This window comes from Pseudoliparis swirei, chromosome 24, assembly GCF_029220125.1.
Source record: "Pseudoliparis swirei isolate HS2019 ecotype Mariana Trench chromosome 24, NWPU_hadal_v1, whole genome shotgun sequence".
Taxonomy (NCBI): Eukaryota; Metazoa; Chordata; class Actinopteri; order Perciformes; family Liparidae; genus Pseudoliparis; species Pseudoliparis swirei.
Genome location: NC_079411.1, coordinates 20,875,503 through 21,019,681, shown reverse-complemented (window position 1 = coordinate 21,019,681; position 144,179 = coordinate 20,875,503). Strand labels below are relative to the sequence as shown.

General features: G+C 43.6%; 5 protein-coding genes across 8 annotated transcripts in view; 2 read left to right on the top strand and 3 right to left on the bottom strand.

The window, feature by feature from the left end:
• Positions 1-52,388: 52,388 nt before the first annotated feature.
• Positions 52,389-55,993, bottom strand: LOC130190460 (homeodomain-interacting protein kinase 1-like). Its single transcript, XM_056409889.1, has 7 exons — positions 55,228-55,993; positions 54,887-55,078; positions 54,354-54,803; positions 54,034-54,153; positions 53,778-53,864; positions 53,490-53,677; positions 52,389-53,366 (listed from the first exon to the last, which is right to left on the bottom strand). The coding sequence occupies exons 3-7, from the start codon at positions 54,429-54,431 to the stop codon at positions 52,706-52,708; spliced, it is 1,134 nt and encodes a 377-aa protein (XP_056265864.1). The 5' UTR covers positions 54,432-54,803; positions 54,887-55,078; positions 55,228-55,993; the 3' UTR covers positions 52,389-52,705.
• A 22,773-nt stretch (positions 55,994-78,766) lies between these two features.
• On the bottom strand, positions 78,767-121,750 carry ccdc85al (coiled-coil domain containing 85A, like). Of its 4 annotated transcripts, XR_008831007.1 has the most exons (7): positions 121,012-121,059; positions 118,891-119,015; positions 117,959-118,118; positions 117,846-117,869; positions 117,563-117,731; positions 117,273-117,410; positions 116,654-117,123 (listed from the first exon to the last, which is right to left on the bottom strand). XR_008831007.1 is itself a non-coding variant. In XM_056410178.1 (4 exons), the coding sequence occupies exons 1-4, from the start codon at positions 121,255-121,257 to the stop codon at positions 79,892-79,894; spliced, it is 1,437 nt and encodes a 478-aa protein (XP_056266153.1). In that variant the 5' UTR covers positions 121,258-121,750; the 3' UTR covers positions 79,803-79,891. The 4 variants fall into 4 exon arrangements, 2 of the variants coding, with proteins under 2 accessions (XP_056266152.1, XP_056266153.1); XR_008831008.1 differs by lacking the exons at positions 118,891-119,015; positions 121,012-121,059 and adding an exon at positions 118,265-118,876; XM_056410178.1 differs by lacking the exons at positions 116,654-117,123; positions 117,273-117,410; positions 117,563-117,731; ... (1 more) ...; positions 117,959-118,118; positions 118,891-119,015 and adding exons at positions 79,803-79,913; positions 82,100-82,157; positions 114,330-115,440 and having other exon boundaries at positions 121,012-121,750.
• LOC130190659 (homeodomain-interacting protein kinase 3-like) lies at positions 87,682-88,758 on the top strand. The gene is made up of 2 exons (XM_056410186.1): positions 87,682-88,153; positions 88,303-88,758. The coding sequence occupies exons 1-2, from the start codon at positions 87,950-87,952 to the stop codon at positions 88,522-88,524; spliced, it is 426 nt and encodes a 141-aa protein (XP_056266161.1). The 5' UTR covers positions 87,682-87,949; the 3' UTR covers positions 88,525-88,758.
• A 1,169-nt stretch (positions 121,751-122,919) lies between the features above and the next one.
• On the top strand, positions 122,920-135,110 carry LOC130190650 (protein transport protein Sec23B). Its single transcript, XM_056410172.1, has 19 exons — positions 122,920-123,063; positions 125,042-125,269; positions 125,522-125,579; positions 125,693-125,779; positions 126,057-126,293; positions 126,403-126,485; positions 126,670-126,814; positions 127,950-128,108; positions 128,686-128,801; positions 129,316-129,439; positions 129,553-129,633; positions 129,741-129,830; positions 130,059-130,165; positions 130,309-130,462; positions 130,636-130,713; positions 130,914-131,075; positions 131,545-131,631; positions 131,761-131,982; positions 134,142-135,110. Exons 2-19 carry the CDS (start codon positions 125,049-125,051, stop codon positions 134,229-134,231), a joined length of 2,301 nt encoding a protein of 766 aa, XP_056266147.1. The 5' UTR covers positions 122,920-123,063; positions 125,042-125,048; the 3' UTR covers positions 134,232-135,110.
• Positions 135,111-140,245: 5,135 nt separating this feature from the next.
• tmc5 (transmembrane channel like 5) overlaps positions 140,246-144,179 on the bottom strand; it is a 19,726-nt gene continuing 15,792 nt past the window's right edge. Inside the window, exons 16-19 of the mRNA XM_056409582.1 lie at positions 143,036-143,209; positions 142,708-142,786; positions 141,960-142,052; positions 140,246-141,865 (exon numbers count right to left, since the gene is read on the bottom strand). Coding sequence (XP_056265557.1) covers positions 141,317-141,865; positions 141,960-142,052; positions 142,708-142,786; positions 143,036-143,209 — 895 coding nt within the window. The 3' untranslated portion in view covers positions 140,246-141,316. The remainder of the gene's footprint in view (positions 141,866-141,959; positions 142,053-142,707; positions 142,787-143,035; positions 143,210-144,179) is intronic.

Here is a 144,179-nt window from a genome sequence, read left to right as displayed (position 1 = left end):
CATTTCACTTAAAATAATACCCAAAAAATAAGGTCCAAGAAACATTCAGAGAAGACGTGTTTCTAACTCTACTCTGTCTTTTGATATGTGATCTCGCATAATTCCCGCGTTGATGTCTGGTCAGTGGTTTGTCAGTGGTCCTGAAAGGCATAACTCAACACACAGAGAATTACACTTATTTGCTTTCTTTCTGAAAGATGAGACGGTTGAGATCACCGTCGTGTCTGTGCACCAAAATATGAAACTACTTCCAGCAGCCAGTGAGCTGACAGACTGGAAACACGGGGGACCTGCTGCTGGGTCTATAACGTTATATATATACATACAGACATTAGAGTGGTATTCATCTAACACTCTGCAAGAAAAACAAAAGTGTATTTACTCCCTAAAAATGTTGAATTCATCCAAAGGGTTCAAAGGAAAAAGTCCTTTTATTACAGTTTAAAATCCAATAAGATAATCATATATGAACCAAGGAAACAAAGATGTGATCAGAGCAAAGAATTGGGCTATTTTAGAATTTCATTGAGATTTCTGAGGACAGCCTAAGACCAAATCATTGCCTCAAAACATACCTGTTTACACGTATGATGTAAGTATGACGATTTAAATATTCTATGTCCTGCTTTTTATCTTCTCTGTTTATTTATTGTATTGCACCATCTTTAATTTACAGTGTATTGTACTTTGCTGTTTTAACTGTTGACATGTTTTGGCCCCTGTTATTACCAAATTGTTATAATTGACTACTGTACTTAAAAACAAATAACAATAATTGACCTTTTTCTCTTTGTTGGGGCTCCACAGACATAAACTGAGACTGTGAACTTTGTCTATGATGGATGTAACATAAATGCACTTTACTTACTTACTGACTTAGTTACTGACTTAGTTACTTACTTACTTAGTTACTTACATAGTTACTTACTTACATAGTTACTTACTTACATAGTTACTTACATAGTTACTTACTTACATAGTTACTTACTTACATAGTTACTAATTTAGTTAGTTACTTACTTACTTCGTTACTTACTTACATAGTTACTTACTTAATTAGTTACTTACTTACTTAGTTTCTTACATACTTACTTAGTTACTTACTTACGTAGTTACTTACATAGTTACTTACGTACTTAGTTACTTATTTACTTAGTTACTTACTTACTTAGTTACTTACTCACTTATTTCGTTATTTACGTAGTTACTTACTTATTTAGTTACTTACTTACATAGTTACTTATTTACTTAGTTACTTACTTCCTTAGTTCGTTACTTACTTACTTACGTAGTTACTTACGTAGTTACTTACTTACGTAGTTACTTACTTACTTACTTACTTAGTTACTTACTTATGTAGTTACTTACTTACATAGTTACTTACTTACTTAGTTATTTACTTACATAGTTACTTACGTACTTATTTACTTAGTTACTTACTTACTTAGTTAGTTACTTACTCACTTATTTCGTTACTTACTTCGTTACTTACTTACTTAGTTACTTACTTACTTAATTACTTACTTATTCACTCACTTACTTACTTAGTTACTTACTTACTCCTGAGCTCACAGCTGCATGACGACACATTGGTGTGTGTGTGAGCCTCAAAGATACTGAATGATGCTTGAAGCCTCTGCTTAAACACACGATGTGCATGTCAGGGACCCTGAATGCATCATACTGGAGGCTCTTCATCCTCCTCATCATGAGGGCTGTGTCGGCCAGTGTAACGGCCAGGGGCCCGGAGCAGACCTTGTGCATCCAGGTGGCAAAATCTGACATATGCATTTGTCTAAGAATAGTCCTAAATCGACTATTCGTTCTATTCCATCCCTAATCGATGCCGCTTGCAGCATCCCACTCGCCCATCCCCCGCGGCGACATGTCCACCCACCGTCCGTCTCGCCGTGCAATCAGCACTGGCCATTATGTATTCGCGACCAGGTAACAAGAGCAACTTGACCAATTACAGACACAATGACAGCCCGAGCTATTTTTATTTTTTATTTTTTTTCCTCTCTCTGTGTTTTTGCCAACGCTGTCATGGCGACCTCCACAACGGACGGACGTCAAAAAAGAACCGGTCGGCGGATCACCCGAGGTGGGCAACGCGAGTACATAATTACAGCTTAGGAACATTTGCCCTTTGCAAATTGTATGAAATGCATAGTGGCTAATTGGGCCACTCTGACATTTTGTGGAGTTCACCGGGTCATCTTTTATGTGGCGGTCATTATCGCCAAAGTGATAAGAGTGATAGGCCCACTCGGCTCCCACTGGGACCGGGTCAAGTTGAGGAAGACGCCACAGTCACCGGTACGGGTCGTCGCGGGGTGTACGGCGTTTTGATTTCCCGAAGATGCGACGTGAAAAATGTCGCGATTTAAAAATCGAAACAAACTATTTTCCGTTCAGGTTTTGGACATTTTGAAAAAAAATCATCACCGCGGAAAGATGATTTTAACTGAGAATATTGTTTTGGTAGTTACACTGTGTTCTTTACGTTTTCATATTTCTCCTGTTATTTGTAAATGACGTGTATGTACGATGATAGCGTACGTGTACCCGGAGTCAAAATTCCAAGTATGTGCACAAATACACAGCAAATACATTGTGATTATGATTTTGAAAGTGGCATTTAGAGTCCTTTCAACAAATAAAGTTATATTTCCCTCAGAAGGAGGAAAGAGCCCGTAACAGACTGAGAGATAACCTGTCATGTGAAATGATAGAAAGAAGAAGGGGAAAAAACACAAGTGCTTTAAAAAAAAAAAAAATTTGATAACCATGTGCATTTGATGAGCATACTTATTTTTTTCTCTTTCATCTACTTGGAGTGCTCATTAAACAGAGAACCTTTGGTATTGAAAGGGGACAACAACAAACCTCTTCACCTTTGGGAACTCTACCGTTCATTTCATCATGCATGAAAAACACACACACACACACACACACACACACACACACATATTACTGTATTGGATCCCACCCCCCTTTTTTTTCTGACAGTGAACTTCTGCTGTTCCGCTGACACCTCCCCAGTTCACAGTGAGGCAGGAATGTGCTAAATCCTCCTCAGGTGGGGGGGGGGGAGTCGGCCCATCAGCCATCGACAGACTCCACTCTCACACAGACTGATAAATACCTCCTTCTTGTATCCGCACCCCTACATTAAAGTAAAGGTAGCGCCATCTGCTCCCTATTAATTCCCCGGCAGGCGACTTATCACCTCGACCCCGGTGACCCCCTCGTGCCTCCTGCATCCTCCCTGCTCCTCTCTCTCCTCTTCACTTCTCCCCTCCACTCCCTCATTCCTGCACCCTATTCATCTCGTCGCTCCGCATGCTTTATACACTGCAGTTGAAGAGGTTTGTTGATTTTTCATTTTACTGTGCCTTAGAATATGGATTTATACACATACGCACACATGAATAAAACCTTTTGCTAACCGCTAAACTCCAGCGATGCAAACCCCCCCCCCCCCCCCCCTCTGTCCTTGTGGCAGGGGCTTCAGTGGACGAGCCTGGTCCTCTAGGTCAATGGCAAATGAGAAGCAGAGCTTTAGGATTAAGAAGGAGATAGCTGAGGGTTCAGGAGCCTTTCTCTGGCTTTGATTAGCTCCCTTACTTGATTAAATGCCCATCGTTGAGGAAAAAAGAGATGAAAATTGGACGAGGATGGAAGAAGAGAAGAGAGCGGAGTCAAGGCCATTTGTTTTCTCAGCTGGGGCTGGTTCAAGTGGTCGTCTTCTGGAGCCCACTGGCCCGGGTTCACCACACACACACACACACACACAGATACACGCACAGACAGACACACGCACACACACACGCACACATACATGCACACACACGCACCCAGTGTCATACATACATAGAGACACTGCACACACTTGCACACACATATGCACACACACACACACACGCACACACATACGTACACGCACATTCACACATACAAACATAGAGAAACTGCACACAAGCACACACTCACACGCACACACACGCATACAGAGACACTGCATACAAGCACAAAAACACACACACACTCACACTTATTCATAGAGACACACGCACACATATACACACATTCATAGAGACACTGCACACAAGCAGACACACACACACACACATATATTCATAGAGACACTACACACACAAATACACACACATACATAGAGACACAAGCACACACACAGATACACGCACATTCATAGAGACACAAGCACACACACACATTCATACAGACACAAGCACACACACACATTCATAGAGACACAAGCACACACACACATTCATAGAGACACAAGCACACACACAGATACACACAGATTCATAGAGACACAAGCACACACACACATTCATAGAGACACAAGCACACACACAGATACACACAGATTCATAGAGACACAAGCACACACACACATTCATAGAGACACAAGCACACACACACATTCACAGAGACACAAGCACACACACACATTCACAGAGACACAAGCACACACACACATTCACAGAGACACAAGCACACACATGCACACTGGGATTAAAATGTCCTGAGGGAAGACAGAATAAGTCAGAGCGTTGGCTCTTGCAAGTCCACCACCTCACTCTTTTACTTTCCAGTCCCATCGCTCACTCACTTGTTTATCCCCTCAACTCTCTCTCTCTCTCTCTCTCTCTTTGTCTCTCTCTCTCCTCCACTTTCTCCCCCACTGTACTCTCTCCCAGTCTGGTCTGTCAGGGTAACCTGACTCCGGCGGCTTCTGACACGATCCAGACCGCTCCAAGCCCCTGCCCAACACTTTCACCACCAGAGCCAGACAGTAAAACACCCAGATTACTACCACATGTTCCCCCAGTTTCTCTCTCTCTCTCTTACACACAGACACACACACACACACACACACACATGCTGTTGTTGTCATGCATCCCCCACAGCCAACATTGCTTGGGCTCAGGAACACAGACCACACCAAAACCCCCCGAGCGGAGTAAACTGACCCAACCTGTGTAGGAAAAAGGTGTGTGTGTTAGTGTGTGTGCGTGTGCGTGCGTGTATAAGTGTTTGTAGTTATGGCAGTTGTTAGATAAACAGTAACAGCTTCAGACAGGAGAGATGAGATGGGGGGGAGGAACGAGGAGAAGAGGCCCTGGTGGGAGGTTAGGAAAGCATCACTGTGAGTTTCACCTTCAGCCATCATGTCAACTGCCATCTAGCGACAGTCACAGGGCAATAACACATTACTTAGTAACATATTCACATATTGTGATTACTTTTTGTGTGTCATGATCGAATTACAATTTGATATTCAGTCACTTTAATCACATTTGATGAAAAATTCGTCACACCCCAAGGCGGCGTCACGCGTTGTTTTAATGGCGGCTGGTTGAATAATGCTAATAATGCTAATAATGCCACATTGCTCGAACAGTTCGTGTGAGGCTTGTTCTCCATCATGTACCCCTTTTAATTCAGTTAAATTCAACTTCAAAGTGGACTAAATAACTAAATAAATAGCTAGAGTAATAACTTTGCGTCACTGTTTTCTCTGTAAAAGTTAAATGGCAGGGGACTCTGATCTGAAGGTGGGGAAACACAACTCCTAACTCTAAAGTTGTGTTTACATGTTCTTTGCCAGCGGGTTTGCTAATATTAGCCGCCGGTAACCCTGCATGAGCATGATTTAGTTTTTAATTCAGAGTTGGAGGCTGGATTTCTGTAGGGCCGAGGGGCTAGCCGTTAAGCTAGCCATTAAGATAGCTGTTAAACTAGCCGTTAATCTAGCCGTTAAACTAGACGTTAAGATAGCCGTTAAAATAGCCGTTAAGCTAGCCGTTAAATTAGCCGTTAAGCTAGCCGTTAAGATAGCCGTTAAGGTAGACGTTAAATTAGCCGTTAAGCTAGCCGTTAAACTAGCCATTAAGATAGCTGTTAAACTAGCCGTTAATCTAGCCGTTAAAATAGCCGTTAAGGTAGACGTTAAACTAGCCGTTAAGATTGCCGTTAAGATAGCCGTTAAGCTAGCCGTTAAACTAGACGTTAAGCTAGCCATTAAGATAGCCGTTAAGATAGCCGTTAAGCTAGCCGTTAAAATAGCCGTTAAGCTAGCCGTTAAATTAGCCGTTAAGCTAGCCGTTAAAATAGCCGTTAAGGTAGACGTTAAATTAGCCGTTAAGCTAGCCGTTAAACTAGCCATTAAGATAGCTGTTAAACTAGCCGTTAATCTAGCCGTTAAAATAGCCGTTAAGTAGACGTTAAGCTAGCCGTTAAGATTGCCGTTAAGATAGCCGTTAAGATAGCCGTTAAACTAGACGTTAAGCTAGCCATTAAGATAGACGTTAAGCTAGACGTTAAGCTAGCCATTAAGATAAGTGTTAAGATAGCCATTAAGATTGCCGTTAAGATAGCCGTTAAGATAGCCGTTAAACTAGACGTTAAGCTAGACGTCAAGCTAGCCATTAAGATAGCCGTTAAGATAGCCGTTAAGCTAGCCGTTAAGATAGCCGTTAAGATTGCCGTTAAAATAGCCATTACGATTGCCGTTAAACTAGCCGTTAAGCTAGACGTTAAACTAGCCATTAAGATAGCCATTAAGATAGCCGTTAAGATAGCCGTTAAGCTAGCCGTTAAGCTAGACGTTAAGCTAGACGTTAAACTAGCCATTTATGGTCGACAAATATCTTGAAGCTGTTGTCAGCCTGTTTTCTATTTGTACATGTGTTCAAAACAATATTAAAAAACAACATGTGCAACACAATGCCTCCCATCAGCTCTTCATTCTGTCTACATACGTAACACGAGTGAGGCTAAAGGTCGACATCGCGGTATTCTGCGCAATCACTGCCTGATCTGCAGAGAGTTACCGTCCCCTTTTGACTTTGCACCTGCACCATGTTCCCTCCCCTCCTTCCACGCTTTGTCTTGGTCATTCTGCATGCCCGGGCAAATTATCAACTCGCAATTACTCTCACACGCTCCGCTCGCCACCAAATCAACCAGTTGGTTGATACAGCAACACAACGCATTACAAATACATTGACCGCTCGCACAGCCTTAAATATGAGGTCTTCCTCTTCACAAATAACCATAATATGAATTTAATGCAAAGTAATGAATCTGTCGGAGTCTCATTCCGGGGCACGCTGGAAAGTTAATAAAACAGTATTGCGATTGGTCGGGAGGGAGAACCCCGCGGACCAAGCTTTAGATTAGGCCCCTAATGACTCCGAAGCCCGAGGCTAAATTGAAATGTAAAACCCAAAGCGAGACCCTAATTCACCCTTATCTGTGTGAGTGACGAGCCTGCCTCCCCCGACTGAGATTGGGGCCATCGAGTTGGATGAACCGCAATTTGCTTTGTTAGGAGGTAGGTGTGTATATATGCATGCACGGCCCGGATCACAGGATGGAGATATAAGAAAGAGTGTTTGGAATGCATTTGGAATAAATGAATGGGTTTCAATGGCGCCGACTCTCTCTCTTTCTCTCTTTCTTCACGCTCCTTCGGCAATACGACATAAGAGAAACACGTGTTTGTCGGAATGTGCGAAATACAAATGATGACTTTTCTCGCTAACACCATTTTGTCTCCCCCGCATAATCTGAATCCCGCAATTATACATAAAAGCGATCAAGGATGCAGCGGTGTTTACGCCGGGAAATCTTTGAGCTTTCTTACACGCTGTGAGATTTGAATTGGTTGCACTGAAACACACAAACATAATTCCCCTCCTCCTATTCCCTCAGTCAACAGGCCACTTGTCCACCTGTTCCCGTTATGTTACCTCGGGGATATCTCTCCTCCTCCTCCTCCTCCTCCTCCTCCTCCTCCTCTTCTTTCCAATACTCCTTCCTTCCACCCCTCTCACCCTAATATCCTCTTTCCCCTTTATCTATCCTCCCTTTCACCACCAGCAGTGCCTCCATCGCTGACCGTTCATTACCCTAATCAAATCCAGCAGCTGAACAACCGCTCACTGCCACTCCAACGAGCTGTTATTTCTTCTTCTTCTTTTTTTTCAAAATCCCCCGACTCATTTGCATATGCGTCCAGTTAATTAGCGTGGGGGCGCAGGTGCGTGGTGATAATCATTATTAAACATGACAGTCACCTGTGACCGCGTTGCCCTCCCCAACCCTCCACACACACACACACACACACACACACTACCCTCCCTCTGCTTCTCCATTCCTTCTCATCATCAACGAGCTTTACCCGGCGATGATGTAATTTCCTGTTTCTGTATTAATGGTCAGCTCGCATTCAGCGTTGATCACACGCGTTAAGTAATGTCTGTTGAACGAACTCGTATCGTGTTCGGCATCTTCTGTCAAAAGGGAAAATTAATTAGATAAAAGAAAGTCGTTCCCCTCTGAGAGAGAGAGGGGGGGTGAGGGGATGGAGGAGTGTGTGCGTGTGTGTGTGTGTGTGTGTGTGTGTGTGTGTGTGTGTGTGTGTGTGTGTGTGTGTGTGTGTGTGTGTGTGTGTGTGTGTGTGTGTTGGCCTGTTGACATCACTGGGAGCGCTGGTTCCCTTACTCCATTAGCCAGGCCAAGATTTTTCTGTTGGCGTGTGCCAGTGTCAGCATGCCTCTGACACTGCTCCGTGAACATTTACATTAGTATTTGTGTGCTTCTGTGTCTGTGTGTGTGTGTGTGTGTGTGTGTGTGTGTGTGTGTGTGTGTGTGTGGACATGGCTTCAACTACAGAGAATTTGTCTCTCCGTGTAATATATTATATATTATATGCGTGATGATAGGTTACATCGTGGAAAGTTGACGTGATGGGCTCTGACAGTTACAGCGTGCTCACTTTGGAGACCTTAAAGTGGATGAATACTGGTTGTTTTTCACTTATTTTCAGCCATTGTTCAAAAGTGTGGTCATAACAATCATAATTTGGGGTATAGTTACACAATAATTACTCACATGCTCATGGAGCTCCTGAAAGAAAAAGACAAAAGCAAAAAAATAGTACGAATACAAATTTATTTAGGTGAGTTGGTAAATGCAATTTTTTTAGAAAGCATTGTTTGACGCAAGCCAATTAAAACATATTCAATCTTACTATTTCTAAGGTAAAAGTTATAGTGACAGAACTATTCCACATGTCACAGGTCTGTATTTTAAGGTAGCAGTATCTGATCTGAGACTCATTACAAGCATTCAACACAGGACTGTACTGCCACCAGCTGTACGAGTGGTAGAAGTGCACCACGTTGTTGGTTAAAGAGTTGAAAGCCAAAACATGCAGTTTTTGTATCAAGTGAATGCTGATTCAGCTCTTTGAGGAGCACATTACTGCTCCTGCTTTTCTTGTATTTTTTTTATATTAACCGATTCATCACATTTTATGTTATCACGTCTGATTAATCCCGTTTTTAATTGTGTGTCGAAGCCAACGTGCACAATACACCTTTAATGAAACAAGGGCGTAATCAGTCATGAATTACACCTGGCCTGTGAGGTCAGTGGCCCTCTAAGAGTATGGAGAGATGTTGTCGTTCCATTTCTTATGGTTCTGTATTGTTCTCTTCATCTTCCGCCGGAAACTAAAAACCTTTTCCAATTATATCTGGACTAAAACACAGATTAGCACTTCGATGGCACTTAAATGGCTCTTATTATGGTACTTTTGTAGTTCGACTATCTTGAAGAAATGTTACTTTCTGTATTCTTGTTGTTCTTAGTTTGTACTCGTGGTTGAATTCACTTATTGTAAGTCGCTTTGGATAAAAGCGTCTGCTAAATGACATGTAATATAATAATGTAATGTTCTGATTTATTTTACCTTACTAATCCAATTGTAAACACTTTTGAGAAAATAATAATTAAATAATAATTCATGAGTGACTTTCAATTGTGAAACCAGCAATAAAGTGCAATGCCGAGGATCTTATTTAAATGTAAATATATATGTTTCTAAAGGTTTCTCCCGAAATAGCCCCAGTGAGATGATACATGTGCATTTATCTAAAACTCCAGATTCCATGCATATGTACCTGTTCCTGAAGTAAAAATTAAAAAAAATCCTCTTTAGCAAACCATTTGTCTGTCTTCATTTCATCCTCTTTTTTAGACCAGTGCAGTAAATGAAGAACACAGTACATCCAGCACAAAGGGACAACAGGGAAAGCGTGTGTGTGCATTGAGGCTGCATTGTTCCATAAGAGACGAGCACGGTGCATCATCATCGCCAATAACTGCAAAAGTTGAATTTCTACTTGCCGCTGAATTATGCTGCTCCCTGTAAACAGTAAACCTGAGGGATGTGAAATTGTGTTTGTTTTCGATAAGGTTGTGTAGACATAAATACAGATGATGAAACACATTGTGTGTATACAAACTCCACCGGCTCGTTTCTTCAACCTGCTGCGTTGAAAGTCTTTTACACTAAATAATTATCTTCTATCCAACAACAGCTATTTTCTATTAAAATGTGACACACATTTTAAATATTATGTTTGAAATGTTTGGCAAACTGAGACTGACTGTCCAGCGCTCTGGTGCCACCTTCAGGCCAAACCGCTCTTTCTTTTTTTTATAGTCTATTATTGTTTATTTATGGGTTTTTTCTGCATTTTTCATCCTTCCAGTACAGTTTGTGTGTAATAATCACTCCATCCTCAATACCAGGTAAAAAGGTAAACATATGGTCAAGTCTAAAAAGCTGGTAAAGTCAAAGCTCAACATTATCCTTATAAATAGGATGATGTAATAAGCATTATTACATGTTTTAAACATACAAATAAATATTCATAACAGATACTACGGTAGTGGCGATTTGCATTATCCTCAAAATGTCTGAATTCTGCAGCTTTCGAAAGGTCACCTGTGCTTACACTTCCATGTCCACTAGGGGGCAGCATGTTTATTTACCACCAGCGTGTGAGAGGGGCCCTGTGGGGATCCCAGTCTGAACATCCTCCCCAGCTGAAGTCTCTCGTGACTCATGAGTGGTCGTGCAATTCACCTCCAGCCAAACATCAAAATCCAATACCTTGACCCTGACAGTATTTATTTATCAAGCGCTATATTAACAAACAAACAGAAGCACTGCATTGTAGACAAGTGTGTGTGCAGGCATGAGCCTATATGGAAGGGCATAGTATGAGAAGTAGTGTGGGGGGGAAGGTGTATGTGCAGATATTGTTTGAGCACATACATTCATATACGCACTCAAGCATGGCCATGGATGCACGAGTGCATTCAAATGTGCTATTATGTATGGCTTGAACGACAGAAAAGGAAATGGCAGCCGTGAGTGTGTGTGTGTGTGTGTGTGTGTGTGTGTGTGTGTGTGTGTGTGTGTGTGTGTGTGTGTGTGTGTGTGTGTGTGTGTGTATGTGTAAGGACAGCTTGAAGAGAGACAAATAACAAAGGAGCTCCTGGGGGGACAGACAGAAAGTTTAGGACCTTGTTAATTATTGAAGGAACATTTGCTCGTGTGCTTCAGTCAGCAATACGTCACTCCGCCGCCTCCTCGCCCACGTAAATACAAATACACCAACACAACAGTGAAAGTATAGTGCATTGTTTGGTCCGTGTTCGTCTTGTTCGCGACGCAACAATTAACTAAACGGGTTAGGAAATTAGTGATCGATGCTACTATTGTTTAAAGGGTCAATAGTTCAGTTTACAATAGATGTCGTGTTCAGACTATTGATTCTGTCCTTTGGCAACTGCTCTGACTGATTCTGTTACAAAAGGCAGCAGATAGATTTCAACATTGATAGTGAAATGGTAATTAGACATGACATGTACTATATATATATATATATATATACAGGACTGTCTCAGAAAATTAGAATATTGTGATAAAGTTCTTTATTTTCTGTAATGCAATTAAAAAAACAAAAATGTCATGCATTCTGGATTCATTACAAATCAACTGAAATATTGCAAGCCTTTTATTCTTTTAATATTGCTGATTATGGCTTACAGCTTAAGAAAACTCTAAAATCCTATCTCATACAATTTTAATATTTCCTCAGACCAAGTAAAAAAAATGTTTATAACAGCTGAGTGTTTGTCTAAGGCTCAGGAAACCCTGCAGGTGTTTGAGTTAATTAGACAATTCAAGTGATTTGTTTATAGTATACTTTTTCATGATATTCTAATATTTAGAGATAGGATATTTGAGTTTTCTTAAGCTGTAAGCCATAATCAGCAATAAATCAGAATAAAAGGCTTGCAATATTTCAGTTGATTTGTAATGAATCCAGAATGCATGACATTTTTGTTTTTTTAATTGCATTACAGAAAATAAAGAACTTCATCACAATATTCTAATTTTCTGAGACAGTCCTGTATATATATATCCCAATACTTTTCTCTCATGCGCTTTGCTTATATGATGCAGTATGTCTGCTCTTTGTCAAAGTATACCTGGTCGGTGTAGATAAATACACTTGTACGTGTAAAACAAGTGTTATTTATTCTAATATTACCTCCAGGTGTGCCAAATAAACAAGACAATCAGAAACTCATCTTTCAGTGTTTTTTGTTTGCATTTGGTTAATCTGTACGCTGGTGCCGCATGTTCTCTGATCTTTTATTGGCCCCCGCTTACCGAGCCAGAGGCAGCGGTTATGCGGGTGTAAAATGGAGGTTAGACCTCACTGGACAGAGCAGGGGGGGGTGGGGGGGGGAACATCTCGCCTGTTGGTGATTCCTGGTGGAAGTAGGTCAAAGGTCGTTCACTGTGAGTCCATCCAGTTGGCGTTATCAAGAGTTATGATCCCTGTGTGTGAGGTATGGTGGGGACGAGGTCAGTTCGTCCTCCTTGGGATCTGATTGGATAAACCCGAGACGTACACATTCATCCTCAGACCGGCTGTCCAGTCGTCCTGCTGTTATATGGGATCACGTGTTATCTGGTAGTGTCCTCCATCCATCACTTTTCTAAATGTAGACTCCGGGTCTCCACCGGCTGAGGCTAATTCCCGTGTTGACGGAGGCCTGTACGCTGTAAATCAATCAAAGACTTTCACGTAATTTATCGCGACATTTGGATTGTATTTGTGTAAGTGTGTGTGTTGTTTGTGTGTTAAGTGGGCGTTGAGACAGAAGGAGCACCGTCTCATTCATGTCTCTCTCGTTGCACTGCACTGGAGAAAGGTTTACGACCGAGCGTATTACTGTAATCATGTTTCATTTTCTCGGTGGTACTTAGTGCGATGAGCGAGTGTTTTCCAGGCCAGATTGAAGGAGTCTCCTCTCTGCATTATTCTCTCTTTTCTCTGTGAAACCTGCATGTGCAATACTCCGGAAAACACTTGAGAACTTTGAATAAATAAATCAATAGTCCTGATCAGATAGAGCGTGCATTGCCCCGAGCGCTGTAATCAAATCCAATTGCCACTCTGGATATTTATCACAGGATGTTATTTCCCGTGCGTGTCTTCCAGAGCTTAGAGATGCACATTCAGCTGGTCATCACACATGTAGTAGTATATTCATGTTACGTTTTACAAGTTTTTTAGTCAGTATCAGCGTCATCATTGATAATGGCATCACATAATATACGGCAACTGGTCAAATATTATCATGTAGTTACCATTTCAGTTGTTATTCAATGTGCAGTTCTTCTTTTAAGAATGGTATTTAAGTTATTAAATATTTGGGGAATGAGCATATTTGCTTTTTTGATGAGGGTTAGATAATAACCCTCTTATGTCTGTGTTGTAAATAGGAATATACAAATCCAGGTTGTAAACCGGGGTAGACAAGCAGCATATAACTCTGTAAAGTGTGTGAAGGATCTCGTTGTTCAAGAAAACGGATCCTGTAGAATCAGTAATATATCGAAAATATGGTCATCAGATCACACTCAAATCAAGGTTATAATCTACGTGTTTTATGACTTCCGGTCAGCTGACTAAAAAGTTCCTTCACAATAAAAGTCTAGTATGTTACTTTCCAGGTTAAAGTAACGTCACAGGCTTCAACCGGCTTCATTTCCATGCAACATTTCTGAAATACTAAACTAACATTCATTCCCATGTGACATACATATAAACATTGCCTCTTGCCATTTAAATTTTATCATTACACTACAGTCAATACAGAAAACAGTGTATTTCTATTATGCTTCATAATACATTCATAAAACGGTCATAATAATATTCTTCCTAATATTTCCTATTTATAATATCTTTATATATGTATTCATTTAAAAAATAAGACTTCCTCTATGTACATGTGCAGAATCAAAATAAACTTGTACAACCTAACACGATAAAGACCTAGCTGTTGTGTACTTTTGGTCAACATGTTTAAAATTTGTATTAAATTGTGAATTTCTCCAGATAACAATTAATTGATTTAAATTATACGGTGGTAAGTATCTTGCTGGGTTTAGCACCTCCATACTGTACTTTCAGCTATAGCTAGCTTAGCTTAGCATGAACACAAGAGGGAAACAACTGGCCAGGATTCTCTGAAAATAACAAAAGACTGTAGCCTACCGGCACCTATAAAGTTTAGTAATTAACAATTGATATTTTCTTTTTGTATCTGTACAAAAGGTGTATAAAAAACAAAAACATGTTCTTCCTTGGGTAGAAATGCAAGAGAGGTGGAGCTCCAGCGCAGCTCACAGCTGATGGAGGAGACAACACATCCATATCTACTTACAGTGAGAAACTGATGGAGACAACAGCAGATTCCTCGTCTTCCGAGCTGACCTTGGTGGCAGCCGAGCTTCAAGTCAGTTATTTGAAACCCAAATAACCCGGCCATGAAAATAAAAAAATCAATGCAGGAAGCAGATCTGTTGCCAGAAGGTAGTCCTCCAAGGTCAACAAGCCCTCGGCCGGGCCGGCTATCACATCACACGGCTCTCCACCCAGTCACACAAATGTCAAAAGACAACAGACATGGAAAGAAAAAATGCCCACAACAACATTCACTGCACGCCTCAGGTCAGCGCGTAGCTTGAAGCTTGAAGCGCGTAGCTTGAAGCTTGAAGCGCGTAGCTTGAAGCGCGTAGCATCGCAAATCCATATTCTGCCCGGTGTTTGGATAAAAGTAAACCCGACGGGATGCATCAACTTCCTGTATGTTGTAAGCGTATTGTGGTAAAATACAGCTGTAGTGGTCAAATGTGAACTTAATTAAGTCATTGTTCAATCACATTTCTTGCGAGCTAGCATCAGTTTCATGCTAGCGAGCTAGCATCAGTTTCAGCTCGCTGTCGCACTGCTGAGACTTACCGGGTCACGGTGGAACAGAGCCCTCGTTAGCGTCACGGAAAACACCTGCGCTTTCCCCAAAGTGTCCGCTTTGATTAAAGCCTATTTGAATTAGCAGTCTCATATTTAACTTGAGTTTTTAAATACACAAACATCACTGGTCAAATTAACTGTTTCCTGTTGAATGCTATTACATTAACCACACAATATATGATGGTCATTGTGTTGTTGTTATGCATTGTAGCTTTCCCCGACTACTAAAATTACAACAAATCAACACACAGGTAATTGTGGATACAGGTATCTGATAATAATAATTTATAGTGTAATGCAGAGGAGACAATTAGCCTGGTGAGCCTACTGTATGTTTAATGTTTTATCCAGATGATCAATGTCAGAACAGGTGGCTCTGGAAGCAATTTAACTCCATGAATGACATTTATGTAACCACAATAACACAAAACTAAATGTTCCCTGTTGAGGGTAAAAAAAGTGCAACAGACAATCAGAGCTTGTTCTGAAATAACTTGAAAGGAGCTTTGATTATAAAAAGAAATAACATTGGTGCAGCACTAATAATGACAAATCCAATGCTGCACGTATATATATAAATATATATTTATATATATTTATATATATATATATATATATATATATATATATATATATATATATATAATCTTTATGTCCGGGGGGGCAAATGAGGAGTGGCACTGCTTTTCGTTAGTGCATGAATTTACAGCGATGTGTTTTATATGTGACACTCCTTATTTGCATCTCAAATATTCTGCCGTTTTGTAAGGGCAACGGGTGCGTTAGAAATGTTCCACTTTCAGCTATATTATATTGAAATCAGCTTTCAATATGACAAAAGTTAGAGAGGAAGAGGATATAAAGCTCAGCAACCTCGCTAACTCTGATTTATCAAAACCCGTCGCTAAAGGGGACGAGTTCAGACTGTTTAGTCAACTGTGTGAACGAGCATCACTGACTCCTTAAATAAAAGCGAATGATGCAGCACAGACTTTAATAAACTATAGCTTCTCCACCCGCTCTCTTTCCAAGCCGTATCACTATTGGGTCACCGATGTACTAAATGCGGAACATTTCAACGGATTCATTTCACCTCCTCGAACATCGGAGAACATCTATTTTTCATATTGATGCAATTGATATTGCACTTCTAAATCCTGGTTGGTCCGGGCCTTGAGAGTGAGGCCCAAGGTGACTGCTAAAACATGCATGGTGGGATTATGAGACAAGACTATAGTTTTATTTTTGGCATTGCACAACAATAATAAACATGAAAGAACATGAGCACAACTTGTGTATCAACGGGATACTTAATTTCTTAACGTGTAAGCACAATGCCTAATGGCCTAATAGATAATATAGCCTACAGGCTATTATATGATTTCTCCATTGGCTTAGATTGTATTACAGTTTTCTTGATTTACCATTTTTTGTTGTATCCCTGGGAGACTTTTATTGATGCTGGAACACAAGGCTTTAATTTGGTTGAGTTGTCAGCAATTGGATTTTACAGTAATGAACCCAATAAATCAAGTTAACAATAGTATGTTATCCTTTAATACCCTGCTTTGTTTAACTCTTTGGGGTCTACGGTCATTTGCTCGATTTTACACAATTTCTTAAATTCACCTTTTAACCCGTGGTTTCTACACTCTGGAGCAATTAACTCAGCGGCGCACATATTCAGCCTCTCAGTAGAAACCTATGAGATGAATAATGAGAGAAAATAATCCCTAATTTAATATTTCAGTAAGAACTGAAGGTCAGTCTATGGTCAGGCAATTAATTAGTTGGGACCGTCGGGTTAAAATCAGGAAATAGTTTTTTAAAAAGCAAATAAAGATTTTGTTGGGACTGGAGTTTCATGTAGATTTTCGCACAACACCTTTAGATAAATCTACATATCCTGTTTGCTCCCCCGAAAGATGTCTCATAGAAACTGTTAATCTGTAATGGTATTTATTGATATATTTATAATGCACCTAAAACTTGTGCCAGCTTGCTGCCAGGAAGAGATACGACAAGCACTCCACTTCTTGAGTTTGACTTATTTATATCATCTTGTAAAAAATTAAATTAAAAAAAAGACAAGTAGATCCCAGTTTAAATGTTGCATTTCAGTTGCTTGTTTTGTCAATGTTTAGCATATAGTGTCGACAGTGAGAGAGTGTTACACAGTTATTAAGCTCATGCACCACTGGAGGTCACAGCTGTCAGGGCAGAAATAGAGAATGTGTGACGCTGTGAAGCTCGACTGACAACACACACCGAATTAACCTTCAGTTATCAAGCTCCTCTTCTATGGAACCAGCTTCCATCTTCAGTCCTGGAGGCAACACAGTTACCTCATTTAAGAGTAGAGTAAAGACTTATTCCTCTTTATAGTCTTACAGTTATAGGGCTGAATCAGGTTCACCTGGTCCAGCTCCTAGAGATGCTGCTATAGGCTTATAGGCTGCTGGGGGACGTTTAGGATACACTGATCACCTATCTCCTCTTCTCTCTCTACTTATGGATGAATTTCCATCTCTCCATCACATATTATTAACTCTGCTTCCTCCCCGGTGTGTTTATGACTTCACGTCTAATAGGATCCATTGGACCCAGCTGTGTGTGATGCCTCCTGCCTGGTGGGCCGGCCTCCTGCCATGGTCCTGGTCCCTGGAGGCTGCACTCCAAGCTGCCATTGAAAAATTGCATTCCCGGTGTTATTGTGTGATTTAGTGTGGGACCCTATACTGTACATGTGTGGTGTACCTACTAAACAGGATTCACCTAGAAAAGCGAGATGTTTTGGAAATAGCTGTTTGTGAACGCTGCTGCTGTGCAGCGTTTTAGGATTGGGCTTGTTCCTTTCAGCTGCAATACGGTGTGCTCCAATAGTTATCGTGGTGTAGTGTCCAGATGCAGACGCCAGTGGTTCATCTTTGAATACCAGGAATATTCAATATTGTTGATTCCAAATAAGTTAAAGTCAGTTGATTGGTGGGTTACCAGGCCAGTAATGAGTATATACAGTGGGTACGGAAAGTATTCAAACCCCTTTAAAATATTCACTCTTTGTTTCATTGCAGCCATTTTCTAAAATCAAAAAAGTTCATTTTATTTCTCATTAATGTTCACCCAGCACCCCATCTTGACAGAAAAAAGCAGAAATGTAGACATTTTTCCAAATTTATTAAAAAAGAAAAACTGAAATATCACATGATCATAAGTATTCAAAGAGTGAACAATGTAAAGGGGTCTGAATACTTTCAGTACCCACTGCATATGTTTATATTTACTGTATATACATATATAAACATGCCTGTATCTGTACCGTGCTCAACCGATTACATCATGGAGAATCATCTTCTTCCCATTCTGTTTGATTTGCACACCCACATCTGTATGTACAGCAAACAACCAGAGCTTTATAATCCGCTCCCCTCAAGGTGGCAGACACTGGGACCCTTGATCATTTCAATAAAGTTGAATCACCAAAGTTGATTAAAAAAAAGGCAGCCTTAACCCACTGCACTATGATAAGGCAAAAAATAAAATATGAATTGGAGCAACAGATGGCGGGAAGATCAGTTGTATGTCACAGCAGTCTCTAAAATACTCCTCCGGCGTCATCAGAGCGAGCTCGCCAGAACAGACCGGTTTGGACAGCAGCCGTGAGGGGGATCGGACCGCGGAACTGCTCGAAAACTGCGAACCAGCCAGGGGAAATGTTCCGAAATGGTAGAAATCCAACACGGATGGTTTGAGTGTCACTAAAAACAACAAACAATCTGGCAGACATTTCTACAAATGAGGGGAGTCGGGGGCCAGGAACGCTGTGCTAAAGCGTGGCTGAAACCCTTGCAGTGTGCTAACAGGCTGTGTAGGCAGGTAACAACTTACGTGGCACGGAGGTGAAATAAAAAAGGGACTCGGAGGAAGAGCGTGGGAAAGAAAAATGGCAACAGCAGCGCAGTTTAATTGCGAACACCAAGCCCCCGTAAAGGGTAATGTGACGTGGTTTATTGCATCTTTTCGGTTCGTCTTATCGCCAGTTCGGTATCACGTTAATAGAAAAAGCTGCTTTAGGTTGAGCGTTTCTCTTTAATGCCGTATAACGTTGCACACCGGGGCAGTGTGTGATGCGTTAACACACGATATGATGCAAAAAGGTCAGAGTCTTTGTCAGCAGCTATGGTCGCATCCCCGGAGAGATGTTTTCCAACTGGACCAGAATGAACAATACCTCTCCGGGGCCGTGTGGTCGTGACTCGGCGCGGACGCCGGCCTCGCTGCATGTAAATGGATCTGTCAACCCGGACTGACGTTCACAGCCGCGTGGGATGATGAAGTCAAATCCACAAGAAAAGAACATAAAGAGCTTTCAGTTTGCTTCAGGAATATAATATTGCTTTTTTTATACACACGTATTTTTTGCACCATCCATTACTAAGTAAATGAATGCACTCACTCAGAGGCTGAGTGTGGTGTCAGCGCTGAATGCTGATTGGATTTTAACCTTTCGGTAAAAAAAAAGGATGGATTATTGTCGTCATCCTTTCAGGAAAATTTGCATTGGAATTAAAAATGATTGGGGCTTTATTTACAATAATATAGCTGAAAGTGGAACATTTCTAACGCACCCCTGCCCTTATAAAACGGCAGAATATTTGAGATGCAAATAAGGAGTGTCACATATAAAACACATCGCTGTAAATTCATGCACTAACGAAAAGCAGTGCCACTCCTCATTTGCCCCCCCGGACATAAAGATGTTATATATATATATATATATATATATATATATATATATATATATATATATATATATATATTAATATATATATATATCAGAGCTGCCAACTTTTCAAAAAACCTTGGAGTGAGATTTTGTCGGGGGTGACCAAAATGTTGCGACGCAACTGCGTTGGTGGCTCAAATATCAGGAAATTTGAATTAATGTGGCGTTGTACCCATGTTGTACCCATGTTGTACCGATGTTGTACCCATGTTGTACCCATGTTGTACCCATGTTGTACCGATGTTGTACCCATGTTGTACCCATGTTGTACCCATGTTGTACCCATGTTGTACCGATGTTGTACCCATGTTGTACCCATGTTGTACCCTGCATTCTGGCCTGGCAAAGGTCTTTTACGAGGCATCTTTGCTACCTTAAATAATTAAAATGTTTTTTACTAACTCTACTCTCATTTACAAAAACATGACTAATTCTATTGCACAAATGTCCTGTCTTCATGTTAAATTCTTTATAAGACATCTTACTTGTTCAAAGAGCTGTTTGGAATATTTTTGAGAGGGTCCTTTTCCTAGGCCTGCAAATAAAGTGATAAATGCTATGTGGGCAGCCTTAATAAACAATGCGATGATGTTTTGAGCATGCAGTATACCAAGAGGTTAACAAGGTGCTCTCCTGCTGCTTGTTATGACAGCTGAGTTTACATCACCACACAAAATCACACGCACAAACACAACACATTATTTCAAGATTTAAAATTTAAGAGAGTGAGAACTTAATTGAACCACATGTCATTAACAGGGCTCTTACGTTTTGAAGACAGGCAAGAGTGACATCTCTATCCAGGATGCTTTATTTTCATTGGTTGCTGGATTAAATCTTACCCAGATACAACAGATACGTTTTTTTCTGATTGGCTATTGTGTCGCCCATTTCTTTTTTTTGATTGGCTGATAAGTGGCTCCTCACAGCAGAACTCTAGGGAAGCGCTTGATTCCTCCATGGTGAGGGCAGCGCGGCTCATGTTTGCGTGCTGCGGCACATTAAAACATTAAATAGCCGAGAGTTTTTTCAGCGTGAGAAATACGATGTGTGGCGGGAGTGCGTGACTTAAGACCAAAATGCGTGACTGTCCCGCTCAATGCGTGACACTTGAGAGCCCTGCATTAACACACCGCAGTCTCTGCTCGTTGTGTCTGTTTGAAAATCTTCTTCTGTTGCTGACTTCGGGACTCTTTGGGGTAAATAGGATGTCTATGCAGCGAATAGGTTTATAGATGCGCTCCTTAGCGCCATCTATCGTCATGAGTTTGAAAAGAAACCAACGCGCCTCGACCCAAAATCAGAATTTCTTTTGCCGTGAGATATTGGTTGTGTGGCGTGAGAGCGTGTGAAAACATGCAAAAGCGTGTGTCACACGGCGAAACCGTGAGAGTTGGTAGCTCTGATATATATATATATATATATATATTGTGACGACCCTCCCCCGCTGCAGCTGGGTACCTGGCCTGGAAGGGCTTCCTGGTGGGAGGAGCTACCGGGAGAGAATAAAAGGAAGCACCAAGGGGAGGCTCTCTCTCTCTCACTACCATACCGCACCAGCATCAGCATGTGCTTCTGTTAGAGTTGTATTGCTACAATAAATGGTTTGTTTTAAAGATCTATGTGTGGCCTCCCTTTTTGTTACCAGCCGTGAGCCTGGTGGTAACAAATGGGGGCTCGTCCGGGATCATCTGAATTAGATACAAATTTTGTTAAAGGGAGTTTTCCACACAGATCTTTTGGGTCGAGCGTTTCGGCTGTAGTGGTCCAGGTGTGAGTAATTTGGAACCCTTTTCCTGGTAGGCATAAGCAATGAGTGGCACCAGCTGTCTCATTGACCCTTTCTTTTGTTTGTTTGTTATTTTTGTGCAGCAAGTGGTTAGAGCAGTTGCTCGGGGGCACTTCCATGACTGTCTAGGTGATTTTCAGCTTGCTGAAGGTTAACCGGGTTACTGGGCTTTGTGTTTAATTCATCCTGCCACTAGCCTGCATGAAGACTAGGGATAAGTTAGGAAGTTAGACCTGGATAGGCAGTTAGTCAGCGGAGTTGGGTTCCTTATTTACAGCTACCTGTTGGACATTTTGTTTGGTGGAAAAGCTTGGTTGTGTTTTGTTAAAATGGCTTCCATTGAAGACTTTGTGCTGTCTCCCGATGAGAGTGTGCTAGATTCTTTCAAAAAAGAGGAGCTCTTGAAATTAGCAGACCACTATGGGGTTGAGCTTTCTAAAAAGTTCATTAAAGCTGAGATGTTGTTCACTTTGAAGGGTCACTTGTTAGAGAAAAATGTGTTTCCTGTTGTGAGTGAGCCAGCTCAAGTCTCCAAAGTGGCTGGTGTTGGTTTAACGTTTGAGCAGCAAAGGCAACTTATGCAAGAGGAACATAGGAATATTATGGAGCTTGAACGGACAAGGCAAGATGCACGTCTCCAGGAGGCTGAAATTGCACATTCTCAGGTGAGACAACAGTTGGAGTTGGAGCGATACAAGCTGGAGCTTATGAGTGAAGGTAAGCTTCAGACTGATTCCCAGAAGGGAGAGCCGTTGTCATTTGATGTTTCTGTTAGCTTGAGGTTAGTTCCTAAGTTCAATGAAAGGGACCCTGACATTTTCTTTATATTGTTTGAACGTTTAGCAGATGCTAGAAATTGGTCAGATGCTCAGCGTACTCTCTTGCTGCAGTGTGTGCTTACTGGCAAGGCCCAGGAGGCTTTTTCAGCCATGAGTGTTACTGACAGTGGTAGCTACCACTTGGTTAAAGCTGCTGTACTTAGAATTTATGAGCTAGTCCCAGAAGCTTATCGACAGCGTTTCAGGTCGCTCAAAAAAGAGACTCAGTCTCATGTTGAGTTTGCGCGTGACCTAACTACTCTTTTTAGTCGCTGGTGTGCTGCGTCACAAGTCAATACTAAAGAGGAACTTGAGGAGTTGTTCTTGCTTGAACAGTTCAAGAATGCGCTGCCTGGCCGTGTGGTAACCTACATTCAGGAAAGGGAAGTCAACAGGCTTACGGATGCGGCTAGGTTAGCAGATGAGTTTGTGTTGACTCATAAAGGATTTTTTTTTGATAGTCATGGTGATGGAGAACTTGGTTTCCGAGAGAGTATGGAGGAAGTTAACTCCAGTAAGCATTGGCCCAAAGGGGCAAATATGTATTCAGGTAAAGCAGACAGAGGAAGCATGGACCCCAATCGTGTCTAATTATTGTTTTGGCAAGGGTCACTGGCGAAATGAGTGTCCGGTGTTAAAAAACAAGTTAAAACCGGGTTTCTTGTCACCAAAACCGTCTGGTGCGGCTGTGTCTTTGCGTGGCGAAGAAAGAGATTGTGCCATTGCTGCTGTGCGGACGCACACGGAGCCGTCGGTGTTTGAGGATCCAGGGTTGGATCAAGAGCTGACATATTCCCCTACTCACCAGGAGATTTATCCTGGTTATGCGGCATTTGTGTCAGATGGTTACGTTCACTGGTAGGCAGTGAGACAAAAATACCTGTGAAGATTCTAAGAGACTCGGGGCTCTGGAATCGTTCATTGTGGAGTCAGTGTTAAATTTTTCTTCAGAAATGGACACTGGTTCCAGTGCTGCTGCCCGAGGAATGGGTTTGGCAGTCTTTTCGGCGCCAAAGCATAAATTGACATTGAGCTCAAATTTGGTGAAAGGTGATGTAGTCATGGGAGTGCGGCCTGCGCTGCCTATAGCTGGAGTACAGGTCATTTTAGGGAATGACCTAGCTGGCGGTCGGGTGTGGCATGACTTATCAAATGTTTTACCCTCCAAAGTAGAGTGAGTATTCCACGGCGCCTTCTGCAGTACATGCTGCCGGTGCTGTGAAACGTGGTATGAGCCGGACCAGGGGTGAGTCGAAATTTAGGGGTTCACTAATGAAAGGGATGTCTGTTAGTCCAGTGCCTGCTTTCCCCTTGCCCGTCTCTTTCAGTGAGCTTCAGAAATGGCAAAAACAGGATCCCAAACTCCAGGATGATGAGGTGGAGAGAGCCCTTGGCTATTTTCGCCAAGATGGCGGGTCGGCTCAACCCAGAAGTGAAGGCCTGACCCCGTACCAAGGAAAGAAGAGGTGCTTTGGTGAATATAAATGCCCTAAATGCATGAGGCGGTGGATGAGTGGGAATTCCTGGGCCAACAATGGACAAGAATGTATTAACTGCCACATCTACGTTTACCCTCATAAGCAGCAACCTCTGGAGAAACAGTTCGGTTGAGGTGTATCGGACCAGAGCAAGGGGCATTCACAGCACCTGTGTGAAGTATGCAAAGACCGTGGCTACTACTGCCGCTGTGTACAATGAAAAAAGAATTCACGGAAGATACAGTGGCTGATGCCATGTCCCGGCCTGTGAATGTTTGAGTAACTTGTGTTTGCTACACTCTGCAGTGTCTCTTCCAGCCTGTTCCGGTTTTCTTTTCTCTTAGAATCGCTGAACCTCCCTTTTTGTTACCAGCTGTGAGCCTGGTGGTCACAATATATATTAATATATATATATATATAGTTGAGGCACACAATACGTCTGAATGCATGTGGTGCGGGGAGACTCACGCAGGGTTAACCGACCCGACTGCGATGGACTATGATTCACACTCGACTGGGTTTAGGATCCACATGCAACGGAGCAGAACCGTCCTCGGGGCTGGAGGCGCCAGCAGGGCACAGATTGCCCCATGTGTGTGTGTTTGAACACGTTTGTGTTGAAATGTGTGAAATATTTGCACGTGTCACATTTGTTATGCTAATGTAAATTGATGAGATATTTTTTCCATTGTTCTTTGGGAGGTAAAAGCAATATACTGCAGTGACATGTGCAAACCGACACACACACACACACACGCGCTCTAAAACCCCTGAACCAGTAGAACAAGGATATGGCTTTTTTTCTTTTGTGATGAGCACACACTATCGTTGTCCCAGGAGGGATGAGCTCATGTGATTTACCTGGACAGGGTCCTGCTTCCAGAAGCCTCTAAAAGCCTCGCCGTGCGGGACCTGCACTAGAGTTATAACCGCATGGCAACACCTCCTGTCGTAGACACACGGACGCAATGACTTCCATCTGAAAGACTATTTGTTTTCCTCTTTGTTGATCCGTTGCTCCGGAGACAGAGGAAGCAAATGAAAAACAAAGTGTGAGAAAGATGAACACACCGGAAGAAAAGAGATGTAGAATAAGAGAGGGTAAATGGAAATGTATGGTCGCCATGCGGCGCAGACATCCATTCGGAGGGGCTATATAACGAATGTCTGGTCCCTGGCGGTGACGCTCGGCTGGAGCCCGAGTTGATTGAGCTGTGATCGCTCCGGCAGACCGCTGCCGCCAGCAAAGAGACGCTAACCCGAGCAGATGACATCTAAACACAACCATAAATTCACCCCCGTCTTAAGGGCCCGCCCTGCCTCACACCTTTTATGTATTTCTGTTTACTGTCGTCGCTCCCCGGCATGCACTTAAGTTTTCGCTCGACACCTTCTCCACTGTTGCTGTTTTCTCCTTCAACTGTTAGGATTAGCGCGTCTGTCTCCATTTAAGTGTAGCCTACACTGTCAAAATCACACCCCTAGGCCGGCTTAGGGAGTGGCCCTTGACTCCATCCACTCTCCTTCGTCCTCTTACGTGCCATCTTTTCTTCCTCCTTCCTCATCTTCCCTTCTGTTAGGTTTGTAATAGTTTATTTTGATAACGTGCAGAGGTCTTATGCTTAAATTAATACATATAGAAAGATGTAATAGAAAATATAGAGAATATTGTTATTAATGTTTTATGAAGCATAGGGGTAATGTTTACTCTATGCAAATGTATATGGCAAGAATGAATATATGTTGCATGAGAGTGACTATGTTAGTATTATAGATTGACGAAGCCGGTTGAATTCCGTGAAGTGACTTACAATAACAAGACGGGACTTTTATTGTGAAAGTGACTTTAATGCGGACAATAACAAGACAGGACTTTTATTGTGAAAATACTTGTTTAGCGACTTGACCGGAAGGGACGTCTTGTCCCGGGGCCAGTGACATTCGACCTCTCCATTGTTCTAGCGCAGACATGGGCAAACTACGGCCCGCGGGCCACATCCGGCCCGTTAGGCTTTTTAATCCGGCCCGCCGAACTTGTCCAAATCGCGACTTTGTTTACTTCCGGTGTGCGTTGGCGCGGAAAGTTCTCGTCACACAAAACCCTTCACCATGATTTGTCAATCAGTTTGTCTGTCAACATTTTGCTAAAAAAACCAACCAATGAACACTCAGTAAATCACAAGGCACCCGCCCACCACACAGGTGAGACTAAATTAGAAACAGCTGCAGTGATTTTGGCGAGCAGCGCGGAGCCTGGAGGGGCTGCAGAGCCACGAGGAGGAACACGCAGCCAGAAGAGAGCCACTTGGACCTGGTAAGAGTCTTTACTACACGTTACGTGTCACGGTGTCCGTCCCGTGTCGGTAACTTGTGCGCGGTGCTGACTAGTCTTGTATTTTACAGAGAGGATTCACCAGCGCCTACAGCGCAGCCTGCAGCGCAGCCTGCCCGGCCAGCAGAGAGGTCTCGTGACACGATGACATGATGTTATTATAGGGAAGCCATATTGTAAATAGTCAATAGTTGTGTTCTGTTTTCTATTTCACAACATGTATATAATGTAGATTTTTTTTTATTTTTTATGTACAATACATATTTATTTTAAAAAAAATGTAATGGTCATTTTATATTTGCACACACCCCATGAAACTTTATCTGCAATATGAAGTAATTTCTCAGTCCCATCTTTATCATTTTGGTGAATGTGTGACAGACCACATCATTTTTACTAAAAAAACGTTAATACAAAATTTGGTTTTCCTCATTTATTCAATTCAGTTTATTTGTAGAGCCCAATTTCACAAATTACAAATTTGTCTCGGAGTGCTTTACAATCTGCATATAGACATCCCTGACCTTTGACCTCACATCGGATCAGGAACAACAGAGGAGGATCCCTCTCCAGGATGGACAGGTGCAATTACATGTATCTAGCATTGTATTCAGATATTTCACTGCTTTTGTGAACCTATGACCTTTGGTAAACCAATTTCAAACACCAAAACAGTTCGTCCACATGAGTAAAGGTGTGTTTTCAGAAGAGATATGAATAATTTTTAAAAATCGAACTTCAATTGTCAGCTTTAGGGTCATATTTTCTCGAGTAAAGCATTGTCAGTCTGTTTGTGACGGGTTCATACACATGCTGACTAGATGACGCCGCACATCGCCCTCACTTTAAAGACCCCTTTCTAGTTTCTGCTGCAGGCAGGATATTTAATACAGTCCATCTCTCAGGACAATCCGTCCATTATTTTGAGAGGTTTAAAACCATTAGAAATTATTGAGCTTGAGTATTTCGTTGGGTAATTTGTTTTGAATGTTGATAGTGATTCCATTGATCTCTTTCCAGTAAATGTTGATTACTTTAACTTTGCACCTTAAATTGAAATGTATAAAAAACAGACGCAATCTCCAGGTTTAATAAATTACATTGCGTGTCCAAATGCTCCTTGCCCGGCCCCTCTGTCACATTTTAGAACCGAATGTGGCCCGCAGGTCAAAAAGTTTGCCCACCCCTGTTCTAGCGGGACTTTGAACCAATCACTAGGTGTTAAAGGCTGGACTCACCTTTGAGAGTGAGGATTGGCTGATTTTGAGTCTTAAGACTTTGTGGATTAGAGAGAGCGCTCTCTTCCACAGGAACCCCGACGCCGGAAGGCTGGACCTGAGGAGCCGGGACCTTTGAAGACCGCGATCGTGAGGCCTTGAATGTTTGTTTTACACTTCCTGCCATTAAATGTTGATAACTTAATTCACGCGCGTCCGGAAGCTTGTTTTCCATCATTTGCGAAGTGCCCAGTTTCAGAACATCCTTATACTTCCCTGACTGTACATGATACCGAAGGTCAGGTTCCCTCTGCTCCGTACACGTCACTCATGCAGCTCTGCTACAGAAACCTCTGTTCACTCTCATTCTGTGCAAGTTGGATAAGCCCTTCGAGGAGCATTATACAACACAACGTTAGCTAGTCATTTATCCGTCTCACGGATTTAGCAAATAAAGCCAAAGCCAATGTTGTGGGTTTCATGCTGAGGCTTATATCCCTTTGAGTTACATGCATATTGGACCATCGTACACCTCACAATTCACATCGAGTGCAGATGTTCCAACTGTCAATGCAGGAACTAGTGTGCACGGCGCTCTCTGAGGAAACCATGTTAAAATAGGGTGACCAGACGTCCTCTTTTCCCCGGACATGTCCTCTTTTTGAGACCTAAAAAATGCGTCCGGGATTTTGCTTCGTCGGATATTTGTGTTTCTCCGGGTCTTTCACAAACTAGTTATTGCCCCTTACAAGTTTTGGAAATGGTATCTCCCTTACGGTCCACCTTCTTGCGCGAGCTCTGACTGTAGAGAGAACAGTCATTGGTCGACCGATCGCAGTGTTGCTAGATACACGAAAATTATCCTCCTTTTAGGCATGTATATCATAAAACAGTCCCTCCCCGAGACGAAGTGTCCTCTTTTTCACAAACTCAAATCTGGTCGCCCTAATTTAGCAAATAAAGCCAAAGCCAATGTTGTGGGTTTCATGCTGAGGCTTATATCCCTTTGAGTTACATGCATATTGGACAATCGTACACCTCACAATTCACATCGAGTGCAGATGTTCCAACTGTCAATGCAGGAACTAGTGTGCACGGCGCTCTCTGAGGAAACCATGTTAAAGCAACAACACGGCTAAGCATGGCCAGCTCCATTGTCGTCAGATTTGCCGCTGACATAGTTATGGCATTACCACAAGACGGGTTGGAACCGGCTAATGGCGTTTTAGGAAACAAAAACATAATTAGTGACCACTTTGCGCCGTCATTGGAGCGGTGAAAACAAGTTGCGACCGTTTTTTTGGATTCGTGACGTGTCGGCCGTCAGTTGTTTGCCAAATCCTCCCAATATTCATGTTCCGTCTTGAGATGGGGTTGATTCAAAATTTGTATTTTACTTCATATGCAAAATACATGGAATTAACCGATGACACAGCAACAATCTTGTCAGAACAGGTACGTCAACGCTTAACATGAACGCAAAAACAAAAACGTGGCAAAAATCATATTGTATCCGTGTCCTGTCGGCACCTTTCAAAAAAATTGTTGGGCATCGCGATGTTCATTTGGCTCCCGCTGGATTTGGACATAAATGTCAAGGACTATCTTTCATCCTGCTCGGTGGCATTCGATGACGGAGCTTCGTGCGACGAGGGCGCCAGAGGTTGAGGCGGCGCCTCGCTCCCCCCGCTCCGTCTGCCTCTTGTTTTATTCGTGTAATATGTGCTTTGGCCTTGGTCCAGAGCCGAGAGGTGCAGCAGTAATAGGATTATGAGTGAGCCCAAACTTCATCACCTGTCTGCTGCAGCGCCGAGGGAGAGGAATTGAAGAGGTGATGTATGGCTCCATGTGACATGGGGGAGTGTGTGACATGGGGGAACATGGTGTGTGACATGGGGGAGTGTGTGACATGTGTTTGTATTTGTGTGTGTGTTTGTTTGTATATGTGTGTGTGTGTGTGTCTATGTTTATATGTGTGATTCCTTATTATAATTCAAAGAACAGAATCGTTTAATTTCCTGAATACTGTTGTTTCTCCTTTCCTGTAAATAAAGGCTTATATAATCTAAGAGAGGCATTATAATACAACCCAGTACATGAAGGTGTGTGTGTGTGTGTGTGTATCCCTCTTGTGTGCACCTCCCAGTGAGCAAAAATACAACAATGTGCCAACAACAATTACCTGATCCTCAGATCCCACTCGTTCACCGAGCCGACGTCGCCTCCGAGTAGAAAGGAAGCCGACGTTTGAATTTGCATCCGAGTGGCATTCGCTGGTGGAGCGGAGGGTCCGGGAACCTCTCAACCCTGTCAGAGCGGGACTGTGTGTGTGTGTGTGTGTGCGAATCACAACCGATCTGTGTGTTGGAGCCCTGGAGAACACACAACATTGCCTCTGTTTGAGCGTTAGGGCTGGAGGAAGAGAGCGAGAGAATAGAGATGAATAGAAAATGAAAGGGAGAGGAAAGAGAAGCTGAGAAGGATCAAATTACAGAACATTGGATCTTATTCATCCACTTTTCCATCATGAGCTTTAACCATATGGAATAGCATATAACACATATATATGCTTGGAGTATATGATGGCGTGGCTTTATCTTGGCTTTGAAGAACACGGTTTTCCATGCATGAAACCAGCATCCAACAGGATATGTCCCTCTTTGATGTATCCGTGTTCCTTTCCCGCTCTCGTCGTTGATATTAAACATTCATTTCCAGACTCAAATTGCAACACGATTATTGTGGACAATTTCTATACTTGTGCTGGCTCTAGAAATGCTCAAAAAAATGGAAGAAAACTAAAATAATGGAGCACAATAGTGTTAAATTGTGAGGGCTCAGTGCTGACAGCATTTTCCACGTCATGGTGGGAATGCTGTTTTTTTTTTTTAGGACCACGTTGTAGATTAATTTGTTATTGAACAGGACGCTGTCCTTTCGTTAAGATGCACCACCACCTCGGCTCGGCCTTAATCAGATTTCTACCTCAAAACGCCGTATTCTGTTTCTATTGGTCATTCATTTTGTGGGAGTTCACTCTCTCGCCCACGGGAGCAGAAATCAATACAGACCCGAGGCGAGCTCAGTGGGTGGACAGAAAATTGCTGTTTTTTCCCTTCTTCTTTTACCGCTAACCACAGATGATGTTGGAGAAAAGAAAGAAAGAAGTCGTGTAGTCACGAATGTTCCTCGCTGTTACCCGTTGTCCACACGTTTCAATGGCTTCAACCTTTTAGGAAGGAAGAGAAAGAAACCTCTGACGCACACAGATGTACCAGAACATTTACTATTTTCAATATAATTTTAGATATTTAACACAATACTAATAATGTAAAATCTGATACAGATCTGAGGACTTATGATTGAAGGAGAGAGTTGAGTTATAACATGCTAACAGAAACCACACACTCATTAAGTGTGACCTTCAAGTCCAAGTAAAGCCAGTGGTGAGTGTGTTGTGTTGTAAAGAGAGCTGGCTGTGGGATGAAGAGGAGGAGGAGGAGGAGGAGGAGAGTGAAAAGGAGCAGAGGGAGAAGAAGTAGAAGAAGACAGAGAAGAAGAAGAAGAAGGAGGAGGAGAAAGAGAAGGAGAAGAAGGAGGAGGAGAGGGAGAAGAAGAAGACAGAGAAGGAGGAGAGGGAGGTGGAGGAGAGGGAGAAGGAGGAGGATGAGGAGAAGTAGAAAGAGAAGGAGAAGAAGGAGGAGAGGGAGGTGGAGGAGAAGGAGGATGAGGAGAAGTAGAAAGAGAAGGAGAAGAAGGAGGAGAGGGAGGTGGAGGAGATGGAGAAGGAGGAGGATGAGGAGAAGTAGAAGAAGGAGGAGAGGGAGGTGGAGAAGGAGGAGAGGGAGGTGGAGGAGAGGGAGAAGGAGGATGAGGAGAAGTAGAAAGAGAAGGAGGAGAGGGAGAAGAAGAAGAAATCAGGACACAAAGGGCAGTCATTCCAATATTCCACATAGGAAGACGATTTAAAGGCACACAGGGAACTAAATGAACATAAACATGACCTTCAGGAATACTTTTAATACAACATTTATGTCTGTTTATTTTGATATTGCAATACTTTCACCAGTGAGCTCAACTCTGCATGCTCGGGATTTATTTGTGTGCATAAAAACACAGAATGTGACCTTTACATGTTATCCATGTGACCTTTAGATGGTATCCATGTGACCTTTAGATGTATCCATGTGACCTTTAGATGTTATCCATGTGACCTTTAGATGGTATCCATGTGACCTTTAGATGGTATCCATGTGACCTTTAGATGGTATCCATGTGACCTTTAGATGTATCCATGTGACCTTTAGATGTTATCCATGTGACCTTTAGATGGTATCCATGTGACCTTTAGATGGTATCCATGTGACCTTTAGATGTATCCATGTGACCTTTAGATGGTATCCATGTGACCTTTAGATGTTAGCAATGTGACCTTTAGATGGTATCCATGTGACCTTTAGATGTTATCCATGTGACCTTTAGATGTTATCCATGTGACCTTTAGATGGTATCCATGTGACCTTTAGATGTTAGCAATGTGACCTTTAGATGGTATCCATGTGACCTTTAGATGGTATCCATGTGACCTTTAGATGGTATCCATGTGATCTTTAGATGTTAGCAATGTGACCTTTAGATGGTATCCATGTGACCTTTAGATGTTATCCATGTGACCTTTAGATGGTATCCATGTGACCTTTAGATGTTAGCAATGTGACCTTTACATGTTATCCATGTGACCTTTACATGTTATCCATGTGACCTTTAGATGTTATCCATGTGACCTTTACCACGCCTGGAATTCTGTGTACACGGAATTTTCGATTGAGCCGTTAGCTCAAATAAGTGTGCGCCGTAATGGACCCACTCCGTCTCCTCTTATAAAATAACTATACTCGTCCTCACATGTTCAGCCTGACCACAGCGTTGAGAAAGCTTCTTTTTTTCTGAAGATGGCTTACCAAAAACAACCTCCCCCCCACACACCCTTTCCTCAATTGCTCTTTCGGCTACAGCAGGTTAATAGGATGTGATGGGATTGGCTTCAGTAGGAGGGGGGGGGGGGTCAAGGTCACCTGAGTACAGTGTCAGGAACCTTATTATAGCAGACAAGCTATCTGTCTGTGCTCCGTAACCTCAACCCAACCTGATCCGTGATTAGTTGGGACTGTTGCAGTTGGGGGTGGGGGGGGCGTCCTCCATACATCCTCCTGTTGTCCCCCAAGAGGACGACCGTCCTCCTCGGTAACTACAATAAGCCCCATGAGAGGACGGAGAGGAACAGGAGTGAGATTTCAGAGATCAGAACGAGCAAGATTGTCGGGGTGCTGTGTCTCCTCTGACTCCTGTCTCCTCTGTGTCTCCTCTGTCTAATGTCTCCTCTGTCTAATGTCTCCTCTGTGTCTCCTCTGTCTAATGTCTCCTTTGACTCCTGTCTCCTCTGTGTCTCCTCTGTCTAATGTCTCCTCTGTCTAATGTCTCCTCTGACTCCTGTCTCCTCTGTGTCTCCTCTGTCTAATGTCTCCTCTGTGTCTCCTCTGTCTAATGTCTCCTCTGTGTCTCCTCTGTCTCCTGTCTCCTCTGTGTCTCCTCTGTCTAATGTCTCCTCTGTGTCTCCTCTGTCTAATGTATCCTCTGTGTCTCCTCTGTCTAATGTCTCCTCTGTGTCTCCTCTGTCTAATGTCTCCTCTGTGTCTCCTCTGTCTAATGTCTCCTCTGACTCCTGTCTCCTCTGTGTCTCCTCTGTCTAATGTCTCCTCTGTGTCTCCTCTGTCTAATGTCTCCTCTGTGTCTCCTCTGTCTCCTGTATCCTCTGTGTCTCCTCTGTCTAATGTCTCTGTGTCTCCTCTGTCTAGTGTCTCCTCTGTCTCCTGTCTCCTCTGTCTAGTGTCTCCTCTGTCTCCTGTCTCCTCTGTCTAATGTCTCCTCTGTGTCTCCTCTGTCTAATGTCTCCTCTGTGTCTCCTCTGTCTAATGTCTCCTCTGTGTCTCCTCTGTCTAATGTCTCCTCTGTGTCTCCTCTGTCTCCTGTATCCTCTGTGTCTCCTCTGTCTAATGTCTCTGTGTCTCCTCTGTGTCTCCTCTGTCTAGTGTCTCCTCTGTCTCCTGTCTCCTCTGTCTAGTGTCTCCTCTGTCTCCTGTCTCCTCTGTCTAATGTCTCCTCTGTGTCTCCTCTGTCTAATGTCTCCTCTGTGTCTCCTCTGTCTAATGTCTCCTCTGTCTAATGTCTCCTCTGACTCCTGTCTCCTCTGTGTCTCCTCTGTCTAATGTCTCCTCTGTGTCTCCTCTGTCTAATGTCTCCTCTGACTCCTGTCTCCTCTGTGTCTCCTCTGTCTAATGTCTCCTCTGACTCCTGTCTCCTCTGTGTCTCCTCTGTCTAATGTCTCCTCTGTGTCTCCTCTGTCTCCTGTCTCCTCTGTCTCTTGTCTCCTCTGTCTAATGTCTCCTCTGTGTCTTGTGTCTCCTCTCTCCTCTGTGTCTCCTTTGTCTTGATTAGTTAATTCTGTTCACCTGCCCTCAGCCACTCCTGTCTCCCTGATTGTCTCATGCCGTACACCTGTGTTTTTACCCCTATACATTGTGCCAGTCCCTCCGTTGTCTCCAGTCTCTGTCTCGTAGCGTCTCTGTTTCGATGTCTCACTCCCAGTCTTTGTTCCCATGGTGATTTCTCATATATTTTTTTTTATATTTTTATGTTTGACCTTTTTCCAAAGTAAAGTGTATTATTGTTTCACTCAGACCTGGAGACCAGCCCGTCTCTCTGCACTGAGCCTCAAACCCGTCACCATGTTGCTCTTCAATTTAAAGAGAGTGTTATTCGTCGTTAGATACATTGGATCTAATTCACGTTTTATTCATCAAGGTCCAACAGTAAGAGTTTGGGACTAGCCAAAAGTCAAATTAGTAGTAGAATAAATAACAAAAATTGACGGTATAAGAAGAACATTTGCAATTTAGTGTCGAAAAAGTCTTGTGGGATGAATTTTTTTTGAAGAAAATGAAATTTAGATTGGATTTTCATTCCGAAATGAATGTAATGAAAGAATGTAGAGAGATAAGACCCGTCCCTTCCTCGGGTTATTAATAGTCCTTTCGCTGTAATAGCAATTAACATTTTCACTGTAATCAATTCATCATTCCTTAATACAGCTTGGGATTTCACATTAAACTCTATTGCACGCATGCGTATACAGCGGTTTCACATTGTTTTCTACTAAACATAAACATAGATTGTTCTATATCAGAAACAATATTATCATCTCCACCTAAAAATGACCTGTCGGCGTTTGCCAGGTAATTATTTCTAGCAAGTTGTTCCCAATAAACTTAAAAATAAATAAAGCATCCCACCCTTGGTTCAGCCATCCCCTACCACCCCGTGACCTGCAACACCCTGTGTGATGGATGGCATCATAAAGCATAAGGTTATATGTAAATGACTGCATCATAAGGTCAACCGTCATCCTCAGGAGACACAAGCCAGTCTCATGGGTTTTTTAATATGAAGGAGGAATCTTTTATATTGTATCTGGCGTGTGATTATCAGTCATACGTTAATATATTTATATATATATGTTTAACATCATCTATTGTACAAAGTTTGAACGTTTAAGTCCCTTCGGTTGCAAAGTGCTCTTGATTTCTAAAAAAATGCAGTTTAAAAATGTGTAAAAAGAGCAGACAGTAGGTGTATATCATTTCAATAAATCTGAGTGAGGGAGACAAATTCATAGAGTTCTCTATCACGACTCTGATGGATGCAGAGGAGGAGGAGGAGGAGGAGGGAGCACTCGGAAGTCTGCAAGCCCTTTAACTCACCGGCTGTCTGCACTGTAGGTGTGGTGATGCTGCAGGAAGAGACAGCGCGTGCGCACACACACACACACACACACACACAGAGAGACAAGGTGAGGCATCCTCCCATATACATGCACTTAAGTGCATGTTTGCAGACGGGGGCATGTATATGGAACATAACTGACAGACGCATGTGATGGCGGCAGGTGGTATTCTATTACCTGGGAAAAGGCTGAGAGACAATAAAACATGGCGCTATGGTAACAGCGCTCATCGGGCCTCGGCTCATAAACAGGTTTCAGTTTTAACTCACAATAAAAATGGAAAAAAAGTAAAACACGTAGCTATCGGTGGAGAACGCCACGGCGGTACTCTCCATTGTTTTGGATCCATAAATGTGGCTCAAATAGTTGTGTAATACATTTTAAAGAGAGAGAGAGATTCAAACCCAGCTTACTTTATCAACTCTGCCAATCGTATGTGTGTGTGCATTAGTGTGTATATGTGTTTGTGTGTGTATGTATATGTGTGTTTTGTGTGTGTGTGTGTGTCTATGTTTATATGTGTGATTACTTATTATAATTCAATTTCCTGAATACTGTTGTTTCTCCTTTTCTGTAAATAAAGGCTTATATAATCTAAGAGAGGCATTATAATACAACCCAATACATGTAGATGTGTGTGTGTGTGTGTGTGTGTGTGTACCAGAGGTAATCAAGTCGGCCTATTTCACGGACTCTTCCAATGATAGGTCAATACGTGGCGTGTCAGGACCCAGCTTCAGGGGTAAAGGATACCACAGAACACTAAGGGGGGGGGGGGAGGGGGTCCATCCAGGCCAGTGATAAACTCGTGGAAATTAGTCGCGGCTCTCTCATTAAAGCGATAATCAAACTGTGTTTGCCGAGCTCGTATTGATTGCAAGAACAGTTTGATTGACAGCCCTCTGACCTCAGGGTGGCCTGCGATGATGATGAGTCATGGCGAGCGGGACTTCTGAGGCCTCCCGTGTCACTTGTCACATCCTGCCTCCTCGCTTTGATCCGCCGGGACGCCGCGAGTCACAAGTCGGTGCCGCTGTCTGATGATGACTCACGCTCACGCTCGCTTGTGTATTTAATATGCAAGTCATTTGATGACCGAGGGTACACTTCTTTTTGCACCCGGATAACTCTCGCTCACGGGTGCCCTTGTTTGGTTGCCTCGTCATCCTCAGCCTCTCCGGTTCTCTCTGACTTTGTGGAAGCGAGGACACCTGATCTCCCCGCCCACGGTTTAGTCCGAGGAAGTTGCCTCCGCCCACCTGTGGAGACAATTTCCACTCAGTAAGTTATTAAATATGACCCCCGCCCCCCCCCACACACACACACACACACACATGCATGAGGATATTGACCACCTGTGTGTTTGGTTTCATAAACTAAACAGAGATCCCCCACGGTGATGAACATACTTGTTCACTTTTGGTGTGTCTATGTGTGTGTGTGTGTGTCTGTCTATCTATGTGTGTGTGTGTGTCGGGGTGTGTGTGTGTGTATGTATGTGTCGGGGTGTGTCTGTGTCTCTGTGTGTAAGTGTGTATCTGTCTGTCTATCTGTGTGTGTGTGTGTCTGTATGTGTGCCTGTCGGGGTGTATGTGTGTGTGTGTGTGTGTGTGTGTGTGTGTCTGTGTGTCTCTGTGTGTAAGTGTCTATGTGTATCTCTCCATCTATCTGTGTGTTTGTGTGTGTGTGTCTGTATGTGTGTGTGTGTGTCTGTATGTGTGTCTGTGTGTGTGTGTGTGTATGTGTGTCTGTGTGTGTGTGTGTGTGTCTTCAGGGTCATTGCCCACCGGTCCTCCATATTGTCTCCGTGGGTGTAAACACCTGACCGGGGGCCCAGCAGTGACTCCACTCAGCTGGACGCATCATCAACATAAACATCTGGTTATGATCCGTCGGCGTTGAGCTCGTCTCTGTGAAAAGTTCGGTAAATAAAAAGCAAACGTTGGCAAAAGTCCAAAAACACAAGACAGACGCCCTCCTCCTCTGAGCCGCTCGTCAGCGAGCGTCGAGCCGTGTCGGAGCACAACAACGTTTACCTGAACCTTCTCCTCTCAGCCAAATGAAAACATTGATTTCTCATCCTGGGTAGTGATAAGTACCCGAGGCTCGGTGTTATTGCTGAGCGAGGATGCAACGTTTTGATTGGTCCGTTGCTTTGACTATGTACACGGTGTTTAACAGGATTACAGGAGTTCAGTCAACAATCATCCAATTAGTTGGATTGATTGTTGGACTGTTCAGTACAAAGATTGATATTTATTTATGAGCTTATATTTAAGCTACTGTATATACCAATTTGTGTGATTTTGTTCTTTATTCATTTATTGGTATCTACACACTGTGTTAGAAGAGTAAAATAACATTTATTTTTACAATCAAACACTTGAAATTACACGGTAGTAGAACATGTAAACCATACTTTGATGATTCATTTTTACCTCTTTACTTTATTTTGCAAATTACTTTTATTTAAAATAACTCAAGTTGTGGGCATTGTTTAAAATGTTGACATTTTGACCAAATGTTTTGCAGAAAAGGTGACTGATGAGAAGTCAACGTTCGGGAAGACACGACTTTGAGGTAATCCTGCCGACAGTCGTCATAGTTGTCACTGTTAACCCCAAAATAAATGCTGACCTGCTTTTGGCGTCAGATGAAAAGTCGCCAGTATGATTCTTTCCATGACTCACATTTCTCCGAAAAATAAAATGTCAGTATCGCGATAGATTTAAAGTCAAATTTAAAGTCAGGTGGATTCATCCTCTCATTTATATATATTTATATATATACATATACAGGACTGTCTCAGAAAATTAGAATATTGTGATAAAGTTCTTTATTTTCTGTAATGCAATTAAAAAAACAAAAATGTCATGCATTCTGGATTCATTACAAATCAACTGAAATATTGCAAGCCTTTTATTCTTTTAATATTTAATATTTTTTAATTGCATTACAGAAAATAAAGAACTTTATCACAATATTCTAATTTTCTGAGACAGTCCTGTATATACATAAATATATATATTTATGTATATATATACTGTATATATATTTATGTATATATATATATATTTATGTATATATATTTATATATATATATATATATATTTATTTCTTCCATCATCTTATATATACAGTATATATATATATATTCTTCCATCATCTTATATGTATATATATATATATGTGTGTGTGTATATATACATATATACAGTGGTGTATAGTAACGAAGTAGAAGTACTTCGTTACTTTACTTAAGTAGTTTTTTTGGGTATCTGTACTTTATTTTACTACTTATATTTCTGTTTACTTTTACTTTTACTTCACTACATTTTGCAATGAAAACTTGTACTTTTACTCCTATACATTTCCCCTGAAACAGTATCGTTACTCGTTACTACGGAAAAAAATAATCATGAGAAACATCGGGGACTGTTGTGGAACACACCGCAGCGCACCTGAACGCAGCACGAACACCAGGTTGGGGATCAGTGGTCCTTGCCGCGTGTTTTCTCTTCCCAGTGATGCCCAGGATGTTAGCGAGCGAGCGGCTACAGATACGACTCATTTCATGTGGAGCAGCAATGGAAGCGCCGGCTACTCTAACAACCACGGGGACCAAGATCAACGTCCGTGGCCATATTTGGGCGAACTCTTTTCTTTTGTCGGAGTGAAAGTTTCTTCCTCCCGGATGAAGTGCCTCTTATGCCGACCGAAAGCTACGGAGATACTGGCCTTCAACAACTCACCAACCTCAGGAAACACATTGAGGTAAATTAAGATTAATCCCATGAGCATAGCGTTAATGTTTAGTCATCATAAACCTGTTAAGATATCTAGCAGTGTTGTCCTCAGGATTGGAGTACGATATATCTTTGGCAGGAGAGGGGGGGGGGGGGGGGGACAGGTGTCTGATTGTCCTACGCATGTTGTATGTTAGGCTACCGTTCGCTAGCTATCGTCAATTAAATGAGACAATTAGCGTGAATGGAGTAGACGGATCTCTAGCGAGTTAATGAGCTGAAGAAGTGTTGACAGTTGTGAGAATTTGTTGATTTGAGTCGTCTTAGCTATAATATAATGCTAATCATGACAGCATTATTATCATTATTTGTATTAATATTATAAGAGTGACGGTCCAGTAATGGCGACGATATTGATTTGGGACTGTTGTTGTGTTTAACTACAGAGATACAAGTACATATTCACAAATCAACTCTGGATGCACGGACAGTGCATGAAACTAAATGTATAAACTTCAAATTAAAACAAACTATTTTGTACAAAACTTTTGGTTGGGGTCATGACATGTTAGGAAGTGTTATTAATTCTATCATGTCTGTAATACTCTCACTTTATTTCAGGAATAGACTACATCAAGCAGCACATGGAAGAACCCTCCCTGCAGCTATGTGATGCCACCAGGTCCAGTTCATCTGATGAAGAGGACTTCTTCGTCATCTCAAGCGCATGACAGCAGCAAACAGCTGGATGGAGACGTGGATCACGTTGACTTGCTGAAATGCTACCCAACTGTGTGCTGCTGTCTGTGAAGCTAGACACACTCTACCTGCATCAGGGCCTGTGAAGCTAGACACACTCTACCTGCACCACCAGGGCCTGTGAAGCTAGACACACTCTACCTGCATCAGGCCTGTGAAGCTAGACACACTCTACCTGCATCAGGGCCTGTGAAGCTAGACACACTCTACCTGCACCATCAGGGCCTGTGAAGCTAGACACACTCTACCTGCACCAGGGCCTGTGAAGCGAGACACACTCTACCTGCACCAGGGCCTGTGAAGCTAGACACACTCTACCTGCATCAGGGCCTGTGAAGCTAGACACACTCTACCTGCACCATCAGGGCCTGTGAAGCTAGACACACTCTACCTGCATCAGGGCCTGTGAAGCTAGACACACCTCTACCTGCACCATGTGAACGGCTCTTCAGCATCGCAGCACTCGTCTTCAGCCCCAGAAGAGTGACACGGAAATCTGTCCATTTTGAAAATCAACTTCTTTTGAAGATGAACAATACATTTTTCACTTTAAAGTGATGATTCTGGTTGTTACTTTTGGTTCTGCTTTTTTCTGTGTTAATCGTGTTTTTATATTTTAGTAATTTCATAGTATTCATATATTGCTAAGTTCATCCTAGCTCATACTCCTTGTTCATGGCAGCCACAGCACCCAAACAAATAAACTTCATAATTCTCAAAATTCTGACCCTTTGTTTTTTTTATTAACAGCATTTACTTTTACTTTTACTTTCAATACTTAAGTACATTTAATATCAGAAAATTACTTTTGATACTTAAGTACAAAAAAAATCAGATACTTTAATACTTTTACTCAAGTAGTATTCTCATAGGTGACTTTTACTTTTACTTGAGTAATTTTCCAGTCAAGTATCTTTACTTTTACTCAAGTATGACTTTTGGGTACTTTATACACCACTGCATATATATATATATATATATATATATATATTATTATTCAATATTTATATCTGCACTTTTGAGCCTGAATGTTCATATTGTTTTGATAATTGTAGCCGATGATATTAACTCCTGGCGAGCGTATAAGTTCTGTTAAAAAATACAATTAATTTGTATTTATTTATTCCGATATTTTCAAGAGGCTGTTAACTGTATTAATAAGGCCTATTGGCAATCGGGTCGCAGTCATTTATCCTTTTTAAAAAGAAAATAGTTTGGTAAACAAATGCATCTCGTGCATCTCCTGCAGTTACCACATGTTTACTTTTTAAAATGTAATACTTATAACATAAGTACTTCCCTTGATTTGCATAGGCCTACTACCTGATGACCCAGCTAAAATACCGACTCTCTGTGATCACGGGAGACGGAGAGGAGGAGAGAGTCTGCGTCAGACGCTCTGGAGCTCATCACCACGCGTAATCCCCCTGTTCCCAGCGGCGGCTCTCATAGCCGTCCCTGCAGGTGCCTGTCTGGATGTTCTTATTAAAGGCTTTAATGTGTGCGCGCTCCCCGGGTCTCGGGACCGCGGGTCGGAGCAGCTGCAGAGCCAGACGCTCATCCCTCTGAGCTCGGTCGGGAGCCGGCGAGGCAGAAAGAGTTCAGCCAACAGATTGTTGCTCCAACTTCTCTGCGCAGCCGCAGAGGCAAGGCGGACTATTATGGGATGGAATATGAGCAACGATCCGGATACGCAGACGGGGAAAGAACTGTAGGGGCAGGTGGAGGAAGAAGTGTGTGTGTGTGTGTGTGTGTGTGTGTGTGTGTGTGTGTGTGTGTGTGTGTGTTTGTCCGCACGCTTGCGTGTCCGTGTGTTTGCTTGAGTATGTGTGTGCGTGCTTGCTTGCGTGTGTGTGTGTGTGTGTGTGTGTGTGTGTGTGTGTGCTTGCTTGCGTGTGTGTGAGTGTGTGTCCGTGTGTGCTTGAGTATGTGTGTGCTTGCATATGTGTGTCCTTGAATGTGTGTGTGTGTGCGAACGCTTGCGTGTCCGTGTGTGTGTGCTTGAGTATGTGTGTGTGTGTGTGAGTGCTTGAGTGTGTGTCCGTGTGTGGTTGAGTATGTGTGTGTGCTTGAATGTGTGCGTGTGTATGAGTGTGTGTGTGTGTGTGCTTGAGTGTGTGTGAATGTGTGCTTGCATGTGTGTGTGTGTGCGAACGCTTTCGTGTCCATCTGCGTGTACTTGAGTATGTGTGTGCGTTTGCGTGTGTGTGTGCTTGAGTGTGTGTATCACGCTTGCCTGTGTGTTGTGTGTGTGTGTGGATGGAATGGGGGCGCACTCCATAACAACACTTGAGGGAAATCACTGTCAGAGCGCTGGCCGCGTGTCACGTGACCCGGAGGATGTGACCAGAGGGACGCGGCGGCGAGGAAACGTGGAAGCAGCAGTTCTGACCTCGTGTCCCGTAGCGGCTCTGTGAGCATCAGACACCATATTTACAGAGAAAAAAAAGCCCAAATATTATCTCTATGTGCATTGTGCGATCACACACACACACACACAACTCATTAATTCCATGTTTGTTTGTTTACATGACTTTGAATATTCCTCACACACACACACACACCAGCAGGTAATTGGCTCCGCCCATCCGTATCCTCCACTTGATGCTGTGATATGGATTTTTGCCATCAGTGCAGAAATCTCTCCCCCCCTCTCACGTGAGGTCAACACATGGCTGAAACATGTTTGACCTTGTCTGTGACCTTGTCTGTGACCTGCCGCCGTGGAGCAACAGGCGTCAACGTGCGTGTGAGTTATGATGCCGCGTCTGTTTTATTTTATTATTTATTTATATGTTAAATATTCTTCTGCCACCAGCCCAACACAATGGGTGTGAATGGAATATTGTCACAGTGTGTAAATAGTTAATTATAGTAATTATTTTCGCTTTCTCCCACACTGATGTATAAAATGTATTCGCTGATATTTTAGCTGCATAACTCACTGGAATATTTTCATACTCCAGTGAAATTAATCCGTCATAGACATTTGACGTTTTAAGTCAGGTACTTAAGTACAGATACTGATTCCCCACATTCAGGAAAGGGTTGCTATTATATACAATATTTAAATTATTTTATGTTGCTTAATTATGTGTCACAGCTAATCCTTTTGAACTGAGGTCCAGTATGAGAGATATAGGGACTATCATATTGTTACATGTGTTTGTTTTTCACTAGATGATTGAATAAAATACTGAAATAATCAGACAATTTTTTATATATTTATTTGGTATTTATCTTTAAATAATTGATCAATTCATCCCTAATGATGTATAAGTATGACATCACTTTCTTCTGCTCATGAAATGCCATATGATGTGACATTATGGCTGTGTGTTTATGTTAGACACCTGAAATAATAAGCTTGAGAGATGTTAGCGTCTTCTTCTATGATATTAAAAAACGTAGATACCCGAGTCACGCAACATCGTGCCGACACAGGGCTGCAACTAACGATTATTTAGATAATCGATTAATCTGTTGACTATTTTTTCAATCAATCGATTAATCGGATTTAAAAAATGTAATGTTCAACCCTTTATTCAAAACAGGGTTCGTACGGTCATGGAAAACCTGGAAAAGTCATGGAATTTAAAAATTATTTCCAGGCCTGGAAAAGTCGTGGAAAGAAATAAAATCCCTAAAGTTTTGGAAAAGTCATTGTAATATTCATATATTCATTTCAGCCATGTATATACTGTATGCTTTGGAATTCTCATTGTTAGTTTAGATACGACATCTTCTCACTTTATGTCGACACAGAGTTTTTGAAATTCGTCGCCAACTATATTAAAAATCGATTTTTACCGATTTTATCGATTCGTTGTTGCATCCCTGTGCCGAACATTAGTCAGCGTGTAACTTCAGAATGACGTGAAGTCCAGCAACGTTCACTTGTAGCCCGACATCAGCTTTTTACCTTCGCATTGAAAATGCGGAAGGTAATGTTTTGATCGCCGTGTATTTATTTATTTATTTGTATGCGTGTTCCTCGCATAATAAAAAAAGTTTTAAAGCGAATCGCATGAAATTTGGTGGGATGATTGGTTATTATCCGGGGACCATTTGATTAGATTTTGGGATCGATCGGGTCAAAGGTCAAGGTCATGGAAAGGTCAACATCTTCTTTTTACCATAGCGCGGTCAATTGTTATCCAATTGGCATGCAACTAATGCCAAAATGTTCATAATTCAATGCTCAATCTTGTGATATGCGAAGGTATGCGCTCTACCGAGTGCCCGTTCTAGTTACTTTATACTTTTGTTTAAAATCATAAAAGTGGTGTTGAATTGTGAAGATTATCTCGTTGAAAAAAATCCTGTAAGTCTCCTAACTGTTTGAGAAGGGCCTAGCTATAAGGTCAAGACATAATAGTATCATGTTGAAACGCTTGTCAGTATACTTCTAATTCTCCACAGAGTAGACGTCAACTACCCATAATGCACTGGTGCTGTCACTGTCAACCTGCTGCTCTCACAGCCCTGTGAGTGTGTATGTGCACATACTGGGACGCTCATATCGATGTACATGCTACATCTCGTGTGCGTGACAATATCTCTCGAGTGTGTTGTGTGTGTCAGATGAAGCTGTGTGTTCGTCTTCATCGACTATATGTTCTCGTGGTGGGTGAACAATGGGTCGCATGAACTCCACCTGTGAGTGTATGTGCTTTGTCTGAACCCGCCTTCCCCCTCAAGGACAATAAAGCATCCATGCTCTCTTCATGTGCTTACTGGGAAATATGTTTTGAGTTTATGGACTTCACCCCCCCCCCCCCCCCTTTGAGAGGGGGAGGCAACACATCACATAGAAGTAGATCAACTGAGACAATAGCTTCTTATAGCTCCTCCAGAGGGAGATACCCATAAAAGGGTTAACAAAAGTCACCTCGGAGTCTATTAAATCACGTTAAGATGATTACGTAATGGGAATTATGTATCAAAGAGGGTCTCAGGCGGGTCGCAATAGAAATGTAGGCTTCTTTTCTAAAAATTAGCTGGAAAAGCTTTTCAAAATAAAAGCTTGGCTTCTCTCTCCTAACAGAGGCTGCATAAAGACCACAGAAAGCCGATGTTTCTACTTTAGGGTCCCCACAGGTACGTTCTCTGTCTGCTACCTTCACAGACCTCGCTCTCTGTGGGAAAATATCAATACATCTCCCAGTATGGTTACAGCAGACTTCATTGTATTTGATATTTTAAGCTATTAACGCTCAGTAATTCCAGATCCAGATTGTCACGGCTCACTAGTAAAGAGGATCTCTTCTCTGTCTTGTTTATCACACTTTTTTTTTCAGAGTTCAGGAAAATACGGCCTTAAAAAAACCTGCCTCTCCTCAACCGGACCCATCAAAAGCTTGTACCAGCCGGAGAGGTGTCGTGATGGATGAAGCCCTTCAGGCTATACGTGCACCCCGGGGTGCATCGAAAACACTGGATCGTTTTCCAGGTGAAGCTTCAGCCTCTCTGGACGTGGGGGATGATTTTTAAACCCAATCAAAAAGATGAGCTTCCAAGTTCCTCGTGTAATTTAATGTACGGATGCCACCTCCGAGTTAACGGCGGTGTCCTCTGCGTCGCTATATTTTCCTTTATTTATATAAAATTATGAATAAATAATGAAGAACAAATAAATGCTAATATTGTTAGCAGGTTCACGTTAACATCGTGTGTCTGGGAGGCCGACCAAAAAGACCGGCTGTTCCTGCTGCTTCACTGATGCCATCACCCCTCCTCCCCCCTGCTCCCCCACCCCCATGTTGGGGCATCCTCCCTTTCTTATCTTCCTCTCCTCTCCACCTCTGTGCTTCCTCCTCGCTGCAGTGACGGTTCAAGTCCCCGGGTGTGAGCCAGGAGGCTGTCAGCTGTCAGACGTCGTGTCCTCCTTCACACAGGACTGGGGAGAGGATGGAGACCACCGCCCGGTGCCTTCCACATAAGCAATATTCTGATTTGGGGTGTTATTGTTAGATCCTTCAAAGATGTCACACAGCATACTTCACACAGCATTATAAAACAATCTGAGACGGCAGAAAAATACCGACAAAATAATCAGCCTTGCTGCCATCAGACACATAACACCTGGCCTGTGTGTTTCTTTCCCTCTTTCCTATCCCCCCCCCTCCCTCTTCCATCTTCCCTCTCCTCTTCCTCTCTCCCGTGGGTTGTTTGCCTGATTAATATAAAAAGGCATCGCTTTTGAATCTTTAATTCTCATTAAATGGAAGCGTCTACGGCCTGTATAATGAAAATGAATGTACAAATTCAAAGTTGTCATCAATTATCTCTCTAGACCTCTCATTAGAGATTCTGGCCACAGTTTTTTGGGCTGCTGCTGCTGCTGCTGTCCCCGGCTGGACGCTGGCAGCTCCACCTCCACTAATAAGGAGAAAAGTGCAAAGTCATAGAGAGAGGGAGAGAGCGAGCTCTGTTTTTATCTCATTTGTTCCTTTTTATATTTCCCTCAGTGTTAAAGCTGTTACATTATGCAGGCAAAGGGACTGTGAAGAGATAACGGTGATAATATAAAAATACTCAGCGCCTAAATTGAACTCGTCACTGTGGCAACAGGCCCATCTCGACATGAACTGCAGATCTCTAATGAAGAATTCTGTACCGATGGTTATAATTGTAATTTTTATTTTTTTTAAGCGGCAAACACGTGCAACATATCCAACTGATGCCCCCGAAAACCATGTTGTGAGTGTTTCTTATGGTAACTATTGTCTATTATGTGAGGTGATTCTTGTTGCCGGGGAGGAAGCAGAGTTAATAATATGCAATGGAGGGATGTAAATGTATCTATAAGTAGAGAGAGAAGAGGAGATAGGTGCTCAGTGTATCCTAAAACGAGGAGATAGGTGCTCAGTGTATCCTAAAACGAGGAGATAGGTGCTCAGTGTATCCTAAAACGAGGAGATAGGAGCTCAGTGTATCCTAAAACGAGGAGATAGGTGCTCAGTGTATCCTAAAACGAGGAGATAGGTGCTCAGTGTATCCTAAAACGAGGAGATAGGAGCTCAGTCTATCCTAAAACGAGGAGATAGGTGCTCAGTGTATCCTAAAACAAGGAGATAGGAGCTCAGTCTATCCTAAAACGAGGAGATAGGTGCTCAGTGTATCCTAAAACGAGGAGATAGGTGCTCAGTGTATCCTAAAACGAGGAGATAGGTGTTCAGTGTATCCTAAAACGAGGAGATAGGTGTTCAGTGTATCCTAAAACGAGGAGATAGGTGCTCAGTGAATCCTAAAACGAGGAGATAGGTGTTCAGTGTATCCTAAAACGAGGAGATAGGTGCTCAGTGTATCCTAAAACGAGGAGATAGGTGTTCAGTGTATCCTAAAACGAGGAGATAGGTGCTCAGTGTATCCTAAAACGAGGAGATAGGTGCTCAGTGTATCCTAAAACGAGGAGATAGGAGCTCAGTCTATCCTAAAACGAGGAGATAGGTGCTCAGTGTATCCTAAAACGAGGAGATAGGTGCTCAGTGTATCCTAAAACGAGGAGATAGGAGCTCAGTCTATCCTAAAACGAGGAGATAGGAGCTCAGTCTATCCTAAAACGAGGAGATAGGTGCTCAGTGTATCCTAAAACGAGGAGATAGGAGCTCAGTGTATCCTAAAACGAGGAGATAGGAGCTCAGTCTATCCTAAAACGAGGAGATAGGAGCTCAGTCTATCCTAAAACGAGGAGATAGGTGCTCAGTGTATCCTAAAACGAGGAGATAGGAGCTCAGTCTATCCTAAAACGAGGAGATAGGAGCTCAGTCTATCCTAAAACGAGGAGATAGGTGCTCAGTGTATCCTAAAACGAGGAGATAGGAGCTCAGTGTATCCTAAAACGAGGAGATAGGAGCTCAGTCTATCCTAAAACGAGGAGATAGGTGCTCAGTGTATCCTAAAACGAGGAAATAGGAGCTCAGTGTATCCTAAAACGAGGAGATAGGAGCTCAGTGTATCCTAAAACGAGGAGATAGGAGCTCAGTCTATCCTAAAACGAGGAGATAGGTGCTCAGTGTATCCTAAAACGAGGAGATAGGTGCTCAGTGTATCCTAAAACGAGGAGATAGGAGCTCAGTGTATCCTAAAACGAGGAGATAGGTGCTCAGTGTATCCTAAAACGAGGAGATAGGTACTCAGTGTATCCTAGAATGAGATAGGTGCTCAGTGTATCCTAAAACGAGGAGATAGAAACTCAGTGTATCCTAAAATGAGGAGATAGGAGCTCAGTGTATCCTAAAACGAGGAGATAGGTGTTCAGTGTATCCTAAAACGAGGAGATAGGAGCTCAGTGTATCCTAAAACGAGGAGATAGGTGTTCAGTGTATCCTAAAACGAGGAGATAGGAGCTCAGTGTATCCTAAAACGAGGAGATAGGTGCTCAGTGTATCCTAAAACGAGGAGATAGGAGCTAAGTGTATCCTAAAGCGTCCCCCAGCAGCCTCTAAGCCTATAGCAGCATCTCTAGGTCTGGACCATGAACCTGATTCAGCCCGAACTATAAGACTATAAAGAGGAATAAGTCTTCAGCCATCCTGGTGAATTTCTACCGCTGTGTGATCGAGAGCATCCTTACCAACTGTGTCACAGTCTGGTACGGCAGCTGCTCTGTCGCGGAGCGCAAGAGACTGCAACGGGTGGTGAAAACTGCCCAACGTATCACAGGTACTCCACTCCCAAGCATCGAGGAGGTCCAGAAGAAACGCTGTCTGCATCGAGCTCGCAGCATCCTGAAGGACTCTTCTCACCCTGCTCACAGACTGTTCTCCCTCCTGCCCTCAGGCAGGCGCTTCAAGAGCTTACGGTCAAGGACCAGCCGTCTGAGGAACAGCTTCATCCACAGAGCTGTTACTCTTTTGAACTCTACCCCCCTCTGATCATCATACACCACTCTATCCACACTGTAGACACTTTATGCCATTTGTTGCACTATCGAGTTAATATACACTGAATATTTGCACTAGTTTAGCAACCCCAGAAATATATACTTATATCTCCGCATAACCTGTATATCATGTATTTATTATGATACTTCTGTTGCACTTCTGGTTAGATGCCAAACTGCATTTCGTTGCTCTGTACTTGTACATGTGTAATGACAATAAAGTTGAATCTAATCTAATCTAATCTAAAATCTTCAGTCTCCTCTACATGAGGTGACTGTGTCTGCCTCCAGGACTGAAGGTGGAAGCTGGTTTCTTAAAAGAGGAGGAGCTTGATACCTGAAGGCTCTGGCTCCCATCCTACTTTTTAACACTCTAGGAACCACGAGTAGCCCCGCATTTAGTGAGGCAGCTCTCTAGTGGGGCAAAATATGACAGAGTTGATGCATCAAAGTAATCATAATTCCCAATAAATAACCAGATTAATTGGGTACATCATCTGTATGGCAGGGGCTACGGACTATCACAAACTACCAGAGCAGACCCCGCGCAATGGTGAGTGCCGACGCATCCCTAGCGGACGACCTGAACTCATTTTATGCACGGTTTGAGGCTAGCAACAACAGCGCTAGCTCGCCGGCTAACAACAACACCGTTAGCGTAGCCGAGGTGAGTTCTACCGCTGGGGATGAACACACACTCTCTGTGACCGAGCACAGTGTGAGGAGGGCTCTGTTGAGGGTGAACACCAGGAAAGCTGCAGGTCCAGATGGCATATCTGGGCGAGTACTGAAGACCTGTGCTAACCAGCTAGCTCCAGTGTTCACCACAATATTCAACCTCTCCCTGGCTGAGTCCGTGGTCCCCGCCTGCTTCAAGAGATCCACTATTGTCCCTGTGCCCAAGAATGCTTCTCCAGCATGTATGAATGACTACCGACCGGTGGCCCTCACCTCGGTGGTCATGAAATGCTTTGAGAGGCTGATAAAGGACTACATCTGCCTTCCTCCTTCCTCCATGGACCCGCTGCAGTTTGCTTATCGCCCAAACAGATCCACGGATGATGCTGTCTCCCAGGTACTGCACACCACTCTCTCATCTGGACAGCCAGAGGGGGCTATGTGAGACTACTGTTCATTGATTATAGTTCAGCTTTCAACACCATAGTCCCTCCAGACTGGCCGGCAAGCTGATTGAGCTGGGACTGAACACCCCCTGTGTGCTTGGATCCTGGACTTCCTGACCGCCAGGCCACAGGTGGTCAGGGTGCAGACACACCTCCAAATCCCTCACCCTGAACACAGGATCCCCAGGGTTGCGTCCTCAGCCCCTACTGTACTCCCTGTACACACATGACTGTGTGGCCAGGTTCAACTCAATACCATCATCAAGTTTGCGGATGACACAGTGGTGGTGGGCCTGATCTCCGACAACGCAGAAGGCCTACCTGGAGGAAGTTGCTGATCTGTCACTCTGGTGCCAGGACAACAGCCTCATCATGAATGTCACCAAAACTAAGGAGCTGATTGTGGACTTTAGGAAGGTACAACAACAGAGGACGTACTCACCACTGGGGATTAACGGGACTACTGTGGAGAGGGTGAGCGGTATAAATACCTGGGAGTCCACATCACCGAGGATCTGACATGGTCAACAAACACAGACACTCTGGTGAGAAAGGCAAGGCAGCGCCTCTACCACCTCAGGCAGCTGAGGAAATTTAAAGTTTCCCAGAGGATCCTTCAGTCCTTCTACTCTGGAGCTGTAGAGGCGTCCTGACAGGAAGCATCACAGCCTGGTTTGGCAACTGCTCCGCTCAGGACAGGAAGGCTCTGCAGAGAGTAGTGCGTTCGGCTGAGCGCACTATTGGAACTACACTCCCACCCTGCAGGACTTGTACACCAGGAGGTGCAGAACCAGAGCCGGCAGGATCATGAAGGATCCTCACCACCCCAACAACAGACTGTTTCAGCTGCTGCGGTCAGGCAGGCGCCTCCGTAGTCACGCTGCAAGAACAGAGAGACTGAGACGGAGTTTCTTTCCTCAGGCCATCAGGATTGTGAACTCCGACCTCACCAGGACCCCCACATAGACCCACACAACTGCCCCTCTTAGGCACACACACACACACACACACACACACACACACACACACACACACACTTACTGTAAATATTGTGTTGTTTTTATTTGTAAATAGTGTGTACTTGTTGCCCTTGCACATTCCTGCTGAGCATTGCCACTTTCATTTCACTGCACACCCTGTGTGTGTATGTGACAAATAAAACATCTTGAATCTTGAATCTTGAATCTTGTAGGCTATTCCCTCTGCTCACCGTCATGCGACGACCTCTGGGCCGAGCAGCCGACTTCGATAAGCTGGCGGAAAACTTTTTGTCTCGATTTCTCCTCTTAAAAGGCAGATCGGAGTTTGCTTCTTCGCTTTGTGGAAACACACACACACACACACACACCTTTATACTCCCCCCCCCCTCTCTCTCTTTGTTACACAAACACTCACAATATTGTGTTTGCCAAGCCCAATCAACAGGACCCCTGAGGGGGGGGCAAGAAGTAGAGAACCAAATTCAATCAGGCTATTGTTTTGAGGGCGTTGTTTGAAAATGGAGGGGAAGTGTGTGTGTGTGTGTGTGTGTGTGTGTAATACCATGTCAAGGCCCACTTTTGTCTAAAACAACCCTCCAAGTACTTCTATTTAAAGCTCTATCAGCTGGAGAACTCTCGTCTTCGGCCGCACAGCGATCGGGACGTCTTACGTTCACACACACGCATCGTCAAAAAAATACAGCGCTGTGGTCGTTACACACACTCTACTGAGCGCAGCTTTTTAGTTTGAATATAAATGTATAATAGAACATTACATTAACATGACTTTGTTAAACAGACCAGACCTAGGCTGCATCAGCAGCCAGAAGATGCTCACTCGAAAGACAACCTACCATGTGTAACTTGAGGTGACAGACACTTTATATTTTTTATATTTCAGAAAACTAAATATACAGGATAAATGTATACAGAAAAAAACTGTTGCACCAAAGGTTACGAGAGCTCCCCCTAAATTTCTCAAATTAGACTTTCGGGGAACATCTTTTAATTTACTTTGGGTATGCCTTGGAGAAGCATTTCAGGCTAATTTTACAGGAGTGGGAAGATGTTACATAAATATAAGAACTTTATTGTAAACGTTGCCGGTATGCTTTTCATTTGGAGTCAAATCTTTGGAGAAAGAGACGGAGAAATGAAGATGAAGCTGAAGTTTAAAGTCCCCGGCACTCCAATGTAGAGTAACTGTTAACCAATAAGCAACGCCTACATTATTCCTGACGGTTTACAAAAGTTAGTTCTATCAATTAATTTCACAATGTCTGATCGTTGACAGTTAAAGATCAAATCCATGTCCACCGTCATATCGAACATTTAACAATCATGTCTAATCCAGCCATTGGCTCGTATGATGACGTATACAGTAGATACACCTCGCACCCAAATACTGTCACGGTCAAATAAAAGAATGAAGACAATAGGTATAATGCAATGCTTTATTATGAACTCCTCCTTTTCTCATTGATGGAAGGTCCTGACTTATTTGTGTGATTGTTGACTTGAGATCAGACGGCGTTCTTGTTGGATGCCGCACATACATAGCACATCTTCATCAACCAAAACTAAGACAGTCATACTCAGTATTGAGGTCTACAGTGTGATGGAGGAGGATTGGAGGAGAAGAAGTATGGGAGCCAAATCCAGGGCAAATAGTTTTGTTCGTTTGAAGAAAAAAAAGTCAGCCTAACAATTAAAGTTTTAGTTTTGAACTTTAAACATTTTAACTCTCTGTGTTTTAGGACAGGAGAATTGGTGGCGGTCAGAGTTGTAATCATCAGCCATCTTTCTTTTGACGCTTGAGGTGGACGGAGCTACAGAGTTTTTTCGAACTCTCTGTGTTTCAGGTCTGGACAGCCGGAGGTTGTCAGAGTCGTCTTTATTAGCCATTTTTCTTTTGACGCTGGGTGAAAATAAACGACTGCTGCTTGAGGTGGACGGAGCTGCAGAGTTTTTTCGAACCCTCTTTGTTTTAGGACAGGAGAACTGGTGGTGGTCAGAGTTGTCATCATCAGCCATCTTTCTTTTGACGCTGGAGGTGGACGGAGCTGCAGAGGTTTTTTTAACTCTCTGTGTTTTAGGACATGACAACTGGTGGCGGTCAGAGTCGTCATCATCAGCCATTTTTCTTTTGACGCTTGGTGAAAATAAACGACTGCTGCTTGAGGTGGACGGAGCTGCAGAGTTTTTTCGAACCCTCTTTGTTTTAGGACAGGAGAACTGGTGGTGGTCAGAGTTGTCATCATCAGCCATCTTTCTTTTGACGCTTGAGGTGGACGGAGCTGGATGGTCTTTCGGGATCTTGTTGATTTCTGTTTCCCGGTTCTGACCGAGGTCCATAATCTCAGAACAGGACCGTACACTGCAAACAAATGACAAATTACATGAATAAACTCCCACATTCAAATAAAGTAGGATGGATTAAGTGTTCTCTTCTACACACACCAATACAAGTTTCATAAGTGAAATCTGAACATCAACTTACTAGGGGCTGAGATGGTATCTGCTGACCATGTGCTGCATGCTGGTGAACTGATGCTCGAGCACTTGACGGGGTGAAAGTCTCTTGGCGGCATCAAACGCAAGCATCCCGAGGAGGAGCTCCCGAAAGAGAATCCTGTCTCTCGCCTCGGCACATTCATCAACCGCCGTTTTACTACTGAAGCGCTGGGCCTGGAAAATGAAGAACCAATAACAGCGGTCAGGAATACCCTAAGTCACCTCCAGGAAAGAATTTCTTTGAAGTGAATAATACAAAAATAACAACACCTACCTCCAAGATGTAATACAGCGAGCTGACTTTCTTAAACCTGTTCTCTCTCGACAGAATCCCGGTCTCACAAAAGATCTGGTCAGGTGTCTGAAGAGATTGTGTTATTGTTAGAAATGACATTCTGAGTGCAGTAAACGTGGACAAACAGGCAGACAGACCCACATATTCTACAGTATGTTAGAAATACAACATAGACAGAATTAATCGGACAAAGAGAAAGTCACCAAGGTCAGAGTCGTGGTGAAGTGACAGGTACCTTGAGTTTCCAGATACGGTTCATGGAGTTGCCGTTATATTGGAAAAAACAGCCAGTTTTCAGTCCTGGGGTGAGCAGCGTGTCCGATGGATGACCTTGAGTCTCCACTATGTACCTCATCTGAAGATACAACATCAACGTCAAGTCACAACGCAGTCAGCGAGTCTTAACCAATTCATTTATAGATACATGTTCATGACCACCAGAGCAACTGCTCCAATCAAAACAACCTAGCAACAACAGGAGTCATACAAAGGTTTCCATTTACTACACACAGACACACAAGTAAATCCGATGATTAAACGACCCGTAGTACTCACCATGTCATATTCAGTCTTGCCGGGGTAGAGGAAGCGTCCGAGGTAGAGGGAGGCAGCGACGCAGCCCAGAGACCACATATCCGTGGCCTCGGTATACGGCAGGCCCAAAAGAATCTCTAGAGACCTGAGACGAGAAACAAACAACCATGATCACACTCGCCATGATGACAACGTCCACGAATTTGAGAGGCATCTGTATTATTTACAACTTGAAGCATATGACCTCTACTACGACCCCGACAGATCCAACATGGTTCCAGTCACTCACCTGTACGGAAGGGACTGAATGCAGGCGCCCTGGGCTGCGTCCGACACCTCGTGGGCCAGGCCAAGGTCGATGACTTTAAGCCTGTAAGGCTCCTGCGCGTGGTTCACCAACATAATATTCTCGAACTTGATGTCTGCGTGTATTATCGCAGCAGCCTTCAAGTAATCAAGTGCATTGGCGACCTGGAAAGTTATTAAAGTCAGTCATTTCCTAATACGATGTTCAATCAATATGCTTATTGGATAAGAACTGCAGTAGAACGTACCTGCTTGACAATGGGTCTGATTTCCTTCAGGAGGAGAGGTTGGAAGGATCTGTCGTTCATGAAGTCTAAAAGACTTTTGTCCAGGTGCTCAAACTCCAGACAGATGTGTTGGTTGAAGGTGAAAGCTCCGTACCATTCAACCAGGTTGCTTTGGTCAGAGTCCAGCAGTTGAAGTGTCAACAGGACTTCCACCTGGCGATACACAACAGGTCACAGACAGATGTTATATTAGTATTGTTTTGTATTGTAGGCATTTCTTCAAATACAGTTGATGGAACAGCTGTACAACGCTTTGTTGCACAAGTTTTACAAACACACTTTGACGTGCATGTCTCTCCTACCTCTTTTCTGGCCTGCGAGGCTAAACCGCCATGATCCCTCATCATTTTGATGGCAACCGTCTTGTTGTCAGCGACATTCGTGCACTTAACAACCGTGCCAAAGGTACCCTGCCCGAGGACAGACTCCACCAGATACCTGGAGGAGGCCGACTTCAGCAAGTCACCTATTTCCACACGGTTGTGATCGGATGGGGCGCTTTCCATGTTTAAAGCCACGGGATGTGACACCTGCTGGCAGGATGTCGAAGCTGAGAGGAGTGCAGATGTGCACACGACATTTAGTCACAATGTAACGCTACAACAGTAACATTTGGATAAAGCTTATGATGCGAGAACAACCGGCAAAGTAAAGGAACTTACCGATTTCGGCAGATGTCGTCGCTTGAGATATGTTGAGATCTGTTGGGACTTCCTCCGCCAAATGTTGGAAATAAAAGCGGGTTTCTCCCAAGTTCAGATGGATGTGAGTTGCCGGAAGATTCAAAGTTCACAAGTGATGGTTTGAAGGTCCAGGTAAAAAGTTGTGGCTCTCTCTCTGGGTTTCTGAAGGCACTGATCACTGATACTGTCTGTCTGCAGCTTGGGCCTCCTCCATTCCATTCTATGGTTCCATTCCACAACCCAACATTCTAAACCCGTCTCCCATGTTACATTTGGCTCTGAATGAACCAAAATGGCTGAATAAAAGGTTATTATGATATTCATTGTATCATAAGCCAGACTTGGTGGATGCAACCCTTTGCTTGTATAGAACACAAACATTTTAGTCCCATATTTGACGAAATTCTTTGACAAAAACAATAAAACTTGTATAATATCTGCATTATGGACACAATCAAATCTTGTTTAACAGCCAGTTCAGATACACACATACTATACATATCTTTAATGTATTAAAAGGCCACATATGTGCCACAATTATCAATATAAGGGCCTCCAATTTAACATCGTCGTAGCGCATTCACCTGAGAGCAGCAGAAACGTCTCTTGTGAAACCTATACTAACATATCACCACCGTGAAGTTGTTTTTTAGCGATCTTGTAAACAAACAATTGGCTCTTTATACATCTAGCATTTACCATTTTCATTTTCTATATTTTTGGTAAATTATAAATAGGATAATATTGTGGTAATATGATAATATTGTCGTCAAAGTTACACTTTTGGCTTATTCTAATTACTAAGAAAGCACACTTTGTTATTACTATGCAATATTACTTTGTAATACGACATACTAGTGTCCATTCAAATATTATAAATGTATTACCAGGAGGATTCACAAGTCACACCAAAACAATCTAGATTGCTAAATAGTGCCTCGAGGTCAAATGGAGAACATGATGTTGGGCTGAAGTATTGCTTTAACATAATATCTGTCATCTCGGTGCACACGCACACGGGACCCAAGCAGGGGAAAGTGCTTCAGTCAGGAATAGTCGTCACAATCTTGTGCGTTTCTCAGTTTACAAATGGTTTTGATATATTTGACAAAGAATAGTTTCCCATTAGACGTTGCATCGACACAGATTGCATATTTGTTTACATTGATCAAATCTACAGGCAGCAGCACACAACTCAACATGTGGCCATCTGTATAATCTAGACTGCAGAGGTGTCAAACTCATTTTCACCGTGGGTCACATCAGCATCATGGTTGCACCTCAGAGAGCCAATTATAACTTTCATTTCCAATTCAATTCAGTTTGTTTTATGCAGCACAATATCAAAAATTACAAATGTTGCCTCATAGAGCTTTTCAATCTGTACACATACGGCATCCCTGACCTTTGATCTCTCGGTTGATCAGGAAAGTAAAGCAACGAGAACATTCACTTTGCTTTTGGCGTGAGCGTTTGTGAATAGACGGCACTCTAATGCATAAAAAATCCCCTTCAAAATAAAATCACAGGATTATTTTTCCTCACAGCAAAGACCCAAAACTGGCCCGTGACCCACTGGTTGGCGGTCATTTGCCTTACAAGTCGTTGCGGGCCACATAAAATGACACGGTGGGCCAGATCCGGCCCGCGGGCCTCGAGTTTGACACCTGTGATCTCGCGGGTACGTATGCACTGACATGAACAGGCATGGGGTATCGGATCCTGAGGGATCGTTGTTGTGATAAGCTCTGTGTTCTTTTTAATACAGCATGTCTGCTGCTATTTATTTTGGAAATTGAAACAGTTGCTTGGACCCGTGTGTCGTTCTGGAGCCTTCAAATTCACCTCCCCCCCCCCAGCACAAACGTGACCCGAGTGCATTCATGCAAATGTGACGCGAACTTCAACGGACAATATCTACGATAATCCATCGCTGCGACTGATCTGTACTGAGCAATAAATGTCCCTGTTATACACAACACCTTGTCTGGGGTCTACGTGGTACGATGAAGAGGCGGGAAGTGCGCCGCGATAAATGGTATGCCCCCCGGAACGAGACAGCAGTTTATGTTTAGAGGAAGGGGAACAAATGATTGCTTTTCTTTTTTTTACTGGTGTGCAGGTGGCGTGATAAATCTCACACCCCGGTGGCCATTTTAAGAGCCGCGTGGCCTGTTTTCACAGAGCCTCCAGACCTCTGAGGGAGAGACAGGCAGATCACATCCTGAGATACGCTCTGTATATTCTTAGGCTTAAACTGCACATTCAAACGTTACGTTCGTATCCTGAGGCTTTGTCAGTTATCGGGTTACTTTGCGATATTTTCCCATGGCAGTTTTGCACACGCATTTATTTGTTTTAAATGTTGTTTTAAGTGTTATCTTATATTTTAGAGTATATCACATTAGAGGAATTACAAATGAGATTAGCACGTTTGAGGGATAATGTCAAAAATTTTATGAAACATTGTCTGAAATTATTTTTTTCTTGAGTGTGCATGACTGCACCACGTTTTTCAAATTTAGTTTTACAGATTGAGATCAAAGACATTAGGATGCATTATCATGTTTGCAGTTTACATGCATAGAAGGGAGTATGTATTGAATATAGTCCTTAAACTGCATATTCAAACGTTACGTTCATATCCTGAGGCTTTGTTAGTTATCAGGTTACTTTGCTATATTTCCGACATACAGTACGTATATACCACACTGCTGTTGAGGACTTTACAGTGTGGCGCCTTTTCCGACCAGACACATTTTTAGTGCGTTAAGGAGCGCCTCTGAAAAACAAACATACAACAAGAATATGTACATTTTCTTTATTTACATTTATTTAACAAGGAAAAGCCTCATTGAGATTAAAAACATCTTCTTTACAAGAGTGTCCTGACCAAGACAGCAGCAGCACATCACAAGTTTCAGACATACATTATAAAACAGTGACAGACAATACAAAAAAGATACATATTTTTTTAGTAAAACCAAAACTAATTCAATTCAGTTCCTTTTAGCCCAATATCACACATTAAACATTTGCCTCAGAGGGCTTTACAGTCTGTACACATACGACATCCCTGACCTTTGACCTCACATCGGATCAGGAACAACTCCCCAAAAAATAGTGAAAAAAACGTTCACGGGGGAAATAAGTGAAGAACCGTTCAGGAGAGCAACAGAGGAGGACCCCTCTCCAGGATGGACAGAAGAAGAGACGTCATGTGACCAGAAGGAAACACAAAGACTCAAGTCATCATATCCCAACAGACCTCAGTCAAAAAACAACATCTCCAACCAGATGAACCTTCCTCCAACTCTTTCAAATGGGATGCTTATGAGTCAAAACAATAGCAGTCTATGCATGACTGAGTTTTTGGGTCCAGTATATAGGAATAGGACTATACATACAATAAAGTGAGAGTATCGACTCAAATAGGCTGCAGGATGAAATACCGACAGTTCTTTAAATCAATCAATAAACCTGGCTTTGTCCAAAGGGAAGAGAAGAAGCCGACCAACAGCATGTGGCAGAAATACAGTATATAAAATCACAGTTAGTGGTTTTTTACGACGCTGTGGCTATTGTCAAACGGTGCATTGTTCTCCCAGAGTTGTAATCAGTGAGGTTGCAGGTAGCCGGCAGGAGTAGGATCGAACAGACACAATACCGGACGGCATGAAGTACGTTCAGAGGTGCTGGTAGAGCCCGGTTAGCTTCCAGTCGTTATGCTTCGTATAACACGGGTAGATGAAATCAAGCATTCTGATTGGTTGAGAGTGAGTGACGCGGTGTACTTTAACGAGCCATAATGTGTCAGCTGTTTACATTTATCTGAGCGCACTCAAAATAACAACCACGGGAGATTTTGGTCAAGGGTTAGCCGGCCCTCCCTCGGCTGCGGACGTTATTGAAGCTAACGTTATAACTAAGCTAAGCTAACCACACCCCTCTTACTCCGGCGCCACGCTTCATGCAAATCTTCTGAATATATGGATTTACCAAGTATTTATTTGTTCCGTCGTTTGGGGGTTAAGATGAGAGCCATGACTCGTCAAGATTCAAATCCTGGTTGAGACCTTTTTTTAAATGATATCCCTTTTCTTGTATTTACTCATCTCTCCACTATTGCTGTCTAATTAGCATTTAAAGAGGATTTTTTTTTTTTTACAATAGTGGCATCGTGTTGGGATACCAGTCATATTCAAGACAAAGAATACAGTGTGTGTGCTCGCCTCACGGCTGATACAGTTCCAGATGCAAAGCCTCTCACGGGCCGCTCTATCGCCGAGCTGTCGTGATGACGTCATGTGACTTTTGCCATGTGACCCCAGAGGTGAAGGTCACATCACGGCTTAACGTTGTTTGTTTCGATTGCTTCCTCTATGTCTCTCTCTCTATGACCACGTCTTCATTTGACACACGCTCAGTAGGAAGCTGCAGAAGACGGCGGCGTAGATGTCCCGATAAAACAGTCGTCATCGGAAATAAAAAGTGTCCTCCTCAGACGTTTGTCTCCGGGTGAAAGGACGACTGCACATCGATTCCCAACGACTCGCGGGCATGGCGCCGTGTGCTCGTCCTGTTGTCTTGTTTACCTCTGAAGACTGGACACCAGGGGGAATCAATACTGCTCTCTGACTGATGCGTAAACAGCCTCCATCCAATATTTACTGGTGTTGAGGTTCAGCTGGTCTTTCCTCTTGCTATACCGTCTCCATCCACACACACACACACACACACACCTTTAGATTGCTGCCCAGGCCGAGTCACTCCATCAATGAGCCTCCTCTGTGACAGATATCCTCCTCCTCCTCCTGCTGCTATCACCCATCACGGTCTTTAATCGATGTGGAGCCCGGTGAGTCCTGAGAGAGGAGGCCATACAGCCTGCGGGGCCGTCGACATTGCTGCCGAGACAAAATGATAATGCTTCTTTTTTTTTGGGGGGGGGGGGGGGGGAGATAAGTGGAGGCAGTTTAGAGCAGATAAAAGGACAGCAGACATAATGGCTCACGTATTGTAAAGCGTCTACGTGTGACGCCTTCGACTGGAAAGCTTTGAAGCTGAATGAATACTCAAAGTGTCAATTATTATATAAACACAGGTGATGCTCATTATAAGGAAATGAGTCGTTATTATCCGTCCCGCTTATCCTCGTTCGGGTCGCGGGGCGCCGATCCCAGCTGACATTGGGTGAAGGCAGGGTCACCTGGACAGGTCGCTAGTTCATCTCAGGACACACATAGAGACAGACAAACGTTCATGGGGTGACTATGGGTCGGCGGGTAGCAGGTCTGTCCTTCAATCGGTGGGGTTGGAGGTTCAATCCCCGCCCTAGTCGATGTGTCCTTGAGCAAGACACTTAACCCTGAATTGCTCCCTGTATCTGTGTCTACGGTGTATGAATGTAACAGGATTGTAAGTCGCTTTGGATAAAATCGTCAACTAAATAACATGTAATGTAATTCTCACATTCAAAGTTATAGGCCATTTAGAGATCAATTAACCTGAGCTTTGGGAGGAAGCCTGGAGGGAACCCACGCTTTAACATGCAAACTCCACACAGAAGGAGAATTGAACCCACGGTGCTGCCCAGGAATGTTGTCATTGAGTCTGTCTCTCAAAATTAATATTATATATATATATATCAAACAAAAACAAACAGTGTGAAGATGCTCTCCATGTTCATCCGCTTAATCCGGGGGCGGGGGGGCAGCAGACCCAGCAGGCTGACCCGGACTTCCCTCTCACCCGCAACATTTTCCAGCTCATTCTGGGGGCTCCCGAGGCGTTCGCAGGCCAGATTGGAGATATAATCCCTCCAGCGTGTCCTGGGTCTTCCCCGAGGGTCTGATGTCGGCTTCCTTTAGCGGGGCAAGGTAACGTCGCCTCTCCCATGTCTGACATGTGGAATGTGTTGCCACGGCACAGAGTAGCCAACATGGTTGAAGCTACACTTCCCGGGCATGGTGGATTATCCCGACCGCTTCCCTGAGCTACTGTTGCTATGGCCACCGAACTTCTCAGTGAAGGTGCGTTCACTCGCATCGGGAGAAATTGCGCCGCCAGTATCAGAGCGTATGCCTGCTTATATTTTGAGCATATTTCTATTTTTTTTTAATCATTATTTTAAACTCAGCGTAAATGAACATATGAATATAACTATGACTTTTCCAAAAGATTTTGGGATTTACATTTTTTTCAAGTAATTGTTCAGGCCTGGAAATAACCATTAAAAAAATTCCTTGACTTTTTCCAGGTTTTCCATGACCGAACGAACCCTGCTGTAAAAAAAAAAAGTTAATGGCAATCTGCCTCACAGGTGTTGAGAAGATGTATCAGTCTGTACATCGCCATCCGAATAGTCGCTCTGGTCATCGTGCTGAAAAAGAAAACTCCAATCTGAAGGAAAGAGCAAAACAATACGAGTAAAATGTCAAAACACAAATACACAGCAGCTTCATGATGACCGAATGCTGAACTTTTAAAAATAGCCCCTCATCTGTTGTCAGCTGCATGACCACACACACACACACACACTGAGCCAATAAAGCCACTGAGACGTCAGGGCGGCTCGTATAAGGTCAGAGGTCATCACAGCTTCGGCTCTGCTTGGGCGCACGGCCGTGTTACCACGGTCCAGCGCATGGCCCTCTGCTGCGAGTCACCGGGGGAAACAACAACGCCGCACGCCGTGGGACACCATGGAATTGTGGGGTCTTTTTTTCCCCGTAATATTAAAGCGCAAAGTGCAAAAATAAAACACACAAGTGAGAATATGAAGTGGACGAACAGTCCGTCATCAATAGCCTCGATAGTTTATCGAGAATGAAGCATGAGAGTCGACGTATGTCCAGAACGTCTCCGTGTTTATCGTCCACCGCAAACGCCGCAGGAAGGAAAAATAAGAACTCCGTTGCTGTGGGAGGAAAATAATAATAAGATCTCCGAGTGTGAGAGGCGTGAAGGCCAAGTGTGAGGGAGACGAGGTGAGCGAAAAGACAAACTCGGACGGAGATAACACGCTCTCCTGGGGGAGTTTGAGTGTGAGGATGGAGCATCTGCTCCTACACAATCGGCCTGCCAGCTAGTGTAAGCAAACACACACACACACACACACAGAACCAAACTGCTGCTGATTCTAATGAGGCCGAGGCAGCAGGGCGGCTGTTCCAGCGTGTCTCCGGCTCTGATTCTTGTCCCAAAGCTCCTCACACGTCAACCACTGTTTCACACCATCCACACTGTTTTACACTCAACCTACACCCCCCCCCCCCCCCCAGCATTGGCTCTTGGCTCTTCAGAGTCGCTTTCCCGTTTACAGACTGTACAAGACCCCCGATTGAAGACAATAGAATACAAGAAAGAAAAGTCATCCATTCCTTTTAACTTTCTCGTCGCGCCTCAAGAAATCAAGTCGCCGCTCCGGGGGAGATTGATTTTGATTGCTTTGTTGCTCCTGGATTTCCCTGAATTGATCTCTACATTGTTCTGCGGCGTCATTTCAAGAAGTTGAAGCGATGGAGGTATAGCAGCTGGCTGAAGTGTGAGGAAAACAAACCGTCAAAATGATTGATTGAGTCAATTAATCCCGTGGGTTATTTCCTCCTTTTGGTAATCCACGCCCCAGCTGCAGGCTCCCCGATGTGTTGCAATGTTTGCCTCGCAAGCGCCCGCCCACTTCATCTCATCCAAATTCCAACATTTATTCACTCTCTTTGAGTCCGCCCGCTATTAATTCACTCCAACTTCTTTTCCATTTCTGTCTGATAGAGTCTCTCCATCATGACGGGGGGATAAGCCCCAACAGATCTGTTTTAAAGCCTTCACCGGGTACCTATTCCCCCTCCTTTTAAGCGACACTAATGGCATATTGACGCGTGTGCAGATTAACAGATTATAGTATTTGTGTGTGTGTATGCTGGGTGGTAAATGCACACTCATATCAGTGCATTTTATAATCCAACTTTTATTATTTCTCACCACTCAGAAGGAATCTCAACTCGTCTTTTCGCCCTCCTCCTTTTAAACTGCCGTACATTAGCACGAGCTACACCCCGCATGAGCTGGATCGTAAATGCTCGAGGTGCCTTGGACTCATCGTGGAGCGACTCAGATCATGATGCATTACAGTTCAGGGAACAAAGTACAGTAATATAGAGTCATTGAACCATTTTTTATTTCATTTATGTCTTCATTATCACTTTGCAATGATACATCGGTTTAATGTGTTGATGTATAATCCCTTCTCGCTCGCTATATGTGTGAGACGTCACGGCGGCAGCACTTTTGCAGACGGCTATTTTGAAAGTGATAATAAAACCCGAGGAAACAAAAGGAGTTGTGAGGAAGGTGAAGAACAGGAGGGGGACAAAGTCATCAAAATGATCCCCAAGGAGCCGTCTCAGCCTTTATTCCAAGCCTCGTAGCTAAACGAACATAGTGAAACGATCCAAGATGGCCTATTATTTTCCACCTTCAATCTTCTGTGTGTGTGTGTGTGTGTGTGTGTGTGTGTGTGTGTGTGTGTGTGTGTGTGTGTGTGTGTGTGTGTGTGTGTGTGTGTGTGTGTGTGTGTGTGTGTGTGTGTGTGTGTGTACCCCTTGTGCCGTATCATTGTTAGAACCGGTGCTGAAATGGAAGCCCAGTGGTTTTTAGCATCGTGTCCATCGATTCCCCTTCCTGCTGAACATTTAACTTCCCTGACCTCACGCAGTGTGGCACCGCCATGGACACGTTAGCGAGCTATAGCATCGTTTAGTGTTACTTAACCGTCGCCATGACGCTGTAGTATATTTCCATCTACTGTTTAATGTCAGATTATCCAAAAATATGCAAGTCAGGGCTCAACGTGCAATAACATGTAAGACTGTGCCTTGGCTTAAAGAGATTACGGTACTAGGTTGCAGTTTAAGAACATGGGGCGGGGGCTAGATAATTTCTAGAACATTACGTGTTTTTCACCTGTCTTTAATTAGGGCCCAAATGCCATTCAGGCATGAACCTGGGGGTTCAACGGGTCTGGGGTCAAACTTAGTTGATCAGTTTTAGGATTAGGTATTTATACCTGCATATTATTGGTCCACGAAGGCCGGTAACAATAAACTCTACCACTTTTGTTGTGTATAAAACATATGTTAAAACTAGAATGGGCACTCGGTAGAGCGCATACCTTCGCATATCACAAGATTGGGCATTGAATTATGAACATGTTGGCATTAGTTGCATGCCAATTGGACACAAATGTATCGTGCTATGGTAAAAAAAAAGATGTTGACCTTTCCATGACCTTGACCTTGACCTTTGACCCGATTGATCCCAAAATCTAATCAAATGGTCCCCGGATAATAACCAATCATCCCACCAAATTCCATGTGATTCAAGAAGATTTGACCTGTTCATGACCTTTGACCTTGACCTTTGACCCGATCGATCCCAAAATCTAATCAACTGGTCCCCGGATAATATACAATCATCCCACCAAATTTCATGCGATTCGGTTCAATACTTTTTGAGTTTTGTGAATAACACGCATACAAATAAATAAATAAATAAATAAATACACGGCGATCAAAACATAACCTTCCGGCATTTTCAATGCGAAGGTAATTAGGGCTGTGAAACCTATTGGCGAGCATGGGTATCACCATGTCGCTACTTTAGGTGAAAGCAGGTTTTAAGTTAACACAACGTGTTTAACATTATAATAACCAGAAAATAAGGATGGTGGGGGCAAGGTACAAACACAATATAATACAATATCAATTCTGACAACGATATTAGTGCTTAAAATATCCAGGGTGCCACATTATCGCTGAGGCAGCTAATAGAAGGCTAGCTCTGGAAATGGCTTTTCCTATATGTTAATTTATCCAGTATTACTGATAAAGAAAAGATTGTTTTCTTTTAGCTGGTTCATGTTGAATTCATTACCATCAAATACCAAAAATAGAAGTAACGGCCATTAGCATAGCTACATTAGCTACGACAGAGCTTTCATATAGACAGAGTAATCAGATTCCTGTGGGTGCTATCCACCCACACAGATAGAAAAAGTCATGGACGTTGAGGCAGTTTCATGTAGGAGGTCAGTGTAAGTCAGTTTTAGGTATCTCTCTCTCTCTCTCTCTTTCTGAGTTCAGCTCCCACCTCTGCTGTCACCGCATATCAACATTGTGTTAATGCTAAAATCTCACTTCACCATTCCTGATTCTGCTCACCCACTCAGGAGACAAAAAAAGAGAAATATACTGTATATAAAGTTATAAAAGAAACAAAGACTAAAAGGAGAAACAAAGCCATAAAAATACCAAGAGTGAGCGGATGATTCACAGATGAGCTAAGATTGCAACGAAAACAACAAAATGTTGACGCTAATGGAAGACGATACATTATTTACATCTCCTCTGAGAAAAAAGAAAACTCGATGAAGGTTCAACACAATTTGCGAGGGTCATGTTGTGTGGGAAATTCTCCACCTCCAAACAGCGAGATACATATTGCGCAGGCATATTGGTGTGTGTGTGTGGGGGGGGGGGGAATGTAATTAACTTTTTTATTTTACGCCAAAATCTCCCTGACAGCACACATCACAAAAAAGTCTCGGGGGAAATTCAAAGAAAGAAAGAAGCATTTTTCACATAAATTCCCCCCACTGAACTGCACCCTTTATGCTCTCCTTCACAGGCAGGGTGCACGCAGGAAGCACCCTAGTACCAGTCGCTGATTGCATAATTAGCTGCTGCCTTTAGCAAATCGGAAGCTAATTACACTCAGGATTGCGACTGCAAATAGAATGAACGCTTTCATGCCGGTGAGGCTTTTGCACATCCATCAATCAATTCATCCGTCCATCAAGTCGCCAACGTACACGAGTTAGCGTACCGCCTCGTTGCCTCCCGACGCTTTATCGGTCGGATGGTTTTATTGAGAGTCAGACAGTAGTAATACTCGGCATCCTGAAGCTCCGCCTAGAAGACAGTCTATCATTTACAGATTGTACACCTCATGTAAGACTTATAGAAAGGTCCACTGCAAATATTTTCACAACTACAAAAATATACGTGGAAAGCCTTATTTGGAATACATGGATACAACGCCAACGGTATAGTACTGTAAATATTTGGAGCTCTGAATTATGCACTGTGTCAATGCGGTGTCTCTGCACCAACCTTTTATTTTATTGATTTTTAAATTGTCTTTGGGTAAGGGGAATTATCTATTTACTTTGAATTTTTTACTTGTGTATTTTAATTTGTTTTCTTTTCCCAACTTGCTGTGTAAAAAACATACGTCGAAAAAAAAATGTTTACTGAAGCCTTTTCTGAAACCCCAATAAATATCAAGAAAAAGGACGACTCATCAAAAATGCAGAAACGTATCAATAACTAGCGCCCATCGTGCAATAAGCCACGCCGCCTCAGGGCGATTTAGAGACTCATGCATATTTCTAATTTTTCGCCACCAAATTGGAATTGAAAAAAAAAAACATTAATTTGTGTATGGTATATTCAATTCAATTCAATTCAGTTTATTTGTATAGCCCAATTTCACAAATTACAAATTTGTCTCGGAGTGCTTTACAATCTGTACACATAGACATCCCTGCCCCAAAACCTCACATCGGACCAGGAAAAACTCCCAAATAACCCTTCAGGGGGAAAAAAAGGGAAGAAACCTGGAGGAGAGCAACAGAGGAGGATCCCTCTCCAGGATGGACAGATGCAATAGATGTAATGTGTACAGAAGGACAGATTTAGAGTTAAAATACATTCAATGAATATGACAGAGTGTATGAATAGTTCATAGTAGGCATATTCCACGATGGAGACCTCCACGATCCATCAAGCAGATGGCGGTGGGGAGGAGGAGTGGTCGGGGTCTCAACAGTAGGCGGAGTCTCTACAGGACAGTGGCGTAGTCAGGGCAGGAATTCCACGACCCAGACCTCAATGATCCATCAGGCAGATAGGATCTATGTCGTCTCATAGGGTCCGATGACCCCATGAGACGTGAAGTCAAAAGGACTCCGGGGAGAAAGCAGAGTTAGTAACGTGTGATTGAGAGATGAAAATTCATCCTTAAGGAGAGAAAAAAGAGGAGATAGGTACTCAGTGCATCCTAAAACGTCCCCCGGCAGCTATAAGCCTATAGCAGCATATCAAGGGGCTGGACCAGGGCAAACCTGATTCAGCCCTAACTATAAGCTCTGTCAAAGAGGAAGGTCTTAAGTCTACTCTTAACCGAGGTGACTGTGTCTGCCTCCCGGACTGAAATTGGAAGCTGGTTCCATAGAAGAGGAGCTTGATAACTAAAGGCTCTGGCTCCCATTCTTAGGATAAAGACTCTAGGAACTACAAGTAGTCCCGCATTTAGTGAGCGTAGCTCTCTAGTGGGGCAATATGGTACTACAAGCTCCTTAAGATATGATGGTGCATCACCAATCAAGGCTTTGTACGTTAAGAGAAGAATTTTAAAAGTGATTCTTGATTTTACTGGGAGCCAGTGCAGAGCAGCTAGTGCAGGAGTGATGTGATCTCTTTTCTTAGTTTTAGTGAGAACACGAGCTGCAGCATTCTGGATCAACTGGAGGGACCTAAGAGACTTATTAGAGCAGCCTGATAATAAGGAGTTGCAGTAATCCAGTCTCAAGTAACAACGCGTGAACCAATTTTCCTGCATCTTTTTGAGACAAGATGTGCCTGATTTTTGAAATATTACGTAGATGAAAGAATGCAGTCCTTGAGATTTGCTTTACGTGGGAGTTAAAGGACAAGTCCCAATCAAAGATAACGCCAAGATTCTTTACAGTGGTGTTGGATGCCAGGACAATGCCGTCTACAGAATCCACATCACCAGATAATTGATCTCTGAGGTGCTCAGGGCCGATTAAAATTACTTCGGTTTTGTCTGAGTTTAACATCAAGAAATTGCAGGTCATCCATGTTTTTATGTCTTTAAGACATGCTTGAATTTTACCGAGTTGGTTGCTCTCCTCTGGTTTTATCGATAAATATAGTTGAGTATCATCTGCATAACAATGAAAGTTTATGGAGTGTTTCCTGATAATATTGCCCAAAGGAAGCATGTATAAGGTAAATAAAATTGGTCCAAGCACAGAACCTTGTGGAACTCCGTGATTAACGTTAGTGGTTATCGGCGTCATCGTTTACAAATACAAACTGAGATCGATCTGATAAATAGGATTTAAACCAAATTAGTGCCGTGCCTGAAATGCCAATCGACTGCTCCAGTCTCTGTAACAGGATGTCATGGTCAATGGTGTCGAATGCAGCACTAAGGTCTAACAAGACCAGGACAGAGTAGAGTCCTTTATCTGCTGCCATTAAGAGGTCATTTGTAATTTTCACCAGTGCTGTCTCGGTGCTGTGGTGTTTTCTAAATCCTGATTGAAATTTCTCAAATAAACTATTATGATGTAGAAAGTCGCACAACTGATTTGCGACCACTTTCTCAAGGATCTTGGAGAGGAAGGGGAGGTTAGAGATCGGTCTGTAGTTAGCCAACACCTCTGGATCCAGAGTGGGCTTCTTCAGGAGAGGTTTAATAACAGCCACTTTGAAGGAGTGTGGTACGTGGCCTGTTAGCAGAGACACATTGATAATATCTAATAGAGAGCCGCCAATTAAAGGCAAAACGTCTTTAAGCAGCCTCGTCGGGATGGGGTCCAAGAGACAGGTAGACGGGTTAGAAATAGAAACCGTTGAAAATAATTGGTCACGGTTGATGGGAGAAAAGCCCTCCAAATATACACCAGGGCATACAGCGGTTTCCAAGGCCATTCCACTTGAGGACAGATTGGCACTGGTTAAGGGCAAGAGAATATTAATCTTGTCCCTAATAGTTAAAATCTTTTCATTAAAGAAGTTCATAAAGTCATTACCACTGAGGTTTATAGGAATGCTCGGCTCCACAGAGCTGTGACTCTCTGTCAGCCTGGCTACAGTGCTAAAGAGAAACCTGGGGTTGTTTTTATTTTTTTCTATTACTGATGAGTAATAGGCTGCTCTGGCATTACGGAGGGCCTTCTTATATGTTTTAAGACTATCTCGCCAAATTAAGCGGGATTCTTGAGATTAGTTGAACGCCATATGCGTTCAAGCTTTCGTGACGTTGCTTCAGTTTGCGGGTCTGAGGGTTATACCAGGAGCAAACCTCCTCTTCCTCACTGTCTTCTTCTTCAGAGGGCTATCGAGTCCAGTGTCATTCTCAGAGAGCCTATGGCACTGTCAACAAGATGATCAATCTGGGACGGACTAAAGTTAGACCAGGAGTCCTCTGTTATATTGAGGCGTGGTATCGAATCAAATACAGAAGGAATCGCTTCTTTAAATTTAGCTACAGCACTGTCAGTTAGACATCTGGTGTAGAAACTTTTGACTAACGGAGTACACTCCGGTAGTATAAATTCAAAAGTTATGAGGTTGTGGTCTGACAGAAGAGGATTCTGTGGGAAGGCGTTCAAATGCTCAATGTCAACGCCATAAGTAAGAACAAGATCAAGCGTGTGGCCAAAGCTGTGAGTGGGTTTCTGTACTCTCTGACAGAAGCCAATCGAGTCCAACAAGGAGATGAATGCAGCACTAAGGCAATCATTATCAACATCCACATGGATATTAAAATCTCCAACAATAATAACTTTATCGGTTTTAAGAACCAAACTTGATATAAATTCTGAGAATTCAGATATAAACTCTGAATATGGACCTGGTGGCGGTACAGAATCACAAATCGAATTGGCTGTAGTGTTTTCCAGGTTGGATGTGAAAGACTAAGAACAAGGCTTTCAAATGAGGTGTAGTGTAATTTTGGTTGAGGATTAATTAATAGGCTCGATTCAAAGATGGCTGCTACTCCACCTCCTCGACCGGTGCCTCGAGGAATGTGAGTATTAATATGACTTGGAGGAGTCGATTCATTCAGGCAGACATATTCTTCATGGCTCAGCCAGGTTTCAGTTAGGCAACATAAATCAATGTGATTATCTGATATTAAATCATTTAGTAACACAGCTTTAGATGACAGAGATCGAATATTTAGGAGACCACATTTAATAGTCCTGTTTTGTTGCACTGCTGAAATAATGGTGTTAACTTGTATAAGGTTATTGAGTACGACTCCTCTTCTGCTTACTTTTGATTTATTTAATTGAAGTGGCCGTGGGACAGACACAGTCTCTACTCTAAAGTCATGGGTGGGTAACTGCTCGAATGGAAGAGCAGAGAAGGGTGTTAAACTATATGAGACACTTACTGACATAAGTATTAAATACAGTGGACCACAGGTGTCAAACACAAGGCCCGCGGGCCGAATGCAGCCCACCACGTCATTATATGCGGCCCCTGACGGCTTGAAAGACATATGACCACCTTTATATCCAGTGCTTTTATTTTGAAGGTTACAAACTAAATGGATTTGTGCAATAATAGAGAGAAGTTCTCGTGTACAATATTTCTACTCTCAAATAAACAATAATCAAATGCAAAGAGAGTTATTGAACAATACGTTCAGGAGTAGTTTATACAGTGCTTCAGTTACACCGGCCCTTTAAGAGGCGGCCATGATGCTGATGTGGCCCACGGTGAAAATGAGTTTGACACCCCTGCCGTAGACAGCAACATGATGAACATAAATAGCTATAAGTGGTCCGGACACAGTTCATACTTGACACCGTGCACCAGTCATCTTTGTACAACAATCCCTTTCCAACAGTCCTCATATAAAAGTGTCCCCACAAAGAAGATAAGTCCTCATCCCGGCTCAGATACGGGGCGAGTAATGACAGACCCCTTATCTCTTTTGGCCACGAGCCTCGAAGTCATTAGAGGATGTAATTAACTCCTGTTGTACTAGAGGCGGGTCATTAGCAGAACGAGTCTCAGGATTTGATGGTGACCTACATGGGGCGAGAAGTTGAGCCGGCGTTGTGTCGATGTCGTGTTTGCAGCTCGCGAAGCCGTTACGCTCCTCTGGTCGCCGACAGAATGCAGATGAAGCGCATTGTGTTCCTCTCTGCGTCTGCAAAGACATTCATCACTTCACAAAAGTGTTTTGTGCGTCGAGAACAAAAAGCCGGTCCGGATCACATTCATGTTGAGACCATTTATTCAAATCAGTGTAGCGTATAGAATGCTCCTCCTTTCTTTTTGTCTCCAGAGAAACAACCGCGCCAAGAGTGCAGGGAGAATATCATAATTTACACTACCGTTCAAAAGTTTGGGGTCACTTAGAAATGTCTTTATTTTTCAAAGAAAAGCACTGTTTTTTCAATAAAGATAACATGAATCAAAAATACCCACTGTACATTGTTAATGTGGTAAATGACTATTCTAGGTGGAAACGTCTGGTTTCTAATGAAATATCTCCAGAGGTGTATAGAGGCGCATTTCCATCAACGATCACTCCAGTGTTCTAATGGTACATTGTGTTTGCTAATCGCCTTAGAAGACTAATATCTGATTAGAAAACCCTTGTGCAATAATGTTAGCACAGCTGAAAACAGTTATGCTGGTGATATAAGCTATACAACTGGCCTTCCTTTGAGCTTGAAGTTGAAGAACAAAATTAATACTTCAAATATTAATCATTATTTCTAACCTTGTCAATGTCTTGACTATATTTTCTATTCAATTTTCAATTCATTTGATAAATAAAAGTGAGTTTTCATGGAAGACACGAAATTGTCTGGATGACCCCAAACTTTTGAATGGTAGTGTATATTCCTGTGCTGGCCCGTCTTGATGTGGTTTGAGAGAGCTCAAATATGTCTTTTAATACTCAGGTTCTTTCATATGTGAGACTTTGCTTCCAGTAAATCACAGGGAGGATCTATTTGTTTATTTCCGTTGAATCTAATGTAGATGTGAAGTCATCGATAGCCCCGTTTAAACCCTCCTGTAATAAGACCCCAAACATCCTGCAGATGAGTGTTTGTACAACAAGCCACTTCTCGTCAAACGGATCCCTGAAGCCACAAGAGACACGGTCAGATGTCACAAACTGCATTTCCCCGGGTGCTGTTTGTTGGATTTAAGCCCCAAATTCTCGCTCTCTTCAGTGATCGCAGAAAGAACTGTCAAACGCATGTGTTTGTGGTAGATATCGTATTATTAATAGATGCATTTCATGAGGTATTAAATGGACTTTTGAAATTACGAAGGTAGTCACTTAAATTGTTTATTCGCTTAGACATATTAACATAAAACAAATTAAAAAATGTCAGACATAAACATACAAATATATATACACCTATACATACATATATACATGCATACACATATATACACATATACATACATATACATATATATATATACGCATACACACATACATACCCATGCACACACAAAACAGGACACAATGATAAATACATATATATATATACATATATATATACATATATATGTATATATATATATATAATTAAGGGGGCACCGGGGCTGCTTTTTTCTGTTTTCTTTTTGTTATTTTTGGGGTATGTATGTGTGTTTTTTATGTATGTATGTATGGGTGTGCATATGTATGTATGTATGTGTGTGTATATATATATATATATATATATATATATATATATATTTAATTATGAAGGTAGTGACATGCAGAACTAAGTCTCAGTTGGACAAAGTCTATAATTCTATTGTTTTAACAACTTTTATCAATCACAATCTGTCCGTCACTCCAATAACAGCATTGTCCTCACGCATAACTGGTTGAGCATAACTCTGAAACAACAGAGAGCCTGAAGCAACAAGTCTAAAGAAGAAGTCTGACACGAGCAGTCAGACCATCGTACGGATGTTATGTAACATCGCGTTAGCCGGAGTGGAGTCTAGCGCACGGAGCGCAGAGAAAGGAGGCCAGGACTCGACCCCTCTCTGAGGATCCCTCTGGAAGCATCGCTCATGTTCATGTAGCACTCATCAGAAACGGAGAAGACTGAACCCTGATTCCCTCTTCCTCTTGTCAGGTGAGTACAGGTCACCTGATGTGCATACCTCCACCACGTCTCACGTCATCCTTGTAAAACATTGTTTTATGTTTCTGTGATTCTGTCAAATCACTGAAGTACATTGACTATGTTTGATTCGAACTTGAACGAGTGTTTGTGTTTATACGCTCACATGCATTTAAAAGTAGATTGAAGGAGTTGGAGGAAGGTTCATCTGGTTTTGACTGAGGTGTGTTCACCTGTGTGAGCTGGGATATGGTGACTCGAGTCTTTGTGTTTCCTTCTGGTCACATGACGTCTCTTCTTCTGTCCATCCTGGAGAGGGATCCTCCTCTGTTGCTCTCCTGAACGGTTTCTTCCCTTTTTTTACCCTGTGAAAGGGTTTTCTTTAATTTTTTGGGGAGTTGTTCCTGATCCGATGTGAGGTCAAAGGTCAGGGATGTCGTATGTGTACAGACCGTAAAGTCCTCTGAGGCAAATTTGTAATATGTGATATTGGGCCAAAATGAACTGAATTGAATTAGTTTTGCTTTTACAAAAAAAAATTGTCTGTCACTGTTTTATGTTGTACGTCTGAAACTTTTCATTTTTAAAAAATCTCAATGAGGCTTTTCCTGCTTAAATATATATAAATGAATAAAATTTACACATTCTCGCTGTATGTTTGTTTTTCAGATGCGCTCCTTCACGCACTAAATAATACTTATCTCCACATCTCTCCATGTCATCTGAGTCAGCGAAGCAATAACATCCTTGTTTCATAATAAATTACATTTCTAACTTGTCAGGTCTTTAACGCGTGTCTCCACACGCCTGCTGGTGGCCTCCATGAGAAGTTCTCATGCCAGTACATTCCTCCACACTAACTGCTCATATCTGACTCCAGCTGCATGCGTCTGCGTGTCCAACGCCCACTGCAGCAGCTCGGCGCGTCGACGGTTTTCCAGGTGGATCGACCGGCCCACCCGGGTGGATTACATGCCTCGTCTCCACGGCGATAGATTACTGTGAACCCTCCTTATCCTTCATCGCCGGCTCTAGGTTTCTTCTGGTGTTATTTTTCTTTCTTCTCAAACACCACGACGGACTCTGATATTTTACCCTCGCACCGGCCCGGGCTGTGCAGATGGGGAGGGTTGACCTCCTGTGACCTTGGGGGAGAGAGAGAGAGTGCCCTGGTGGAGGACGACGGCGACCTCGGGATGGGCAGGACATGCTGCAATGCAGCAGAGCAGATCGGTGGCGCTGCATGCTCTCACACACACACACACACACACACGCACACACAAACTGCAGCTCACCGACACACTTCACACTCGCAAACACACCCTCTACATAAACACCATTAAACAGCACAGTTACACACAAATCAATAAAAACACACACACACACACTTTGTTTTCCTGGATAAGCAGTTTAGGGGGCGTGTCTTAATAAACCTGCCACACCCACATGACTCTGCATATCGAGCAGCACGTAAGCATACACATGCTCACACACACACACACACACACACATTTACATCCACACACCTCTTCATAGATGCACACATGTACACAGAAGGAGAACGTGCTTGTGGGTGCACACACACACACACACACACACAACCTACTTAAATGTGGAAGTAACAAAGGAGCAATCACATTAATTATTGAATTACACTTAATTTATAGCACTATTTAAACACAGTTGCACTTAAAATAATGCACAACATTGTTGTTCTCCTACACAGCGCAAAAAAATATCTTTCCCTTGTCTCTGCAGCATCCTTCTCACCTCGTATAGACGCTATGCATTTTTGTTTTCTTCGCACTGCAACACCAGTCACTGCTTTACAGATAAGGGCGATCACTCAGTTCCAGCGAGGCGTCCCCCAGGAGGACGATGTGTAGCAGCAGTGCCAAGACGTCTGATTTAAATAAATACCAGCGCAGCACCGAGCCTCATTAAAGACATTCTCCGGGGCAAATAAGTAAACCATAATAACTCCGAGCCATCGCAGCAAACCAGATCAGCCTCAGTTTGCTTTACTGAGTAAACTGTTAATACATAAACCCGGTGGACGACCTATACAGGTCGGTATTTGTTATGACCTTGTAGTGACCTTCATTCATTTCCTGAAGCACCACCATAACTAACACGTACTTCAATGCAAATATTAATGGAGAAGTCTGCCAATGTTTATGTTTTGTGGTCAATAAGTTTAAACACCAATACCAACCACGAATCAATCCTGCTAACAATTATAGTTGTGTGGAGCACATAGTGTCAAACACAAGGCCCGCCACGTCGTTTCATGAGGCCCCCGACGGCTTGAAAGACACACGATCACCTTTTCTTAAAGAAATTTATGAGAAATATCCTGTGCTTTTATTTTGAAGGTTTCAAGCTACATATTTTTTATGTTATAACATTAGAGTGATTTTCTTCGGTAAACCATTTCTACACTTAAATAAACAATAATGAAATGCAAAGAGTAGTTCTGGAGTAGTTTATAGAGTGATTCAGTTACACCGGCCCTTTAAGAGGGCAACCATGATGCTGAAGTGGCCCATGGGGAAAATGAGCTTGACACCCCTGGTGTAGAGCCTTGTTGTCCTAAATATATTAGAAACACACTTATAAGCCACACTATTAGATAACACGTCCCTTTATTTTCATAAGCATGTGCATCGTGTTCTCAGGGGACATGGACGCTGTCCGGTTGCTGCAAATAAGATTCAAGATTCAAGGTTTTATTTGCCATTTGTGTCGGGACCAACAGTCCAGACACATCTAGTGCCAGGCTCTCCGAGTCCACAGTTTACAAATAACACTATAATAATAAAGAAAAGAAGAAGAAAAAAACAAATATATATATATATAAATAAAAGAGAACACTATACAGAAGGTGTATACAGAAGGTGGTAGTGTGCGTTGATCGGCAAGCTTCCCCCTCCCTCCCCCCATGACCTTCTTCCCTTCCTGCTCTCTCGTCTCGTCATGTCTTGTCTGTCTCTATACTTGAGAGACTCTCTCGCCATCTCGAAACTAAAACCCATGGCGTAATCAACTGTCCTTAAACGCACTGACACCATCTTCTCGGAAGAAGCTGGGGTCGGGGAAGCTGTTTGGCTGGCTTATCGGCTTATCGGAAGCGGTGACAGCCGTTAAAAGTAAAAAAAGCCTGCCCTGATTGAAGTGACTGATTTGATTGTGGGTTGCATTGTTAACACTCAGACTTTGGCATTAAACCGTCAGAATGACAACATCGTGGAAGCTGACAAATGAAAAATGAATGGATTTGATTTGAAATCCTATTGGGCGGGGGAATTGGAGGAATAGTGGGTGCAAAAATGAATTGCAGCTACTGGAAGACTCACTGAGCGAGACTCTCTCATTTCCTTCCCCTATCGCCATCTCCATAGCACCACTATGTGGACTGGACTCTGAACTTTGTGTGTTGTGGACTGGGGGATACATCAGGCCACTTACACACACAACAATCATCACAAAAAAAGCTCACCCCCCCATCCCACTGCTCCGCCTGCTTTGGACCCAGGTGACAGGACGTACGGCGTCCGCGCCGTGACGAAGGACCGGCTGGCTGCTTGCTTGTTGGTGGTTACCCCCCCCCAATGGCGGGGGCCGCCCAGTCTTTGGATTACCCTCCCCCTTCCCTACTACTGCAGTCATGTCTAAGATGTATGTGCTTATGTGCAATGGTGTTTTTCCCCCTCACTGTACCTGGGGCGGGCATAGTCGGGGGTTGGCTTTTTTTTTTTCTCGCCTCATCCCTCATGTATGCTGTCATCTTTCATCCACCTTTTTCAGGCGATGGCGGACGGCGGCCCGTGTCTTTGTGCGATTCTTTTCTTCCCTAAAAAAAGTTCCTCGTTTGTTTTGAAAACATTCTTTGGCAATAAACAAGAAAGGTATGTACCAAAAAGTGTGTTAATCCGCTGCTGGCTGAAAGCTCTATTTACTTATGTTTGATTAACGTTTGTTAAAATCTGTGTAAGGAAACTATTCGGTCTTCAAAATAATGAAACTATGTAGTTGTGACGCATTTTTAAAGATGTACATATTTGGTAGGAATAGGGTAGGAGCCGTAGACCGGGTTGTGACGTTTTAAAGAGATGGACTTGATGTGTGTACAAATTTACAAGTTAAAGATAATTAAGGGGGTTGGTTTTCTTTTTCTGTTTTCTTTTTGTTTTTTTGTTTGTTTTTGGGGAGGTAGTTATGTATGTATATAGTATGTATGTGTTTATGTGTGTATATATGTATATGTGTATGTATGTATATGTATATATAATTTTGTCCTGTTTTATGTCTATATATATATATTTTTTTTAATTTATGTTTATGTCTGACATTTTTGTATTTGTTTGATGTTAATATGTCTAAACGAATTTAAAAAATGTAAGTGTAAAAAAAAAAGATGGACATTGTTAGTTTTGGTCTTCCATCTTCACCTTTACTCTTTGATCTGATCATAAATATACACACACTCACACACACACACACACACACACACACACACGATGGTGTCGGAAATCCTGAGTAGTGTAGCAGATGTTAAAGCACGACTGGATTGAGCCTGTTGGCCAGGATGTGAGGGAAGGTGAGGGGTGCAGAGGAAGCTGCTGTTACAGTCCCAGTGACTTCACAGGAAGTCCTCCCCAGTTTGACTCTATTGTGTCCACACCGACAGGAAGTGACACGGCAGCGTGCGGCGTGAGGGGTGAGACGGTTAGGAAGCGTTTTTGCTTGATCGTTTAAATTCATAATAATCCTTATTATCACACGTAACCAGTGGCGGCTGGCCAATAGAGGGCCACGGGGCCTGGCCCCACCCACTTTGAGCCACAAAAGAAAATTTAAAAAAATTATAATAACATTAATTATATTTCTAAATTATACAATTTGGCACTATTTGTGTTTTGGAGATATGAAATAAACCCAGTAACATATGTAAAATAGGATATCTGCGCAAAATATATGCTTTTACTGCACATCCTGCGTACAATGAGTGATGTACAATTTAGCCAATCAGCTTTCTAAAATAGGTTCAGCTTTTGGGCGTTCTCGTCAGGCGTTGTTTTGGCAAATTGAACGTCACTACCAGCCGGACCACGGACACAGGAGAAGAAACAAAGGTCAAAGGTCAAAGGTCAGCACACTGAAATAAAACCTGAACAAGCGATGCACTTTTACATAAAGAAGTCTGTTTATTATTTGTTATATATCATATGCATCTTCATATAATAGTTCTAATACCAGTAAGTCAAAAATTATAATCATATTATATTTATAGATATATAGATATATAGAAAACTAATCCAATAATCTACTTTTTTTACTTGGACTTTACTTCCTTGTAAAAAAACAACATGGAGAAACGTATAATCTTCTCCCCAGCTTCAATATAGGCGCTTAAGGGAGCGAAGAAGATAATACAAAAAAGAAAAGAGTACACCTGAACATTGCATCTTATAGATCTAGAACACCTGTCAGCAGCTTGTAATGATGACCGTCGCGGTTTAAGACACAGGAAGAGGTTTTTTTTCTTTTTCTCTTTGCTAGAACATCTTTAACAAATGTGCTTTTTTGTTGGATTTGATTTTTTTTTAACTCAGCTGAAATGTCTGAAAAACATTGAAGACAATGGCAACCATGTGATCAGCTGTATGTGAGAGACACAGAACATTATAATATACCAGATATCTGAACGTGACGGAGAGAGGAGGAGGAGGGGAGGGAAGTGGTCGGCCGGAAGAGGAACACGGTAACGGTGGAGAACGGCAGGGTGTAGAAAGTTTAATTCATGTGCTTCTCCGCCAACGGTGTGCATTTGTAAACAGAGGGGCAGCAGAGAGTCCTCCACCTCTTCTCTCGCTGAGCCCCGGCGTGCCCCCCCCCCCCCCCACACCTTCTACGGGTGCTCTCGTGGGAGGAGGCCGTGTCACAGTCGGAAAGGGGAAAGAGAGAGAGAGAGATATCCACGCTAATCCATCGAGCTGCGGCGCTCTTTTTCCGAGATTCGCCAACCGTACTGATGGTGTCCCCCCCACTTCCCCCCCCCCCCCCAAAAAAACCATCTTCTCACAAGCTCTCGATATGTAGAAATGAAAACGTGGAGGCAGGCTGTGTCAGGGCTGTGGACGTGGAAGGAGGCGCCGCGGGCGGCGGGCCACCGGGAGTCGTCGTGGAGGAAGAGGAAGAGGAGGAGGAGGGCGTCCCGGGGCTCTGGCGTCTGCCGAGGCCGGAGACGCAGGAGGGCTGGACCACGGCGACCACGGCGACCTCGGAGCCCGGCTGGTCCAGTCTGGGTCAGGAGGGGGAGGCGTCGAAGCTGCACAGGGAGAGAAGGACGAGACACACACGTCGTCATGACGTTGAAACTTCTGAGGGTCGCACTATTGATCGATCGATTGATTGATTGATGAACAAGTGACGGCAATGGTTTGATGAGTATGAGCGGTATCACATTAACATATTGTTGATCATGAACCTATTGAGCCCAGTTAATCCTGATGAAATCAAGACTACCCCTTGTAATCTATTAGGAATGACTCATTAGCATTGGTCAATGTCACGATGATTAATACTCAACCATTAGCAGCACAAACATTGTGTTTTCACAGCAGACATTTTGACTTGTCATAGTAGGAAAAGGTGTAATGACGTCGGTTCTATCCAAGGGTCCCAGTCTGCACGACGACAGGACCCTAAAACTGAATCCGCTCAATAGAATCAAGCCAGCGTTCATTTTAGAGTTCAACCTTTGAAGCCAATATTGAAAATCCATCAAGTCTGCAGTCGTAACTGCTAATAAATTGTTAAAACATGGATTTTGGTCCAGATTCAGGAGAACCAAATGGATGTTCCACAACCTGGCAACCCAAAGGGATGTTCTTGGCATCAGCAAATGATTTATGACTCTTAAATAAAGCCATTAGTAACAACGTGTCAGGGAGATAGGAATCACGTGAAAGCGAATGAAACACAGACAGAGGTTAAGAGGGCAAGATGTTCATCACTGAAGGCCTTCGTGTTGCTTATCAGTGACACGTCTTTTTGTCCCTGAGAGCGAGGGGCCCCGAGCGCAGGGGCCCCGGCCACCGGACCCGACTCCGGTCCGCATTGTGACCACGTTCTCGTTGCTTTTCTCTGAACTCGCAAACCCCGTCCTGACATTTCTCACCTGAATCATTGATACTGGTGTATGAGCTAAGCTGGAGTGGGCTGAAAAAGAGGTGAATCGACTGATGCGTAAGAAAACGTAGGAGGACGCGTCGGTCCAGAGGTCGAAAAGGTCACTTTACACATATCGGAGAATGGTGGTAAAGATGCGTGTGAATTATGCGTGTTTGTATGCGCGTGTGTTCTGACTAGTGGGGGGGGGCACCACTATCCTCTAATGCGGGGAGGAGGTATATGTCTTATCTTGTAGTCATTAAATATTAACGGCACCATCTCGCCCTCCCACCGGGACCTGATGGAAGACGTGGGATGGCGACGTAGGGACGGGATGGGGTCACCTTCTAGCTCCTTCTAGCTCTTCAGTCCCACTGTAAACCCACCGCGATCACGCCTGGGCCGGACCGAGCATGCTAAAGGTGCGTTCACACCAAAAGCGAAACTATTTTTCGCGTCGCCCAAAACGCGTGAGTTTACTCGCTCGACCGTTCACCGCGTTCAAGCCATGAGCGTCGAGACGCTGCGCGAGGGGCGGGGCTTATCTCCGTGTCTCGTCTCCGTAAAGACCGTTATCATCTCCTTCATCCACCACGGAATACCTAACTAGTAGTTCTGCTTTATATTTGTCGTGGACGTCCCACACACTAACGCCCTCGTGTTTGGGTTCATGACATCACCCGTAGGCTCACTCAGCTCGGTCACTTTCACCGATGAAGTTACTGTTACGTCTGAAAGACTTCCGCTTCCAGCGCTACGAGAGCGGAACTCAAGAGCCGATTGGCCCGAGTTGCGAGATGACCGCCTCAAAGTTGAAATATTTCAACTCCGGGCGAAAATTGCGCCGCTGAAAACGTGCCGCTGTAAACGCGTCGGTCACATCGCGTCGCCCCAAACGCCCCGCCCGGGAAAATATCGCGTCTATCGCAGCCACACGCGTCTGTACGTTGACTTTTCATGGGATTCGGTCGCGCGAAGAAATAGTTTCGCTTTTGGTGTGAACGCACCTTTACACATCGCTCCTCTGGAGGCGGGACGTTGGGCTAACTCAAGAACTGACAGCGACATCACCGCAGAGTACACATCGGAGATAGAGAGGGAAAATATAAAATTATTCCGTACAATCCCGACCGCTAGATGTAAATAGGTTTAAGGCTCCAGCTCCAGGAAGCCCTCTGTATGGTGAAATAGAATAATGGGAGTTAATTACAGGCTTATAAGCCCTCGTGGAAATGGCACCCGATATGACCGCCATTGGCTGTTCTTCTTCTTTCAGAGACTCTAATTAACGCGAGGCGGTTGAAGAAAAGAGGAACCCGGTGGAGAGAGGGGGGGTCTTACCTGTCCCATAGCTTGACATTTCTACAGTTGTTGGTGCAGCAGCCGGCGGATATCAAAGCTGTGAGGAAGAGAGAGAAGAAGAAGAAAGAGACACGTTTTGTGCTTTGACACGTCTCGTGAATCGGAGCTTTTTATTCTGCCAGAACGAGAGAAAATGACTCATTTTTGTTATTAACGGAAAGGTACGTAAAAGATGGAATTGGAAAATGTTCATTATTCTGCCAGACACAACACAAACTGAACTCAACCATATTAAGGAATCTTTTGATAGTTTGGAAAGAGTAATGATTTGCTTTTTTTTTTGCCGAGAGTGTACTGAGGAGACACCCAACAACACGTCTGGAGCTAACAGCCAGGAAGAGATTTGTTAGCTTTCCAAAAGGAACTGGAACCAACAAAACCACAGATTACTGTATCAACTACTTTGATTGTGAAATGAGGAAACAAAAAAGATAGATATTGTGTTAATGCGTTAGCTTTAGAGGAGCTAAGGTATTTACTTTGGATGCCACCAAGCTAGTTACCTCCGCATTGAAAATGCGGGAGGTAATGTTTTGATCGCCGTGCGTGCGTATTATTCTTATAAGTCAAAAAGTATTAAACCGAATCGCATGAAATTTGGTGGGATGATTGGTTATTATCCGGGGACCAATTGATTCGATTTTGGGATCGATCGGGTCAAAGGTCAAGGTCATGAATAGGTCAAAATCTTCTTTTTACCATAGGGCGGTCAATTTATATCCAATTGGCATGCAACTAATGCCAACATGTTCATAATTCAATGCCCAATCTTGTGATATGCGAAGGTATGCGCTCTACCGAGTGCCCGTTCTAGTTTTCATTTGCTTTCATACTTTATGCTAAGCTAGGCTTATTGCTCCCCAGGCGCTAGCTCCACATTTAATCCAGACAAGAAAGTACAAAGCCTTGATTGGTGATGCTCCGTCATATCTGAAGGAGCTTGTAGTCCCATAATACCCCACTAGAGAGCTGCCTCACTAAATTTAGCAGTATTGATTCCCCCTGGTGTCCAGTCTTCAGAGGTAAACAAGACAACAGGACGAGCACACGGCGCCATGCCCGCGAGTCGTTGGGAATCGATGTGCAGTCGTCCTTTCACCCGGAGACAAACGTCTGCGGAGGACACTTTTTATTGCCGATGACGACTGTTTTAATCGGGACATCTACGCCGCCGTCTTCTGCAGCTTCCTCCTGAGCGTGTGTCAAATGAAGACGTGGTCATAGAGAGAGAGACATAGAGGAAGCAATCGAAACAAACAACGTTAAGCCGTGGTGTGACCTTCACCTCTGGGGTCACATGGCAAAAGTCACATGACGTCATCACGACAGCACGGCGATAGAGCGGCCCGTGAGAGGCTTTGCATCTGGAACTGTATCAGCCGTGAGGCGAGCACACACACTGTATTCTTTGTCTTGAATATGACTGGTATCCCAACACGATGCCACTATTGTTAAAAAAGTCCTCTTTATATGCTAATTAGACAGCAATAGTGGAGAGATGAGTAAATACAAGAAAAGGGATATCATTTAAAAAAAGGTCTCAACCAGGATTTGAATCTTGACGAGTCATGGCTCTCATCTTAACCCCCAAACGACGGAACAAATAAATACTTGGTAAATCCATATATTCAGAAGATTTGCATGAAGCGTGGAGCCGGAGTAAGAGGGGTGTGGTTAGCTTAGCTTAGGTATAACGTTAGCTTCAATAACGTCCGCAGCGGAGGGAGGGCCGGCTAACCCTTGACCAAAATCTCCCGTGGTTGTTATTTTGAGTGCGCTCAGATAAATGTAAACAGCTGAGACATTATGGCTCGTTAAAGTACACCACGTGACTCACTCTCAACCAATCAGAATGCTTGATTTCATCTACCCGTGTTATACTAAGCATAACGACTGGAAGCTAACCGGGCTCTACCAGCACCTCTGAACGTACTTCATGCCGTCCGGTATTGTGTCTGTTCGATCCTACTCCTGCCGGCTACCTGCAACCTCACTGATTACAACTCTGGGAGAACAATGCATCGTTTGACAATAGCCACAGCGTCGTAAAAAAAACACTAACTGTGATTTTATATACTGTATTTCTGCCACATGCTGTTGGTCGGCTTCTTCTCTTCCCTTTGGACAAAGCCAGGTTTATTGATTGATTTAAAGAACTGTCGGTATTTCATCCTGCAGCCTATTTGAGTCGATACTCTCACTTTATTGTATGTATAGTCCTATTCCTATATACTGGACCCAAAAACTCAGTCATGCATAGACTGCTATTGTTTTGACTAATAAGCATCCCATTTGAAAGAGTTGGAGGAAGGTTCATCTGGTTGGAGATGTTGTTTTTTGACTGAGGTCTGTTGGGATATGATGACTTGAGTCTTTGTGTTTCCTTCTGGTCACATGACGTCTCTTCTTCTGTCCATCCTGGAGAGGGGTCCTCCTCTGTTGCTCTCCTGAACGGTTCTTCACTTATTTCCCCCGTGAACGTTTTTTTTCTCTATTTTTTGGGGAGTTGTTCCTGATCCGATGTGAGGTCAAAGGTCAGGGATGTGAGGTCAAAGGTCAGGGATGTCGTATGTGTACAGACTGTAAAGCCCTCTGAGGCAAATGTTTAATGTGTGATATTGGGCTCAAATGAACTGAATTGAATTAGTTTTGGTTTACTAAAAACATATTTATCTTTTTTGTATTGTCTGTCACTGTTTTATAATGTATGTCTGAAACTTGTGATGTGCTGCTGCTGTCTTGGCCAGGACACTCTTGTAAAGAAGATGTTTTTAATCTCAATGAGGCTTTTCCTTGTTAAATAAATGTAAATAAAGAAAATGTACATATTCTTGTTGTATGTTTGTTTTTCAGAGGCGCTCCTGAACTCACTAAAAATGTGTCTGGTCGGAAAAGGCGCCACACTGTAAAGTCCTCAACAGCAGTGTGGTATATACGTACTGTATGTCGGAAATATAGCAAAGTCACCTGATAACTAACAAAGCCTCAGGATATGAACGTAACGTTTGAATATGCAGTTTAAGGACTATATTCAATACATACGTCCTTCTATGCATGTAAACTGCAAACATGATAATGCATCCTAATGTCTTTGATCTCAATCTGTAAAACTAAATTTGAAAAACGTGGTGCAGTCATGCACACTCAAGAAAAAAATAATTTCAGAGAATGTTTCATAAAATTTTTGACATTATCCCTCAAACTTGCTAATCTCATTTGTAATTCCTCTAATGTGATATACGCTAAAATATAAGATAACACTTAAAACAACATTTAAAACAAATAAATGCGTGTGCAAAACTGCCATGGGGAAATATCGCAAAGTAACCGATAACTGACAAAGCCTCAGGATACGAACGTAACGTTTGAATGTGCAGTTTAAGCCTAAGAATATACAGAGCGTATCTCAGGATGTGATCTGCCTGTCTCTCCCTCAGAGGTCTGGAGGCTCTGTGAAAACAGGCCACGCGGCTCTTAAAATGGCCACCGGGGTGTGAGATTTATCACGCCACCTGCACACCAGTAAAAAAAAGAAAAGCAATCATTTGTTCCCCTTCCTCTAAACATAAACTGCTGTCTCGTTCCGGGGGGCATACCATTTATCGCGGCGCACTTCCCGCCTCTTCATCGTACCACGTAGACCCCAGACAAGGTGTTGTGTATAACACGGACATTTATTGCTCAGTTTTATGTATCCGTACAGATCAGTCGCAGCGATGGATTATCGTAGATATTGTCCGTTGAGGTTCGCGTCACATTTGCATGAATGCACTCGGGTCACGTTTGTGCTGGGGGGGGGCAAGGTGAATTTGAGGGCTCCAGAACGACACACGGTTACAAGCAACTGTTTCTATTTCCAAAATAAATAGCAGCAGACATGCTGTATTAAATAGAACACAGAGCTTATCACAACACCGATCCCTCAGGATCCGATACCCCATGCCTGTTCATGTCAGTGCATACGTACCCGCGAGATCACAGGTGTCAAACTCGAGGCCCGCGGGCCGGATCTGGCCCACCGTGTCATTTGATGTGGCCCGCAACGACTTGTAAGGCAAATGACCGCCAACCAGTGGGTCACGGGCCAGTTTTCTGTGCGTCGCGGGTCTTTGCTGTGAGGAAAAATAATCCTGTGATTTTATTTTGAAGGGGATTTTTTATGCATTAGAGTGCCGTCTATTCACAAACGCTCACGCCAAAAGCAAAGTGAATGTTCTCGTTGCTTTACTTTCCTGATCAACCGAGAGGTCAAAGGTCAGGGATGCCGTATGTGTTCAGATTGAAAAGCTCTGAGGCAACATTTGTAATTTTTGATATTGTGCTGTATAAAACAAACTGAATTGAATTGGAAATGAAAGTTATAATTGGCTCTCTGAGGTGCAACCATGATGCTGATGTGACCCACGGTGAAAATGAGTTTGACACCTCTGCAGTCTAGATTATACAGATGGGCACATGTTGAGTTGTGTGCTGCTGCCTGTAGATTTGATCAATGTAAACAAATATGCAATCTGTGTCGATGCAACGTCTAATGGGAAACTATTCTTTGTCAAATATATCAAAACCATTTGTAAACTGAGAAACGCACAAGATTGTGACGACTATTCCTGACTGAAGCACTTTCCCCTGCTTGGGTCCCGTGTGCGTGTGCACCGAGATGACAGATATTATGTTAAAGCAATACTTCAGCCCAACATCATGTTCTCCATTTGACCTCGAGGCACTATTTAGCAATCTAGATTGTTTTGGTGTGACTTGTGAATCCTCCTGGTAATACATTTATAATATTTGAATGGACACTAGTATGTCGTATTACAAAGTAATATTGCATAGTAATAACAAAGTGTGCTTTCTTAGTAATTAGAATAAGCCAAAAGTGTAACTTTGACGACAATATTATCATATTACCACAATATTATCCTATTTATAATTTACCAAAAATATAGAAAATGAAAATGGTAAATGCTAGATGTATAAAGAGCCAATTGTTTGTTTACAAGATCGCTAAAAAACAACTTCACGGTGGTGATATGTTAGTATAGGTTTCACAAGAGACGTTTCTGCTGCTCTCAGGTGAATGCGCTACGACGATGTTAAATTGGAGGCCCTTATATTGATAATTGTGGCACATATGTGGCCTTTTAATACATTAAAGATATGTATAGTATGTGTGTATCTGAACTGGCTGTTAAACAAGATTTGATTGTGTCCATAATGCAGATATTATACAAGTTTTATTGTTTTTGTCAAAGAATTGAGTCAAATATGGGACTAAAATGTTTGTGTTCTATACAAGCAAAGGGTTGCATCCACCAAGTCTGGCTTATGATACAATGAATATCATAATAACCTTTTATTCAGCCATTTTGGTTCATTCAGAGCCAAATGTAACATGGGAGACGGGTTTAGAATGTTGGGTTGTGGAATGGAACCATAGAATGGAATGGAGGAGGCCCAAGCTGCAGACAGACAGTATCAGTGATCAGTGCCTTCAGAAACCCAGAGAGAGAGCCACAACTTTTGACCTGGACCTTCAAACCATCCGAACTTTGAATCTTCTGGCAACTCACATCCATCTGAACTTGGGAGAAACCCGCTTTTATTTCCAACATTTGGCGGAGGAAGTCCCAACAGATCTCAACATATCTCAAGCGACGACATCTGCCGAAATCGGTAAGTTCCTTTACTTTGCCGGTTGTTCTCGCATCATAAGCTTTATCCAAATGTTACTGTTGTAGCGTTACATTGTGACTAAATGTCGTGTGCACATCTGCACTCCTCTCAGCTTCGACATCCTGCCAGCAGGTGTCACATCCCGTGGCTTTAAACATGGAAAGCGCCCCATCCGATCACAACCGTGTGGAAATAGGTGACTTGCTGAAGTCGGCCTCCTCCAGGTATCTGGTGGAGTCTGTCCTCGGGCAGGGTACCTTTGGCACGGTTGTTAAGTGCACGAATGTCGCTGACAACAAGACGGTTGCCATCAAAATGATGAGGGATCATGGCGGTTTAGCCTCGCAGGCCAGAAAAGAGGTAGGAGAGACATGCACGTCAAAGTGTGTTTGTAAAACTTGTGCAACAAAGCGTTGTACAGCTGTTCCATCAACTGTATTTGAAGAAATGCCTACAATACAAAACAATACTAATATAACATCTGTCTGTGACCTGTTGTGTATCGCCAGGTGGAAGTCCTGTTGACACTTCAACTGCTGGACTCTGACCAAAGCAACCTGGTTGAATGGTACGGAGCTTTCACCTTCAACCAACACATCTGTCTGGAGTTTGAGCACCTGGACAAAAGTCTTTTAGACTTCATGAACGACAGATCCTTCCAACCTCTCCTCCTGAAGGAAATCAGACCCATTGTCAAGCAGGTACGTTCTACTGCAGTTCTTATCCAATAAGCATATTGATTGAACATCGTAAAAGGAAATGACTGACTTTAATAACTTTCCAGGTCGCCAATGCACTTGATTACTTGAAGGCTGCTGCGATAATACACGCAGACATCAAGTTCGAGAATATTATGTTGGTGAACCACGCGCAGGAGCCTTACAGGCTTAAAGTCATCGACCTTGGCCTGGCCCACGAGGTGTCGGACGCAGCCCAGGGCGCCTGCATTCAGTCCCTTCCGTACAGGTGAGTGACTGGAACCATGTTGGATCTGTCGGGGTCGTAGTAGAGGTCATATGCTTCAAGTTGTAAATAATACAGATGCCTCTCAAATTCGTGGACGTTGTCATCATGGCGAGTGTGATCATGGTTGTTTGTTTCTCGTCTCAGGTCTCTAGAGATTCTTTTGGGCCTGCCGTATACCGAGGCCACGGATATGTGGTCTCTGGGCTGCGTCGCTGCCTCCCTCTACCTCGGACGCTTCCTCTACCCCGGCAAGACTGAATATGACATGGTGAGTACTACGGGTCGTTTAATCATCGGATTTACTTGTGTGTCTGTGTGTAGTAAATGGAAACCTTTGTATGACTCCTGTTGTTGCTAGGTTGTTTTGATTGGAGCAGTTGCTCTGGTGGTCATGAACATGTATCTATAAATGAATTGGTTAAGACTCGCTGACTGCGTTGTGACTTGACGTTGATGTTGTATGACACGAATGATGTGAATGATACGAATGATGTAAATGATACGAATGATGTGAATGATACGAATGATGTGAATGATACGAATGATGTGAATGATGTGAATGATACGAATGATGTGAATGATGTGAATGAGGCGAATAACATAAAGGTGCGCCGCCGATAACGCGAAAGTATGTGAAAGTATGCGAATGATGCAAAAGTATGTGAAAGTATGCGAATGACCCAAAAGTATACGAATGATGCGAAAGTATGCGAAAATATTCAACAGTATGCAAAGGATGCAAAAGTATACGAATGATGCGAAAGTATGCGAAAATATTCAACAGTATGCAAAATCATTCACATCATTCACATCATTCGCATCATTCGCATCATTCGCATCATTCGCATCATTCGCATCATTCGCATCATTCGCATCATTCGCATCATTCACATCATTCACATCATTCACATCATTCACATCATTCACCTCATTCACATCATTCGCCTCATCGGGCGGCTTTAGCTCGGTGGGGTAAGAGGGCCGTCCTGCAACCGCAGGGTTGTGGGTTCGATCCCCGCTCTCCCCATTAGTTGCAAGTCGAAGTGTCCTTGAGCAAGGCACTGAACCCCCAGTTGCTTCCCGGGCGCTTCACCGCAGCCCACTGCTCCTTAGTAACTAAGGATGGGTTAAATGCAGAGAACTAATTTCCCCTTGGGGATTAATAAAAGTGTATATTCTATTCACATCATTCACATCATTCACGTCATTTCTTTGTCGCTATCGTCAATTCTGTTTCGTGCCTCTCCTGTTAATCTGCCGTATATAAAGTATTGAGTCATGACTCTTGTGGTACCCACGCTTCCTGAAGGCAGCGTAGTTGAGGCGGGTCTTCAGCCTTCTCTGTAATGCTGTCACTCGTGATGCCACGCCCCTGTAGTTGATACCACGCCCTCCACGCCAGAAGTCTCGGCCAAAAATCTGAACCTGAAAAAAAGATCTGAAAGTGTAAAAAACCTGAACCTGAAAAAAAAGATTTGAACCTGAACAAATAAGATTCGAAACTGTCAAAAAAGATTGAAAGTTAAAATATAAAATCTGCTACTGAAAGATGAGCAGGACTGAATCAACATTATAATTTTAACCCAATGAAACTTTTCATACACATTCTCATTTCCAATACATTGTTGAATTTTTTAAAGTTCAAAACTAAAACTTTAATTGTTAGGCAGACTTTTTTTTTCAAACGAACAAAACTATTTGCCCTGGATTTGGCTCCCATACTTCTTCTCCTCCAATCCTCCTCCATCACACTGTAGACCTCAATACTGAGTATGACTGTCTTAGTTTTGGTTGATGAAGATGTGCTATGTATGTGCGGCATCCAACAAGAACGCCGTCTGATCTCAAGTCAACAATCACACAAATAAGTCAGGACCTTCCATCAATGAGAAAAGGAGTTCATAATAAAGCATTGCATTATACCTATTGTCTTCATTCTTTTATTTGACCGTGACAGTATTTGGGTGCGAGGTGTATCTACTGTATACGTCATCATACGAGCCAATGGCTGGATTAGACATGATTGTTAAATGTTCGATATGACGGTGGACATGGATTTGATCTTTAACTGTCAACGATCAGACATTGTGAAATTAATTGATAGAACTAACTTTTGTAAACCGTCAGGAATAATGTAGGCGTTGCTTATTGGTTAACAGTTACTCTACATTGGAGTGCCGGGGACTTTAAACTTCAGCTTCATCTTCATTTCTCCGTCTCTTTCTCCAAAGATTTGACTCCAAATGAAAAGCATACCGGCAACGTTTACAATAAAGTTCTTATATTTATGTAACATCTTCCCACTCCTGTAAAATTAGCCTGAAATGCTTCTCCAAGGCATACCCAAAGTAAATTAAAAGATGTTCCCCGAAAGTCTAATTTGAGAAATTTAGGGGGAGCTCTCGTAACCTTTGGTGCAACAGTTTTTTTCTGCATACATTTATCCTGTATATTTAGTTTTCTGAAATATAAAAAATATAAAGTGTCTTTCACCTCAAGTTACACATGGTAGGTTGTCTTTCAAGTGAGCATCTTCTGGCTGCTGATGCAGCCTAGGTCTGGTCTGTTTAACAAAGTCATGTTAATGTAATGTTCTATTATACATTTATATTCAAACTAAAAAGCTGCGCTCAGTAGAGTGTGTGTAACGACCACAGAGCTGTATTTTTTTGACGATGCGTGTGTGTGAACGTAAGACGTCCCGATCGCTGTGCGGCCGAAGACGAGAGTTCTCCAGCTGATAGAGCTTTAAATAGAAGTACTTGGAGGGTTGTTTTAGACAAAAGTGGGCCTTGACATGGTATTACACACGCACACACACACACACACACACACACACACACACACACACACACTTTGCCTCCATTTTCAAACAACGCCCTCAAAACAATAGCCTGATTGAATTTGGTTCTCTACTTCTTGCCCCCCCCCCCGCCCCCCTCAGGGGTCCTGTTGATTGGGCTTGGCAAACACAATATTGTGAGTGTTTGTGTAACAAAGAGAGAGAGGGGGGGGGGAGTATAAAGGTGTGTGTGTTTCCCTCATTGTGCACAAAGCGAAGAAGCAAACTCCCATCTGCCTTTTAAGAGGAAAAATCAAGACAAAACGTTTTCCACCCGCTTATCGAAGTCGGCTGCTCGACCCCCGTCCAGAGGTCGGCGACGGTGACCAGAGGGAATAGCCTACAGATGATGTACCCACTTAATCTGGTTATTTATTGGGAATTATGATTACTTTGATGCATCAACTCTGTCATATTTTGCCCCACTAGAGAGCTGCCTCACTAAATGCGGGGCTACTCGTGGTTCCTAGAGTGTTAAAAAGTAGGATGGGAGCCAGAGCCTTCAGGTATCAAGCTCCTCCTCTTTTAAGAAACCAGCTTCCACCTTCAGTCCTGGAGGCAGACACAGTCACCTCATGTAGAGGAGACTGAAGACTTATTCCTCTTGATAGTCTTATAGTTCGGGCTGAATCAGGTTCACCTGGTCCAGACCTAGAGATGCTGCTATAGGCTTAGAGGCTGCTGGGGGACGCTTTAGGATACACTGAGCACCTATCTCCTCGTTTTAGGATACACTGAGCACCTATCTCCTCGTTCTAGGATACACTGAGCTCCTATCTTCTCGTTCTAGGATACACTGAGCACCTATCTCCTCATTCTAGGATACACTGAGCTCCTATCTCCTCGTTCTAGGATACACTGAGCACCTCTCTCCTCGTTCTAGGATACACTGAGCTCCTATCTTCTCGTTCTAGGATACACTGAGCACCTATCTCCTCATTCTAGGATACACTGAGCTCCTATCTCCTCGTTCTAGGATACACTGAGCACCTCTCTCCTCGTTCTAGGATACACTGAGCACCTCTCTCCTCGTTCTAGGATACACTGAGCTCCTATCTCCTCGTTCTAGGATACACTGAGCACCTCTCTCCTCGTTCTAGGATACACTGAGCACCTCTCTCCTCGTTTTAGGATACACTGAGCTCCTATCTCCTCGTTCTAGGATACACTGAGCTCCTATCTCCTCGTTCTAGGATACACTGAGCACCTCTCTCCTCGTTCTAGGATACAATGAGCACCTATCTCCTCGTTCTAGGATACACTGAGCTCCTATCTCCTCGTTCTAGGATACACTGAGCACCTCTCTCCTCGTTCTAGGATACAATGAGCACCTCTCTCCTCGTTCTAGGATACACTGAGCTCCTATCTCCTCGTTCTAGGATACACTGAGCTCCTATCTCCTCGTTCTAGGATACACTGAGCACCTCTCTCCTCGTTCTAGGATACACTGAGCTCCTATCTCCTCGTTCTAGGATACACTGAGCACCTCTCTCCTCGTTCTAGGATACACTGAGCTCCTATCTCCTCGTTCTAGGATACACTGAGCACCTCTCTCCTCGTTCTAGGATACAATGAGCACCTATCTCCTCGTTTTAGGATACACTGAGCACCTATCTCCTCGTTCTAGGATACACTGAGCACCTCTCTCCTCGTTCTAGGATACACTGAGCTCCTATCTCCTCGTTCTAGGATACACTGAGCACCTCTCTCCTCGTTCTAGGATACAATGAGCACCTATCTCCTCGTTTTAGGATACACTGAGCACCTATCTCCTCGTTTTAGGATACAATGAGCACCTCTCTCCTCTTCTCTCTTATGGATGAAATGTCATCTCTCCATCACACATTACTAACTCTGCTTCCTCCCCTGAGTCCTTATGACTTCACGTCTCATAGGGTCCGTTGGACCCGGCTGGGTCTGATGCCTCCTGCTGATGCGCCTGATAATTTGTGATATTGGGCTATATAAAATAAACTGAATTGATAAGTGGTGTCAGTATTCTCATCTAACTCTGAGTCTAGAAAGCAAATAAGCGCGTTTCCTCTTATTTGTACAGTGAGTTACATCTAATATGCGTTCATCTTTCTCTTCTATATAAACTCAGACAAAAGTAGCCACCCAGGTGTGCACATGGCTGAGCTTCTAGAGTTCACTGAGGGTCGTGGGACACTCACTCGGCCCACGGCGCCACCTAACAGTGTGTCCTGGAGAGCAGCATTTACAACACTTTCCCACACTGCCCCCTCGTCTGTTTCAATCTCTGCTCCAACGGTGCAGGTGACAGCGAGCAGAGCGGCAACAACCTTCACTGAAGATGTGAGCCATAATGTACACACACACACACACACACACACACACACACAGACCTAAAGAGACAGTGTGATTTATCTCGACTTCTCAAATTGAAGACTAGAAGATTACACGGAGCAATGGCTGGACACTGAGAGGGGGCAGACAGCGAGAGATGGGAAGAAGGATTTACTTTGCTTAAGGAGCGATGGGTTGAACAGCAGCGCGCTCTCACACACACACCGACAACCGGGAGACATCCAACCGCAGCGCAATACACACGCCTGTTTGTCAGGCTCTGGACTCCATCTTGAAAATCCCAGAGGAAAAAAGTCCTTGTGCCATCAACGAATGTTGCCGTCAAACCAATTGGGCGTTCAGGTAAAAGGTGTTTTAAAGTGCAGGACACACACACACACACACACACACACACACACAACACCTGCCGTCATCCTCTCACACTTCCTCTCAGAACTTGGTTGGGTTAAGCGGTGGAGACGCCACTTTGCCTTTAAAGCTGCCCGAGCTTTCAAGAAGAAGAAAATAAAATCCCTCTGTTCCTTCTTTGCCCTTCAGAACAATCTGTGCATCCCCCCTGCTTGACATATATCTCTCTCTCTCTCTCTCTTTCTCTCTCCACATCCAGCGTCCTCCCCCGTGAGCCTATAATCGTGTTTTCAGCACATTTCCTCTCTCCTTGGCGCGCTAACATCTCTCATTAAAGATTCACGACGCTCCTGTGACCTCAGAGTTGTGCAAAAGGATTCCAGTAGCCACCTTCACTAAGTTCCCTGCCGCTTTCCTGGCTCTGTTTATTTCCGGGGGGGGGGGGGGCTTTTCATTTGGAGGTCAGAATGTTTCGGTGCGGAATTGATTTTCACGGCTGAAGCAGAGCTCATAGACCCCCGATAGAGAGCGGCGATAAATACGCAATGACATCACTTCCTCCCGTCATGCACCATGACAGAGACACAGGGAAGTCTAAAGGAAGTGGAGCTGACAGCTGTTTGGACCAATGGTTCTCAAATGGGGGGGGGGGGGTGGTATGTGTGCGAAGGCAACCCAAAGGGTACGTGTGTTTTTTATTTATTTTTAGATATATATATATATATATATATATATTTAAAATTATTATCCATAAAAAAAATATTTCAAAAAATAGCAGTTATTTAATAAATATATTCAATTAATTATAAATGTAAATGTTCATAAGCTTTATTTGATATATTCTATTATAAATCAGACACTGATGGCCCAGCGCTGGGTATTACATATTTTTTTATGAACATATTTCACGGAGAGTACATCACTTTAAAAAAAGGTTGACAACCAACGTAAACACGGAGAGGTCGAGCGGCGGCGTTGTTCTTGGATGGATGTCATACAGTGCTGACACACATTACATTATCTTGGTTGTTGGTGCAATAAAAATCAGATCCACTTTACCAGATGAATTTTTTTTCACGATTAACACGTGTCTGCAAGGCTCCTCCCCCACCCCCCCTTGCATCATTTTTTGGTGTCGGGCCGGCCGCTACGTCCATCGCGGTAGATTCCCCCCAACGCCGGCAGTTCGGAACCAGAGTACAACGACAACACAGTTTTTAAATAAAAAAATTCAAGTGGAACAACAGCCAGTAGAAACGATAGTTTCATGTTCAACATATCGACTCAGTTCTGGGTCTTTGCACTCGCCGGCTCGCTCGAGCGTAAGAACAATTAGCTTAAATGGATTTTCTGTCTCAAGGTCTGCAGCACACACACACACACACAGACACACACACACACACACACACACACACACACACAGGTCACAAGATTACAAACCGCTGTCATGTGACGGAGCGGTCCTGTTAACACAGTGAGGCATGTGCCAAAATCGAAGAGAGTCTCTTTAAAGTGACCGTGATCAATGTGGAATGGAACTTGCCTTGTGATCTCTTCCAGGGGAGTTACGCATGTGAGAAAACATACAGAGCGTCGGCTGATCGAGTTACAGGCTCACATCCCGGTAAAACACGAATTGGATTTAACGGGATGTGAGAGACGTGTGGAGGAAAGACGGATCTGTGTGGTTCAGAGCAAGATACATAGATAACGTAATTACTCCAGAATAATGTGGGGCCGAAGATCCCTCACGTTGCACCTCCGTACATCAGAGCTCTAGATGAACCCACCGAGAGGTGTGAGACATGTGGGAGACCCGCTGTCCCTGCTGCCGGACACCAACTATTAACTCCTTAAAACTCAGAAATCCGACTGTTAGATGGTAATAATTTGGGCGCTGTGGTTTCTGCCTACTGGCCAATCCTGTTGTAATTTAATCTGTGTATATGCTTGTGTGATGTGATGACTGTGCTGCTGTGTGAGTGATGCAAGCGTGTCTACGTGCAGATGTGCCGGATGTGTGTGTGTGTGTGTTTAGGTGTGTGTGTGTGTGTGTGTATGCGTGGACGTCTGGCTCGGCGAATTGAGGTGACCTCTTTTTATTTATTTGTACGGATTTATTTTTCCTGTGCTGTAGGTGGGCGTCCCAGTGGGAGGGGTGGGTGGGGTGTGTTGTCTGTTTGTTTATGTCAACAAAAAGATGGAAAACAATGGAGGCGTCAGTTGAAGTGCATGTTTGCTGTTTTTTGTGCCCGTCAATATTTCCAAATAAATTTTAAAAACGCGAAAATCGTAGTTCAGATAAGAGATTCAAGAGCGTTTATTATGAAATCTGATTTATTTTTTTTCGATTCAGGAAATTGAAAAAATTGAAAAAAAGAGGCTGTGATTGTGTGCAGCGGATCCGTAGCATTGGTCAAAACCCGGTAATCGCGTTGTTATCTGAATCAAGCCAACAACAACAATAAGAGAACCTGCCTGTCCACACTCTCTCAATCCTCTTTGATCTCCCCCCCCTCCGTCTCCGTCTCTCAGCTGATCAATGCGAGGTAATTTCACATGGTCGTTCCCTCAGATCTTCTATAAAAAAAAAAAAATCTGCCACATAAATTATTCAGGCTGGCTGGGCAAGGAAAGCCTGTGGAGCTGCTGCATGCGAGATCAGTGACCTTCCGTTTTACTTGCAGTCAATCAGACAATCAGACAATCGGCCAGGCGGCCAGGCGGCCGAGGCTCGCCGGCTGGAGCGCTGCTGGTCTTGACGTCCCTCAGGCCGCTAGTCAGCCGCTACATGCAACTCTGAATGCATAACACAGAGATTATCAGACGCGTTCACCAAGAAAATGCAATAAATAATACTAATGATGTATTCAAGTCGGTGTTTCGGTCAGCCTCTCGGATAAAGGCCTCCAGTCTCGTGAGGCTGTAGACTTCAAGTCGATACCACTTCCTGTCTGGGCTGCTTCCTCCACTGCGGTTGCTTCCGCTGCTCTCGACCGATATGCTGAGCGACTCCACGCTGGTTGTCAATCCGGGATGAATCAGCTGTCAGTCGGTGTTAGAGAGACCCGGTGGCTTGTCTTTCTGATTCAAATCAATAAAAATGGGTGAAGATAATAATAAGTCCAGGAACACACCTGTTACCTGCAAATTATCTTAAAGTCAAATCCAGACCCGCCCACCCCATTAATGTAAGACCTGTGATTGGACACACAGCCACTACATTTAAAGAGCTATATTTTTACTTTTTCGGAACATGTAGGTTATAATCATACATTTCAATTTCAATTTGGTAGAAGCTAAAACTATAATAAGACCCCCAGAGTGTTGCTGGGCAGACAAGTAAACATTGTCCACAGTCCCCTGATGTCAGCTGCTCCAATCACAGGCCAAGAAAAACTAGCTTTCCCCGGCTGCGCTAAGTGCTAGAATATAGCGAGCAGAAGTTATAGAAACATGTTTTACCCGTTACAAAACCATCCCCAGATGTTATATGTAATATAATACGCTGCGCTTAAAGTCATGATGTTATTGTTGCGATTATAATAATAATTCAAACTTATATAGCGCATTTATAAGTACACAAAGACGTTTATTTATATGTTAAACGCGTAATGTTAGAGGCTTAATTATAATAAATGTTATAATGCTGCATAGCTTCAAATGGCAGCAATGGCAGAGAAAAAGAACTTGAATACTCAGAAATCATGTAACGCAAACACCAAATTAATAAAAGGGCCAAAATAATCTTCAGTTGTGTGAGGAGTGGTTCCCACATTTTGGAATAGCTTAGCGTAGCACAACCAATAACAGCCCCGCTGTGTCCAATCTCCTCAAATATAACTAATGTTTAATCTGTGCACCCAAAACTAAATAAACATGTCAAGTTAAGCCAACCAAGTCTTCGCTCGAGCTCCATATATCATGCACACAAAAAATGACAAAGGTACCAATCTTCCTCTTGGCAAGAACATAAATAAACACCTTCAGGAGAAACAGCTGGACTCTGGTGATACAGTGACTGATTGTCCACTTGGATGTCCTCATACGCAGAGTTCCCCTGAATCACTCGCTGCTCATCGAGGAACAATTGTATTATTATTACCTTCGCATTGAAAATGCGGAAGGTTATGTTTTGATCGCCGTGTACTTATTTATTTATTTATTTGTATGCGTGTTACTCGCATAACTCAAAAAGTATTAAACCGAATCGCATGAAATTTGGTGGGATGATAGGTTATTCTCCGAGGACCATTTGATTAGATTTTGGGATCGATCGGATCAAAGGTCAAGGTCATGAAAAGGTCAAAATCTTCTTTTTACCATAGTCAATTTGTATCCAATTGGCATGCAACTAATGCCAAAATGTTCATAATTCAATGCCCAATCTTGTGATATGCGAAGGTATGCGCTCTACCGAGTGCCCATTCTAGTTATTATTATTAGTAGTAGTAGCAGTAGTAGTAGTAGTAGTAGTAGTAGTATTACTGCAAAGAATTTGAAGCCGTGGTTTCTGCAAAGTGGCTTTACTGTGAGGCTGAAGAGATGAGAGCATGAAACTCACCGGGAGGAGAGCTGGATAAGTGTAGCCTGCTATGCTAAAAGGGCTGTGTGTGTGTGTGTGTGTGTGTGTGTGTGTGCGTGTATTAGTGTGTGTGCTCATTCTGTCTTTGCGATCTCTGTGACACAGACAGACGTCCACGCATCCCAATCAAAGGTGAGAGAATAATCGTCGTCATCGCGCTCGTGCACGGAGAAACTGCCGATGTCGCCGTTTCAACACGACCGGGAATTTATTGTGTTTTCGCGAGCGGTGCTAGAAACGTACATCTTTGTTCGTAAATCTACCATTTATATATTTCATATTCGAACAAAAGAGATCAGCGGAGCAGGAACAGAAACAGAATATGTATCGTCACGCCGTAATTCTTCTTCACATCTGTTGTCCTCTGACTTCCGGCCCCATCCACCAAGGGAACATTCAATATTTAAGCAAACATTTGCCAGATAAACTGCTATTCTCCTTTTTTTAACATGTCACCAGCCATCACTGCCCATCGCTGTTGAATAATATAACAGGCCGAGCCCACAATGGTGTCAGGTGTGTGTGTGTGTTTGTGTGTGTGTGTGTGTGTGTCTCAGATGAGTCTGGATGAGACACACTGTTGGTTATTGCACCAGCTGTGAATGATGTTGGATTTCCCGCGTCCCACAATGCTTTGCTGTTTCCTCCAGCGCCAAGAAATCCCGAGGCTGAAACTTGTTTACGCTCTCTCAGACTGTGTCGTCTCTCCTCTGCCTGATGAAAAACAAACTAATCCTTCTGTAGAAATAATTCAACGCTTTGGATGAGAGATATAAAAACAACGTGGAGAACAATGCACCGATTTATTGGGTTTAGGTACGATTCTGTCACGAAGAAGCCCGAGGGACGAGCCGACGTGGACGCTGCTGTGCTCCGTGGTTACAGTGAGGTGTGCATTTACATTATTCTGCTCTTTTCTTTGGTATATTTTAGTGGTTTTCGAGATATGCACATGCAAAGGAAAAGATGTTCACATAGTACGTATACAAAGGTACTCAGACAAAAAACATAAAAATACAACATAAAAATAAATTAAAAAGAATATATATATATACGTATATATATAGATTCATTTTTTCTTTTTTATTTAAAAAAAGAATATATATATATACTACCGTTCAAAAATTTGGGGTCACTTAGAAATGCCTTTATTTTTCAAAGAAAAGCACTGTTTTTTCAATAAAGATAACATTAATCAAAAATACACTCTCTACATTGTTAATGTGGTAAATGACTATTCTAGGTGGAAACATCTGGTTTCTAATGAAATATCTCCATAGGTGTATAGAGGCCCATTTCCATCAACGATCACTCCAGTGTTCTAATGGTACATTGTGTTTGCTAATCGCCTTAGAAGACTAATATCTGATTAGAAAACCCTTGTGCAATTATGTTAGCACAGCTGAAAACAGTTATGCTGGTGATATAAGCTATAACTGGCCTTCCTTTGAGCTTGAAGTTTGAAGAACAAAATTAATACTTCAAATATTAATCATTATTTATAACCTTGTCAATGTCTTGACTATATTTTCTATTCAATTTTCAATTCATTTGATAAATAAAAGTGAGTTTTCATGGAAGACACGAAATTGTCTGGATGACCCCAAACTTTTGAACGGTAGTGTATATATTCATTTTTCTTTTTTTATGAAGAATATATATATATATATTCTTTAAAAAAAAGAATATATATATATATACAGGTAGACATGCAAAATCCTTCACACATATTAACATATATATGCACATACATGCATACCCTAATACATACAGGGTGTCTCCAGGAATAAACCAGTGAAATTTAAGACTTTTTAAGACTTTTTAAGACCACGTCTAAATAAAATTTAAGACCTAACGTACGAAGGAAATATACATTAATCTAAATTAATTAATTCAAAGTAAACACACTGATGTCTGTTCAAAATTAACAGTATGGTGTAATGCAAAAGGATAACACAAATGTCATTGCTGTTGTAAATTATATTTATTAATACAACATTTTCAGAACATTTAGGTCCCATGAACAAATGTCTATAAAATAAAGTAAATATATTTTTAAAATACGTGCAACATAGTTCCTTTTGAACAAAAAAATCTATAAAATAACATAAATAACATTTCCAGCTGCTTTTAAAATGCAAATACATTTACATAATATAATGTATGTGTGTGTGTGTGAGTGAGAGTTCTCATGTCTCTATGTGATGGATGTTTGTGCACAGGTTCATATGTCTACTCCTGAGCTTTTGTGAATATACTAGGAAAACAATCCTTTTCAAACTGTATGAATACAAAAACTTCCAGTTGACATTTGGTCCATTCTCCTGGAAAAAAGAAGAAAAAAAAGGCAGACATTAGCCAAACAACAGTCAACACATCTCTTCATGACACCACCACTTTAGATTAATGTCAGACTGGATAAATATGAATGAAAACTATTTTTACAAATTAAGCAACGTGAGCCATCTCTTGAGCCTAGTGTACACTATGTAGACATATTGACAGGTAAACACCACTCTACTACCATTCTAAAACTATTTTTAATTAGTCTAATTAATGTGTAGTGCGCCTATCCATAGCTGTTATTAACTTGACACATGAGTAAAGCTTAACTATATGAAACACATACTCATATACATGAGGTTAGTTAATACATATATATTTATGTTAGACTTACTTTGAGATGCTGAAGTAGGTCCTGGGCGGTGTCATGGCCCATGAGCTGGTCATTTCACCAATAGCGCACATGAAGTCCAGCTGTCTGCTCGCGGTGGTCTGGTTCAGAGTCTCGTGGAACAGAATGAAGAACGCGCCGCCCTGTTGGACTTCGGTGATGAGCTCTTTGTTCCACGGCGCTGGATTTCCTCCGGTGACCTCCAGCGTTGTCGCGTTGACGTTGTTGCGGGCGGCGGAACAGGAGCTAGCGGCGGAGCAGCAGCTAGCGGCAGAGCAGGAGCTAGCCCCGCGGGCTGCTGGCGGCCTTCGCTAGTCTCTGTGCTTCTTGCTCTGCACGTGAGATTCCACCGCTGGAAAGTCTCCCGACACATAACGCAGCTTCAGAAGCATTTCACCCACCGTGACCAGAAACACTCGTTCTTTTCAAGCCGTTGTTGAACTTGCATCCCCCCCCCATGTTTTCTAAACTAGCCGATGCTTCACGTTGTAGGGGATTGATGGGACCGAATACGCGGGGTCCCTTTAAGAGAAGGGGCGTGGCCCCGGTGACACCAGAGACGCCGCAGAGCGACCGGAGCAAAATACGGACCTGGCGGAACAGATTGCCTCATATTCGTAATGACATGACACCCCTGAAATTTAAGACCAATCCAATCTGAAATTAAGACAATTTAAGACTTTTTAAGGCCTTATTTTTAGGAAAAGCAATTTAAGACTTTTTAAGACTTTTTAATGCCCCGCGGACACCCTGTACATACACACACATAAATACTGTTAATTTACCCCTCCTACCACTGTTGACGACGCCCACCCCGCTCATACATCTCCAGATATTATATAAGGGAATGTATTATATTATGTTACAATAATATATATATGGTTGAATTTTGCTCATTATTCTGCTCTTAAAATAAAGCGTGTTTCACACACTGCTCTTCTCACATTCAAGAAGTGGAAACACTGCATCCCATGATTAAAACCAGAACATCAATATAACGTTTAATTGCAAAAAATTAACTGGCAATTCATCAGCCGCCATTTAGATCAAAGTAACGCACCCAGCGCAGAAATAACCATCGAGTACGGTTCAAAGATTTACTTCAATTTCATGTTTCTCTAAGCGCTCAGAAATCCCGGCGGAAGATGTAATTAAATGCACCTTTTTTTTGCTATAATAGTGAAGGAAATGAGCCAGTCAGTCTGGAGCAGTGTGTGGGTGTGTGTGTGTGTGTGTGTGTGTGTGTGTGTGTGTGTGTGTGTGTGTGTGTGTGGGTGTGTGTGTGTGGGTGGGGAAGGTAATTTAATTGATTTCAATATCTCCGAGAGGAAATGTCACAGACCAAAAGACTTCTCGAGTGAGAGATAACGGTATGAATATGGCCAATTGCCGGGGAGGATGAAGCCGTCCATCCGCAGTAATGGCAGCTGCACGCGAGCCTCGCTGTCGCTCTCATCACCACAAACATTACATCAAATGCAGATAATGCACAATACGGGGCCGGAGATTTATGCCTCGGGAAACAGAAACAAATACATCCTGCGCATTGGGAGAGAAGGGAGGTTATAAAAATGTGTCCGCTGCAGCGGTTTTGACTTGCTGTGTTCCCGATGTTGTTGTATCTCACTTCTCTATATGCCTGTTTTTAACAAATGTCGAGGCAGCAGATGGGCGCCGTAGAAACGCTATCCGAGCATTACAAAAAACAGCAAGACTACGCCACTTTTATGAAGAAAAAGAAGCCGCACGTTATTCCTCCTGCGCGTGAAAAGTGGGATTCATAAGTAAACTAGAACGGGCACTCGGTAGAGCGCATACCTTCGCACGTCACAAGATTGGGCATTGAATTATGAACATTTTGGCATTAGTTGCATGCCAATTGGATAGAAATTGACCGCACTATGGTAAAAAGAAGATGTTGACCTTTCCATGACATTGACCTTTGACCCGATCGATCCCAAAATCTAATCAAATGTCCCCGGATAATAACCAATCACCCCACCAAATTTCATGCGATTCAAGAAGATGTTGACCTTTTTCATGACCTTGACCTTGACCTTTGACCCGATCAATCCCAAAATCTAATCAAATGGTTTGTGTTTACAACTTTTTTTGTTACGTGAATAACACGCATACAATAAATAAATAAACGGCGATCAAAACATAACCTTCCGCATCTTCAATGTGAAGGTAAAAATGCACTATTGCTCAATGCAATGCACTCTGGGGGTTTATCCAATACTAATGACCAGTATCTTCAGTTTACTAATACTGTTATGCAACATGAAGGAATGATGGATTTTAAAGTATTCTGTCATATAAGCCCTCATTCACGATTTCTCCCGTGCATTATCACATCATTCAATATCATTATGATTCGTATTCTCAAATAAGACAAGATGTTTAAGTTGAAGAATGTTTTAACTGGTTATGAAGTAGTGGCGATTTAATAGCGATGTCTCTTTATGACCTTCAAATGTAGACAAAAGGCAAAAAAAGACTGATGATTTTTATTTATTCTTAATTCTTGTCATTTTTGTAAAAAATCAGACAAAATCCAGAAACTATTTAAATGTTTTTTTCTTGATTTGGGATAATATGCCTTAATCGACCTCGAGCCGTATAAAAGGTGAGGTAACCCGAAGACTCACGTTCCTTCCTCATCCTGCTCGTTTAATGCTCCTGAACAAACTCGCTCAAGCTGAATGAACAATATAAATAACTGATTGAATCCATGCGAGTCGGTATGAACTGGGAAAAAACCCATCATGTCTTCCTTGTAACAAACATCTCACATCACAAACTCTACTTCTTCTTCTCCAGAGTCTTTGGGCCTTCTCGCCTCACAGGGTCCATTGGACCCGGCTGTGTCTGGTGCCTGGCCCTGGCTCCTTGGGCCCTGCCCCCTTGACTCCTTGCCCCTGCTTCCTGCCCCTGGCCTCCTTCCTCATTGGCCCCGCCTCTTTCATGATGCCTCCTGCCTCCGTGGCCCTGCTGATGCTCCTCCTCTCTACCTCCTTCTGTTTCATGGCTTGAGGAAATCTGAATCGTGGTCCATGCCTACTACTAACTATTCAAACACTCTGTCATACTCATTTACTGTGTTTATGTAACTCTGTAATGTTTCCTTCTGGTCACATGACGTCTATTCTTCTGTCCATCCTGGTGAGGGATCCTCCTCTGTTGCTCTCCTGAAGGTTTCTTCCCTTTTTTCCCTGTGAAAAGTTTGTTTTCTATTTCTTGGGAGTTGTTCCCGATGTGAGGTCAAAGGTCAGGGATGTCGTATGTGTACACACTGTAAAGCCCGTAAAGCAAATTTGAATCAGTGATTTTGGGCTGCACACAAAACAAAACAGAATACAACTGAAACCAAGATGGCTGAAAGCTGCCATCCGTACAGCTGCACCCGGCGTGTACCCGATGCACTCAGCTCCAACCGCCCCCCTCCCCCCGCCCGATGCCCTCACCCGGCCGGCTCTCAGCGCAACACACGGCTCCCGCCGAACGACATCCACACGCAGCATCGCTAAATGCGGTAACCGCCGGCGACTTCGGGGCCGACTTCGGGGCCGACTCGGGTTCCCTCGGGCCCGGCGGCGCTGCCCTCGTACATGCCAGCTACTCAAACTTCCACATAGTTACCTGGCCCGGCGAGCTAATTTCCTCTTAGCTCAGTGGGCCGTTTCCCCGGTTGGCTCGGCGTAAGAGGACAACGACTGCTCCCCTCCCCTTCCGACGGGGGCTGGCGTGTCTACCGGATGACTGTGGAACATTTGTCAGATACCTCTCGGGGGGCTTTGGGCCTCCGTCATAACTCACGCAGATACTTAGCTGTGGAGCTGCATGTGGAGGGAGGGGGGGTTGGATGCATCCTGCAGTGGCCAATTGCTCCACGTCTACATCAATAATGACCGTGTTTACATGCATTCGAATAACTGGCTTAGTCGGACTGAAATCGAATGATCCGTTTCATGTAAACACCTTTGTTCGACTATGTGCGGTCCGACTACGATCCGATTAACACCCCTGGATAACTCGATCCGATCCGGTTGATAATTCGACTATCGCGGCATGTAACGGTGAATTGGATTAGGAACTGGACTTTGCGTCTTTGCGCATGCTTGAGATCCCGCCGCCCTCCCTCCCATGTCGTGACCCGGAAGTCGAAAGAGTCGAAAGAGACGATAATGTCACTATTAACATCATGCAAGAATAGTAGAGGGATGTAGCTTCGCCTTGCTCTCTGTTCGCCATCTTTCTCGAAATGTTGATGTTGTTGTTGTTGGTTGTTGTTGGTAGTGGTGAAGAGGTCAAGCGGAAATGGCTGTATCACCACGAGTTGTAATGAAAACAGCGCCACCTATCGTATCGGATATGACATGCTTGATAACAGCAGATCCCCCAAAAGATAGCATAGTCCGACTAAAGCAAGATTCAAATTATACCATCATGTAAACTCACTGACTGATTTGAATAATCAGTTTTAAAGATAGATCATAACATTTACATGAATCAGAAGCGCTGCACATGCACACACATACTCGTCTCCACCATAGCTGCAGCGCATTCCCCTTCGTCTCCCCCCGTGATTCATTATTAACAATATTTGTTGTTCTCTTGTTGGAGACATGACACACTCCAGTGCCCTGTGACATAACGGTTGTCGTGAGTTTTTTTGGGGGGTGGGGGTGGATATCTTGTTTGCTCCAATCCGAGAGAAGCGAGCTTTAATTAGACGAAGCGGACGGCAGCTCGATTAAAAATGACGACGATACGCACCGGAGGTCAATAAATACACCAAAAAAAGCCCCATCGTGCATTGCTTGGTTAATGGCCGCTCTGATGGCCTTACAGGGGGGTGTTTGGGATAATTGGTCTCAGGTGTAATTATAAAATTCAAATGCCATGATAGCATTTTTAAAAAGTATAACATGTTCCCTTTTCGCGGGGGTCGCGGATAAAGACGTCCACCTCGGGAAGTGGACGTCTCCGATCGGCCTCGACCCGAACTCGGGAACTTCTAAAATGATGGAGATAAACCTCGAGCTGAGAATAAATACTGTCACTTTTAATCAGTCCACGATTATAGAGTCAATCTACACATCGTGCCACTTAGGTAAATTGAACTAATAATGAAAAGGAATAAGCTGACGCGGTTATCTGGTTATAATACTAATCTATTTAAATTACTCCCCCCCCCCAATCCTTTTCAGGCTAAGCAGCTGTGACAAACGGTTTCTCCGTGCCTCTTTATGGCCGTGAGACTTCACAATTTGTCGAGAGGTTTGCTCTCCATCCTCCGTCCTGGCAGAAGAACGAAGAAGAGGATAGAGGGGGTCAGAGGAAGAGGAGAAGATGTGTTGCAGAGAGACCGAGACGGGGGGGGGGGGGGGAACAAATAGTAATCCACTCAGATACTTCCTGGACCCTCTTTCATCAGGCCTCTGAACATCCTCCAGCCCCCTTTCCAGAAAGAGGGCTTCGTAATCGGAGTTTTCTCTCCGTCCGACAGCTGGTTGTTCACACTGGCAGCCAATTAGGACGGAAAGAGAGAGAGCGGCAAGAGAGAGAGGCGGGAAAAGAGATCGCCTGGCTTTCACGGTGACAGCAGGAGAAGGAGAAGGACGACATTATCTGGAGCCGGAGCTTCAGTCATGATTTCCTGTTTTCCAGACAGGCGGCAGCACTTTTAAACAGCAGCAAGAGGCGCTGGACCGTCTGAGAAGATGCTCAGTTATGGACGAATAGAATAAGGATGAATGCTAATTCAAACAGATAAAACATCAAATGCAATGCACACGAATGGAGGATGATGCTGCCTGGTGTCTGGCATGTTCTTATGAAGTCAAGAATGAGGCGTGGCCCTTTAAGAGCTCCACGCAATGCAAATTAAGACGACGCATCCAATTAAAGCTGCGAGAGGCGTTGAACGGGTCCTCGCACCTTCGTGTGCTTCGGGGGGGGGGAGTTGTCAAGTGACGTTTTTTTGCTCCATCCCGATGCGCGAGACGGAGAGCCGAGAAGTGTTAACGCGACACGTAGAGACAGAAATGACATGCAGTTGTGTAGAGACGATCAACAACAGACGGCTGTTTAGCTTAATAAAAGAACAAAGACGTGCTATAGAGAAAATTACAGGGGGGCGGGCCAATTTTTTTAAATGTCATGCGATCTACCAATACTACGCCGCGATCGACTGGCAGGTCGCGATCGACGTATTGAGCACCCCTGATGTAAAATGACGCTGGTTTCCCATTCGCCGGTAGACATCGAGCATAGGAGTAGGGATGGGTGTCTTTTGGGTTTTTTCCCGATACCGGTGCTAAACCGGTACTTTTACAACGATACCGGTGCCTAAACGGTGCCTGAACCGATACATTAAAAAAAAGAGTACAAAAACGACGATTGACAACGACGACATTAAAAACCTCTTCGGCCATATTCCTGTAAAAGCCGGTCAGATGGAGCGCTGACGAACAACGGATATCAGACCGCCGCGCCCGTAGCTCGCGCTAGCTCATGGCTAGCGTGTGTATGTGTGTGTGTGTGTGTGTGTGTGTGTGTGTGCGTGGGGGTGGTGTCTGTATTTGTGTGAGCGTGTGCATCTTGTGTGTATGCGTGTGTCTGTGTGTGTGTGTGCATGAGTGAGTGTGTGTATGCGTGTGTGTGCGTGTGTGCTTATGTGTGTGGGTGCATGTGTGTCTGTGTGTGAGTGTGTCTCTGTATGAGTGAGTGTGTGTGTGTGTATGCATGTGTGTGTGTGTGTTGGTGTGTGTGTCTGAGTGTGTGTGCTTGTGTGTGTGTGTGTACGTGGGGGTGAGAGTGTGCGTGTGTGTTTGTGTGCGTGGGGGAGGTGTCTGTATTTGTGTGAGAGTGTGCATCTGTGTGTATGCGTGTGTCTGTGTGTGTGTGTGTGCGTGGGGGTCGGGGTGTGCGTGCGTGTGCGGGGAGGGTGTCTGTATTTGTGTGAGCGTGTGCATCTGTGTGTGTGTGTGTGTGCTTATATTAATATACACTTTTATTAATCCCCAAGGGGAAATTAGTTCTCTGCATTTAACCCATCCTTAGTTATTAAGGAGCAGTGGGCTGCAGTGAAGCGCCCGGGAAGAAACTGGGGGTTCAGTGCCTTGCTCAAGGACACTTCGACTTGCAACTAATGGGGAGAGCGGGGATCGAACCCACAACCTTGCGGTTGCAGGACGGCCCTCTTACCCCACTGAGCTACAACTATGTGTGTGGGTGCATGTGTGTCTGTGTGTGCGTGTGTTTTTTTTCTATTTTTTTTTCTTCTATTTATTTAACCAGGAAATGCCTCATTGAGATTAAAAATCTCCTTTACAAGAGTGTCCTGGCCAAGACAGCAGCAGCAGCACGTCACACAAAGTTTATACAATACAACATAAAACATAAAACAGTGACAGACAATATATAAAACGAAAAACTAAATCACAGCATGAATAAAACCAAAACTAAGTCTCAAGCCAACACAACCCAGCTCACACAGGAGCACATACCGCCGTCATATAAAACATCGACAGCTAGATGAATTTCCCTCCAATATTTTCAATCTATTTTTAAAAACACCTAAGGAGACCGGCTCCCGGAGACCCAGGTCTGTCTGCAGCAAATTCCAAGCCGCAGGAGCAGCAAACTTAAAACCTCTTTTCCCCATTTCCAAACGGACGTGAGGGACGGAGAGCAAGAGGAGGCCTTGAGCAGAGGTCACAGAGCGAAGATGGTAGCTTCCAGGGTTTTTCAGCTGAATTAGCGTCCAAAGATACGATGGAAGTACGTGGAGAATAGCCTTATAAATAAGGACATGCCAATGATTTTGTCTCCGGATGGACAGAGGAGTCCAACCAACTCTCGCATACAGGGAGCAATGGTGAGTCAGAGCCTTAAGATTCGTGATGAACCTCAATGCTCCATGGTAGACAGTATCTAAGGAGTGGAGACATTGAGAAGATGCATGCATATACAGGACTGTCTCAGAAAATTAGAATATTGTGATGAAGTTCTTTATTTTCTGTAATGCAATTCAAAAAACAAAAATGTCATGCATTCTGGATTCATTACAAATCAACTGAAATATTGCAAGCCTTTTATTCTTTAATATTGCTGATTATGGCTTACAGCTTAAGAAAACTCAAATATCCTATCTCTAAATATTAGAATATCATGAAAAAGTATACTAGTAGGGTATTAAACAAATCACTTGAATTGTCTAATTAACTCGAAACACCTGCAAGGGTTTCCTGAGCCTTGACAAACACTCAGCTGTTATAAATCTTTTTTTTACTTGGTCTGAGGAAATATTAAAATTTTATGAGATAGGATTTTAGAGTTTTCTTAAGCTGTAAGCCATAATCAGCAATATTAAAAGAATAAAAGGCTTGCAATATTTCAGTTGATTTGTAATGAATCCAGAATGCATGACATTTTTGTTTTTTGAATTGCATTACAGAAAATAAAGAACTTTATCACAATATTCTAATTTTCTGAGACAGTCCTGTATAAGACATCACCATAATCAATCACAGGCATAAAAGTAGCAGCAACAAGTCTCTTTTTAGCATTAAAAGAAAAGCAAGACTTATTTCGGAAATAGAAACCCAGCCTCACTTTCAACTTCTTAACAAGTTGCTGAATATGAGGTTTAAAAGAGAGAGAGTCATCAATCAAGAATCCCAGGTATTTATATGATGATACAGACTCAATCACATTGCCCTGAAATGAAATCATAGCTGGAAGGTTTAATGGCTTTGTTTTTGAGTTTGTAAACATCATCAACTTCGTTTTATCAGGATTCAACAATAATTTCAACTCATTAAAAGAGTGTTGCACAGTATCAAAGGCTGTTTGTAAGTGTAAGAGAGCCTGATGCTGTGTAGGAGCAGAGCAGTAAATGACAGTATCGTCTGCATAAAAGTGAAAATTGGCATTTGGCACATTTTGACCGATACTGTTAATATAAATTGTGAATAAAAGTGGTCCAAGGACTGAACCCTGTGGCACACCTTTTATTATATCAAGAGAACTCGAGGTGATGCCTTCAGCCTGTACACACTGTGATCGGTTTGATAAATAATTTTCAAACCAACAGACAGTATGTTTTGACAGTCCAATAGTAAGAAGTCTCTGCTTCATTACTGCATGATCGACAGTGTCGAAAGCCTTGGACAAATCAATAAAAGGGCTGCACAGTGTTGTTTATTGTCCAAAGATTCAATAAAATCATTTACTACCTTTAACGCTGCTGTGGTTGTACTATGTTTTTTTCTAAAACCTGATTGATAGACAGATAAAATATTGTTTATGATTAAAAACTCCTTAAGTTGCTCACTCACAAGGGATTCTAGTGTCTTAGCTAAAACAGACAGTTTGGAGATAGGCCTGTAATTATTTAAAAGTGTGGGGTCTCCTCCTTTTAACAGGGGGAGAACAAAGGCAGACTTCCATATAAGGGGAATTTCGTTTGAAAGTAAGGAAAGATTAAAAATATATGTTAAAGGGGGTGCAATAAAATCAGCAGCTAACTTTACAAAATATGGTTCTAGGTTATCCGGACCTGCCGGTTTTCTTGTGTCTAAAAGTTTAAGGGCTTTGTGCACTTCAGTAACAGTAACAGGCTTAAAACTGAAAGACTCACCAACAGTTTCCTGGCAACCCAAACAAGCAGAGGATTTCTCATGAGGATGGTTTAGAGTGTCAAACAGGGAACCAGAGGCAATGTGTGTCTCTGTATGAGTGAGTGTGTGTGTGTGGCTCATTCATTGGCATCACAAGAGCAGAGGTTCTCACACACACTATCCTGTCTCCCCCCCCCTCCCCCCCCCCCCCATCCTCCGAGCAGCTTAAGCTAATATGCAGAACTTGTGATTGCGAAGCAGGAAACATGATTACGTCTCCGCAGCAGAGACCCTCTAAGCTTCTGGAGCCGACCGTCTGGGTCAGGAGACGACGGAGTTCACGGCTGATTATCTTTCACTGAGAAAGCGAGTCTGTGACACGGGAAGACATGTTGGATCTGGTCAGCTGACCTGCTGATGTCATGTTTGTGTGTAGCTATGAGTCACTACAGGCTTCACAGGCCCAGCATCTGATATGGGCAAGACCAATAGTGACGTTCAGTTATTGTATTTTTTTAATTTATGCTCTTGGTACTCCCTGAATTCCCTAAATGCCTTTTACGTTACACCCCAATGTTTCAGTTTTCAGTTTATTTTGTATAGCCCATTATCACATACGACATCCCCGTTCCATTTTTTGAATTTGTTTTATCTTAGTGTTTTTAACGGGGTCCATTCACAGAACTGAAAATATCTGTAAGTTAAAGCTAAACTGCGAATTCTTCTGGTTGTTATGGAGACAACGACCCCCCCCCCCCCCCCCAGACGGTGACCCCGGCTGCGATGAACTCCCCAAAACTTGCAGAAGCAGTTTGTGTGAAAAGGTCGCAGGGGTCAAACTGATGTTTACGTCTTCCATCTTGGATTTTGAGCTTCAGTGCAGTTGAGTGGCACGTGAACACGAGACTTTTTATTTGTCTAAAACACTACAGTCACACACACACACACACACGCAAAAAAGAACACGCGGAAATACATTAAAAAGATTGAAATAATACTGCGAAAAAAAAGCCTTAGGATAATCCAAGAGAGCGGAGTGTACGACATCGTCACGGGAATCAAATTCTCTCTTCCTCCAAAAAAGGGACATGGCAGTAGAGATGGGCAACACACACACACACACACACACACACAGGCACACACACAAGCACAACGCTGCTCTCTTTACTTCTACCCCCCACCAGGCATCTGTGCATATGCACTTTCATTTCCGTTGTGTTTGTTCATTCCAATCTTTTTCAGTTTTAATTCCACACCTAAATTAATTAATTAATTTAGCATCAACAAAAAAGCAAAAGTAAATTCTTCCGCCTCCGGCCGAGTGGTGTTTACGTGTCTTGATCTAACTGTAATGACTGTGTTGTGACACTTGAAGTCAGTGCCCTTGTGAGGTCAGTGGAGGCCTGGCGTCCCTGTGGGGAGACGGTACACCAATAGGCCTCTACAGCAACACACACACACACACACACACACTTACACACTTCTCTCACACATAGGCTTAATGAAGTCTTTCTGAACCTGGTTAAAGGCTATTTGATGCTAAGTTCACGACTTTTATGCCGCAGCACGTTCACACGTTTCCAATTCAGGATTTAGCGAGGCCTTAGCGTGACCTTTCGCAGACATCGTCCGGGCTTCAGGTTACGACTTACGAGGAGATTGAAATCTCATCGAGGGCGACGAGAGTGCACCGAGAGCTAGAATAGAAACAGGGATGATCCAACTCAAAGATGTGTGTGTGTGTGTGTGTGTGTGTTTCTTCACAATAATCCGCTGCAATCAGTAGAGATTTACAAAGTGGCTCAAGAGACTGTTATTTGTGATCTTTGAGGACGTTTGCAAAGAGAAGGATCACAATGGAGATATCCAGACTTTTTAGTCTCCATTATATGGTTCACGCTCCAAAAACACTACATCCCAGAATTCAGCTCAACACCGTCTCTTTGTGTGATCATCCTTTCTGTTTTTTTCCACAATTCACCATGTTTGTAACAGTTTTTCTCACAACTCTTTTTTTTTTATATCTCGAGATGACCCTGATGGCATCCCGATGACATCATCGGGGCATCGGCCTGCACGACGAAGCTCCTCCCACATTACACAGACTACATTACATAACTGCCCATGTGGCGAATACGACCCTTTGATTGGCACTATAGAGAGGAAGATCGTCTTTTTTCATTAAAAAAATACATCCCTCCAAACAATCACTAGTCATAAATAACTCAGTAATTCATAACTCGTACTTCAGGAGAGGGAATTGAACCCCTCCCCGTACGTGTTGGGTCGACTCTGCTGTGTGTGTACTCTGTTTCTCTTGTCATATCAGGCTTGTTTTTGCAAAGTCAGGCCGATATTTCACCTTGAGGAATGTGTCCTCTAGCTTCTGCCAGCTCCGTGTGCCACTCAGCAGTTTTTTTCTTCTTCTTCTTCCCCCGGACTCCAGAAATCATTAACAGCCACTGTGGGGTATTTACCCAGCAGCCACGGCGGCGCTTTGATATTCCTCTTTTCTCTCTGACATCCTGAACTGAGATCGGCACGACTGCAGCAAAGTCAGGGCGGTGATTCCTTCACCCAGGAGGTGTGTGTGTGTGTGTGTGTGTTGCTGCACCGATATCCGAGTCGAATCTGTTCAATTTTGAGACGGAACGTGTACAATAATGAAATATAATGAAACCCCGAAATGTTCCTCTCGAGATGCCAAACAAATCAATAACGCTGTAAATCGTTGTGCGTTTCTCTGTCGTCTCAATCAAACGCTGCAATCCTCTTTCATCTTACATTTATAGAGAAAACAATCTCTGCAGTTCATAACCTCCACGAGCAGAGAGACGACGACACACACGCACAACCTGCAGACACGCTTGTGTTAACTGTTGCAGTAGTTTAAGTGTGTGTGTGTCAGTGTGTGTGTGTCAGTGTGTGTGTCTGTGTGTGTGTCTCTGTGTGTGTGTCTCTGTGTGCGTGTGTGTCTGTGTATGTGTGTGTATGTGTGTGTCTGTGTGTCCTCTGTGTGTGTGTGTGTGTGAGTGTGTGTGTGTGTGGCTTGAGTCTATGAGACTGTGTGTAGAAAGTGTGACTCAACGTCTTCTGCAAAGTTGTTAGAAGTGATTAGCAGATCAAAACATCACACACACACACACACACACACACACACTTACCATTCATGCCATTGTAGGCGCCCTGGTGATGCGGCGACAGCTCGTCTCCCGCCGGCCTCCTCTGCCCGTCTCTCGCCGGGCTGCCGAACTTCCCGTGGTCGGGGCTCAGGCTGTACTGGTGCCGGTGGGTTTCGGGGCTGCCCCCCTGGACCGCGCAGCCTTTTTCATGATGCTCAGGGGCCCCCAAGTGGGCCTGCCGGGGCTCGGGGCTCCCGCAGCCCAGACTGCTGATGCTGCTCCTGTGGTGCCTCTGGTAGAGCTCCCCGCTGCCGCCCTGACCCAGGAGGTGCTGCCTCTGGCCCAGCAGGAGGTCGGAGCTGTGGTGCTTGGGGCGCTGCTCCGGGCTGCGCCGGCCCACGTTCCTCCCGTATTTCTCCGGGCTGAGGCCCCGCATGACCCGGCTGTGGTCGGGCACGGATATGGAGCCGCAGCGGGGCCGGCACAGCTGGGGCAGGGTGTACGGGTACTCCAGGCTCGTGCTCCGGTGGCGCCCGACGGGATGCTCGGGGCTGGCCGCCTCCCTGTCTCCCCCGGTCACGCCTCCTATTCCACTGATGCTGCTGCACCGGGGCTTGTGCGCAAGCTCGGGGCTCCCTTTCTCCCCGCCGCCGCTCCTGGCCCCGCCCACCCCCGGAGCCAGGTGCGGCGGCTTGTGCTGAGGGTGATCGGAGCTGTCGGCGCTCCCCGCGCTGGAGGTGCTGCTCCCGTCCCCCACGTCTCTCATCAGGAGGCCCTGGCCGGGCACCAGCAGGAGGCTGCTCTGGCTGTCGATGGAGTTGCGGCAGCCTCCCAACCCGGCGCCGCTCCCTCCTCCTCCTCCTCCAACCCCCCCTCCTCCTCCTCCTCCACCCGTCACCCCTTTCTCCTCGTCCAGCAGCAGGCAGAGCTCCTTCAGCTCCAGGTTCTCGTGGACCACCTCCTCCTGTCGGAGCTCCAGCTCCTTGAGTTTCTGGAGGTAGAGGGTCACCTCTTTGCGCATGATGCTGGCGCTGTAGCGTCCCAGGCGCTGCCACTCCCTGGATACACGCTTGCCTTTCTGGCGGTCGTCATCCAGGAAGCAGCACAAGTCCCGCAGCTCTCGGTTGTCCTCCTGCAGCTTCTGATTAATGTCCTGAGGGGACGAGAAGGAAAGAGCAAGAGGAAAATAGAGATTTACACCGAGGCCCTGTGTCATTAGGACACAGCAAAATCAGCAGAGCCAAATTAACACTCTCAGATTTGATTTTAACACTTTTGAAGACTGCATAAGGGTCCACACCACAAAGTGTTAGTTTCACTCTTTTTGGAGTTTGTACTTTAACACCAATATAGTGTTATTATTGACTCTTTTGGGAGTTTAAATTTAACTCTTCGTAACACTCAGTAGTGTGTTTTTTTTAACACTTGTGTGTAGTGTTAATAATTAACTCTCTCAAGGGATGGTTTGTTAACTACACAAGTGTCACTCCCATTTTAACTCTATAAGGTGTCAATGTGTTTTTTTAGGGCTGTCAATCGATTAAAAAAAATTAACTAATTAATCGCACATTGTGAAATTGCGATTAATTACAAACTTTTAATCGCGATTAATCGCGATTAATCGCAATTGAAAGTTTATTCCTTCTTTTTAAAGACAAAACTGCTTCTCTGACTGACAGGCTGCTATAGAGCCTCACATGTGTGGTGGGAGGTCCTTGTGATTTACTGAGTGATCATTGGTTGTTTTTTTCGCAAAATGTTGACAGACAAACGGATTGACCAATCACGTTGAAGGTTTCATGTGACGAGTTCTTTCCACGCCGCGTCACCCAACACGTCGCCCCTCCGTTCCTCTGTGTATCAGAGGGGGAGACGGGAGGAAGGAGGAGCAGGAGGAAACCCGACTGATTCATCCACGAGTTAAACTGATTTCTGCTCCTTATTTTTGCGGAGAAATAATTGTTTTAAAAACGGAAACAATGTCAAACCGTACTGCCGCGGTTTGACACTCAGAGGAGTGTAACAACTTCAACGAACACCGGAAGCAAGTCGAAGTGTCCTTGAGCAAGGCACTGAACCCCCAGTTGCTTCCCGGGCGCATCACTGCAGCCCACTGCTCCTTAATAACTAAGGATGGGTTAAATGCAGAGAACTAATTTCCCCTTGTGGATTAATAAAGTATATTAAAAAAATAAAAAAAAATTAAAAAATCTATTAAAAAAAATAAAAATAAATTGCGTTAAAATATTTTCGTGCGTTAAGGCGGCCAAATTAATCGCATAGATTAACGCGTTAACGCTGACAGCCCTAGTTTTTTTACTAGAAATACTTGAAAATTAAAGTTTGTTAAAGGGAAAGGGACATGATAGTTTTAAAACATATTTATTTTAAAACCAGTGCATCACATACACATTTTACAATGCTTTTCAAAACATACAACAATATGGAACAATGTATGCTCTGTCACTCTCATTAGAGTAGTTTATCAAAAGGTCTAACATATGGCAGTTCGTCAAGACCAATCAGAACACGTTCGCTGCTTTGCTCCTCTATACAATATGCATGGAAATGGTCATCAAAGTACATCGATGTTGTACACCGTGGTTTGAATGAGGGTGTAGAAACTGGAAAGAGCTTCGTCGTAGGAGATGCTGAAGACATAGTGAGCTTTGAATAACACACCAACAGCAGCCACCGATGTCCGAGCGTTGAAGGGGACAGCTTTCTGGACCACAATGATGAAGAATCTTTCGATGTTCTTCTTTTGCTCACAGATGCAGAGGAAGGGCTGTCTAGCACCAACTTTCTCCAGGAATGTAGTGATGCTGGCTCCTTCCTGTTGTTTGAATGAGATAGATTCATATATTTAGCATAATAAGCAGTTAGATGGATATATTATATCAACCTGCAACTCACACTTCTTATAAATAACTGCAGCACTCAAAAATTAAAATGTTGCTCATACAAAAGGCTGATGGTACATACCTTAATACACCTTACAGGATGGTTGGCTGCCTGGGCTGAGCTTCCTTTGGCTGTTTTTTGTGGCCTCTTGATGTAGGAGGCAGGAGATGCAACAGCAACAGAAGAGCTGACATATCACTATCCCAGCCTTGAAGACATCTTAGATATTTTATAAAGAAGAAAATAAAGCAATGGAAAAGAAAACATTATTTTAGCCTTCAACAGCTTCTTAATAACTCTTTATTTCAATTTAGTTTTAGTGGACTTGGCAATTTGGGTATTTTTTACACAGAAAAACTGTCCATATTTACCAAAGTCATTCTCAGCCTCAGTGTCAAAAGCCAGCAACTCCTTGACATGGAGACTTCGGGGAAGACTCTGGCATTCTGCGATGACTTTGTCCTTGAAATATGAAGGCCACTTTGCAGGAAACTGCCCAGATACTTCAGCCCCAAACATCATTGAGAAATCCTGTTCAATCTTTAAACAGAAACACAATGGCCATATACAGGTTAATGAAGTATGCTTTGCATTTAGAAGGATTCAGTTTTGAAATATTTCAAATAAGATGAAATAATCAATGCATATCCTTACCAATCCGGGTGTGTCAAGAAAGCGCTGAAAAACATCCAAGACGGAAGATGTTATAACCACAGATTGATCAGTTGAGTGTTGAATTGTTGAGAGAGCCTCTCTGCACTCCTCACCAAAGAGCTGTCCACCAATTAACAGAGTCTCTCGTTGGGTTGTTGGGCTGTCCTGGAAATCGTTCCTGGAACGCCGACGAAAGCCGTCATAGGTGGTGCGTTGGACTGTTTTGAGTCTCCAAGCTAGATAGCCAGTGTTGGCCTCAGCATAGAATTGTTCCTGCTCACGCATGAAAAAACATGTACATATAACAATGCACAAACAAACACACACATATAGAAGTACAAATTAATTGAATTATTAAAAACATTAAGCAGTCCATTGACAATTTTACAACACAGACTGGATTTTAAATTAAAACTTACGTATCCATTTTTGGAATATGGATCTTGGAGATAAGGGAAAAGGGTCACAATTCCCAGTGCACAAATGTGTACATTAAAAAAAGCAAGACTGCTGTAACGCTTCTCCGTTCCCAACTTGAGTTTCCCGAAGCATAATGACAGCAACAGACCAGCATTGATGTTTCTTCATGCTTATTCATTGCTCAGCGCTCTTTTAGGCTGTTTGTGTGCGCAGCAGAAGGCATTACAGCGGTCTGTGCGCGCCGTGCGTAACACACACAAACAGCCGTTGCCCTCATCGTGCTTCGGGAAACTCAAGTCGGGAACGGAGAACTTTACTATAACTAAAACTTTTTTTTCACAATTTAAAAAAAAATGTTATAATAATTATAATACTCGGCGGGCCGGATTAAAACGTATCGTAGTTTGCCCACCCCTGGTCTAAACCCATGGCCCGCCACTGTCTTCAGCATTATTGGGAGTGAATCAGCTAGGTTAGCTTAATGCTAAGCTAGCGCTAATGTTAAGTGTAGTGATGGCACACTGTAACACTACCGTTATAACACAAGACTAACGGTGGCTCACCGTGCCAGAAGAGAAATATCAATATCAAAACATATAACTTAGTTAAACAGAAAAGTACTTACCGAAAATGTTCTGCTATAACACCACGGTCATGGACGAAGTGTCTGCCTTCTTGTTGAACTCGGAGACTCACTGGCTTGATTCAGTCGGTGTGTGACGTACATGAGGGGGAGGGGTGGATTAACACCTACAGTGTCACAAGTCAGGTTCGGAGTTCAGACTTAAAGATTCGGAGTTAACGTAACTGAAGTGACACCTACAGATTTAATTACCATACTTTTTGTTGAGACACTCGGTTTTGACACTGACTATTTGTCAACTGAGAGTTACATATACGAGATTTGATTCTATACAGGGTCAAATTAACACTACATCTGCTCACATTTCACCAACACCAACAAATTAACTCTTTTCAATTTGCTGTGGAGGCTCTCGTACAACGAGACACTGCTGATGGGGGCAGAAACCACACAAATGGGCTTTTGATTTGGTGCAAAAATACAATAATTTGTCTTCTATCGATCGCGAACAAAATCACTGCGACCGACATTATTCAATTTCAGTCTAACGCTGCATGCAATCGTAACGAAATGACATCTCGATCCTATCTGTGCACAACAAAAAGCACCGACTCGCCGTGTTCAACGTGGAGCGTATAGATCAGACGGCTCTGCGGGGGAGGCCACACACAGATACGTAAAACCTGGGTTAGAGCAGTGAAATCACACACCCCTACCATTTTACACCCAGCCACGTTGACTTAAACATCCCTCCTTCACCTCCCCAAGAGCTCCTTCCCAGGGTTGCCAGGTCTGTGTGACAAAACCAGCCCAATGGCCAATCAAAACCAGCCCAATGGCCAATAAAACCAGCCCAAAAACCAGCCCAATATCAGAACTCAAAATATGCCCGTGCCAAACCATATACACTGCTTTTAAAGTCCATGTCCAGTACCGCTGCTAACCATGTTGGTGCCCTAAGCATAACTCCTTCATGATGCCCCCCTGAGATAGGAAAGTGACCCACGGCGAGCGTTGTCGACGGGGGTGGGGGGGGGGGGGGTGAGGGTGTGCTCACCTATGTGCGCGGATGTGTCGGCGTGTACGTGCTGATCTGGAGTCAGTTTGGTAAGGATTTGGGGAAAAATAAATTATTTCATTTAAAATATGGATTTTTATTTAAAGATATTCATGGAATTTGCATGCAAAATAGGTCTACCCGAACCAGCGGACAAAAAATTCAACCCGCGGCAACACTTCAAAAGTAGCCCAATTCCGCGGGAAAACCGCGGACCTGGCAACACTGCTCCTTCCTCTCTCTCTCCCCCCTCCTCCCCTCCCCCCCTCCCTCCAGCTCTTTCCTGTGTAATTAGGCAGCGTGGATGGGTGGAGAGGTGACGAGGTCTCCGAGAAAGGCAAATAATCCCCATGTGTTTCCTCTGAGGCGGCTGCAGGTCTCAGACGGGTTTTTTTTCCTTCTGTAAATATTGTGGACGTTGTGTCAGAAGATCCTCTTATTAGGAGGTGCAGGAAGAGGGAAGGCGGTTTTTATAAAGGTTGTTGTGTGGAAGGTGAATGTTACGCGTGTACTTTTTCAAAGCAAATGCCACGTTGCTCAAACGGCACGATTGTATCGCGCCTCCTAGTATGTGCAGGAGCTGTCTAGGAATGTGAGGTGTGTGCGTGCGTGTGTACGCGTGGTATGCGTGTGTATTATGTGTGTGTGTGTGTGTGTGTGTGTGTGTGCGTGGCTCAGAGAGAGAGAAAGAGATCTGGATGCCAGATTTGAGCGTTGACATTTGAATAAAGGGGCATGCCCTCCTTTCAGAATGAAGAGGAGGATTTTTTTGTAACCTTTTTAGACTAAAATGGATTTATATGTGCTCTATGTTATAAGCTATAAATTGTAAGGACACAATGTGTCATTGATTTCCCTTCCCGTGGTAATTAAACTCTTAATTAATCAACTGAAAACCTTTACATTAACAACAACAAAAACTATATTCTCCTAACTATAGTCTTAAACTGCATCCATATCATATTCTCATGCAGGCCCTCCTCGCGATGAACTTTAACGTCTCTATTCTCGAGCAGCAGAGCATCCCCCTTCCTCGTGCTACATGCGCGCTCTCAGGTGCGCTCCAAAAACCATGACGTCATCCTTCTCTCCCCCTACCACCTCACCTTCAGCCCTCGGATCTCGTTCAAGTGCAGCTGGAGGCTGCGATTGACCTCCCGGATGAGATTCCCGTGGTCCAGGATCACGCTCATCTTGTCGGCCTCGGACCGCCGTAGCCGGTGCACCAGATCCTCCCGGGTCCACTGGAGCAGCTCCTCGTCGGTCACAGCGGAGATGTCCTCCGCGGGACTTTCGGTCTTCGCTATGGACAGCTGGAGCTGGGGCTGGGGCGGCGGAGTCGCCTTCTCCATCGGCACGGCTCCTCCGGCTCCACCGGCACCGACGCACGGGGCAAACAACACACACACACACACACACACACACACAGGCAGAGGCTCCGGTGGCAACCTCTGCTTGTATGCGCTCCCCGGTGGACTGGAGATGGGGAAACGCGTTACCGGCAGAAAGTCATCATAGTTCGGCCTTTTTTCTCCCCCTCTCTCTCTTTCTTCTTCTTCTTTTTCTCCTTCTTCTGTTGCTCCTCCACTCTCTCTGCTCGAGCAACAGCTGAGTGCGATACAGCTGCTGTCGATCACTGCAACATCCTCGCGTGCAGGGTGTTCCCGTGGCCAGCCCCCCCCTCCCCACCCCCCCTCTGTAGAGTTATATCGCCTTCCGTTCGCTACATCCAAATAGCGGCGCGGTGCGGTGCGGTGCGTGGTCACGGTGCACACACCTGGCCGCCTGCACACCGCGAAGAGAGAGAGAGGAGAGAGTCCGCTGTGCACCGAGGAAACACGGAGAGAGGAGAGGGAGCAGCTCGCCCCTTGTCTCTCTCTCTCTCTCTCTCTCTCTCTCTCTCTCTCTCTCTCTCTCTCTCTCTCTCTCTCTCTCTCTCTCTCTCGCTCTCGCTCTCTCTCTCTCTCTCTCTCGCTTGGTTACAGCGCCACTTAATGTCCAAAGACCATATAAACAAGCTGTGTGAAATGCTCCCTCTGACTGCTTGCTGCTAAATACACACATATATTTTTCTTAATAATCTCAATGTTGTCTTCAAATGTGTGTTGTTGGTTTTTTTTTATTGCATTATCCATCCATTTTTACCACTGTGAGAAATATATTAGGATCCTGTAAGTCGAAATGATGAGATGCTGTCTCATAATTATGAGATGCTAAATCATATTTATAAAATAGTTTCTCATAATTTATGACTTACTATCTCATAATTATGAGATGCTAAGTCATATTTAGGAAATAGTTTCTTAAAATTATGAGATGCTAAGTCATATTTATAAAATAGTTTCTCATAATTATGAGATAGTAAATCATAATTATGAGATGCTAAATCATATTTATAAAATAATTTCTCATAATTATGAGATGCTAAATCATATTTATGAAATAGTTTCTCATAATTATGAGATGCTAAGTCATATTTATGAAATAGTTTCTCATAATTATGATTTACTATCTCATAATTATGAGATGCTAAGTCATATTTATGAAATAGTTTCTCATAATTATGAGTTGCTAAGTCATATTTATGAAATAGTTTCTCATAATTATGAGTTGCTAAGTCATATTTATGAAATAGTTTCTCATAATTATGACTTATGGACAAGAGAGACAATTTGATTTTTTAAATTACACGTTATTTTTATTTAGTCTTCTTCAACTGTAACTATTGCACTTCGAGGTGGTCAGATAGCGAAGAGTGAAAAAACAAAACATGCGCAATGGTCTCAACTACGTCATCACGCTGAACGCTAACGTCATCAGATCATAATCTCTACAACCGCCTCGCTCAGCCGTTGGGGCAGATACAGGCGTTGCGGTTACCGTTACCGCGGACTACATTTCCCACACTCACCCTCTTTCATTGCGCACGCGCAGCACGCCCCCATCGCCGTCACCGATCGAAGCAGCCAATGGGAGACGCCCGAACTCGGGAGTAACACGTCATTCCAGTAAAGCGCTAGAGCCGGCCGGCAGGGAGTGATCCCCTCACTGTCCTGACCCTCCGTCTGCTTTTATCTCCAAATGCTGTAACTTCCTTACTCCACACAACCGACTCCTTTCTGCTCGTGTCCAGACGTGAGGTCTACCTGATATCCAAGGTAAGCACTCGACTTAACTTTTGCTTGAAAGTAGGCCGGAAGTGGGCTAATGCTAGCTACATTCCGTTAGGTCGCCCAACCGAGCCTCAGCTTGAGTGACAGCACCGTCGAGCTATTTGGCAACGAGGTTTAACTCTCACGTTTTCTGGTAAATAATGTCGTTTCTACAACGCTGGTGTTACTAGTGGAGTTAATCGGATTATAAATGCTGTTCACGGCACATAACGTGTCTAATATTCGCTGGAGGGTTCATCAGAAATGATACGTGGCCTGTGCTACTCCCATGTAAAGCTAGCCCGTGTGTACATTTTACACACATTGTGAATATGTCTATTATGTAATACAATCTCAACGTTGCCTTGTAGTTTGATTGAAACACTAAATAGCGTTAAATCTAACATAATCCACTCCTACATGATCACATACCGAGATCCGACCGTTTGAGAAAAACATTGGCTTTTAATGCAATGTGCAGTTCATTAAGTCGAATTAACTATTGTTGATTTATTCAAGTAAAATTACAAACATTCCTTAACAACAGTTTATCCATTGTGATGTTTTAACCTTAAGAGTTTAGACTATACAGAAAAAGAAACAACTAATCCACCTTAAAAACCTTTCTGTCCATTTATCTCCTCAAAGGGTTTTTAAGGTGGGTTTGTTTTATTTTCTGTATAGTCTGACTCTAAACTCTTAAAGCCCCATAATGGAGTTTTTCCCTTTTAGCGCCCCCTTCAGTTTTGGAGGTATTTAACGTTTACTTCAGTGTCGTAAATACCCAGTTAGGATAGATGCAGCCTCGCATACACTTGTATTGATGACCAGAAGAAGTCAGAAACCAAGAAATGATGTCAACCGATAAGCTAAGAATATTCAAAGATTTTACATAAATATGACTGCATAGTTTTATTCATTGTGATATCGGAGATGAATGCTAACATAACCAAAAGAATGACAACATTTAGTTTAGATGAAATACCGATCGCGTTTTCAGCCTATAGATGTTGTTTTCTAAATGTTTGAATGTGGAGTACGTGTGATCGAATACAATATTGTTGACAACACCAAAAAGCTACATATTCATAATTTACATTGGAACGTGTAATTCATTACAAGAGACTTCGCTTGCTTCGCCCTTATACTGGAGCTGCGAGCGTGGACTGGCACTATATGACGTTGCGTAATCACTGCCAGAAAGCAGGTCGAAGTACATCCTCCCCGGATCGGGCGGCCCCAGAATCCTACATAGCGGAGTTATTTCCCCACAGACCCCCGATGGCAATGGCGGAGATGCAAATCGCCTTATTAAAAGTCATTGTAGCGGCACAATTTTTTTCAAGCTGTTATTTTAAGGTACAATTGTTGCATAATGTTACTTTAAGGCTAAGACATCACAATGGATGAATTGGAGTTAAGGAATGTTTGTAATTTTGCTTGAATTAATTAACTGTGGGGAATATAATTGCTAGTTTCATATTTAATGACTATAATTATTTGCTGTATTTTCCTCGTCCTCGGATGTCTGGGTCTACAGATCATATTGTATGCTTGGAAGTTTTGAGCCCATCTGACAGACTTAGTTTGTTTATCTTTTTCAAATGCACCTTGTAAAACCTGCTGACGTGCCGCCGTATTGCTCTTGGAACATAGTGATCCTCAAATAGCGGTGGAAAAAAAGGCAGAGTTTACAGTCGCTATAACAGGATCTTCTGCGTCACACTTTGCCAAAGGTGTGATGGATCGCTGACGGTTCCAACAAAGGTGTAGTCTAAAAATATTCCTGGCATTCCTCTCTACCGTTGTAAAACACGCTAGTCAGGTTTTCTTAACGAGTTTGTGCGTCACGAGTTTAAATATCTGCGTCTTATGACCGTGACGGGAGCGCCTGTATAAAGAGCTCACCGCAGGAACGAGTTGAGGCTATTGCACTAACAAACCTGACTGTGATCTATTGGGCTCTTTATTTTTTCTGCTGAAGCTCAGCGATGACGTCCTACCAGGAGTTCATCCAACAGAACGAGGACCGGGACGGGGTGAGATTCAGCTGGAACCTCTGGCCCTCCAGCCGCCTGGAAGCCACCAGGCTCGTGGTCCCGGTCTCCTGTCTCTTCACACCACTCAAGGAGAGGCCTGATCTTCCACCGGTCCAGTACGAACCAGTTCTGTGCAGCCGGGCCACCTGTAAGGCGGTGCTCAACCCACTCTGGTGAGTTAAATGGGAAACAATGTCGTTTCTTGGTATCTTTTAGCCTTATTATTTATGTGGCAATTGTGTTTAACCATGTTTGCAAAATTCTATTTTTTTCTAGCCAATTATGTTAAAAAAATTATTATTATTTCAGTTTTCTTTTAGTATTCCTTAAATTGGTCAGAGGGCAACGTTGCACCTTGTCCACTTTTGGTCACGCTTACTTTCCTGCTAAATCCCTAACCAATTGTTTTGCTCACTCCTTCACAGTCAAGTTGACTTCAGAGCAAAAATATGGGCGTGCAACTTCTGCTTTCAAAGAAACCCTGTAAGTACTGACATTCACCGCAAACGTTAGTTTTATATAATATAAAACCGATAATTTGAATTTTCTGTATTCCTTTTATTGAGTTTTGTTAATCTGGTTCTGTGTCTCCGCAGTTCCCTCCATCGTATGCAGGCATATCTGATGTGAACCAGCCAGCGGAACTCATGCCGCAGTTTTCTACCATTGAGTACATAGTACAGGTAAATACTCCAAGCATGTCTGCACTCTGACCTCAGCCCTGTGCAAGGAGATTGTGTGTCCTCTCGATGTCCTCTGGTGTGTACTAGTTGTCGGTCAGATAATCGATGTCAGTGCATCAGGAAGAGAAAAAAAACATCAAATGAGGACCCGACTGCTGTTGTGGGTTCATGAATACTGTGTATGGTTTTCAAAAGTACTATGAGAGGCTGGGTCTGTGGAAACAAAGCGTGTGATTTTCAGCAGAGTCTAATCTTGTCTCTCTCGCCTCATTCACAGCGCGGACCCACCGCCCCTCTGATCTTCCTTTACGTTGTGGACACGTGTTTGGAAGAAGAGGACCTGCAGGCCCTGAAGGAGTCCCTTCAGATGTCTCTCAGCCTGCTGCCGCCCAACGCCCTGGTCGGCCTCATCACTTTCGGACGCATGGTTCAGGTCCATGAGCTCAGCTGTGAGGGGATCGCCAAGAGCTACGTGTTCAGGGGCACCAAGGACCTCACCTCCAAGCAAATCCAGGTCGGTTGGGGCCAAGCGACGAGGAAACTAGAGCTGTGAGACGAATGTAGGAAAGTCGTGTGAAAAGCCAGCGGTAATTAACGGTTTTTTCTTTTTCCGTGCGTTTCAGGAGATGCTGGGTTTAGTAAAGCCGGCAGCATCGGTACAACAAGGCCGCCCTCCGGCACCTCAGGATGCTGCAGCTACTTGCAGGTGAGGTGGAGCATTAGATTAGATATACTTTATTTGTCCCCAGGGGGGGGATTTTGTCACGCCTACCTCCTGGTTTTAGCCGGTTAACGGTAGTTGGTTTTAGACAGGTGATGGTAGTTTCCTAAAGTTAAGACGATACACCCGCGGCTTTCCTGGTCTAAGGTTTGTTTGTGTTCGAATACAGGTTCCTGCAGCCCGTGCACAGAGTCGACATGAATCTGACTGACTTGCTCGGTGAGCTTCAGAGAGACCCGTGGCCCGTCCCTCAGGGCAAACGGACACTCCGCTCCACCGGCGTGGCCCTGACCGTCGCCGTCGGCCTGCTGGAGGTATAGTAGACGCACCGATAGAATGATGCACAAAGTGGATCCAAATTCTACCGCACTATGAGTTTAGATGGCTGGATAATTGTCATTTTCTTACATGTGGTGGTTTAACACTATTTACAGGGTTCTTATGGTCATGGAAAACCTGGAAAAGTCATGGAATTTTTAAATGGACATTTCCAGGCCTGGAAAAGTCATGGAAAAAACTCAAATCATCAAAGTTTTGGAAAAGTCATGGAAATGTTGTTATATTCACATGTTCATTTACGCCGAGTTTGAAATAATTGATGTGGTTTTTTTTTAAAGAAAGACGCTCAAAAACGCACAACATTTTCTAAATTGTTCATGTTTATACCGAAATTTCAGATTGGTCATGGAAATTTGGTTTAAAGTCATTGAAAAGTCCTGGAAAAGTCCTGGAAATCCATTGGTCAAAATGTGTAAGAACCCTGTATTTAAATCCAAACCAAACATTATTCTCTGGATAAAAATGAATTGGAAGTCCTTTTTTAAACGAGACTTTTCACGGTGACCTGAACGTTGGCCTCTTCCAGATGATTGTTGCCCGGTGACTATATTCTGCATAACGCGTACGTGAGCTTTGTCAGTTCAACGACTCGTTCCTTGTTTGCTTTCGATTTTTCCGCGACGCCATCATTATCCTCTCTTCCCCCTACAGCTAATCTGAGTGGTTGTGCAACTGATACAACAGATCCTTCCCCCGCTGTACTCGCCTTCAGCAGATATGAGATTAGGCCCGATTAGAATAAATGCGGTTCTTTCGGTGACTCCGTATTTGTCGAGAGGCGTTTTAATTTGATGAATGAGTCTTTTTACATAAAAAGCTGAACTGCACAAAGTGGTTAAAATCCACCGTTTGTGGTTTATTTATTCGATCGCTCCCTACGAGGCAGTACACTTTGTCCCTGGACAAATGAATCACTGGTTACGTGGAAGTTAAAAGCTGATTTCAGTGGCTTTGTCACGATGAGGCGCACTTCCAAAGGTCTGTTTCTCTGACTCCTGGACTATGGACCTGTTGTGAGTGTTGTCTGTGAGGCCCTTTGCTGAACCTGAATCCCTAAAAGCACATTGAATAGTTCAAGACTCTTAATTCCTCCTCCCTTTTCACCCTCAGGGGACATATCCCAACACGGGGGCTCGCGTGATGCTGTTCATCGGAGGGCCCCCCACCCAGGGCCCGGGCATGGTGGTGGGAGACGAGCTGAAAACCCCCATCCGGTCCTGGCATGACATCCAGAAGGACAACGCTCGCCATCTGAAGAAAGCCACCAAGGTGGGCGAGTGCATGAACCCTCCGCTAAAGCACTTGTATTTGAGTGAAATCTTTCTTTTGTTATAACTTTACTCCCCCCCCCCCCCTCCGAATACTCAATGAAGTCAAACACGTGTGTAATGTAGTACACAACGTACTTAAAATACGCGAGGGCAACGGGCAAAACTGCCCCTAAGAAATATAATGTTTCCCCTGATTTCACCAGGAGAGGAACAAAAGATGCCCCCGAGTTTCGATAATTTAATGGCGTTTTGTTTTTGTTCTTTTTGTCTGTTCCATCTGAAAAAAAATAATCTAAGAAAACACTTTGAATCTGTAGATTACTGCCTAATAGTCTTGTTGTTGCCATTTTTATAACAATTGCTCATGCACTGTAAGCCTAAACAAGTATAATTATAATTTTAAATGATATTTCACAAGTTTCGAAAAGTGCCCCGGAGTTCTTTTTACATGCCCCTGGATTTCAAGCAGTGGAGGCAAAAACTGCCCCCAAAAAAATATGTAAATGTCCTCCCGTGACTTGGGGTGTGTCCGCTGACATTAACGTCTGTCATTGCACGTCTTGTGTGTCGCGCAGTACTACGAAGCCATGGCCAACCGCTCGTCAGCCAACGGCCACTGTATCGACATCTACGCCTGCGCCATGGACCAGTCGGGGCTGCTGGAGATGAAGTGCTTGTCTAATTTCACCGGGTATGTCGGCACTTGATGTTTAATTCAGGGTTCTTACGGTCATGGAAAACCTGGAAGAGTCATGGCATTTTAATATGGTTATTTCCAGACCTGGAAAAGTCTGTGAAAAAAATGAAATCGCAAAGGTTTTGGAAAAGTCCTGGAAATTTGTTATATTCACATGTTGATTTACGCAGAGTTTGAACAAATTAATGTTTTTTTTAAAAAGACGCTTAAATTATAAGCAGGCAATATTTTTTTTTTGCGCTGGGAGTGACTGAGAAAAGTCCGTTGTCCATAGCAACAGTAGCTCAGGGATAATCCACTGTCATGTATACGCAGATTTCACAAAATGTTTGGTCATGAAAATTTTGTTTAAAGTCCTGGAAATCCATTGGTCAACATGTGTATGAACCCTGATAATTGCTTTAGGTTTTTTTACGTCTTAAATGTTCGGGATGTGAGATGTTTTAGTTTTTTACCGAATAAGAAAAAGTTTAAAATCAAAATTCTGAACCCTGTTATTTCCGACCAGGGGCCACATTGTGATGGGAGACTCCTTCAACACCTCCCTGTTCAAGCAGACCTTCCAGAGAGTCTTCAGCAAAGACTACAACGGAGACTTCCGCATGGCCTTCGGCGGCTCCCTGGAAGTGAAGGTGAAGACGTCTCTGAGTCGTCCGAGTCCTCGTGAATAAGATTGTTTCTGTGAGCGCGCCCACATTGGATCTGCGCTTGCGTTCTTATGCCGCGTGTCTTCCCGTCCCTCCAGACATCGAGGGAGGTGAAGGTTTGCGGCGCCATCGGACCGTGTGTTTCACTCGGCTCCAAGGGCTCTTGCGTTTCAGAGAATGTGAGTGTCGGCCCAGGAGTCGGATTCCTCTTTTCTTCCCACAGTTGGATTGTAATCCGAGAGCTGCCGTTTCCCTCCGTCACAATGTGTCCTCTGTCTCCGTGTAGGAGATGGGCATCGGTGGCACGAGCCAGTGGAAATTGTGCGGACTCAACCCCTCCACCACTTTGGCCCTTTATTTTGAAGTGGTGAATCAGGTAAAACATTTTTTTTAAAGAGTAGTTTGTGAGCTCTGATGGGATTAAAGTCCTCTTGATAATCATATCACACCGTGAATCATTGTGACGGGATTAAAGCTTTTGTTCTGTGCACATCTTTAAACAATGGCTTCTTTTTGTGTTTTCCTTTTCGATAGAAGGCCATTTGTTCACTCAAAGATCGAATTCTGACTGTCTTTACTGTTGTGTGTGTGTGTGTGTGTGTAGCACAACGCACCAGTGCCCCAAGGTGGCCGCGGGGCGATCCAGTTTGTTACCCAGTACCAGCACTCCAACATGCAGAGGAGGATACGGGTCACGACCGTCGCCCGCAAGTAAGACGCCATAAACGTGACCTGCAAGGCAATCATTTAATTATTAATCACTAGCTCTGTTATTCTGCAGCTATGAAGCCACGCTCACCTCTCCTGCTCTCCTTCCTCCCCTCTCTCTCTCTTTCTTTCTTTCCCCACCTAAGCTGGGCGGACGCACAGTCCCAGATTCAGCACATCGAGTCCTCGTTCGACCAGGAAGCGGCCGCCGTGCTCATGGCTCGCCTGGGCGTCTTCAGGGTGGAGTCGGAGGAGGGGCCGGACGTCCTGCGCTGGCTCGACAGGCAGCTCATCCGCCTGGTGAGTGGCGCTCGCACGCCTGCCTGCGCTTTGTGACGAGGACAATGCATAGTTGGCATTGTTTGGATTGTGCGTTACGAGTTTTCATTGCGTACGTATGACGTGCCAGATTATGTAATGTGTGTGTGTGTGTACTCGATGTTTGAACCTGTGTTTTGTCTCCTTGGTTTCAGTGTCAAAAGTTTGGCCAGTTCAACAAAGAGGATCCTACGTCCTTCAAACTGTCGGAGTCTCTGTCCCTCTACCCCCAGGTGAGCCGCGCCCCGACTGGGAATGCCTGAATTTTAATCCATACTAATAGATTACTAAATCTATCTTCCCCCAATCATTATTTATAGATCTCATTTTCAAATACGACAATATATTTGAATAACAATACCGTCTCTAATTTGTATCGACTGCCGTTTAGAACGATTCAAAAACGTAACTTCTTCCTCCCCTCCGCCCGCAGTTCATGTTCCACCTGCGGCGGTCGCCCTTCCTGCAGGTGTTCAACAACAGCCCCGACGAGTCGTCCTACTACAGGCACCACTTTGTCAGGCAGGACCTGACCCAGTCGCTCATCATGATGCAGCCCATGCTCTACTCGTACTCCTTCCACGGCGCACCAGAGGTCAGCCTCGCGCCCTCGACGCGCCGTCGTGATTATTTACCGGAGTCGGAGGCGCGTCGGGAATTTTTCGAGAAGCTCCAGAATGCGTTTGTAGGAAATGTGTCGGCGGTGCTTGAGTTGTTAGCTTCCCATTGAAAATGCGGAAGGTTATGTTTTGATCGCCGTGTATTTATTAATTAATTTGTATGCGTGTTACTCGCATAACTCAAAAAGTATTAAACCGAATCGCATGAAATTTGGTGGGATGATTGGTTATTATCCGGGGACCATTTGATTAGATTTTGGGATCGATCAGATCAAAGGTCAAGAAAAGGTCAAAATCTTCTTTTTCCCATAGCACGGTCAATTTGTATCCAATTGGCATGCAACTAATGCCAAAATGTTCATAATTCAATGCCCGATCTTGTGATATGCGAAGGCATGCGCTCTACCGAGTGCCCGTTCTAGTTCAAACTGTATTCCTCCTCAGCCCGTCCTCCTGGACAGCAGCAGCATCCTGCCGGATCGAATCCTGCTCATGGACAGCTTCTTCCAGCTGGTTATCTTCCACGGAGAGGTGAGACGGCTTTATTAATTTAGACCTCCAGCAGGACGACGTCTGATTAACTTCTTTCCAGTCGATCACGACGCATCACGCAGGAGGCGTTTCTTAACGCCGTCGCTGTCCTCCCTTTTTGTTTTCCAGACCATAGCCCAGTGGCGTAAGGCCGGCTACCAGGAAATGGCAGAGTATGAGAATTTCAAGCAGCTGCTGCTGGCGCCGCTGGATGACGCCCAGGAGATCCTGCAGACGCGCTTCCCCTTGCCGCGCTACGTCGAAACGGAGCACGGGGGCTCCCAGGCGCGCTTCCTGCTCTCCAAGGTCAACCCGTCGCAGACCCACAACAACCTCTACGCCTGGGGACAGGTATGTGTGATAAGCGGCGACGGGAATACTTGAGGAAATATCGCTTTTAAATGGGCAACGCTCAAAAATGGGCCTCATTTGAAAAATTCGCCCGACAACGAGTTTGCGATAGCCAATCGGCATTGAGACGCTCTGCCCCTCGTCGATGACGTCGTGCCGGAGTAGCGCTGCAAGCGGCAGGCGTAATTCACCGAGCTGCGTGCGATAGAGAAAATTACAGGGGGGCGGGGCCTCACCCTGATAGAATGGTGGGGGAAACACTGGGATGTGTCACATGCAAAAGACTTTAAAAGGTGAATTTACATTTTTTTGTAAAATCGAGAAAATGAGCCCAGCCTCCAGAGGGTTAACGTGACATATTTGTCAGTTTACCAAGGCCACTGGTTCTGCTGTTCAGTGTTAAAGATGACAGGACCAATGGGGTCTCTAATACACCTTTGTTTACTAATCTGGATGTTTCACTGAAGAAACAATTTATCATCCACGATATTAAATACCTCGCTGGCACTTTATAGGTAGAAGCCTCTTTGAAAACACAGCTCTGTGTGAAGTTTTGTCTTTAAAAAGAATACCATTAAACAAGTGTCTAAAATACACGCTGTCTGAAGGGATTACTCGTTCATTTAGAAAATTTAGTCTTTAGAAGAAAAAAAAACGTTTAATCGCGATTAATGAATTTAAAAATGTGCGATTAATTAGTTAATTTTTTTTAATCGATTGACAGCCCTAATATAAATATATCTGATATTAATGTTATTTACACAAACACGAGGGCGTTAGATGTTCCGACGACGGTGGGATTTCCACAACGAGTGCGAAGCAGAATAAGTGGTTATTTCTTTCATGGTGGAAATGATAACCGTTTCCATGGAGATAAGCCACGCCCCCTCTAAGGCGCATATGAAGCGAATAAACCCCAAACAGTCGGGCGAGTAAAGCGTTGCGAATATTCGCAGCGTCAGAAGTCGCCTCCAGGTCTGGTAGACGATGTGAAGACGCCGGTGGATCTTCACTCACTCGTCTTCCTCATGCATTGTCAGCGGGCCGAAGTTATTTACGACCTCCTGCAGCGCTTTCATCACAAATCGGTGTAAAACAACAATTTCTATATAAGTTTTCATTTATTTCTTTAAAACCGCGGTCTCGTCTTCGCCCCCGAGGGAAACGAGCCGAGCCGCAAACTGAAACGGATTCAACGTCAAACTGACAGTAAATGCAGCGCTTCGATTTTCTCACCTCTGAATTTAAGTGTGTGAGATTAAAATCTGATATTAATTCATCTCTTCTTGTTTAAAAAAAAAATGTAATAACTACACCCTGCTGTTTCTAAACACTGAATACTTCTACCCAGGGCTCCAGACTGCGACCAAATGGTCGCATTTTGCGCCTAAAATTAGACACAGTGCGAGTACATTTTTCATCAACTCGCGCATGCGCGACCAGTAAATTAGCAGATTTCTTTTTTTTGTTATTAAATATTTTTGTTGCTTACAAACTTGTTCTACACTTCAGCCCACTATAGTTAGCGGTAATGCCTGAATGACTGGTTTGCTAACCGACATTAACTCAAGAAGAAAGGAGACGAAAACCGAAGAAGAAGAAGGCTGGCCTGTGTGTGAGCGCGGGGGGGGGGGGGGGGGGGGCTAATGTGTGAAAAGAGGCGCACCGCAACGGAGACACAACGAGGGCGAGGGCCGCAGAGTGAAAATTACAGAGTGGCGGGTGGAGATTTCACCCTGTTCTAATGGTAGGGGAAACACTGGAGTTGATAAGCGTGTCTTCTTGTCTGATCAATACACAACTGTGAGGTGCGTGAATGGACCGAGCGGCCAGCTGCTGATCACTCACTCAACAGCTCGACCTGTACGAATAGACGGAGCACCGAAGACCCATTTTGACCCAGGAAAAACCCTGTAAGTGCGCCCCTAAATTTTCTGCTTGCGCCCCTAAAATTTTAAGTTAGGGGCCACTGTGCTCCTAGTAAAAAAAGTTAGTCTGGAGCCCTGCTTCTACCGCAGTCCAGAAATGAGATTATAAAGAGAACCGCGTGAGCGATGAAGCAGTTTTGCGCCCCTGAAGCGATCGGCGCAGTCATGGGATGAAAGTATCTCTCCGCTCCCTTCATCCCCCTCTTCATCCCCCGTGTGTTTCCCCCGCAGGAGACCGGCGCCCCGATCCTCACCGACGACGTCAGCCTGCAGGTCTTCATGGACCACCTGAAGAAGCTGGCGGTTTCCAGCTCCACGTAGACGTCTCAACCCCGCCCCCCCTCGACGTGATCACACGTTCCCGTTATGACACGACGGGATGCATTCACATTTATTTCTCCTGTTTTTGATGTTGTAAAGGATCCAGAGAGGCCGCTGTATGTGCTCGCTCGCGTCCTTTCTGGAGCCACGTGTCACATATCCACGCCAACTTGTTATTTATGAGAATTGACTCCAGTTCTCCACACGGTCCTCACATAAGCAATATTAAACCCGTTGTTCCTCTTTTATATTTGATATTACCGCTGACGTACGGAATGATTTAGGGTAATATTAATTTCTTTTTGTTTTGTTTTTGTCTTGCAAATATGTTCAAATTGGTGAACGGTGCTGTTAAATAGGCGCGTGTGTGTGTTTCCGCTTTGTCTATAGCTGAAGATGATATGCGTCGGACATATTCTCATTAATAAATTGTGATGGTACCTTCTCAACGCCGAGGACATGTTCACAGGGCTCTTCACGCTCGTTAATCACAGTTTATTTGACGTATAGATTTTTAAAAAATCCTAGATGGATTATATACACCTGTGTTTTCCAAGAAAATTCCCTCCTGATTTTAATGTTCTGAGGAATTTGAAGTCAAATCACGTCAAACTCGAAAAGAGGCCGACTGTGTTTTCTTTCTTTTCAATGACGAACGTTGAGATTTATTTTTAACTTTTTAAGGCACTCGATATCGTATTAGTCCTCGTCGACCATCTGGATGATTTGCCTCTCGGTGTCTTTGTAATCCAAACTTCACTAAACTGTAAATCTTGTAAATCTGTATGCGGGGGGGGGGGGTCGCTTGTCTGATTTCCCCCCCCACCCTGTCTGGATTCCTCCCGATATCCATATAAAGCCCCGTCGGCAGGAAAACCCGGTTCTGTCTGCGTTGTCTGTACCAGCACCAGCACCAGTCACTAAGCATCACCCCGGGGTAGAAAACATGGACGTCCCAGAGTTGCTCAGTCGGGGTCATGCATCTGTTCGCGTGTCGTCACGGCAACGAGCAGATAGCGACACTCCTTCCATCAACGATTGTCTTTTTATTTTATGTATTTTGTATTCATCTGTTGCTCCTGTACATAACGACACGTCCGCACGGCACGCAATCACAAAAAGCTCTCGCACGACATCGACTGTCCGCTAAGCTGATTTTATTTTTATTTATCTTCGAGCACCCCCAGACAGAGTGTGATTTCGAGGTTCGGCGAGCGGGAGATTACGAAGCCGCTAAACCTCCGGGTGCCATCTGTTTAGAGGCAAATTCTACTCTTAGTGGATTTAATGCGGAAGTTGCCACTGAAATACAAATGAAGTCTGTCTGTGAGCAGCTGAGGCCGAACGACGGTGAACTCCGAAGCCGCATATGCTCCCAAAAGGTATCCAAGAGGGAAAAAAACCAATTCAACAGGCGCTTAATCTCTCCGGACATAGATACGACCGCACGACGGCAACAAAAAAAACCATTTATTTTGTAGTTTGCATTTTTCAGTTTCGGGGTCTGTGGGGTTAGAGATCACGTGATGCCACGCGTGGATATTGTTTGTTTGTGTATTTTATTCAATCAAATCAAATACAATATTATTTTATATAATATACAAAAGAGAAAGACTTAAACGGTATAGGTAGAAGCAAAAAATGCTTATCAATTCCTATCCTAAAATAAATCAGAAAATTCATATAAAATAAAGAATAACAAACGAAATAAATAACAATATATATATATACACAGACATACTTCCACAAACATCTTCCATATAAATACATTTTTAATCACATTTATAACTCAAGAATTGTTTTATAAATAATTCCCTTGAAAACCAAAAAGGAGTTCACCATTCTTATATGTGATATGATCTCATGAAAAGGAAAGCAATCACGTCTTCATTTTTTACAATCCGGTAGTCTGTACTCGTGTCCGTCGCCCCGTGCATGTTCGATGACGTTCGGAGGAACAAAAGAACATTACGACGCCGCTCACGACGTCCACGTGCTTCCCGGGCTTAGGCAAAGCCGTGAGGAAATGTGCCGTCTTATTATCTCCTATCAAATCCTAATGGATCAGTTCTAGTCCACCAGCCACAGAAATCCATCCCGAATAAACTTACATAAGATTTCTATATGGAATATGTCGAAGCATATTTATTATATAATACACAATGCTCGTAGTCTGATGAGGCCGACAATAAATACGGTATTTATGTTCCTTTTGCTCTTTAGATTACATTAGCTGAAAGAGTCTGAGTGTGTATTAATATCGTGTGCATGTGTATGAATCTTTAAATTCCCAGAACGCTCACAGCCACAGACGTATGATAATACTGCAAAGAAATATTCATTTTAATAATAGCAGTAATGGTCATCTTTATTTGGCCGATTTCATTCAATTTAATGGGGAGAAAAGTGATATGTCGTAACTTTTTAAATGGAATAGAACAGCCTCCCGCCCATGAATGAAAGTATTGCGATATTTACAGTATTACGAACAATTCTATATCATTTGCACAAAAATAAACTATATGCACACATTTCTGAAACAAAATGTCATGTTGGTAAGTATTTTCGGACACGAGTCCGAGTCCCAGTTTCACTCGAATATAAAATTCAAAACCATCCAGGACTGAAATGTTAAATATTTACACTTTAAAACCGTGTAAAACATCATTTAAGACATTATGTACTGACATACAACATCTTTAATGAAGATGTCTGGAGCAATAAGTTGAGCTCGAGAACCGAATAGCTACGGCATATAGATTATCAAAGTTAGAATCAAATGATATCAGGATGATGGTGAATGCAATATCAGCATAATTAGAGAAGATCGTCCAGTCAGCAGAATTGAGTCACTGTCGTAAGTTACACACCAACGTGTCTAAAGTTTGCAGACATCAGCTGATATTCGCCGCTATGTGCCAACAGCCCAAATAAGGCTGCGGCAACAAAACCCTCAGTGTATTTAATTGTTCTTAAATGTATTCTTTCATATGAGAAGAAGCTTGTGTTAATTACTCTCGATAACGTTGTTTCGGTCACTTAGCATCTGTTGTGCTAACAGGTTTACCAATGTTGCTGATTTACACGCCTCGCAATGAAGACACATATAATGTTCATCTGGTCACATGGCGTCTGTTGTTCTGTCCATCCTGGAGAGGGGTCCTCCTCTGTTGCTCTCCTGAAGGGTTCTTCACTTTTTTTTCCCTGTGAAAGTTTTTTTTTCTATTTTTAGGAGTTGTTCCTGATCTGATGTGAGGTCAAAGGTCAGGATGTCGTATGTGTACAGACTGTAAAGCCCTCTGAGGTAAATGTGTGATATTGGGCAATATACAATAAACTGAATTTGATACAAAAAGATTCTTGGTCAGAGGGGAAAGGTTTAGTCCGAACGCGGCTCAATCCAAAATGGCCACGACCTGTGCCAGAGAGCCTGAATAAAATAAAAAAAGTAAACTCGTGCATCATGTCGCCAGTGGCGACTGGTGAATTTTTTTGGGGGGGGGGGCGCAGTTGGGCGACGCGGTTTAAATAGCACTCAACAATGAGAAGAAAAGAGGTTTTGAGTAGAATATTGTAAAAAACAAAGCTTTATTTAAAGAACACAGCGTGCTCAACACTGTCCAATAACAACTATCAACACACTGTGACTTTGGGCATGAGAGGTTCAGAGCAGCTTTAAGACACATTGGGTTGGGTTTCAGAGGTTTACAAAATAAAAGAGTTTCACCCTCACATGAAAGAGGTTCAGAGCAGAATAGAGTCAGAAAGAGATCACATGTTACATTAGGTGTTTGTGTTCCGATGCCAGTTCGGTCTCCTTCTGCTGCTCTGCTCTCCAAACAGGGTTAGCTTCATGCTGTTAGCTCGTTAGCTTCATGCTCTTAGCTAGATAACTGCGGCAAGATTCATGCTTTACACTTGTCTGAAGCTTTTTAGATCCCTCACCCCGTTGTAGTCCAGAGAGTTTCAGTCCCAGGACTTTGGAACAACAGACAGGGGAAACTAAACAGCGCATTACTCACTGAGCTCCAGCTAACAGCTCCGTTAGCTACCTGCTCCCGTAGCTCCGTGGAGCTCTCTGGCTGAGGGAACGATACCGGTCTCTGATTTGCCGAATAGTCCAGTCACGTGAAATAAGAAACGATGTCATTGGCCAGGGCGCACATTTTTGTGCCCCAAGATTCACGTTTCATCCAACAATGAGAAGCCGTCCTTGCCGAAAGACCGTGAAATGTTTGCTCGCTGCCGCGCACACACGTTGGGCCGGCGCCCCGAAAATGGGGAGGGGCCACTCTCCGTGATGATGAGTGGCGATATATTATTTATGTCACATTTAACTTAAGTGGTTGTTGACAGGCTGACGGTCTCCCATACACATTTAGCGCGTCAACACGGTATATTTGCTATTTAAATGATTTGGTATATATATATATTTTTTCTTCTTTTTTCATCTCAAAATTTTAAGAGGGGCAGCGCCCTAGCGCCCTCTATGGACGCACCGCCACTGCATGTAGCGCCTCACAGAATGATGAAGGGAATTCCAAGATTCGCAATACACACATTATGTGCCAGGACTTGGAATGCGTAAACTCGAGAGTCTTATCGCCACGGTGATCACCGGCCTCGTGGAAGTCACACGCAGCGCTCGCTGCAGAAGAAGAAGAAGAAGAAGCAGCCCGGTGAGGTCACGACATGAGGGCGCTCGCTTGAAGCCACGAGATTCGTAGACGGACGGGATCCGTGACACGGAGACGAGATGACGAGCGTTGGTATCGCGGCGGCTCTTCTCCTGGAACCTTTTTTTAAACGTTACCAAAAAGCGGTTCGTCGACTTGCATTTTCTTAATCGTATAAGCCTGCAGGACAAAGAGCGAGGGGAATCGAAGCGGGAGAGCTAATTCAGTCTGAACTGACCCTCGATAACCTTTTTTTTTAACATTCCAGATTACGAGGTGGCGATACCAACGGTGTAACTAGCAGCTTGTTCGGCCATATTCGGGGTGTTTTTGGTGGCCGGATTTGTCCATTTTCAGAGTGACGTTGAAGTGCGGCTCAGCCTCCGTGAAGGCGGAGCGAGGTGACGGAGACATCGGGCCTATCTGGCCTCATTTGCTCCGGGGTTGTAAACACTGTTGGGCACTGAGGCTCAAACCACCGGTACCGCCGTACTCACAGGAAACCTCCTGGGAATGCCAGCGTTTGCGTTGTATCCTATAAGAAAGAGTAACTGTCACGGGAGTATTAGGGTGGACCCAAATGCACGACTCAGGAGACAGAACTGGAAAATAATTAACTTTACTCCAAGTACCGGCAGGAACAAAACAGACAGGAACAGATAAATACACTTTGTAACGCTGGAGGGCTTGGTCAAGAAGAACACAAGACAATCTGGCAGAGGGCAAGAGAGGGAACTTAAGTAGACGGGGACTAACGAGGGAATGGGCAACAGGTGAGACGGGCATGGAGACCAGGTGAAGGTAATGAGGGACTAACGAGGGAGTGATCAGAGGCAGGTGAAGGGAGTTGGACTGACGAGATGGGAAGCAGGCTCTGGAATGATATGATAGTTAGTGAGACAGGATGAAAACAACTAATAACTAGAACCGGCACTCGGTAGAACGCATACCTTTGCATATCACAAGATTGGGCATTGAATTATGAACATTTTGGCATTAGCTGCCGCCTTGATCATGGGTTCAAAACCGGCTTCAGCTGGGGAAAAAAAAACATGAACATGAGCAAATCTCATGGACGACGAAGTAGAATTAAAAGAACATGTGAACTATAGAAAGAGTGAAGGCTTCTCAGAAGCTAATAATAGCCTTATGTGAACTGGTTATTAAACAGTTATTAATACTGTAACCTCTATATGACTAAACAAGACCATTAGAGAGAGGAGCGTCTACTTCTATATCCTTATTCTATATCCTTATTCTATATCGTAAATCAGTGCCATGTTGGATCGCCGACACAGACACCGTATGTTTCAGTCTGTCAATAAATCAATGCAAAGACACTGGCCACTGGTTTTTATTCATTGTGAAATAAAGCCACAAAAAAAACAAAATATTGCATATACTGTGCCTGCATGTTTACATTGTAAACAAGTTGTGGAGTGTGAGTGTTTGTGTCAATAAAATGACTGGAAAGTTTGTGTAATTTTTCTGTTCAATCACAATCAGTTACTTTTATTCTAATTGTATATTAAGCCCAAAAGCAGTTTTTGCAACACACGCATCAGGATGAACTGCAGAGAAACTTATATATAAGCGTAGACCGTCGCAGTATTTTTAAGTTTGAACACTTTCGACAGTTAATATAGTTTCTCAGCATTTTCGGTGCAGTGTGTAATTTAATTTCATGTTTCTGCTTCGACTGAAGTAAAATAAATACCCAATGCTGTGGAAATGTCTCTTTTTATTTGTGGTTTTTACGACCAATATGCTTGAAATTAAATCCCTAAAAAAAGAAAATTTTAGTTATTGCTTCTTCCAGGGTAGAGATCATTTTTATTTAACAAGGCCATTAAATGTTTTGTGGAAAAACCAAAGTAAACAAATAGTTTTATTCAAAGTGAATTTTTTTTAGGTCTTAAAATGTATCTTAAATATAACTGAAGAAAGATCAAAGTTTGAGAAGACAGTGTGATAATAAAATATGTGGCATTGCATACATAATCCCTACAGGGGGCGCTGTCGTCTCTACAGACTGTTTGTTATGAACACAGAGAATATACTATTATTTATAATAATATTTACAACTGTTGGTAATGATGTAGAAATGACATTTACAAGATCGGGCCAAGTATTTAGTTATGTAGCTATTTAACTTACACGGCGTATATATAGTCATAGAAACATATTAAAATATATTGTTTCAACAAAAAAAAAGTGCATAAAGAGGTGAACCTGCACTCTCTTCTGGTTCCGCTGCAGCAACAATATTATCACTTAGTTCTGTTGGATTAAATATTGCAAATCTGGAGAAATGTACTGTGATACTGATGCTAATTGATCCACAGGTGACGACTCAAATCCTGAAGAGTGATTTCAGTCATCCCTTGTTCTTTTCAGTCATCCCCTTGCTCAGTACCCGTCATCGTACTCGTTCTGGGCCTGTTGCCGTGCCAACATGGCCTGTATGAGCGCGCTGGAGCCCGCCGGAGCCGAGTTCTGCGTGGGAGCGGGGAGCCTCCGCCGAGGCCTGTCCACCACCTCCTCCTCCTCCTCTTCCTCCTCTGCCCTCTGTCTGGCTCGCATGACCTGCATCATGACGCTGGACACGGAGGACGGCAGGTCGCGTGCGGCGCCGTCCTCTCCGTCGTCCTCCTCCGCCGCCGCCGCTCTCCGTCTGGATGCGGCGCCGCGGTACTCGTCCCTCTCTCGACCCTCGGCCCTCTGCCTGGCCTGTGCGAAGGCGCCGGAGGAGGACGAGCGTCTCTCTTCATCCTCGTCTCTCTGGCGGGCCAACATGGCCTGGATCAGAGCGCTGGAGGCGGAGGCGTCGGAGGGAACGCCGCCGCCGCGTCTCTCTTCCTCCTGTTCCAGCTGCTGGCGGGCGAGCAACGCCTGGATCATGGCGTTGGAGTTGGACGGACCGCTGGAGGAGCGGTCGTCTGGACGCTGCTTGGAGTGCTGAGGACGGGAGAGAGAGAAAAGATGCAGCGGAGGGTTGATGACACGCATGAGGATGAAAGGTGAATATTTAACCACGAAATAACCATCAAACCTTCTTTTGAGTCTTTTGTTTGGGTCTTTTGTCAGGATGAGATGTCTGGAGGTTCTGGAGCTTGTCTAGCAGGAAGGACTTGTCCTTCCCTTCCTGGTGGGAGAGAGAGAGAGAGAGGGAGAGAGGAAATAGAGAGGGAGAGAGGGGGAGAGAGAGGAAATAGAGAGGGGGAGAGAGAGAGAGAGAGGAAATAGAGAGGGAGAGAGAGGAGGGAGAGAGGGGGAGAGAGAGAGGAAATAGAGAGGGAGAGAGGGGGAGAGAGAGAGAGGAAATAGAGAGGGAGAGAGGGAGAGAGAGGAGGGAGAGAGGGAAATAGAGAGGGGGAGAGAGAGAGGAAATAGAGAGGGAGAGAGAGGAAATAGAGAGGGGGAGAGAGAGAGAGAGAGGACATAGAGAGGGAGAGAGGGGGAGAGAGAGGGACAAAGGGAGAGAGAGGGAGAGAAAGAGGGGGGAGAGAGACACAAAGGGAGAGAGAGGGACAAAGGGAGAGAGGAAGGGAGAGAGAGGGACAAAGGGAGAGAGGGAGAGGGAGGGAGGGAGAGAGAGACACAAAGGGAGAGAGAGATAGGGAGAGAGGGGGGGGAGAGAGAGGGGGAGAGAGAGAGGGAGAGAGAGGAAATAGAGAGGGGGAGAGAGAGGGAGAGAGAGAGAGATAGAGGGAGAGAGAGGAAATGCAGCCAAATCAACATTAGTATTCCATAAATAAACAAAATGCTGTTTTTCAGGATGTTCGTGTCCAGACTCTCACGTTAACGATCTGCTGCCTCAGGAGACCGATGAGCTGCTTGCGGCCCTGAGTGACTTGCCAGAAGATGTACATGATGACACTGCAGTAGGAAAACCATGACAACATGAATGACAGATGATTGTAGACCCCGATTTGCATGATGACATAAACATGCAATACATTGTCCATGAATACACACACAAATACACAGTGTGAGCCCACAGGGGCCCGGTGTGTATCAGGCTCTGGCTCTGGAGCCAAATGAAGGTCAATAAAGGCACAACAACAACATTGTGACTGCATGAATGTTCCTCTACACCGACACACCCACACACACACACACGCTTACATGATGATGAGCGTGATCAGAAAGTAGAAGATTTCACTCCTGATGATGTTTTGGTAGATCCAGACGGCCCATTGAGAGCCGGCCATCTCCTCCAGGTCGCCCATCCACACGGCCACCACGCTGAACGTGTTGTTCAGGCCCCGAAAAGGGCCGCACCGCTCCGAGGGCGTCAGGCTGCACGGCAAGTACAGCAAATGTATACTTTAATGTATTTAAAATATACTGAAATGTTCAATAGTACATTGCAAATATGTATCAAAGACATGTACTTTCTGTAAATATATAAAAAGTATACTTAAGTCACGCTTTCAACTATTAAAAAAATTCAACTTTTAACACATAATTGTACTGTAGTATAACTTTCAAGAAATATATTATATATATATATCAGGCATGAGAATCCCTCACCTTTCGGCGAAATTCGCCGTTTTGAAACCAAAATAGGTGACTGACGTGAATCGTGTAGATCCGAAGAGTTTTTGTTTTGGGGTGGGGGGTCAATTGGCCGGCCGGCGTTTATGAGATTGGAGTGGGACACGGAGAAAATGTGGAGTGGTGCTTTTCGCAATAGAACATCTTTGATGGGCACGTGTCGCGTCTCGGCCAATCAGCGTCAAGATGTCTTCAGCGTTTGGTGGTTTAGGTTAGCTTGAATGTTAGCCCGCTATCTGCTGCTGTCGCGCTGCACGGTGGAGCGATGCTAACAAAGTACCCGTACGTTAAGAGCGATGTGATTTAGCATATTTTTAGTATCGATACTTCATTAAAAGAGCGATCAGAGCGCACGCGCTGCTCCGTGTCGAGCTGTCTGCGCACACTACGCAGCGAGTGCCGTTAAGTGGCGGAATTTTCGGCTTTAAAAATACAAATTAAAAAAGATGCCAGAAGTGAAATGTTTAAGTTCAGTCTGTAAAGTTCTGTTACTGTAACTCTCCAGTTGCTCATCCTGATGAACTCTGTATCATCTGGTCAGATACAGACTAACAGTCTCATAGTGATAATCAATGCTATGATGGCTCCATGTAGTTTCATTAATATCTTGTAGGCTAATACTAATAATACTGCCATTTGTTAAGTGTTGAACAAGTTGGTAAAAAGTGAACCATACAGATATTTTATTTATTACTATTATAGATAAATATAC

Excerpts from the sequence above, each read along its gene's own strand:
- LOC130190460 (XM_056409889.1), bottom strand. The coding sequence starts at position 54,431 with ATGTGGTCTCTGGGCTGCGTCGCTGCCTCCCTCTACCTCGGACGCTTC. Across the intron at positions 54,154-54,353 it reads GCAAGACTGAATATGACATG|ATGAGGTACATAGTGGAGAC; the intron begins GTGAGTACTACG and ends TTGTATCTTCAG. Across the intron at positions 53,678-53,777 it reads CGCTGTATTACATCTTGGAG|GCCCAGCGCTTCAGTAGTAA; the intron begins GTAGGTGTTGTT and ends TTCATTTTCCAG.
- LOC130190659 (XM_056410186.1), top strand. The coding sequence starts at position 87,950 with ATGGAAAGCGCCCCATCCGATCACAACCGTGTGGAAATAGGTGACTTG. Across the intron at positions 88,154-88,302 it reads CCTCGCAGGCCAGAAAAGAG|GTGGAAGTCCTGTTGACACT; the intron begins GTAGGAGAGACA and ends GTGTATCGCCAG.
- ccdc85al (XM_056410177.1), bottom strand. The coding sequence starts at position 121,257 with ATGGAGAAGGCGACTCCGCCGCCCCAGCCCCAGCTCCAGCTGTCCATA. Across the intron at positions 115,441-121,011 it reads ACGAGATCCGAGGGCTGAAG|GACATTAATCAGAAGCTGCA; the intron begins GTGAGGTGGTAG and ends TCGTCCCCTCAG. Across the intron at positions 79,914-114,329 it reads CGCCTACAATGGCATGAATG|CTTCGACGCCTCCCCCTCCT; the intron begins GTAAGTGTGTGT and ends CTCCCTGTGCAG.
- LOC130190650 (XM_056410172.1), top strand. The coding sequence starts at position 125,049 with ATGACGTCCTACCAGGAGTTCATCCAACAGAACGAGGACCGGGACGGG. Across the intron at positions 125,580-125,692 it reads TCTGCTTTCAAAGAAACCCT|TTCCCTCCATCGTATGCAGG; the intron begins GTAAGTACTGAC and ends GTGTCTCCGCAG. Across the intron at positions 129,440-129,552 it reads GCGGCTCCCTGGAAGTGAAG|ACATCGAGGGAGGTGAAGGT; the intron begins GTGAAGACGTCT and ends CCGTCCCTCCAG.